The 144,179-nt window shown below is 45.1% G+C and overlaps 2 long non-coding RNA genes across 2 annotated transcripts; both read left to right on the top strand.

Moving 5' to 3' along the window:
- The first annotated feature begins 56,560 nt into the window (after positions 1-56,560).
- On the top strand, positions 56,561-83,928 carry LOC148686632 (uncharacterized). Its single transcript, XR_015948794.1, has 5 exons — positions 56,561-56,614; positions 69,795-69,940; positions 73,105-73,264; positions 74,720-74,802; positions 83,803-83,928. It is a non-coding gene; the product is annotated as an uncharacterized LOC148686632 (long non-coding RNA).
- A 5,186-nt stretch (positions 83,929-89,114) lies between these two features.
- Positions 89,115-92,394, top strand: LOC148686631 (uncharacterized). Its single transcript, XR_015948793.1, has 2 exons — positions 89,115-89,225; positions 90,577-92,394. It is a non-coding gene; the product is annotated as an uncharacterized LOC148686631 (long non-coding RNA).
- The last annotated feature ends 51,785 nt before the right edge of the window (positions 92,395-144,179 follow it).

Raw genomic sequence — 144,179 nt, 5'->3', positions numbered from 1 at the left:
TTCTCCTGGAGAATCCTGAGAACTGTTGCTTGTTAAGGATGCTGACCTCACAGAGCTACAGTTCCCAGCACCATAATGAACTACAGTTCCCTGTATTTTCGGTGGCTGTTGAAGTGGTATGACAACAGTCAGGGATGGCCAGCAACTCGGATGGCTTTAAAACAGGTTTAGACAAATTCTTAATAATAATAATAATAATAATAATAATTTATTTATACCCCACCCACTCTGGGCGACTTCCAACAGAATATTAAAATACAATAATCTATTAAACATTAAAAGCTTCCCTAAAGAGGGCTGCCTTCAGATGTCTTCTAAAAGTCTGGTAGTTGTTTTTCTCTTTGACACCTGATGAGAGGACATTCCACAGTGCGGGCACCACTACCGAGAAGGCCCTCTGCCTGGTTCCCTGTAACTTGGCTTCTCGCAGTGAGGGAACCGCCAGAAGGCCCTCGGCACTGGACCTCAATGTCCAGGCAGAATGATTGGGGTGGAGACGTTCCTTCAGGTATACTGGACCGAGACTGTTTAGGGCTTTAAAGGTCAGCACCAACACTTTGAATTGTGCTCGGAAATGTACTGGGAGCCAGTGTAGGTCTTTCAAGACCGGTGTTATGTGGTCGTCCCCAGTCCCCAGTCTAGCTGCCGCATTCTGGATTAGTTATAGTTTCCAGGTCACCTTCAAAGGCAGCCCCACATAGAACACATTGCAGTAGTCCAAGCGAGAGATAACTAGAGCATGCACCACTCTGGCAAGACAGTCTGCGGGCAGGTAGGGTCTCAGCCTGCGTACCAGATGGAGCTGATAAACAGCTGCCCTGGACACAGAACTGACCTGCGCCTCCATGGACAGCTGTGAGTCCAAAATCATAGAGGATAGGTCTATCAGTGGCTACTAACTCTGATTTATAATGTTCTGCCTCCATTGTCAGAAGCCACTGTTGAGAACAGGATGCTGAACTAGATGGGCCACTGGCCTGATCAAACATGATCTTCTTGCGCTCTTGTGGTTCAGCAAGATCTGGAGCTCCCTCATTCCTTTGACATGCCCACAAAATTGCTCCAAATCTATACCACCCATGTATTCTGTATTCTGCAATTTTTTTAAGAATGTAAGAAAGAGGGAGGGAGAGAGAGTTTGATACTGTTCGGTGCCCTGCTTTCTTTGCTTGAGGTTGGTAGCATAGAAATTTTCGCAAATATAAATAAATGTACATTGTAATTATCATCAACCCTATTGCTATTTATTAAATTTCTACACCACCCTTCAAATGAGGATCATAGGGCAGTTAACAATATAAAAACTCAAAAAGATATAACAGAATGGCAAACGAAAACAATACCCACCCACCCCAGTTTAAAAGGCCATAGTAAGTAGCCAAAAGCCTGGGAGAAGAGGAATGCATTAGAGTCAACGGGAGGGAAGTAAAGATTTTAAGCAACCTCTCCCCTTGCTGCAGCAAGCCCATAGGCCAATAGACATGATGGTTGCTCCACCACAGAATCGTCTCCACCCCTTCACATGACTACAGAACTGAACAATGCATTGTAGAAAAGAAATACTACGTGTAATTTGGGGGGGGGGAGAGAGAAAGAGTCACGGTGTGAAGGACCAAGGATTCCAGCCAGCCATGCCCTTTCCTGAGATACTCCATTCCATTCCTCCCACCCTAGTTTTCTGTTTCCTTTTCCCAACACTCAGTTTTCCTTGCCCACTAAATGAACTATGTTGGGTTCCCTGCCCCTGCATGAAATTTTAAGGGCCCCATCAGTAATGGCATTCCGCTGTCTCTTGAAGACGTACTTGATTCTCCTGATCTTCTCCCTTCTGAGCATATTGAACTAATCATTTTATTTATTCATTTATTTCATAAAATTTATTCACTTATTGATTATAAAAAAACATCAAAGCAGTTTGCAAAAATATTAAGACAATACAATCAAGGGGAAAATGCAACCCTACTTTTAAAAAGTACTCTTTGGTGAGAGAACGCCCCAGGAGATATTTAAAATCACAAAACATGAAGCAAAGTAAAGCATGGAAATCTAAGTTGTTAGACCTTTGAAATATGCCCTTCCAAATTCCTTCTAAAGTTTCCCTCTTCTCCTAGCATGGGTTTGATTACAAATTCTCCAAAGGTAAGATTCATGTGTTTCTTTTCATACAGCATTCTGAAAAAGTTGCACAGGCAGTAAAACTTAGCTTACTTAGAAAGTGGTGAAAGTTCCCAAATTATTGGCGTAAGAACTCAAGAGTGGCTTGTGGTTATAGCTAGGCCTGGCAGAATAGCTTATTCTATGCTATTAACCCCTGCATGCATTAATTAGACTTAAGCTAGCTATCCCACAAAAACATACAATGTTAAACTACTAAAACAGATTAAAATTACCTCAACTTTCTAAGTATCTGAGTTGGCTTGTCTTGTCTAAACAGGAATGCTTTTAGAAGGCACTGAAGAAAATAAAGTGAAGGCAACTGCTTGATCACAATTGGCAGGGAGTTCCACAGTGAAAATACTGCCACGCTAAACAATGCAGTTCTTACAAATGTGGAATTGTTAATACATGGCACCTGTAGTCCAATTCCGCTGATCGAAGCATCTGAGTGAGCTCATGTGGGGCAAGATGATCTTGTTAGGTCCTGAGTTGTTTAGATTAATAGCTTTTTTAACTGCTATACTGTTAAATACTGCTAATGAGCTTGGTTTATTGTACATTTTAATTATGGGTGTTTAAAATGTTTGGATGAAACTGATTTATTGTTTACTTTAATTGTGTGTTGATCTATTGTTCATAATTGGTTTTACATTTGTATGTCACCTAGTAGCCATTTGGGCAAGTAAGTAGCATATAAAATAAAAAGGATGGTGGTGGTGGTGGATTTTTTTTGGTACTTCTGCAAATTTTGGCTCTGCAAACTTAGATGGACCTCTGCTCTGAGCTATAAAAATTATTTGTATTATGAAATGACTGAACTAAGTGTGGGCATTTGGGCTAGTTCAAAAGAAAACAAAAATGCTAGTTACAGGTAGGTAGCCGTGTTGGTCTGATGCAGTCAAAAAATAAATAAATAAAAAATCCTTCCAGTAGCACCTTAGAGACCAACTAAGTTTGTCATAGGATTTTTTTATTTTGTTTTGAAAGCAAAAATGGTTCTGGATTTCTCTGGCTGCTCACTGCACAGGATGAGTGATGGGGTTCTCTTTTTTAATGTCAGCATTTGATCAAGGAATTCCGAAGCTGAGGTAGAGTAGTCTTGGCCTCTGCTGAAGTTCTCCATCATTTCATCTAGAGCGCAGCAGATAGAAATTCAGATCAAGCAGCTTGACATCCTGAAATGCTTGAGACCATGGATCGATAGCTGAGAGGACAGATCAATTCCTGTGACAGCCTAGACCAGTATAATCACTTTCCCTTCACCTTGTCAAAGTCGCCTTGAATTTACTCTACTCTGAGTTGGGGCAGGGGGGGGGAGGAGGACTCCATGGAAGTTTGTTTTTGTTTTTGTTTTCCTTTTGTGCTCTGCTAAGCAGTTCATATACGTGTACACACACACACACACACACACACACACACACACACACACACACACACACACACGGTTTCTGCTATAGCCAATGGACTAATGCAATCAATGCTATTCTGATTCTGCACGCTGAGTTTCTTAATATTCTCCCAACTCACTCCTCCAAGAGGCAGTGATGGTCCTCCCACTTGGATGGCTTCAAAAGAGGGCAGGGCAAATTCATGGACAACAAAGCTGTCAATGGCTACTAGCCAGGCTGGGTTGTGTTTCTGAACACCAGTTGCTGGAAGTCACAGGAGGGGAGAGAGTACTCTTGTGCTTGGGTCATGCTTGCATGTTTCCTGCTTCAAAGGCTTCTGGGTTGCCGCTGTGAGAACAGAATGCTGGACTGGAGGGGCCACTAGCCTGATCCAGCAGGCTCTTCCCATGTCCTTTTGTTTCATCACAGCAGTGAGCATTTGCCCACATCTATCAGCTCATCCTTGCTGAACTGCTCCTAACCAAGCAGGACAGCAAATAATATTTTTTAAAAGGCTGTAAACTTGAAGTGGATCTTGTACTCTGGATGAAAACAGTCACTGGGGACCAGGTAGGGGGCATCCCAAGAACATTTTTATTTCCGCTGTGCTGCCTCAGCCAGGCCGCCCCCCCCAACACACTTTGCCAGTCTGCTCCGTCACCCTGCCCCCCCCCCCCCCCGGTTGAATTCCATTTATCCTGTCTGAGCCGCAGCAAAAGCTGCCACCATCAGCATTCAATGACAGGTCCCACTGAGCCACTTCCCTTCCAGTTGAGAATAAAAATAAAAAATGTGACTGCTACCAATGTGGCTATAAACTACAGTCAGGGATAAATGAGGAACAAACCGACTAGCTGCCTAATGGGCTGTTGTTAGCGAAATTATTTGCTTTCGTACTTTAAGCTCTGTCCAAACCTGTCCCCATCCAACGAGACTCTGGGGTAAAGTTTCCGAAAATGTACCGTATTGATCAGTCCGCAGACAGGTTGGCCATCTGTGGCACGTACGTACCTCTGCACTTCTCGAGGTAATCAATGATATTTTTACAGCTATGGGTATGAATCAATAGACTAGCAGCTATATTAATTGATTTGTCTAAGGCCTTCAATCGGGTAGGCCATCCATTATTTCCAATGGCAGCCATTGGATGGTGTGCGATGACGGCCGGATAGCAGACCCTGCTCTGGTGTAGCTGAGAGCAGGAGCAACCCAGAATTAACAAGGACAGTTCTTCTCAACAAGGAAGTAAATTTTAACCTGTAAGGGTTTAGAGCCAGGATGGCCTTCCAGATGTTGCTGGACTCCATCTCCCACCAGCCATAGCTAGCATGACCAAAGGCTAGAGATGACAAAGATGGTAGCCTCAGAGGGCCATAACTTCCCCATATCATAGAAGCATAAAATTGTAGAGTTGGAAGGAACCCAAAGGGACATCTAGACCAGCCCCCTGCAATGAAGGAATCACAGCTAAAGATAACCATTCAACCTCTGTTTAAAAAACCTCCCATGAAGAAGAATCCACCACCTTCTGAGGTGTTCAGGGATTATTTTGTGTCTTGTTGTAGCCTGTTATACATGCCAAGCACCTCGTCTTAAGCAGTACAGCCCCACTTTCTTTGAAGGCACTGTGGGCTCTGCCTTCGTCCCAGGATGCCCTGGTTTTCCATGGCACATGGGCAGGGGAAAGAGTGCAGAGTTCGTATAGGTGGGTGGGGAAGGTGTCCTGCTTTGCTGTCCTGACAGATTGGAGTATATGGCTTGTTTGAAGGGCTCATTGATTGACCTTCCTGCAGTTCTTTCCTTTGGGCAAGAGGCAAAAAAGTTTGGGCGCTTAGATGAAATAACTGCAACAAATCCCTAGCCCTACTACGGTAAGAGAGTGTAGCCAATGTGATGGCCTCCAGGTGTTGGGCAACAGCTTCCATCAGCCCCAGCCAGTGTAGCCTGTGTTCGAAGATGATGTAAGGTGCAATCCAATGAGAAACATTTTGATGGTAAGAGAGGCTTAGGAATGGAACAAATTATCTAGAGGGCAAATGACTCTTTTTCATTGGAGGTCTTAAAGCAGACACCAGTCAACCATATGCCAGAGTTGCTCCAGCGTTGGGTTTCCTGCATTGCATAGGGGGTTGGCCTAGATCTGGGACAGCCGATGCGTTGCCCTCCGGATGTTCCTGGAGTACAACTCCAATCAACCCTAATGTATGGTCAATGGTGGTAAATGATGAGAGTGGTAGTCTAACAACACTTGTCCCTGCCTAACTTTGTTAATCAGGCAAAGCCAGAAGGCTGAGCGTTTAGCATTTATATTGGGCCTGACCAGCCCAAACCTTTATACCATAGCTGTCAAGTTCTCCCTTTTTAAAAGGGAAATTCCTTTATGCTGAATAGGCTTCCTCACGAGAAAAGGGAAAACTTGACAGCTATGTTTTATACTGCCTACTGATGTTGTACCGCCCCTCCTATTTCCATAATAATAATAATAATAATTTTTTATTTATACCCTGACCTCTCCAGTCAAAACCGGGCTCAGGGCGGCTAACACCAATAAAATTACAATAAGGCATAAAAGAAAAGAAAACAATTAATTAAAATACAGATTAAAATACAATATTAACATTTAAAATGCAGCCTCATTTTGTTGTTGTTGTTGTTTAGTCGTTTAGTCGTGTCCGACTCTTCGTGACCCCATGGACCATAGCACGCCAGGCACTCCTGTCTTGCACTGCCTCCCGCAGTTTGGTCAAACTCATGTTCGTAGCTTCGAGAACACTGTCCAACCATCTTGTCCTCTGACGTCCCCTTCTCCTAGTGCCCTCAATCTTTCCCAACATCAGGGTCTTTTCCAAGGATTCTTCTCATTTTAAGTATTCTTCTCATTTTAATGATTCTTCTCATTTTAAGAAGAAGATTCTTCTCATTTTAAGCATCATTTTAAGTAGTCCATAAATCCAAACCATGAGGGAGGAAAACACAGGGGTCAGACTGAGTCCAACCCAAAGGCCAGACGGAACAGCTCTGTCTTGCAGGCCCTGCGGAAAGATGACAAATCCCACAGGGCCCTGGTCTCCTGTGAGAGAGCGTTCCACCAAGTTGGGGCCAATACTGAAAAGGCCCTGGCCCTAGTTGAGGCCAATCTAGCCACCTTATGGCTTGGGATCTCCAGAATATTGTTGTTTGTGGACCTTAAGGTCCTCCGCGGGGCATACCAGGAGAGGCGGTCCCGTATGTACGAGGGTCCCAAGCCGCATAGGGCTTTAAAACCGCATAGGGCTTCTGTGTTTGCAGAGGGCTCCCAGACACTGGAACATACATGGTTCCTGGGAGCTTGCTGAGCTTGATGGACTACAACAGTGATTTTCAACCATGGGTCCCCATATGCTGTTGGACTACAACTCCCATCATCACTGACTATTGGCTAAGCTGGGGATCTTGATGGGATTTTTAGTCCAACAATATCTGGGGCCCCCAGGTTGAACACTGACCTACAAGTCTCTCTTCCAACTCTACATTTCTACCGGGCACAGAACAGAGGGAAATAACTAGCAGGTCTCCAACAACCTGGAAAATTTAGGCCTCTGACGCAAATCCCTCTGGGACTTCCTTAGTGTCTTGCTCCATAATCCTGTCATCCAGTCAGTAACAGCGATGGCGGCATCGCTCTCATGCCAGCCAGCTGGGGCCATTGTCTAGCCATGGCCTGTAAATTCTCATAACTATCATGCTCTCTCACTAGATGTCATAGGTGGTATCTTCTGACAATCCAGAGTTAGCAGCAATGCGATATTATTTATGTGGCTCAACATAATGACGTCTCCCTTGGCTCAACCTTCCTGTGGGAGCTTCAAGGCTGGACATGACCTTGTTGTGCCATCCCAGAGGGCATAATGATTTCATCTGCAGAAGCAAAAGAGGGCTGATGGGTTGGAGACTGGAGGAGACCTTTTGTTTACACAATTCATTGGCAGCCAAAACCATTAAAAGCAGAGAAGAAGCCACAGGGTGTGTAAATCAAGATCCCCAGGCTTTTGTCTCAGAAAGACAGAAACACACACACACACAGAGCACAATTGAATATTATTCTGCCACTTAAATATTTAAAATGAACAAGCAGTACAGCAAGGGTGGGGAATGTTTTACAGCCCAAGGGTCACTTTTCTTTCTGAGAAGCCTTCCAGGGGCCACATGCAAGCAGTGGGTGGGACCAGAGACAAAAGTAGATGAGCAATGAATATAAATCTTACCTTTGTACAGTAGACTGTATTCACACACACACACACACACACACACACACACACACACCTCCATTCTCCTATCCAGGCAAGAAAGAGGCATTAATTCAAGAATAGATTCCAACCAGGGAAGACTACTCAGATGTGACTCAAGTAAGGAATGTATACTGAAGTAAAGGAGTGGTGTTGGTCAGGTATGGGGAAGGGCAGCTGGAAAAGGGTAGGTGGGGTTGGAGAGTGGAGCGAGTAGAGGAATAGCCCCCCCCTTATATGAAGCTCCTTTATTTTGAGTCAGACCAACAGAACCTGTAAACCAGAATTGTCTGTTCTGACCATAAGGAGCCCCTTGGAGTCTCAGACAGACAGAGATTTCTGCATGTAAAGACCATATATTATTATTTTTCATAACATTTCTGGTCATTAGGAGGTACCCAAAATATCCAAAGGATTCTCTCATGAAACAAGCAGCTTACCATGGCAATTTAAATGTGGATATATCCAACATGCACCTGATGCTTGGTCCAAATCTGGTCCAAATCTTAAGCCCTCCATCTGAAACCTAAAAGTATGCCCCTTAAGGAACCAGTTCATACAATAACTAGGATCAAGTGGCAAAGATTTAATGAGACTGTACCATTTCAGGATGCATCCTGTGATGTAGCTCTTGGCACAAACAAAATACCAAAATGCAAAGAAATATGGTAATTTCTAGGACAAAATCCAGATAAAAACAAATGTTTTAGGGTAGAACATGTATGCATACATAAGGGTGAAATACCACCCCCACATTGGAATCTTGTGCAGAACAATACAGAAGAAATGTGACAGCATGGTTTTATGAATCAGCACATGTGAAATGACACACAGGAGAAAGAGACTGATCCATTCATCCCTATCTAAAAGTTTATGTGTCCTAATGAGTCTATTCCCACAAGCCCTGATCCATCCTGAAAAGTAGCCATTTCCCCAACAGACTCAAAGCGATAAGATTTCAGAAGGACGTTCTGAAGGCATGCCAAACATCAGGAAGAAAATCCATCTCTCTTCCCCATGCAAAACCACTGATGAGTTCATGAACTGCGCGGAGCAATAAATCAGTTTGGATCGTGTCGGAGAACAGGAAGGTTTTTTAGCCCCCTAATGGGCATTCTGACAATCTGATTGCACCATAATTCTTTGTAGCTGTCACCTTTGCGGTCCTGTCAACACTCCTAATCTTTTCTCATTGCGATGTCAAGTTTTGGTAAAGTAAAGAGGTGGGTGGTAAATACCTGACTGATAATAGAAGCTGAGACCTTCTGTGTGACTTTACAGATGTGGGCTGCATGCTGGTTTTCTCTGCATTATCCTGCACTAGCAATGGAGGCTGATCCATTTGGGCTAATGAGGCTTTCCCCTCCCAACCTTGGTCTGCCTTCATCTTGCTTGCCTACTTCCTTACTTATCTACCTTCTTACTGACAACCAGTTCAGGGAGGTGGCACTGTCTCTTGCAGTCTCATCATTGCCCTTGTAGAACTCAGCAGGGATGGAGGAGGATGGGGACAAGGCTAGAATGAGTGGGTGCTGCCTGTCATTGGCTCCGGCACCACCTACTGTTGGGCTCCCTGCATTCCACCCTAAAAATTACAAGGGGTGCCAGCCAACTGGAGAACTGCATCTGTTATGGTGCCATGCTTTAAAAGGATTCTGACAAACTGGAGCATGTCCAAAGGACGCCAAGCAGGAGACTTTGGAAAAGTTAAAAGACCTGTGTGTGCTTAGCCTGGAAAAAAAAGGTTAAGCAGAGACATCATAGCTCTCTTCAAAACGTGAAACGCTATCATGCAGAGTTTTTCAGCTGTTGTACATTTTCTGGCCACATAGCTGTTTCAGGCACAGATCTTCTATGGAACAGCCCTTCGCAGTCCTAGGAACAACAGTAGGGTCCGAAATAAATGGATTGGGGTTGTTATATTTTCGTGATATTTCCATGATGCTTTGTTTCCCCTCTTCCAACTCTCACCCCTCCTCTGAAACACCTGTGCTCTGTTAGGAAGTGCAGAGACAAATTTGCTTATATATTTGGTAGGAGAGTTGATGACTGAACCCAGCAAAAAACATGTTCTCTCTCTCAATATGTGTGAATAAATGATTGATTGATTGATTGGTTGGTTGGTTGATTAATTGATTGTTTGATTACCCACCCTTCACCAGCATGTCACAGAGCAGGTTACAAGAATTCCAAATTCCAAATCAAAAACAGTTAAAACAGATTACAGTCAGGAATAGAATGGGCCCTGAAAATGCACACCACAGCTATCAAAGGCCTGAGTCAAAAGATGTACCTTCGGCATTCAGTGAATGCCAGTGGCAGCAACGTGCCAGGGGCTACCAGATGCTAAGGAGCAACAGTGGTAAAGAGCTATTGGACTGGTGCCCTGCTTGTGAGCTTATTGAAGGCATCTGGTTGGCCACTATGGGAAACAGGACATTGGACGAGATGGACCTTTGGACTGATCCAGCAGGGCTTCTGTTACATTCTTATGGGTGTCAGTTGGGGGTGGGGCAGAGGTTGAATAATTTTTTGGTATGGGCTTCATTGGTATCGAAGGACAGACTGGTGGTCATCACTGCATCATGGAGATGGACATACACACACACACACACACACACACACACACACACACACAGAGAGAGAGAGAGAGAGAGAGAGAGAGAGAGAGAGAGAGAGAGAGAAAGGCAGGCTGAGGGTCCATCTAGTCCCAATTGGAAGTCTACAAGCAGGACTTGAATGTAGCAACTCTTCCCCCACCTGTGATTCCCAGCAACTTGGGGAAATTCTGCCTGTCACAGTGGTGATAGAGCATAGCCATCAGGGCTAGTGGCCACTGATATAGCCATGTCCTCCAAGTTTCTGTGCCCCTCCTGAAGTTCAGCTGATATGGCAGAGTGAAAAGTGAACAACCCAACTAACAAGGTCTTGGTTCTTTTAAATAGCCTATTTCCTTAAAATTCCAGATCAAAAGGTGGGGAGGGAAGGAGGGAAATAGCCAAATGAACCTTGGCTTTCTCCTCCGCGCTCTCTCTATAAAGTTGTCTCTTGCTGGCATGCTCTTTAATAAAATTGGCTTAGATTTGTTGATAAGCCTGAAGCAATGTCAATGTGAAGTGTCAATCTTGTGGTACAAGAGAACCTTCAGGGGTCAAGCAGCTTCCCGTATATGATCGTTGTTTCAAAGATATGTCAGCTGTGTGTTAACTGTTTTTCTTATGGATCTTGCTAAAGATTGGGCATGAGGTGCAAATTAAAACAAAAATGTGGCGTGAGGGGAGAGGCTGACATATTCTGCTTGTCAGGAAGAACAGTCTGGAGGCAGCCTTAGTAAGCCAAGTCAAAACCCAGGGTGAGAAAGTCTAAAAGATGCTTAGTCCACTTAACTTGTTGAGGCTGAAAAACCATGGTAGGGTCCACAGCTTTATAGCAGGGATGGGAACCCTAGGCTCCAGAGTCAAATTTGACCCTCTATTTTTGAGGCATCTATTTTTGGCTCTCAGGACTCTTCCCATACCACACCCGCTCCCCTGAAATATGTCATCACACCCTTGTCATTGTTCTTGTTTGCCTATGATAGAAAGAGGTATACAAGGGAGCGCCTGTAGAAACTAGCCCACTGTGCAAAGCTGAAATTCACATCCTTTGCCCAGCCCACTTTTGCTTCTAGCCCTTCCCACTGCTGGCATGTAGTTCCTGTAAGATTGCCCGGAAGGGAATGTGGACCTTGGGCTGCAGAAAAGTTCCCTAGACCTGCTTCATAGGATCACCAGGGATCCTAGTGGCCCTTTGAGTCAGCTGATCCTTGCTAAGGTGGTACCAACACTCAAGAGAGCCATCAGCAGTGGTGTCCAACAACTCCAAATGTGTTCTTGATACATAGATAGAGAAGAAGGCACCAGGGCTACAAGTTCACAACTCCAATTGCCTTACAGCACATGACTTCTAGGAATAAAGGAAGCTACCTTAGACAGGGTCAAAGTAAAATAAAAAAATTCCTTCAGTAGCACCTTAAAGACCAACTAAGTTTTTATTTTGGTATGAGCTTTCGTGTGCATGCACACTTCTTCAGATACAGTGAAATGGAAGTTTCCAGGCACTTATGTAGAGATACATAAGTGCCTGGAAACTTCCATTTCACTGTATCTGAAGAAGTGTGCATGCACACGAAAGCTCATACCAAAATAAAAACTTAGTTGGTCTTTAAGGTGCTACTGAAGGAATTTTTTTATTTTACTTCGATCCAGACCAACACGGCTACCTACCTGTAACCAGGGTCAAAGTACTTATCAGTCTGACTGACTGTCTATTCTGCATGGTCTATTCTGAACAGCAGCTTCTCTCCAGGGTTTCATGCTGGGGCTGGAGCAGGGACCTCCTGCATGCACAACATGCATTCTACCACTGAGGTGTGGTCCTTCTGTTCTCCTGGTTCCAGCCCCAAAATGACAATGGGTGCATTTTCTTGTAAGTAAAGAACTGGACATTTATTATAGAAGCTGAGACTCAGGAAAGAACAGAATATAATCCAGGTGCAAATGGAGAAGAACAAATAGTCTGGTCCAGGATTAGGCTCAGGTTCAGGCATCCAAGATCAGGAACACAAGTTCCAAGACTGCACAGGAGTGGTGACGTTGTTCCAATGAGTTTCCCCACCTACTCACCAAGCTTTTCAGCAGAAGTGGAGAATGCTCAGCCACTGATGAGAATCACTGATCCTGCAGGAAGTTCTGCTCTGAATGTGGGTGTTCTTCCTAAGGGAATGAGTCTCTTCCTCTGTCCCTGGGGGACATCACTAGAAATGCCTATTTACATCAAAACGTAAGGCTGTCATCGTGCTGCAGTTCTCTACCACTGAAGGATGGCCTGTTCTCAGCTATCCTACCTCAGACCCACCCATCTTTAATGTCATTGCCTCAGACAAGGCAATACTTTGCCCCATAGAACTAAACCCCCCCCACTAAACCAGTCTCTATAGCCACACCCTCTCATCTGCATAGCCACACCCCCAGCTCTGTTCTCGGCCAAACTAGTGTGTGTGAGACAGACTGCTAGGAGCTGCTTTTGACATGTCAAGAGACAAAATAGAATTGTCAACAAAGCCAGGCATGAAGACTGCTTCAAAGAAGTCACATGTGGAATCTTAAAGAGCCAGGACCCAAGAAGGGTAAGTCTTCCAAAAAAGCTCTGGTTTCTAATATCCTTATTTGAATTTGACAGCATGTTCTAGTTCATTCTTTGCCACGCAACCTTTAATCATTTGCATAGCTCTCCCACACACAAAAGTAAAGGAAGCTGAGGTGTTTTTCTTTCTCTTTCATTCTTTCTTTTAAAAGGAGGGTTAATTATGTAGCAATTAAGATTTATGCAACTTCCTCTTCACATCATAAATATTAATAGGAGAAGCTGAGAAGCTGGGGAAAAGCCGTCACTGCAGAACCAAGAAGAGATGTTAGTTCTGGTGTGGGAGTGTACAGAGCATGACACCCAACTTTTGTTGATACATGATGTGCAGCTTCTTTTGATGCAGTCTGTTCCTCCCGTTTTAAATTCTAAGGACATCAGAAGAGCCCTGCTAGACCAGGACAGCATCCTGTTTTCACATTGGCCACCCAGATGCCCCAATGGGAAGCCTGCAAGCAAGACCTGTACACAATATCACTCCTTCTGCTTGTGATTCCTAGCACCTGGTATTCAGAAGCATACTACCTTCAACAGTCGAGATTCCGAGCATTAAACCGGGCACCTTCTGCATGCAAAGCATGCTACAGCCTTTCCCCAAAGCAATGTAGGAAGTTACCTTATACTGTGTCAGACCAATTGGTCCATCTAGCTCAGTACTATCTGCACAGACTCTTCAGGCAGGAAATATTTCCAGCTTTACCTGGGAATGCCAGGGACCGAACCTGGGACCTCCTGTATGCAAAGCAGATGGTCTGCCACCGAGCTATGGCTCTTCCCTTTGGGATCGCTTGCAACAAATGAGAAAGCAATGCACACCTGTCATGTGGTGTTGGTGGTGGTGTGGTGGTGAACGGGACATCACAGACTGTGAAGGAAAGACCCTTTGCATCCTGCACCCTCCCCATACTCATCCTCCCTAAACAGTCCTGCATGTTATCCCTGTTGGGAGAGAGTTGTTGTGTCAAGTAGTTATTAAAAGTGACACAGCAAACCTAGGAAAGAACTCTCAAAGCCTAGTAAATCTCTAGCCACCCTAAAATAAAACTTTATACCGGCTAATAAATTTTAATGCTACTTGTCAGCACTTGATAACTGCAATCATTTAACAGGGCAAGGAAGAGGAGGAGGAGGAAGGAAGAAAACAGAGAATACCAAGTTTGTGGCAGGGTGCAAAAATAAGGAGGTGGGGGCATTCAGTTTTCCTGGGCAGGGAGCCTCTCCAGATTGAAGGTGGGGAAAGGTGATTTGAAGAAACCCCAAAGTTATGTGAAAGTGGCCTTCTATCGGAGCAGATATTTGCGTTCTAAGGTGGAGTCTGTCATTTATTCAATCACTTTTTCATTTATCTCATTTGTATCTCACCTTTCTTCCTCACAACAACCCTGCAAGGTAGGTTAGGCTGAGAGACTTTGGCTGGTCCCCAAGGCCATACCCAGCTAGTTTCACAACTGAGCAGGAGATCTGAACCCCAAGTATCCCAGGTTCTAGTCCAGGGGTTCCCAAACTAAGGCCCGTGGGCTGGATGCGGCCCAATCACCTTCTCAATCCGGCTCACGGATGGTCCGGGAATAAGCATGTTTTTACATGAGTAGAATGTGTCCTTTTATTTAAAATGCATCTCTGGGTTATTTGTGGGGCCTGCCTGGTGTTTTTACATGAGTAGATTGTGTCCTTTTATTTAAAATGCATCTCTGGGTTATTTGTGGGGCAAAGGAATTCGTTCATATTTTTTCCCAAAATATAGTCTGGCCCCCCACAAGGTCTGAGGGACAGTGGACCGACCCACAGCTGAAAAAGTTTGCTGACCCCTGTTCTAGTCTGACACTCTTAACCTCAACACCACACAGGCTCATACACTTATTACCTACCATGTAGTTGTAGACAGTTATTTATCCCAAGTTCATCAGAAAAGTTGACAAAGTGGTTTTACAAAGAAAAAGGAAGGGGGGAAAGTCAAAACAATAAAAATTAAATGCAGTGTGGATAACTCATCAAAATCCATAAATATTACAATTCATAAAACATCAAATGCCAGGACACAGCATTCCATTCATGTGATGCACCAATACTCCTTCAGCATCCACATTGACTGACACATGGCAGTCCAAACAACCCCCTGGGTACACAAAATGAGCACCCTTTGCCCCACAAAGTTCTTCTCCAGTTCGGTGTGTTGTTGTTACTACTACTACTACTTTTATTAAATTAGATTTTAAAATTTTATTTTTGGTCATTTTTATTTCTGAATCTCTTCCCATAAGGCATCCCAAAGTCAATGAATAATGTTTTTGTTTTTATTCATGCCTTTATTTATTTATAAAAGTATTCACATATTGCTGCATCATAACAATATATCAAAGCAGCTTACAACAATATGAAAACATCAAACACTAAAATAATAAAACGTTAAAACCAAGTTAAAAGCAAAAAAGAAATGTGGGGCATGTACTGCATCAGCCTGGCAAAGCAGAATTTTTCCCAGCAGGCATTTAAAAATTGGCACAGAAGGTGCCCACTGTGCGCCTCTGTCTCCATTGGCAGGGTGTTCCACAGGACTGGGCCAATGCCACTGAAGGTTCGGTTTCTTATTGGTGTCAAATGAGCCTCACCAACTCAGGAAAATGCAAGAGACGCTCCTGCAAATGATCTCAGTGATCAAGTTGGATATAAGGGTTCAGGTGATCCCTGAGGTGCCCTGGATCCAAGTTGCTCAGGGCTGTGTAAATCAATACAAGAACCTTGAACCTGGCTTGGTAGCAGATGGGCAGCCAGTGCAGTTGTTTTAACAATGGTGCTGCATGTCTATTCAAGGTACAATGGTACCTTGGATTACGAACTTTTTCCGTTCCGGAAGTCCGTTCTTCAACCAAAGCGTTCTTAAACCAAAGCATGCTTTGCCATAGCAGCAAGGGACTCAATTTACAAATGGAACACCCTCAACAGGAACCAGAACATGTTCTTATTCCAAGGCAAAGTTCATAAACCAAAATACCTACTTCCGGGTTTGCAGCATTCTTAATCCAAGTTGTTCATAAACTGTTGTTGTTTAGTCGTTTAGTCGTGTCCGACTCTTCGTGACCCCATGGACCATAGCACGCCAGGCACTCCTGTCTTGCATTGCCTCCCGCAGTTTGGTCAAACTCATGTTCGTAGCTTCGAGAACACTGTCCAACCATCTCGTCCTCTGTCGTCCCCTTCTCCTAGTGCCCTCCATCTTTCCCAACATCAGGGTCTTTTCCAAGGATTCTTCTCTTCTCATGAGGTGGCCAAAGTATTGGAGCCTCAGCTTCACGATCTGTCCTTCCAGGGAGCACTCAGGGCTGATTTCCTTAAGAATGGATAGGTTTGATCTTCTAGCAGTCCATGGGACTCTCAAGAGTCTCCTCCAGCACCATAATTCAAAAGCATCAATTCTTCGATGATCAGCCTTCTTAAACTTCTTAGTTCATAAACTAAGCTGTTCTTAAACAAAGGTACCACTGTATTCCTATACCACCCACAATAAAAAGAATTTGAACATGCACAAATCAGGAAAGGGCCTTGAGATGGGAAATGGCCTTAGCTCAGTGGCGGAGCATATGCTTTGCATGCAGAATTTGTGAGGGGGATTTGGGGGGGGCAGCAACGTCATGCACGCAACATCCTGATGTCACGTTAGGACATCTTAGGAGCCAGGGAGCAGAGCCGAGCGCAGAGGCAATGCAGCTTCTATGGCTGGCGGCTCCTTCTCTTTCTGCTGCCACTGACTGGGGGCTGCTTCAATCCTCTTTCCCTTCTGTGGCAGGAGGAGGAGGAGGAGGAGGAGGAGGAGGAGGAGGAGGAGGAGGAGGAGGAGGAGGGATCTGATCCACCAGCGCGTTCCCCAGAAGGAGAATTCTGGCAAAGCGGACCCCAGCAGGATTGCACTCTCTCCATTCAGAATCTGATTAGCAGAGAGTTCAGTCCTGCTCACTGCAGGGGCTTGTTCATCAGGGAACACAACTGGCAAAACATCAACCAGCAGGATTAAATCACTCCCACCACACTCATCAGCTGACCCCACTCAAACTTGTCAGTGTGGGCATGTTTGGGGAAACATGGGTGCATCCTGGTATATCTCGTAATCGTCCACCTTGTTTGGACATGTATTAGGGCACATGGATTGCTTGTATTAATGTATATATGGATTATGGATTATTCTTATTGTTGGTGTGAGCTGGCGGCATTTTCTCCTTATGTTATATCTGCAATAAAAAAAAAGAGGAAGAAAGGAAAGAACGGGGCTGCCATTTCAAAAGGGAAACTGCAGCTTTTGTTATCCTGAGCAAATGCACTGCTGAAGTGGAAAGGTAGGGTTGCTATATGCCCAGGATTTCCTGATCATATCTGGGATTCGTCATCAGAAATAGTGTCCAGGTAGAAATTCTGAAAATCGTTAAAATGACTGGGAAAACCTGGGCATACAGCAATGGAACAACTTTGCCCCCCACCAAAAAAAAAAAAAAAAAGCCCAACAACTATTGTTTCCGGATTGTCACTTTTTGAAATGTGGCAACCCTACCTCTGTTCATCTGAGCACCCCTGGAGTGAGCAACGCTTGCCACTTCGGCTGCTTCTCCCTTCCTTGCAAGAGAGAACACATTAGGAAGCTCGATTGGATTCATATGTTCTGGTCACAAGGGGGTAGCATTCGCACAGCTGTGATAATTCCGTCCATTGTACTGCCATCAGCTCACAGTGGCTTGCAAATAATTGAGGTCCGGGCCTCGCTTTTGAGAATATGCACATTGTTTTCTCTTCTTTGAGAGGAGCCAGGAAAACAGGGGCATTTCAGTAAGTGAGTGCAAGATTTGTCCAGGAAGCAACCACAGCCCCCCTCCATCACTTCAGAGTTTGGGGGGGGGAGAGAAATCATCTGCTTAGTGCTTTTCCAGTTACTGATTCAACTGGATGCAAGACTAATATGGTGGGGTCGCAATGCTGGTCCTCCTCAGACAAGTCCAAAAGACTCATAATAATGATACTTAGCATTTATAAAGAGCATGTTCAGAGCTTTCAACATACATTATGTCAGTGATCCTTACCAGCAGGTAAGGCAGTATTATTATCTCCATAAAAAAATTCCTTCAGTAGTACCTTAAAGACCAACTAAGTTTATATTTTGGTATGAGCTTTCGTGTGCATGCACACTTCTTCTTCTTCTTCTTCTTTTTTTGCTTCGACTCAGACCAACACGGCTACCTACCTGTAACTATTATCTCCATATTGAAGATGGGGAGCTGGTTTCAAGAGGACCGAGGCTAAGAACATCAGAAGAGCCCTGCTAGACCAGCCCAAAGGCCCATCTAGCCCCACACCATGTTCTCACAGTGGCCAACCAGATGCCCCTAGGAAGCCTATAACCAGGACCCAAGTGCAACAGTGCTCTCCTCACTTGTGAATAGTAACAACTTGCACACAGAGGTGTACTGTCTGCCTCTGATAGTGGAGGTGTAACAAAGTCATAGTGGTAGCTAGTCATTGATAATCTTATCTTCCCTGAATTTGCTTAATCTTACTGTAAAGCCATCCAAGCTGGTTGCCATCACTACCTCTTGTGGGAGCGGATTCCACAGTTAAGCTGCCAGGGTGGTGTAGAGGTTCGACTGTTGAACCAGGACCTGGGAGACCAGGGTTCAAATCTCCACTCAGCCATGAAGCTCACTGGGTGACCTTGGACTACTCACTCACTCACTCACTCCCAGCCTAGTCTGTTTTACAGGGTTGTTGTGAGGGTAAAGTGAGGAGAGAAACTATGTATGCTACCTTGAGCTTCTTGGAGCAAAGATGGAGTATGAATACAATAAATATATAACATTCCTCTGAAGTCAATTCCACTAAATTCAGTACCAGTGAGTTTGTGGCTAAGGGGAGGGGGAAACTGCAAATGGATTTCGCAGCTCACACTCGGAATTCATATCAAAATTTCACTCAAAGGACCAGTTGAAGTGGGAGACGGGAAGTGGGATTCCACTGTGAAACCTCTAACAAAATTAGAGGTGTCCCCCACCACCACAAAAGGTTTCAAAAGGAAATAGCATGGTATCTCTAAGGAAATGTCACTGCCAGTGACTTGGAGGAGAGGTTGGGAAGTTTATAGGGATCTGAGAAAATCCCTAAACAGAACATTCATGTTAAGAAGCTGTGTTCCCAAGTGTCTCAGATGATGAGGGCACAGTGGCTGAGAGTTGTTGTCTTCATGCTCTGCTTGGGGGCTCTTCAAAAACACCTGGTTGGTTAATGTTGCTTTCACACCCTACTTGTGAGCTTCTTCTAAACACTGGATTAGCCACTGCTGGAAAGATGATGCTGGACTAGATTGTTTCCCCCCCCCTCAACAAAACATTTTTTAAAAAAATATCTTATTGTGTAGAGACCCAAGACTCACAGCAGCGGATGGGGTAGGACATTTACTTTAGTCCATGCTTGCTATGGCAGTTTTTGTCTGTCAAGCCCATGTAAGGCAAAGTGCAGTTGGGAAGTCAGAATGAGTTAAAGCAGTATGAGCAGAGTCAGGTCCAATACACAGAGTCACATTCAGCTAATGTTCAGCACAGGGCATTCAGGCTGGGGTGCGGCCGATTGTTTCAGTACCATGGAAAGCTCCCAATGAGCTTGAAACTTCCCTCTCGTTTTGCAACCAGGAAGGATGCTGTCTCAGCAGAGAGTGGATCACATTATTTAGGTAGGTGAGGCTGGTTTGTGTCAGGACGTTGCTAAAAGCCCCTGCTTGCTTCTGTATATATTGACTTCTATGAGGGAAGATGGGGTGGTGCTGGCAAGAAACGTCTGAAGGTTCTTGCCTGGGTGAAGCATCCTGCATCTTGTCCTCATCCAAGTCTTCCTGCAGGGCCCTGGAACTGGGGGTTGGGGGCACGATGCTTATGCTCATTAGCCAATAACTATTTTCTTCCTGCTGTAAAATCCAAGCCTACTGCAGACATTTGGGGCTCCTGCTCCTTTTGTTTCTTGCTGACACTCCTATGGATTTTGCACTAATTGTCCCTCAGACATTTTAGTAATAGTCTGCAAAACAATCAGCACACGATAAAGTCCTATGCTGGCAGGGCGATCAATTAAATATCAATTAATCAGGTCATCAGCCCATGCAAGGAAACTGGTAATGGATGGCTCCAGTAATATTAGTGTGCTGTTTTTGTACCTATAACTTTGGGGCTGCTGCTGCTACATTTCATAGAATCACATAATTGTAGAGTTGAAAAGGACCCTGCCTGCAGGTCATCTAGTCCAACCCCTGCAGTCCCATATTTCCTCAAAGGAGCTGAACATGGGATATTTTGTCAGTGTGTCAACAATAACGAGCTACCGTAGATGAACCAGTGGTCTGGCTTGGAGTAAGGCAGCTTTCTACGTTCCTGCAGCTCCTCTGCACTTCAGCTAAGCTTCTGCCACATCCTTCAGTTTTTGCAAAAGGAATATTCCTGTTGGTTCATCATCTCCCCCATAGCAACCCAAGCCTGCCACTCTTGTGAGGTTCAGCAGCAGCCAGGAGAAGAGCCGAGGTAGGCAGCATGAGCTCGCGAGGTCCGGGGGATGTGATCACATCCTGTCACAAAGCATTTGCTGACCTTTCTGTAAATATTTCTCAGAAAAGGCTAAATGGCTGGGTCAGTTCAGAGGGGGCCATGCCATGATCAGTGCTGAGCCGCAGGCCCCGGCCATGGCTCCCTCTGACAAATAGCAATTGACCTGCCTGACTAGAGGCACATGCTGTTATGCTGGGGGTGCCCAGCCGGCGACCTGCATATTTTTAAACGCCACAGTGCTGTGCTTCTTGACTTTCATTTGGTTATATGCCTCACTGTTTCTACTTCCCCTTCCTCTTCCTCCTGTGGTGCGTTCCTTTCTGAGGACTCTCAGAACACGCACAAAAAATAATGTTCACGGCAAGATGTGCCTCATGCCTCTCTCAACGACACCCAGTTGGTGCGGAAACAACCTACAATGGCCACTAAACAAGGAAACGCACCACCTTCCCCCCAAAGGATGTGATTTGCATCACATTTGCACATGCTGATTTATAGAACATGGGTGGGGGAAATTTTCAGCTTGAAGGCCGTGTTCCATTCTGGGCAACTTTCTGAGAGCGCATACCAGCAGTGGGCAGGGCCAGATACAGAAGTGGGTGGAGCGATTAATGTAAATCTTCCCTTTGCACACTAGGCTAGTTTCACACATTTCTACTGTATTCTTTGTCCAGCCAACAAGAGGCCTGATCAATGCATACCCTCCAACATTTCTCTGATGAAAATAGGGGTGCCCCATTCCATAATGATAATTTTACTATGTATACCCCACACACCATACTGGGTTACCCCAGCACTCTGGGCAGATTCCAACTTATATAAAAACGTAATAAAACATTAAATGTTAAAAACAACAACCAACAACTTCCCTTTACAGGATTACCTTCATACGGCTCGGGGGGGGGGGTTCAGATAACTCCATACCCTCCAACATTTCTCCAATGGAAATAGGGACACCCTAAGGAAAAGCAGGACATTCCGGGATCAAACAGAAACTAGGATGACTTCTGTAAATCAGGGGTGTCCCTGGAAATTAGGGACATTTGGAGGGTCTGTCAGTGTCCAAGGACACCTGGATATGGGGAATGACCCCATCCTGCCTTCAGGCAGCAAAATGTATTGAGTTGACCATGAATACCAGCCAGAATTTCCGCCCAGGCAAGATGGTTTCTGAAACAGACCCTCCTCACTGGAGTCATCTGGGTTTGCAAGGCGTGGCCTCGAGGCTGCATTAGGGCCCAGTATATGCCTTGAGGCCATGATGATTGAGCAGCATCCTGACATAAGTCATAGGTTTCTGAGCCTTCATTGCACTACTCATAGGTGAGACTTAAAGTGTAGCCTAAAAACTAGGATGGTGGTGATGATTTATTAAATATCTCAACCACTGTTCACCCGAGGATCACAGGGAGCTTTACAATATAAAGCACAAAAATACGCAACAAGAAATAAATAAACAAAAAAAACCTGCCACAGTTTAAAAGGCCACGACCTTCCCTGCCCCATGAAGAAATTGAATGCGGGTTTCTCTTTCTTTTCTTTAATTACTGTATGTTCTTATGTGCTGGAAACTGCCCATAATAGGTGGGGTATAATTCTATTATTATTATTATTATTATTATTATTATTATTACCATTACTATTACTATTATTATTATTATTTCTTCCAAATTCTGTAATGCATAAACCTGAGTGATACATAGGCAAGGTAAGGTTTAAAGGCACTGCAAGTTAATTGCATGGCTCAGCATGAGTTGAGATGTTTTTTATATTGTTAACTGCCCTGTGATCCTCAGGTGAAGGTAATATAGAAATTTAATTAATTAATTATTATTAATAGTAACAGTAATATATAAATTGTGTGTGTGTGTGTGTTGTCTGTGAGAGAGTGTGGGTGGGGAGAGAGAGGACTTGAAATGCTTGGAAGCCCAAGCTAGCTGGAGTTACCCACCATCCATTCTGTCGCTTTTTCACACATTACTATCATTGCTTAAAAGGGGGAACTAAAACTCATGGGAGTCCCATTGGTAAAGAAAAAATATTATTTACTTACAATTACTTCATGTTCACAAGGATGGCTTCAGATCCTGAAACTACATGACTAGAGCTTGTTTCATGGCATCCTCATGCAAGAGACAGGGAGAGGAGACAGAGGGAAAAGAAGAGGAAGCTACAGAGCTTTAGTGAAAAACCACGAAGTGTGTTTCCCCCCGACTATTTGTTAGTCTCAACTCTGCCCCCTACTGACTGTGAGCATACAAGGTTGCTTTTACCCTATGTCAGGCATCCTCAGACTTCGGCCCTCCAGATGTTTTGGACTACAATCCCCATCATCCCTGACCACTGGTCCTGTTAGCTAGGGATCATGGGAGTTGTAGGCCAAAACATCTGGAGGGCCACAGTTTGGGGATGCCTGGCCTATGTCATTTCCAACAGCTCCATTCAGAATAGGACCAGCTTTGGACACTGCCTTATGTGCACACCTGTAGATTTTATTTGTTGGATTGTTTGTTTTAGAGGCTTTGGGGTAGCTATATAAGATGATGGTCCTTTCTAGAAACTAAAAGCATAATTCTAAATGAATGGCATGGATAATGCCAGCAAGAACAACAGAGCAACTAAAGCTACAAAGCTATGCATAGCCCAGAAACAGCAAAACTCCAAATTCCAGATAAGTGGCACATTGAAACCCAATACACTGAAACATCAGCAACCTTTAAAAAACAAATCACCTTCATTAAAAGCCAATTGCAATGGATAGGTCTTTCAGGCTATTTGGAAGGCTGGCACGGACAAAATCAACCACACATCTCTTGGGAGATAGGATTGCATTGAACTAAGTTCTCCCCAGTGCAGACCCATTGAAATTAATGGATCTAAGTTAACTATGCCTATATATGTTATGTCTAATGGGTCTACTCTGACACTGGATTCCCCCTGAGTTTCATAAATTAGGTGTCACCAATGCAAAATCCCCATCTCTAGTGACTCATAACCTAACCAATCTCAGCAGGTTCTTTGAAGCCAAGATTAAGGCACATTTTAGCTGCTATCTTCATATTATCGTCACTGTTTCCATATCTTGTGTCTATACATATAAATTAGCATGTGTAAATGGTATGCCCATCTAGGTTCTCTTTTGTCCTCTTTTGTGTGAGAAGTGTAAGTGGTCACCCTAGGAAGAGGAAGGAAACCAGTGGCCCTCCAGATATTATTGACTCCAACTCCTACCGGCTCTGACCAGCATCACCAATAATCAGTTGCTGCAGAGTGGACAGCAGTGACGAAGTGCTGCAGAACACAATTGTGCCTGGCTTGGCCTACACTTCCTTGGTGCGGGCTGCAACTCAGTGGTAGAGCATCTCTGGGTGGGGCTGGGAGAGAAATCCTAGAGAGCTGTTGTGGACAGTACTGAGCTAGATGGACCATATCCCTATAAGACAGATTTCTATGTTCCCATGTCTAAGCTGTAGCTCAGAGGTAGAGCACTCACTTTGCATGCAGAAGATCAAACGTTCAATCTCTGGCATCTCCAGGTAGGACTTTGGAAGATTCTCTGTCTGAAACCTTGGAGAGCTGCTGCCAGTCAGTGTAGGAAATACTTAATAATAAAAATAATAATAATAATAATAATACCCCAGCCACTGTGGGCGGCTTCCAACAGAAAAATAAAATAAAATAATCAATTAAACATTAAAAGCCTCCCTAAACAGGGCTGCCATCAGATGTCTTCTAAAAATCTGGTAGCTGTTTTTCTCTTTGACATCTGATGGGAGGGTGTTCCACAGGGCGGGTGCCACTACCAAGAAGGCCCTCTGCCTGGTTCCCTGCAACTTGGCTGGGAGTTGGGTGGACCAATGGTTGAACTCAGTGTGACACAGTTTCCTGTGCTCCTAAACTAACCTGCTGGTCTCAGATGTGATGGGAGATGCTTTCCTTCCACTAGGGCTGATGAAGAATTCATCTCCTAGTTCAGTTGACATGGCTGCATGGGACAGAAGCCAAGGGCATCTTGTCCTTTGCCTCAAGCAAAATGTCTGCAGCCTGCCCTCACCATAGATACTCAACAGAATAAGATAAGTGTAGACTCTTTTTTTGCAGCATAATGACCAGATGCTCTCCACCTTCACAGCCTGCAGACTCTCTTGTAGGAGCAGTTGGCCAGCCTTGCAATTGAGAAGGCGCAAGAGCGGGGAGTTGGGGGAGGGAAGGAAAGTTGTTGTCAGTGCATAAGAGAAATAGGTTCCTCTCCACCCATTACTCTCTAAAATGGTCTCTGTGTGATGTTTCCCCAATCCCACTCTGAGACAATGTGCATGGATTCTCGCTGCTCGCTTGCTACGTACATCATTCACTGACTGCTCAGCCTATTTCTCATTTCATTCCTCCCAGCCTAAAAAACAGAGGTGGGAACATGGATTCAGCTGGCTATGAAGCACATGATGTTCAAGGCCCAATCCAAGGAGAGATCAATACAGGGATGAGTCCCTCTCAACAAACCCATTCTGTTCTGTGTCTCTCTTGATTCTGAATTTCCCTCTCTGCCTCAGCATGAAAAGCTGCCTGTCCCTGATGTGACCTGCAATATCACTTAGATTGTCTGGGGAAATTCCACCACACTCTACAGACCCCAAAACTAACATTTTCTGCAGTTGCTCCTGTACTGTGAAATGCCCTCCCCTCTGCCATACATGAGGCAGCAATCATCAGTAAGAAGGCAACATTTTCCATTCCTCCCTGTATTCATTGCATACAGCATTGGTTCTGTTCCTCTGTAGTTCGTCTTCTGCCAAAGACTATGCTATCTGTCTTGCTATCAGCTGTCGCAAATGGCATACATTATATAAATTATGTAACAGATTTTGTAAGCTGTGTTATAAATACATTTATTCCATTCCATTAATTTTAGTGCAATGGAAATGCTATGAAAAGGTGCGGGGGGGGGACATAATCAATTGTGTACCTTTTGCAGACTGAAAGCAACAACAACAGTGGATGTCAATTGTGTTCACTGGAATGAATTCTGATCTGGACATCAGATGAATAAGCAGACATTGGCTACTTCTGCTTCTGTTTATGTTTTCACTCTGATTTCTGACATCTCCATCTCTGAGTTCTACCACACGTACTTTACCCATCCCAGAAATTCCATTCCAAGTGACTGGGTTTTTTCTGCTAATGTCTTTCCCACCCACATCTCATTCCTTCTCTCTCTCTCTCTCTCTCTCTCTCTCTCTCTCTCTCTCACACACACACACACACACACACACACACACACACACACTTCAGTATCCTTTTACTGTATATGAAGGAGGTGCTCTTTCCGCTGCCCTTTGTCTCAGGGAAAAAAATTAATTCTCATTTGCATTACCTCCACTAAATGTCACCTACTGATAGTTTGTTAGACATTAGCAATGGTGGCAGAGAGGGGCACTGGATAATTGCATTCTGCCTAGTGCTGGGATTTACATAATTTCAGACAGCAATTAAAGAATCTATGGGAATATTTTCTCTCCCTCTCCCTCTCTCTTGTTCACTTCCAACCTCTTTGTTCAAAGAAAGTGTTCGTTTACATTAAGGCGCTCAGCTCCTCGCTGTTCATTTGCATAAAATTAAAGGTTTTTGTGTTCCGAAACAGCAGGGTAACATTTAAAATTCTGTTTTAAAAAGCTCACCTTAGAATAATAAAATGTTAATATCATTTCACAGGCTCAGAGAGGTTGCCAGTTGCCTTTCATGGCAAACTTTTACCCAATACTCTCTCTCTCTCTGCATGTGTGTGTGTGCATGCGTGCACGTATGTGTTCATACACACTTCAATGTTTGTGGATGGATAGCCAGATAGATATAGAAAATGCACAAGGTTTTTGCAATAATTTGCATTTGGGGCTGAAAAAGAGCAGAGACAACATTTTTCAGAAGACACCTTTTTGATAACAGTTCTATGATTTTTCTGCCCCCCCCCCTTATTTCATTGATTTACAAGATTTCCCACCTGATCTTCACTATGAAATCCCAGGGTAGATTACATCCATATAATGCACAACTATAAAAACAGATGAAACAGTTACAATTATAAATACAAGTAGAACTGTTCCAGCCGCAACAGATCTTAACTGTCAAAAGCAGGGGTGGATGAATCTGTGAATTTTGGTTTACCCTTGTTTCTCATTTTTCCAATCTTAAATTTAGTTCTCCACACCTCCACATCAGCTTTCAAATTATTATTTTTTAACAAGTACTCAAGACAATTCATTTGTGAATTTCTCATTAAATGCTTATATGCAATTTCAGCCAATATACACATTTTCTGATATACAGTAATACATTTTTCTCAAATCCTCTTCAACAAAAGTTGCAGCCATTGTTGCATTTTGTAGCAGTAAATCCCATAGTTTAACTCTGTACTGTGTGAAGAAGTCCTTCCTCTTGGCTGGCCTGAATCTCCCACCATCCAGCTTCATTGAATTCCAGAAAATGACAGCCTTGTGTCATCACTAGGCACTAGGACTGTGCAGCTACACACATAGAGAGAGCGCCATTGGTGGTTTTAGATTGGTCTTGAGCTCACTTGGTGTTATTTCACTGAAACATGCATTTCTTTGTACAGCTTACTTTAGTATGTGCATATTTCAATGCATTACTTGGCTGGAAAAAATTTGTACGTTTAAAGGGTGTCTGTGTTTTGGTTCACATATCATTTTGGAAACAGTGAATAATAGATAGGCATCCCTTTAAACGCGAACTGGATTTCTCCCCCTGCCTAGCCAAAGGCCAAGGTAAAGAGGTTCTCCTTCAACATACGGTGAAAGGTGTGCAATGGTGCTCAATGACCCCTATTCTGCATCCTAAACCTTAGAAAAAGAATTTCCTCCATCCTGTTTTTTAGTGACCAGGACATTGTGGAGGATGTAAAATGGTGGCTAAGTTTCCACCACATTTCTTTTGTTAATACTTGCAGCAGCAAAAAATAAACCCCACCCCAAAACTCTTAGCAAAAAAGAAAGCAACTGTTTTCCTGCTAAAGGTGAGCCCCACCAGTGAGTAGGGAAATTGACGAATCAGTCAATTTCAGTTTCTCTCAGTTTCTCATTTTTCATTTCCATTTCATTTTGCATTCATCTTATTTTTCCATTTTTCATTCCATTCATTTTTCATTCTCACTTTCTTAAGTTCAGTTCTCCCCATTTCTGCATCAGTTTGCAAGTTTTTTTTTAAAGTCCTCATGAAAATTCATCAGCTTTCAAGTGAGTCACATTCATTGAATGTTACCTAACATACACTTTTTTGCAAAGCCATTTCCCTTTTTATAATCCATGCCTGTATATTATTTTCAGTATATGCATTTCAGTGCACTCTTTACCCTAATACATGCATTTTGGGTACATTATTTGCAACTGCATTGCAAAAATCAGAGGAGTGTGAATTTCAAAGGATAACTGTGCAAATTAGGTAGGTCCATCTTTAAGTGTGAACTGAATTGAATTTCTCATCCATCTAGGGTTGTCATATTTCAAACAGTGAAAATCCAGGCATAAAAGTATTTTGTTTGTTTGTTTGTTTGCTTGTTATGGGAAGGGAAAGTCGTTGAACTTTTTTGGCAAATTTGCAAAAAAAATGAAGTTTGGGGGCTATTTTTAAGGGAAATCGCCCAAACTGACACTGCTGGTTGCTATTGGGGAATGTCTCCTCTCCCTGGAGAAATTTGGTGATATAATCCCTATTCCCATTTCTCTGCTCATGTGTAGAATTTTGAGAAGCTGTTTGCACTTAGCTTTAAACAACAATCCACAGGGGGTTTGGGGGGGAGGGGGGGGAGAAGCGAGCATAATCTTTCATGTTTTCATTCAATGAAATTTGTGGGCCCCATGATTTTTACATCTTTTTAAACCTAAAGAATAGACATCCTATATAATGAACTATAACATGAGTAGTCCAGAGGCCACTAATGCAAAGAAACAGATATTGCAATATGAATCCTGCAAAATATCCAGTGTACTCACATTTTATGATAATTGTCATACAGTAATGGTATTAAATAGCACTAAAACACATCCACAAGGTTTTCAATTAACCTTACTGAACACTAGAAAACAGAAAAAAGATAAGCAGATAATGTAGTATTAGAATTCAATTTTCTGAGTGTTTCACCTTCCAGTTTTTTAAGGGGGGAAAAGTTTCTAGTGTGCGAGCAATGCCTGCTGAAATCTCAAAAGATCAAGGAGGATTCCCCACCACCACCACCAGTTGGTGGCAGGGATTCTGTAATCTTTATAGCACAATCTTCCCCTCTGTGTGACTTTTGAAACCAGACCTGATTCAAGATTTTACAAGGTGGAGTGTTTATGTTCAGCAGATGTGAGGAATCTCAGGCCTGGTGGCCAAATGTGGCCCTCCTGACCTCTCTATTTGACGCTTGGAACTCTCTCCAGGCCACACAGCTTACCAACGCTACTTCACCACCACCTCAGGTGCTTTTGGCAGGCTGCGAATGTGTCCTTGAACTCAGATGTCTCTTGTTTGCCTCAGTAGAGGATCAGGAGAGGTGGTGGTGGTGGTGGTGGTGGTGGTGTGTGTGTGTGTGGAAAATTGTCCACTGTGCAACAGATAACATTCACATTCATTGCTCCACTGACCTTTGCCTCTGGCCTTAGCCAGCACTGGAACATGGCCCGCACAGGGCTTTTGAAAAGGAATGTGGCCTTCAAGGTTGAAAAGGGATCCCCAGTCTGCTGTTGAATGTTCCGGTCAGTTTTCCAAAACACCCCATTCAAATCTCTCTCCATAACTAGTTTTCCAACTCCCAGTTAGTTCTAATCAAGATTAACAAAAGCTGATATTTTATTAATGTGGCAAAACATTCCACCTTTTTCAGCTGCCATGACAGAAATGGAAGGAAGCGGTTGCCAAGGTGGCAGCTATGAGACTCTGAAGATGAAGCATTCTGTTTGCTGAAGCTTATGGGACACTGGTACTATCTTCCACATTGAGGCTATGTGGTGGTAATGTGCCCCTTGAAGCATTATGGGTGGGGAGCCCAGAGCATCATGGGCAGCACTTGAGAGTCACACTGCTTCGGAAACTTCAGGAACTTTTCTTGTCTGTCCTGACCAAGGGCTCTAGCCCTGAGTCTATATTGATGGGACTCCAGCACATGAGAGGAGAGACAAACCCACAATCCCATGCCAAGGAAGAGAACCAAGGCATTAGTCCCAGGTATTCAACTGTCAGGAAGATATATGATCTAGTATAGAGCTCTGTACAGCTGGCACTGGAGGAAGTGCCAGCCATCCCTGTGCCAAGAGAACGTACAAAGAGGTTGGCATCCCCCAAACAAGCTGAAACGAGTGGAGCCTTGGCGCCAAACTCAAGACGATGGTCTCAGGAGCTGAGTCTCTTTACCATATTGTGACAGACGCAGCTGGCAAAGCTCTATGGCCCTTTCCCAAGGGAGAAGCATGGTAGAAACAGAAAGAGCAGCAAGCTCGTCTCTGAAGAGGTGTGTGCAAGGGCCGAGAGAAAGAAAGTGAGAGATACTGGGGCTGGGAGCTCTGTCTCCAGCCAACCCACATGCCTTCTGCCTGCTGGGAAGTTCAGAAGGAGCCAAAGGCAGTTAAATCAGGGGGAAACAGCTTGTAGGAAGCATTGTCCGGGAAACAGGATGAAGAACTGGAGAGAAGGAAGATAAAAGGGACCGGGCCCCCACTAGCAGTCAGGAAACAATACCCAGCTACACAGGGCATATTCACCAAGTGTAGAAGCAGCTCCTGGGTGGGGGGCAGGAAAGGGTCCTGCTTGAGCTTGCCACTCCCAATGCGATAAAAAGGCTTGTGTTGATTAACCTGACAAAGGAAAGAGTCTCATCCAGACAGTGCCAGCTTTTCCATGGATACTGCAAATCCACAGAAATAGGTAGCTGGACATAGGCAAATTGGCCCAAAACAATATGGCAAATGACTGGTGGATCTTGGTATGAGGAAATGATGGGTTTGATTGCAGCTCCCCATGTGGTGTACCTCTGAACTGCAGGTGGCAGCTTCTCATTGAAGCAACTATCTTGCTCAGTGTTGCCTACACTGACTGGCAGTGATTCTTCAGCATTTCAGACAGGGAGCTCTGAACTGGAGATGCCAGGAACTGAATCTGTGACCTTCTGCATGCAGAGCAGATGCTCTACCACTGAGCCACAGCTCTTTCCATGTAACACACACAAACTCTTTAGTCAATCACCAAATTGCAAGGAAGGATTCTCCCCAACGCAGTGCTATGATGTTTCTCTCCTCCCAGCCCAGTGCTGCAATGGAGAGGTAAGCCGATCTCTCTGAAGTATTTTCTGAAGAGCAAAGGGAGTGGTTTTCTTCCCAATTGCAGGGCTGAGCTAGGAGGGACGGAATGAACCCCTTCCCCCAGTCCAGCACAGCAATGTGAAGCAAAGCCGGGAATTATAAGCGATATTGTACTGTAGTGGCAAATTCAGAAGTGCAAAGTACCTTCCTGATAGTCACAGCCACCCCTTCTCATACCCACGCTCCTTCTAAGATTATACAATAATCTTATAATTATGCAATAAAAATAGTTAGAGATATAAGTTTTTTTTAAAAAAGGTGTATTATGATGATCAGTGCAGATCTCCATTTGCTGCCTTTCATTTAGGTCTACTATTTTATGTACATGCACGTGGGCAAATGATTTGGAGTGCTCCAGTATCTTCTTTAGGTGTGACTCTGTGTTTTCCTTGAACTTCCATTGTATATAACAGAACTTGCCCACCATTCTTTTGAAACTGGAGGACCTTGTATTTCCAGGGATTGTAAATGCTTAGCTTTGGATCACATGGAACAACTCTGAGTGACCCTAGGAGCCAATCTTCAGTGGGTGATGTACCCTCTTTCACTCTGGTTGGCTGCAATCAGCACAAGGAGTGGCAAGACTTCTTCTCGGTGCCTAAGAGGCTTCCCTTTCATACTGATTAGGTAGCTCCAGGACGCTGGGGAACCCTGCTGCAGAAATTGAAACAGGCCTTTGACCCCCTGTGACCCCGGACCACTACACCTTTGCATGAGGCAAAAGCAAAGTGGGAGTGCCATACTTAACATGTAATACAAAACATGGAAGTGCAACACATACTTCATGTTTGCTGGTTTCCCCACTCTGTAAACAAGCCAAACATGTGGGTCCCAAGCAGACTTGGGCTTCTGCTTCTCCCTATTCACAAAGGAAGCATAACATAGGTTTTCACCTTCTGAGCTTCCTTCCAACTTTCAGGGTCAAAGAGGTGATTCCCAGCTGAGAACACCACCACCAATGAAAGCAAAAACTGGGAAGGGGAAGCCCTCGGAAGTGTCAGGGAGGTTTCTGAATGTCACTCAACAGCACCACGTTTGAGCCAGAGAGTAATGAGTGTCATCCCAGCTGCTGACAAGATTCACCACCCCAAAGAAAACGCAGCCTGTCAGCTGAAAGACTGCTGAGATGAGCCACGGCAACTGGCAGCCCTAAGGCCGCTGGAGTGTCCCAGAATGCTGCACTGTGTTGCTAAGGGGAAGTGATTGTTGTGGCGGGGAGAGACAATGGCAGTCTTATTAAGCCACTCACAGCCTCTGGGGTGACAGCAATGAAAGATGCACCAGCCCACGGGATGCTCAACAGATGCTCGCTGGGACTTGATACTGCCGATGAAACTGTTGATTCTGCACTCAAAATTTGCGCCTTGCTAGATCAGGCCAAAAGGTCCATCTAGCCTGATGTTTTGTTTCTGAGAGCTGCTAAGCACATGCTTCTGAATGCTCTCAAAAATGGCGTGAAAGGGGAAGTATTCCTTGCTTGTCCCTACATCTGCAGCTAGTGTGCCTCTGAACATGGAGGTTCTATCTATTAGCCACTGATTGACCTCTTTCCAGTAATTTGCTGGATCCTTTTGAAAGGAAAGACTTGAACTCCACCCTAGTGCTGATATTTTCAAAATGGGGGCTCCCTGTATTCATAAACTTAGTTAGTTATTCATGTGCCTCTCGGTGTTATTTGGATATCACCCAACCCTAAATAGAGGGGCTTTGGGCTTTGTTGAGGTCCTGAAGGAAGTGTGAGTTAGCTTATAATTTAATAAGCAAATATTCCTATAATGCATTGATCAAGGGAAAGATCACCTTTACTGTTGTTGTTGTTGTTGTTGTTGTTGTTGTTGTTGTCCTCAATCAGAGCTAAGGCATACCTTAACTTTAGTCTTCATGGGCTAAAGTCTGAATGAAGCGTAATTCATTGATTGGCGTTTTCATTTATTATTTAAATGAAAAAAAATGTTTTCTGAGAGCATTACCCTGTTTAGGAAATTTTCCCTTTACTCTGAACTAACTTCATTTGTTTTTAGTGACATCAACACATAGCCAAACTGAATGGCTATGTTGAGTCATGACACTATCAGATTCACTGCATAATCCCTGATTGGCTAGTATCATCCCTATGAGAAGCATAAAAAAGAGAACTGAATTCATAAGCAGAGAAGAAGAAAATGGCACAGAAGCACAGGTAGAGCTTTCCCCTTTCCACTCCCAGAGGAGCACATACAGATCCACTAAGGATTGACACTGAAGAGATGCCTTAGAAACTGATTCATTTGTCTCTGAAGAATGATACTTTGAAGAACCCAATATTGGCATGTTTTTCTTTGATAAACATTGGCATGGCATGCTTAGTTATCTGTCCTCAGAGTGAGTATTTGGTAGATGTGACATATTTATGGAAATATGGGGACTCTTTATGGAATATATTAAGATTTAATAAATCATTCACTATGTGGTCAAGAACAAAAACAGCCCCGATGAATGACTTTGTTGGTTGTGTTGTATGTGTGTTTTGCCAGTGTGTTTGTGCTTTTTCCTCATTTTTTATTTCTTTAATCTCTTGTGTTTTAAAAGAGATTATATGATTTTCTTTCCTTCTTAGACTGGAAATTTTCAAACTTTCCAAATTCAGGGTCCCTTTCCTAGATCAAATGCAACACAGAATGTTGCAGTGGATTCTAGGATGTAGTTTGAACACATGCACACATACACCAATGCTGGTTAATTTCTTTAGTGTGCAATTTGATGCAAAAGGTGGACGAGGAAAAATCATTCTGTTGTTGGAAAGCTGCTAATGTGCAATTCGAAAAATGGGGTGGGGAGTTCCTTGGGAAGAGTTGTTGATTGTGAAACTGCATTGGGAATGACAGGTCTGTGAGGGGTTTCCTAACAACTGTCAGCACCTTTAACACACTATGGTTCTCAGGATTCTTTGGGGAAACCCATGACAGTTTAAAGTGGTGTAAGAGCCGTTTAAATGTATTGTGCAGGTGTGTCCCTGGAGAAGCAAGAAGCCTTCCAAGTATAGGCCTTGTTTCCTGGGATACTCCAAAAGAGGTGCAAGGGTGATTGTGGAGGCCAACAATGTGCAAGTGATTTCACACACATGCAATATCCTGGCATTGCGCTAGTGGGATCAGGATCTCTAGCCTGGAGAAGAGAAGGTTAAGGGGTGATATGATAGCCATGTTCAAATATATGAAAGGATGTCATATGGAGGAGGGAGAAAGATTGTTTTCTGCTGCTCCAGAGAAGCGGACACGGAGCAATGGATTCAAACTACAAGAAAGAAGATTCCACCTAAACATTAGAAAGAACTTCCTGACAGTAAGAGCTGTTCAGCAGTGGAATTTGCTGCCAAGGAGTGTGGTGGAGTCTCCTTCTTTGGAGGTCTTTAAGCAGAGGCTTGACAGGCATATGTCAAGAATGCTTTGATGGTGTTTCCTGCTTGGCAGGGGGTTGGACTGGATGGCCCTTGTGGTCTCTTCCAACTCTATGATTCTTCCTCCTGGTGCCGTCACCAGGGGTAAGCTGCTTCAACCCTCCCTTCCTTCCATGGCAGGAAGAGGAAGAGAAGGAACCAGCCACTGTAGCCATGTTTGCCTCTGCACTTTGTCTTTGCGCTTTTGGATCATGGAGGGGCAGCCCCAACCCCCAAAATATTAAAGAGGCCCAAAGGGGTTCAGGCCCCAGGAGCTGGCATCCCAGCTCCAAAATTTACAGTGGCTGGGCCTTGACTGTCTAGAGTCTTTCTTGTTAGCTTTGCATGGTATTGTAGGCTTAAATATTTATTTTTTTCGACCTGAAGGGGGACCTGAAGCAGTGCATCTGATCAGTGTCCATCTACTAGTTCTGCTCAGCATAAATCAATTGAAAATAATGGGCATTACTAACTTACCGTAGGTTCATTAATTTCAACAGATCTACTCTGAGGAGAGCTTAGTTGAATGCAACCCAATGAACGTATCAGGCACCACTAAGCAGGTAGCATTCAGCAATACCAATACATATTCCCACCATGACACAGCAAATCCCTTATGGCCCTGATCCAAGCCTGAGTCAGATATGGGAGTGGAACTCCCAAATAGCCAAAGTTGCCTCTGGCACCATTTGTCTCACAGTGTGCTGCAGTTGCTATGTGGTAAACTCTGCTTTGTGGAAAACTAAATACCACATGAGGTACTAACTTATCAACTATTATGAGGTTTCTCATTTCTAATATAAAAAAAACCTCAGTGTACCCATTTATGAAGCAAATGGTTATGAGGCTTCACCATTCTAATTTGAAAAAAATACCTTGGTGTACCCATTTATGAGGTAAACTGTTATGAGGTAGGAAGTGTGTAGCTAATGTGAAAATGCCTTAGTGCAGCTGTTTATGAGGCAAACTATTTTGAGGTGGAAACTGTGTAGCTAATGTGAAAATACCTCAGTGTACCCGTTTATGAAGCAAGCTATTAGGAAGTTTGACCAATACAACTATTGTGGGAAAGACCTTAGTGTAGCCATTTATGAGGTGTTAAAAGGCCATGCGCCTGAGAACAAATGGTCTACAGTAGGGAGCCTGCTGTACTCATGTCAGTTTCCCAATGCAGGCCTCCAAAAACGTACCCTGCAACATGTTGCAACAAACAACCGGGATACAATTTTCTGGGGCTGTACTCCCAGCATAGCTGCCAAGTTTTCCCTTTTCTCGCGAGGAAGCCTATTCAGCATAATGGAATTTCCCTTAAAAAAAGGGATAACTTGGCAGCTATGACTCCCGGGCAAGTCAAATGACCAGTGCAATATCATGGCCCCAGCAAAAGTGCTTTTTTTCAGGGTGAGGCCACCGTACGAAAATGGGCACCATAATCTCAGAGGAAAAAGTGGGATATCCCGGGACAGTTGACAGGTATACAAAACATGGAGGGCAGTGGACCTGGCCGGGGCAGCAGTGATGTGTCATATATTGCCCAAACCTGTTGCCAGACACTGATTCTTCAGAGGGCAAATATCCCTCAAGTCAAAGACCTGGAGGAACATGTGGGGTCTCCTGGGACTAGGGCTGAAGATCCCTCTTGAGTGGTTCTCTCACAGGAAATACTTGCTGAAGAATTCATGGAGCTATCAGAAGAAGAGATAGTAGAACCATTCCTCAGTTCTCAAGAATGCTGGTGCCAGAAGGCCCAAACCAATGGATGACAACCTCGCATGCATCTACTGACTCAGAACAGCTCACAGGGCCTACCAGTGAATAAGCAATTCCTTGAGGTCCTTTAATAGCAGCAGATGGGGTTAAGGCTGTGGTCTAGGACAGTGTTTCTCAACCTTTTTTGGGCCAAGGCACACTTGTTCCATGAAAAAAATCACGAGGCACACCACCATTAAAAAAGTTAAAAAAATTAACTCTGTGCCGCCCTATATTGACTATATAATTATGACTGTAAGAAACACTTGCCAATTGCTGTGTTGGTTGCAATCTCCTGTAATAAGGCTTCACAAGCCGCTGATTTCTCTGCCAGCACAATCCTTTGCTCAGCCAGTTTCAGGTTGAGCTCATCCAGCCAGCTTCTTTAAGTTTGTCTAAAACCACCCTCCTGTGGTGGTGGCTGTTGAGAGCTGCGCTCGCCCCGCGTCGTGACCCAGCCGGCTTCCTTTCCGGCTGGTCAATGTTATATATTGGCGGCCGCCAGGCACGTGACAATGCAAATCGCCCTTCTCGTCGCTGTACGTCGCCGCACACCAGCCAGCGTCTCGCGGCACACTAGTGTGCCGCGGAACAGTGGTTGAGAAACGCTGGTCTAGGAGGCCAGAGTACATAAGATCTCCCTCTTGAGTCTTCCAGTTGCTGGAAATGACAAAGGTCTCTGGCTCTTCTAGTTCCCCTGAGTTCTAGAGTGTCTCCACTTCCCCTCATGTCATTCAAATCCTATGAGGGCTTTAATGCAACAATATGACTTTTTTCTGAGGTGGGAATGGTGTAATTCAAGAGTCTACAACGCAGCATCTCTAGGTGCATATCATTACAATCATTATTATATTTATCTCACCCTCCCTCCAATGTACATGGTTCTCTCCCCCCCCCCATTTTTATCCTCACGACAACCCTGTGAAGGAAAAGCAACGATTCCAGCAATGACCCTGTGAAGTAGGTTAGGCTGAAAGGCAGTAATGGGCCCAAGGCCTTCACTGAGTTTCATGGCTGAGTGAGGATTTGAACTCTGATCTCCCAGTTCCTAGTCCAACACTAACCACAACAGCTGGTATCCACAGGGTCCCCCACACCCCCCCCCTGAAATGAGGCTTTAAGGAAGCATTCTGAATCAGACCCTGGGTCCATCCAGCTCAGTGGTATATAGAATGACTGGCAGTGGCTCTTTGGGGTTCCAGGCAGGGATTCTCTCCCAGCCCTGCCTGGAAATGCTGGGCTTTGAACCTGGGACCTTCTGCCTGAAAAGCAGGTGCTCTAATCCTGAGCTATGGCCCTAATTACACTAACAATCTTCCGTTCCAAAGACTTGGCACGTTGAACGCTGATGACAGCGATCCCAGCTATTATTTCAGAAAGGTTATAGGGGTTTTTTGTTCCCATTGTTGCTCTTGCAAGCCTTGCAACAGGTGACTCCTTGCCATCGCCCCTATCCAGAGGAGAATCACCAGACAATTATTTCAAATGACAACGTGGCATAGGCCTCTCTAACTCCCTAGCTCCCCAGTTGGAGTTCAGCAGGATGGGGAGAGGCCATTTGTAAGCGCTGTGAGGGGCAATTTAAAAATAATGTAAAGGCAATAAAAAGAACGAAAATGACTCCTAAGCCATCTATTGCCAGCAACATTTGACACACACTAGGCTTTCTTGTCCCCAGCATATTAAGCGAATCAATGGGGCAAGCCAGGGCCTGACAGCTCTAAGAGGAGACACAAAGCAGATGAGAAGGGATTCTTACTAGGCCAGCTACTGTAGAGAAGACTGACCCTTTCAGGACCCCCTTTCAAGCTCACAGTCTGTATTATTATTATTATTATTATTATTATTATTATTATTATTATTATTATTAATAATAATAATAATAATATTTCTTCCATGTCGGCTTTTAAATGCCTGTTGAAAACATTTCTTTTCCACCAGGCCTGCACAGGCAATTAAGAACACACCCTTCCACAATGGTTAACTGATGTCTGTTTTTAACTTTCCAAACATTTTTATTATTCGGTTTTATGGTTTTATTGCTGTAAACTGCCTTATCACAGCAGTACACAAATATATATTTTCAGTGCTTTTTTTCTTAATTTTTTTTAAGGGGTACTCTTATTTTGGCTGCCCCCCCATGGCCCCTCCCAACTCCCGGACAAGGGACTCGAGGAGGCGGTGCTGAGAGGACGGGAAGGCCCACGGCAGCGGCGAAGTTGGCTTGAGGGAAGAGAGGTGAGCACTCGCTGGCTGCTTCTAGCGGAGGAGGAGGAGGAGGAGGAGGAGGAGGAGGAGGAGGAGGAGGAGGAGGAGGAGGAGGAGGAGCATTGTTGCCTACAGTCGCCCCAGACTCCCCTCCTTGGGCACCAGCGGGGAGAATGACGGAGCTCCAGTCCACACTGCTACTGTGGAGACAGCTGGCATGTCAGTCCGTCCATTGGTCGGTTGGGGCAACACAAAATGTTTAGGGGTACACATACCCCTGCGTCCTCCCAGAAAACTGCATATTTTTTATAAATCAGAAATAATTTAATTAACAATGACTCATTTTTTTACCTTCTATTTGCTGCTGCTAAAGTTATTACCCAAATGCATATCCAGGCAGGCTATTGTCTGCCCTCACCCTCGCTGCCGAATCAAGAATTCGAACTCTGGTTTCTATTTTTCTGCCAGCCTCTTTAATACATAGATCTGAGCAATACAGAAGGCAAAGCAAGGGGCTAGAGGCACAGCTGGTGAATCGCATGGCTGAGACATTGACCCAGCAAGCTCCACACCCCATCTTTCCCTTTTGAAGACATGTTTACTTTCAGCACACAAGTGTGCATGCATGTGAGTGGGCTGGGGTGGGGAGGGCCTTGCAGTTTGTTTGTGCTGACACTGGCGTCTCCCCCTCCTTGGCGATGGAAGTGTCAGCTTGATATAAGGTGGCCTTTCAGATGCCTACTCTGGAAAAAACTTCTTGCCAGCAAGAGTGACAGGAGGGGCCTGACTTTGGGTGTCTGATATCACAGGGGTAGAGCACCTCTCCAACCCCCAGCTTGAACCTTCCCCAGGATCAGACTCCTGAGCCTCCTCATCACAGCACCCACTCCATGAGCTCTGATCATTCTTGCACTCCCTCATCCCTTTCAAGCCCTTTCCTGGGTAGTTGAGCTCCAAATCCCTAATCTCTTTGCCACCAGCCCAAGATCCTCTCACCCCCCATCCTGTGGGTCGCATGCCATTGTCTCTCTTCGATGGGGAGAGAGCTGTTGCTGTTCAGACTGTGTGTGTGTCTCAGTGATTTATCATTTCCCCTGGCTCTTGATTTCTGATTCAGGACCTTTGGCTTGGACATATGGCATGACCCCCTAGGATGTGAGGTGTCCCTCCAGCTCCTGTCCCCCACCTGGTGGCTCTGCCTCAACTATGCTGAAACAACTGGCCAGGGTACAAGATCCAGCAGTGTCATAAAAAATGGGGCAGATTTCAAAATGGCAGCCAGGAACATGCAAACCTATGATTCTGCAATATTCTTCCTGGATTATTGCACCATTGTAACAAGGAAAGAGGTTGTCAGGTGGGGTGGGTGGGTCTGTGGAACTGGTGATCTGTCACCTAGATAGCCCCCCCCACCCCCCGTGAATATACTCTGTAGAGCTGGCCCAGAAGAAGAGGGTTGTGGTTAACAGCATGACATACTGTGGCTTATACTTCTGCTCCTTTTAATAGAAGCCGTTGCCCTCATTAAGCAAATTAGATGACCATAAGGTGTTCTGAGTAACCCTTAACACTCCATGGCGTGTTTTTAGGAACCCTTGGTCTTGCAAGCTACAAAGTTACTTGGGAAATTCTTACAGCTCCACTATGGCCTCTTAATTAGACTCCATGAACACTTGGTGATTCTTAAGGATAGTTAAGTAGCAAACTATGTGTTGATAATAAAATTTGCGTGCCTCTTGCAGATATCCAATTTGCTTGTGTCTTCAAAGGAAGAAATTGGATTGTCTGCTCCCTAAATTGTTTTAATCTTTGGCACAGAGCGTTCCTGGCAGAGTCCCCTCAACTGGAAAATAGGAAATGAGTTTGAAACTATACACACAAACATGAATAATACCCATGCTCAAGGGGGTGGAGTTAGATTTGGTGATGTGAAGGGTAGATAGATTTGTCAGCTCCAAATCTGTATTCTGCACATCAGGGCAGATAACAGCATAGGCCAGGTTCAGGAGTTTTGAAATGAGTAAGTAGAGAGTGCAATACCCCCAGAAACTCTGCTTAGGGACGATGTGGTGTAGACCAGGGTGGGGGACCTGTTAACCTCCAGAAGCTAGTAGACTTTAATTCCCATTAGCTCCAGTAAGCATGGCGATTGGTCAGGCATGATTGGAGTTGTAGTCCAGCAACATCAGGAGGGCTACAGGTTCCCAATTCCTAATATGGGGAAATGTTTTCCTAGGTGGGATTCCACTTCCCTGCTTTCCTAAGTGGCAGGAAATTGCAAAGCAGACTTAAAAGTGCAGGAATATCAAATGAGGGGTAGACAAAATATGTTTACCGGTATTTACCATTGCACAGAAGAACATAACAGGAGCCCTACTGAATCAGAATAATGGTCCATCAAATCAGCATCCTGTTTTGTACTGATATCAACCAGATGCCACTTGTGTCATGACATCAGCCAGAAGTTCACAGGACAACACTGGGCCAGCAAGCAAGCCTGGGTTTCAGGACCTTGGAGAGCTCCAAGTGAGCCACTTGCTCTGAAAATAAGCAATACCGAGCTAGATGAGCCAATGATCTGCTTTGGTATAAGGTAGTTTCCTATGTTCCTGTGATCTACCATTGAAAATCTGATTATAGAGATGGACAAGACATTCTGCACAATCAAGCAGGTCCAACTAGGCAGAATGGACCTGGACTCTGATCTTCTTTGCCCCAAATCACCTTACTCTTTATAGTTACGTACATACCACCATTCCTCAAAGAAGCTCAAATTAGTGTACAAGCAAGGTTCCCCCCCTCCACCAAATACGCTCACAACAACCCTGTGAGGTAGATTAGGCAGAGAGGCAGTGGCTGGCTTTAGATAACTCAGTGAGCTCCATTGCCGAGTGGGGATTTGAACCCTGGTCTTCCACGTCCAACACTCTAACCACTAACACCACACTAGCTCTCTGCTTTGAGGATAGTCCCCAATTTTTAAATTCCCTCTGTGGAGGGGAAAAAAATCATTTCCTCCCACTCCACCAACCTCCCCCTTTATTTTTCTTCTTCCTCTTCTCCCTTTTTATAGCTTGGACGATGATAATATTCATGTTATTACTGATGCTAATTGAACTTTCACAAAGGTGCCTGGAGGCAGGAAAGTTGCCTGGTGAGATAATTGCCATGGCAACCCCCTGCCTTGAGAAAAAGAGCCCGGACAGAGAATCCATGAAGCACTCCACCGGTCCATATGAGCAACTGGCTGCAAACAACTTCTGGGAAAGAGGACAAAGAACATACTATGAATCACCAGCACACAAACTGATTGCTTCTGGAGAAAGAGGGGGGGAGGGGGAAAACCCCACCACCCAGCCCTAGTGCCTTTTCCCATTAGAGCCCTGAAAAATCCTCTCGAGCTGGCATGTAATTTCCAGAATGGAGTCCATATTTCTTTTCATTATAATCGCCATCGCTTTCTCCCTCTTTCTCATGTTGAGCGCCTACTAATTCTGCAACAGCCACTCTGAGCAGCAATAATAATTTTCAGAAAGGAGCGTCCTCTCTACATAAGTAGAGTGCTCCAACAGGGTGGGTGGGCAGGAGGAACCTCGCTAAAAGTTTAATTAGGAAAACTGACTCCCATTGCTAAAGGAGCCCTGCATTTTAACCCTTTGCCATAAATCTCCCCCCTTGCCCCCTACCACCCCCTTCAAAGCCCACTGCCTCCCTCACCAAAACCTTCGTCAAAGCCCCCATTATTATAATCAGTTGGAGGGGATTTAATACATTATTGATTTTCGCCAGCGAATTGAAAAAGCTCTCATATTAAGTCCAGGTTGCTTATTCTTTCTGTATATGACATTCAGGTACTTGTGAAAAATTATACCAATTATGAAATCAGCCATTTACTCCTTCAAAGTGCAATCAGTTGTCACACTGCAGAGTACTCGCTCTTGAATGTTATTAGCCATGCGGCGGGCTCAGGAAAAGTGCTGAGAGGAGAGACTTTAACCAAAGGGCAATTGCATGAAATTTACTTAGAAATAGCTATTTATCACCCTTGGATTTCCTACTGTTCAAATCCACTACAGACATTTTATGGAATCATGGGGAGGGGGGCATCTTGGGAGTGTATCACAGCCAATGGAGGGTCCCTTTCCACCACACACACACACACACACACACACACACACACACACACCAACTCTGCTGACATTAAATGAAAAATTTAGAAGTCATTGTAACAGCATAAAGATGCATTATCTTTTCTGATGTGCAATTTGAGCATCATCTCAAAAGCCACATAAAGCATCCCCTCCCCCTCAGAAACACACATATGGAACTTTTAAAAGTTTCATGACATGTAGCTTGTCTTACCTTTAAGGCATCTAATGGGGGGGTTATGGAGTGCCACTTGTGCTGCTCCCAAAGGATTGAGTCAGGTGATGACCAGGATAAGGGGGAAGGAGAAAATTAATGGCCTGGGTTAGTAGCAAGGAACTTAAGTAAGGATTGCTCTCCAGGGTCTGGGAAATATAGCATTGTGGGTGGGGTGGTGAGGCGAACAGGGGAGAGGTGGAAGCATTGCAATGCTAGCAAAAAATCCTTTGCAGCAAGGCTGTCCATTAGGGGTGCCTTTGCTTGTGTCACAAGCAGCCACCATTAATGGCTTCTGCCCGCAGGCGATGGACTGCAAGCAGACATAAATTAAAGGGGGTATGTTCAAGAGAAATTTCTACCTCGGTAAAGATGTCTTGTCTGCCTGTTTTCCAGAGGCGGTGAGAATTTCAAAAGGCAAGGTCAGTGCCTTCTTGTGAAGGAGGGAGGCAGCGTCAGAAGTTGTCCCAGTAGGCCGTGTTTTTGTCCTTCCTTTATTGGCTTTTCTGACCTTACTGGCAGGGATTGTGTAAAGAAAAAAATGGAGTGAGAAATATAGAGTGTGGTGCAGTGTGGCCAGAGTGTTGGGCATGGATGCAAATGCAGTTGAGCAATTAAAGTTGATTGAATGGTCCACTTGCTGACCCTAAATGGAAGGTCAGTGACATAAAATCCACATGGTGACCAACTTGGTGATTTCAAGGTGCCCGGGTGTCCCTTCACATGTGTGGAGCTTCAGAGGGCACCTACACCCCACAGATATGGGTACTTGAGCAGCAAAAGAAGATGGGAGGCTGGGTGGGAAGGGAAGCCACAGGAGAGAGAGCAGCAGTCTGTTCCCCAAGGAAATCAGTTTCTCTTAACCCAGAGGGAAATCTCCATGTTAATAACTGTTCATTCACAATTCACTTTACTCATTCATGAAGTAAAGGAGCAGTGGTGGCTGCCACCCACTGGGATTGGTAAGGTGGAAGGCAGGGAGAGACCAAGGGGAGTTGGAGCAAGAGCCAATGACAAGCAGAGTCAACTAATCCTCATTTTCCCCTCTTCCAGCTGAGATCTAGAAGGCCAACAATAGCATCACAAGAGGAGGAAGCTGATAGCCAGCGACTTTCCCAGAACCGGTTGTAAATAGGCAGGTGGGGTGCGAGGGGGAGGGGCACTGGCTTACAGTAGGCTGAGTTTGGTGGGGCATCTAAAAGCTTGAATCCTGTCGAGGCTGAGGCACTGTGAATGGTTCCCATGTCCCTCTGAAGTTGCACAGTTTGCGGGTGCTTCTGAATCCAGCTCTTTCACTGGAGGCTCAGGCAGCCTCAGTGACTGGAAGTGCCTTTTACCAACTGCAAATGGCATGATGGATCAGGGGAAATTGCATACAACTAATGTATTCATTAGGGAAAATTTGCACTAAAATGCTGGTGGATTTACATGTGAACTTTTTTTAAAAAAATGTAAAATCTACAAACGGATGTGGAAGTGAGAGGAACCAAACTTAACATTGGAAAACTGAGAGAAACTGGATTTGTTCACCCTTTGAAGGCAACTGAGGCCAATGTCTGGATGAAAGTGAAGGCAATGTCACCAGAGTGGAAACTACCTTTCCTCTTGCCCTCAGTGACCCAGACAGTGAGCATTTGCTTCTACTTGAATGGCCACACCCTTTTCATTGCACGTCTCCACTTGGATGCACAGGAATGTGGCAGAATCCTGTGAATGAGTTTTGTATTTAATAACAATGCTGTTTCAAAGAACTACAATAACGAGCGAGAGAGGCTGTGTTGCATTATCTGGGGAATTGCCTATTTGTTTCCTACCGTTAACACTCAGCGTGTTACAAAATGCATGGACAATAAATTCCTCCACCAGTTGATGGACTCCCAAGAGCTAATAGATTATTTTGTAATGTGAGGGTAGCATTTAAAAAACGGCACACTGGCCTGCCAACATTTGGGAGGAGGGGGGGGGAGGGATTGCTATCAAGTGCTGTTTAATTTAATTTCATAAATAATAGGGTATTTATAAAAAGAGCTGTAACGCCAAGTGTTACCAATTTCCCCGCATACAATAATATGATTTGCACAAATGTTTGTCCTTGAGGCAAGCAGAATACATTTTACAAATCAATCCTTCTGCTGAGTGCAATTAGCACCCGCCAAGGCAGACGGCCGTACCTGTAGAGGAATTTCTCTCACATTTTCTCCACCCCGCCCCACATTTTGATCGCTAGGGAAACTCCATCAAGCACAAGAAAGCGAGCAAGGAAAGGGAAATGTTCCAGGCATCCAAGAGCAATTCATTCTAATCAGGCCAAAGTGGGTTTTAGTGGCCCATTTGATGTGACTTTTATGCACGACTCCAAGCCTGCCTCCAAAGGGGGCTGGCGTAAAGGTCACAATTGCTGCATAAAGTGAGAGGGGGAAGAAATGCATTTTAAACAAAACAAGGGTTGAAAGAGAGGGAAAGAAAGTATCAGTTGGCATTTGAGAGGGGGATAGAATATATTCACAATGTGTTGTGTATCCAGCTAGGTTTTACTTAGAGTAGACCCACTGAAATTAATGACCCATATTAGTCATGAGCATTCATTTCAGTGGATCTGCTTAGCTGAACACCATCCTAATCTTTGTTGGAGCAACAACTGCAACCCAAAGGAGCTCTCCCAGGTCCTGAAAGGTGGTGAACTTCTTTGTCTCTTGCTTGTTTCCTCTTGTTTGATTTCTGACTCCAGTTGCTTCTGTTCCAGGTCCAATTTTCGCAGACTCACAGCCTGAGCCAAACAGAACACCACTAGTGTTATGAGGTGGGTATCCTAAGAGATCATCTACTCCATCCCATCAGTGATGGTACAAATCCACTCACTGCAGCATCCCTCATAGATGACCACCCAGCTTCTACTAAAAAACCTCTAACAAATGAGAGCCCAATACTTTCCAAGGCTATTATGTTCCACTGTCCAACAGTATGTGCTATCCAGGTTTTCCTAATGTTTCAGCTAAGTTCCATTTCTTCTCATCTGAAGATAGCTATCCTGACCTCTTAACCACCACTTCTCCTTTCCTCAAAGAACTTCACTTTGAGGTACCTCAGCATCTTCCTCTGGACACATCACATTTTGTCAATTTCTTTCTATTGCAGACTACAGAACCATCTGGGAAGTGACTATAGATCAGTGGCAAAGCACATAGAAATCACAGAATTGTAGAGTTTGAAGGGACCCCAAGGATCATCTAGTCCAACCCCCTGCAATACAGGAATATGCAGCTGTCCCATATGGGGTTCAAACATGCAGCTTTGGCATTATCAGCACCACACTCTAACCAACTGAGCTATCCAGGCTGAGAGCTTAACAATATTTCAAGGGCTACAGGTTCTTCATCCCTGAGCTAAAAAGGATTGGGCAACAGGTTATGCTAAACTTCTCCTCCGTTAGTTACATTTGAGAACTGCTGCCAGTCAGGGTAGACAATATTGAGCTAGATGGGTCAATGCTATGACTCATTATAAGGCATTTTCCTGTGTTCTTAACTCTGCACCCCAGTCATTATATTGGGGAAAGGCCATAAATCAGTGGCAGAGCATCCTCTTTGTTTGCAGAAAGCTCCAGGTTCAATCTCTGGCACCTCCAAAGAGAGACTCCCTGTCTGAAATCCTAGAGAACTGCTGGAAGTACTGAGCTAGATGGACCAATGGTCTGGCTCTGTATAAAGCATATTCTCCTCCTCCTCCTCCTCCTCCTCCTCCTCCTCCTCCTCCTCCTCCTCCTCTCTTTCTCTTATGGCTCTGCTCCTATGACCCATTGTGCTGTTAGGTATTTTTAGAATATGGACTTAATGATCTCACAGCATTTATTTTACACTAAAATGCTGATGAAATTTTATGAGGACCCCCCCCCCCAAAAAAAAACTACTGATATGGAAACGTGGAAAACTGGATTTAAGCCTGGATGAATGAAAAACTGAAATTGACGAATTCACTATTTTCCCCACTTACAGGTAGCAGCCCATGCCTTTGCTGCCATCCTGAAAAACAAAGGAGGGTGGAGAGTGGGAGCTCAGTGAAAGGGGGCATTCTGGCACATGGTGTTGCTGCTCATCTTCCCTGCCCCTGGGGTGATTCCATTGGCACCAGAAATGGTGGGGAGGGCAGGGGGTGGCAGAGAGACGGGGGGAGGGACAGGAAGTGGCACATTCCCATTTTGCCAAATGAGGCAAAATGGGCTCGGCTGCCCCTGGTGCTGAGGGTTGAAATTTGGACCTTCTGCTGCAAGGCAGATGCTCTACCACTGAGCTATGACCCCTCCTCACAGGTATTCAAATCTGGCTCATAATAACTTCTGTTCATAATCACTACCAACACTCACTCCTGCTTACCAGCAAGATCCATGGTAGGGGCCTGAAGGCTGATGTTTCTAATTCCCCACCCCACCAGAATTTCTTCTTTCTATACTCCAAATGAGCAGCCACACTGACAGCAATGGGTTCATTGATCTTGGGTTGTTTGCCTGTCTCCCTTAACAAAGAGGAGGTTAATTTATCATTGGGTGGAGAAAGAGAATCTCCAGCCTCTTAAGAGCTTCTTTCTTCTCGCTCTTAATTAAACAAAAGCAAGCAAGCAAGCAAACAAACAAACAAGGATTTCTTGAACTTTAGGAGTGGTTCACAAATGGTGCCTGTCACTTGATTGTAGCTGATGAACTGGCAGATTAATGTGTGGACAGTCTGCTGAAAAGCAGCTTACACAAGGCAATGGACAGAAAGGTGTCATCCCCCTGCCCAGCCAGGATTTTGCTGGTTTGACTATAAAGTTACCCTCTTGACCAATTGCCAGAATTAAGGCCCAACATGCACTATGCATTTAAAACAGAATTGTCACAAGCTCCCCATATATACCCTGTTTCCCCTTTTTTAATACGTAGTCATAAAGTAAGCCATGGCAGGGTTTTTAAGCATTTGAGAAATATAAGACATACCCCGAAAATAAGCCATACTTCCGCGCCGCGGAAACCAACCCCTACAGGCACCTCCACTCACAGAGTCACTCCATGCGGCCGGCACTGCAGGAGCGTGATCAGCTGTGAAGCAGCGCTCCAAGAGCTCCGCTTAACAGCTGATCGCGCTCCCGCCTTGCTGGCTGCATGCCCGCACTCCGCCTTCTCATCCACCGCCGTCCCTGCCGCTTCCGTGCTTGCCGCCACCGCTGGGCTCACTGCTTCTTCCTCGCCTGGTCCGGCCAAGGAGCTTGGAGCGCCCTGCAGCGGCGGCGGGAGGAGCGCCTGAGCAAGCGGTCTCTGCCTGGCCCAACCAAGGACGCCGGCCGCCCTGCCACCTGGAACCAGTGGCTGTTGCAGCGCCGAGCACTCAAGAGAGCCCAGCAGCGCCCTGAGTCAGCGCCCTGAGCCGTAAAAACTGTACCGGTAATTAAAAAATAAGGCATCCCACCGAAAGTAAGCCACCCTGTGTTTTTTTTGAGGAAAAAAAGTTATAAGGTGGTGTCTTAAAAAGGGGAAACACACACACACACACACACACACACACACATAGCAAGCTGTTACAGAAATGTGGGGAACTGAATTCAGCACTGGGAAAAGGAGAACCAAAGTTGACAGACTAACTCAGCCCCAATTTAAAGCTAGAAAACTTGCAGAAATGGCAACCAAAATGTTGAGGACAATGACCTGAAGAGGTTAATCTGGTCCGGGGGGGGGGGAGTGACTAAGGGTGCAATTCTATACTCAGGATCTACTGACTGAATAAGAGACTTGGGGAAATGAAACCAAGGCCCCAACTGCATTCTACATTTTGAGCAGTATTTTACCACTTTAAGCAGTCATGGCTTTCCCAAAAGCATCCTGGGAAGCGTAGTTTGTTAAAGGTGCTGAGCTCACAGAACTACAATTCACAGAGTTCCTTGGGAAGAGGGATTGATTATTAAGCCACTCTGTTAAGCCACTATGTAGTGGTTGCTGAAGTTCAGAACTTCCTGGTTTGGAATATGAATTTCCCCAACGTCATTATGCCTCTTATCATGCTTGCTCTAACCACTGCTCTTCAACCTTCAGTCCCCAGACATTATTGGGCTACAGCTCTCATAACTTTGACCATTGGTTAGGCTGTCTTGGGATGCTGAGAGTTGTAGTTCAACAACATCTCGGGCCCCAAGGTTAAAGAACACGGCTCTAAATCTTGATCAGTGCCCAAATCCTAACCCAAAGTGAAGGTGAAGCATTGTAGGTGCAGACTCTGATAATGGAACAGTTCCTCATAAAAAACAAATGTAAATAAATCCTGCACATAGAAATATAGCAGGTCAGGGGAAAGGCTAGGTTGGAGCTCTTCTCCCTGACACCTAGATTTTATGTGTGGAAGGGTTTGTTTGTTTGTTTGGACTACGGAGCATTCAAGTCCTGCTGTACCACAATACCAACTTAACATAGGTTGCCCTCCTCACATTCTGTTTGTAAGCACTACCGTGTTTCTCCGAAAAAAAGCCATACCCCGAAAATTTGCCATACCCTGAAAATAAGCCATACCCCGAAAATAAGCCATAGTGATAGGCAGTTTAACCTTGTAGGTTAAACTGTACCATGCTGTCACTGGCGATGGGTTGCGACTACTCTAGAGTAATGACTCTCCAGACCGTTGCCTTTTCATGCTTTTATTATGTGCAGGCTATTTACAGTGCTAGAGCTGTACAGGATACATGTTCTCAGTCTGACCCAGAACCCTGGAATGGCGCTTCCCGCGTTTTCTTCCAACATAAGAGTCTGGGCACCCCAAATCTCCTTCCGCGTTTCCTCCTGCGTAATTCCGGAACCGGAGGGGAAAAGGGTCTCCTTTCCATGTTTTCCTTCTCCCCCCTTTCCCCCCCACTCTCTCTTCCTCTCCCACATGCAGCAGAGGCTCTGCTATCCTGCCAGAGCCCTGTCTCCTACTTCCTCCTTCCCCACTGGACTCTTCCCCCTCCCCGCTGGCTCCGCTGCTGGTGGAGGAGTTGCTCCTCAGGATGGGGGGGGGCTCTCTGTACTCTTTCCCCCTCACACATACTTAATAAAAAAAACTAAGACATCCCCTGAAAATAAGCCACCGTGGGGTTTTTTGAGGAAAAATAAATATAAGACGGTGTCTTATTTTTTGAGAAACACGGTAGGCCCAAGCCATGAACAAATAAAAAACAAAACAAAGAAACTCAGGGAAAGATGCCCTGTTCTTTGTGTCTGTCACTTGAATATCTGCTCATTGGAAAGACACCAAAGTCAGCACAAAAAAAGGATACAACACAAAAATGTCGCTTGGCCCCGATCAGAGGCAGAAATGCATCTGAATTCAAGTTGTTAGAAACAGCAGGAGGGGAGACCGGCCTAGAGCTCATTTAGTTGGCCGCTATGAGAACAGGATGCTGGACGATAGACCACTAGCCTGATCCAGCAGGCTCTTCTTTTATTCTTATGTTCTTGGCCGTTGAGCCCAAAATTCATCTCAAAGAGTCCTGAGGGAAAACCCAGCAAAGCACAGCAGCAGCAGCAGCAGCAGCAGCAACAACAACAACAAAACCCTTATTGAGAGACGGAGCAACTTGAGGCAATCCCCCGCACACCCACCTGTCTGTAAAATAAATGAGGTGGGGATAGTCATCCAGTGCGCGCCTTCGCTGAGACAGACAACCCTGGTCCCTTTCATGGAGCCGTCGAACTGGTATTAAACAGACAAGACAAGCTCTGCAGTCAGTTATCGGCCAGAAATATAATGAAGAAACAAGTTGGTGGAGCACAGTCGAGTCACCCGGACCAGCCAAGTGGAGAATTTAATTTCTTCCAGGTTCTTCTGGCAACGAATAATCTCTGTGGTTGCAGCCCCTGTGCCTGCGTGATCACTGACAGCTCTGACCCACCAGGGGTGAGAGTCTGCCATCATTCCCTCTCACAATTACATGGGGGGAACAGGGGGAGGCTGGGGTGGGAGCAAGCTAAGAGGGGCAGAGCAGAGAGAAAGGAGGGAGGGATTTTCTGGATCTCTGGAGCCCGTGATTTACAAAATCCAGGGACACAGTTCCTTGGTTGCTGTGAGGTAATCATAGCTGTGGAAAGCTTTTCTTTCTTTCTTTTTTACTGCTGGGAAAAGGGGGCATTGGCCATTAAGAGATGTAAGAAGGCATTGTTTTCTATTCTGCCCTGTATTTGCCACATTTGTTTTGTGTAAAAAAATAGTAAGCAGGTTGGTAACCTTCTGACATCCATGTAACAGTTTTGGGTGGGGCAAGAGGGAATAATGGGTGGAGCAATAAATGTAAATTTCATATTTGCATGGTGTGTTGTTTTCTTTGTATATTCGCACACACTCTTCTCTGAGCTCTGTCCAGGCAAGCAAGAGGCATGATCAGAGTTCAAGGACACATTCCAGCCAGGCAAAAATACTCCACTTGGCTGCAAACACTGGCGGAGGAAGAGGAATATGGGGGGGGGAGCGCACCGCCCCCGGCAGCGCGATCTCGACAGGGTGCCATCACAGTTGCCCTCCCACCCCTGCTGGACGCCCCGCCCCCAGGATGCACGCCATCCCCACCCCTGTCTGCTCTCCGCCCGCTCATGCCAGAGCATGAAGGGGTGTGGTCTGAGGAGAAGGGGTGTGGCTTGGGGAGTATTCCAAGAGCCAGAGAGAGGGGGCTGGAGGGCCACAATCAGATCTGAGAGTCCTCCCTGCTGTTATATAGGAATTCAAGCCTAGTAAGAGCACAGTGTCGTTATTCTGCAAATAGTAAGGCAAAGGAGGAAAGCCTTCTTGGAGAAGAGAATATGAACAAAGGAGGGAGCTCAGAGTAGCTGACTCAGCACCCCACAGCTGTGCATCCCCGTCCCCCATCGATTCTGATCTACAGAATGACTTGCCACGCGATTTCAATACATAGCTTTTGGAGACTGTTAGGCTAAATGAGAATGGGGGAGAGTGGGGGTGCGGAGAGGGAGTAATTGCCTTCACCACCTTTGAAGAACTCCAGATCTATAACTTGGGAAAATATAATTAGCTGCTAACTTTGAAAGATGCATTGGAGTTTGGGTAACGGGCACGAGGGCTACATATTAAAAATTGGAAGGGGCAAAAAGAAAGATTAGGGGGCCTTGGCTTGTGAATGGTTTCAATTAGGTTCAGCGGTGGTGTGCTGAGAAATGCAGAAAATTTTTAAAAACCAAATAAACCATGCACAGCTAAGGATATGTTAAAGAAAGACACGTACCCAGGGTAAAGTATTGGCAAATAAATATTATGGGAATAAATAAGTAAGCAGAGAGAGGTGTGGGCTTATCTCACCCTCCAGTCTTGGCATTGAACAAAGGCTATTTTAAAATAAAAATGGGAAGGTGATATTTATACTGTATTTAATATTTCATGGGTTTTCAATAACAAAGAGGGAGTCTTCCATCACAACTAAACAGTATTTGCAAATATTTCTAAGGACCATTGGCAACTAGCAATGAATAGGCAAATAATAGAAATCTCAGGTGCAGCGCACTCCTGACAGAGAGGGGAAATGACCATGTTTTGACTGCCTCCATCTTTGATGTGCTTGCCCTCAATTGCAAGGGGGCAGGAGGAATGGTGAATGACTCTTTAGGCTGTTCCTGAGGACTAGCAGCGTGATGGCACCTTTGCCCCTAGGGATTACAGGTGGACAACTCAGTCTTATTTGTGGGCTGTGTCAGTTTCACATCTCTTCAGCCACAAGACTGTACTGCTTCTGCATCAAACTATGATTTTAAAAATGCTAAAGAAATGCATTATATTTTCACATATTGTTTTACGAAATCATCTTTTTAGGCATTTCATCTCAGAATATGCATGGTAATCTTAAGGAGATAAATAAAGGTAAAGGTAAAGGGGCCCCTGACCATCAGGTCCAGTCGTGTCCAACTCTGGGGTTGCAGCGCTCATCTCGCTCTATAGGCCGAGGAAGCCAGCGTTTGTCCGCAGACAGCTTCCGGATCATGTGGCCAGCATGACAAAGCTGCTTCTGGCGAACCAGAGCAGCGCACGGAAACGCCGTTTACCTTCCTGCCGGAGCGGTCCCTATTCATCTACTTGCACTTTGATGTGCTTTCGAACTGCTAGGTGGGCAGGAGCTGGGACCGAGCAACGGGAGCTCACCCTGTTGCAGGGATTCGAACCGCCGACCTAAGTAGATAAATAGATAGATAAATTACCTTCTGGCGGGAAGGTAAACGGCGTTTCCGTGCACTGCTCTGGTTCGCCAGAAGCGGCTTAGTCATGCTGGCCACATGACCTGGAAAAACTGTCTGCAGACAAACATCGGCTCTCTCGCCCAGTAAAGCGAGATGAGTGCCACCATCCCAGAGTTGTCCGCGACTGGACCTAACAGTCAGGGGTCCCTATAACTTTAATCTTAAAAAACATTTCTACTTCAATTTTGGTACTTTTAAAGCCGAAGTCTGTAAGAATGTAAGACCCCTGATGCGTTAAGGCCATGACCCATCTAGTCCAGCACATAGCTGCCAAGTTTTCCCTTTTCTCGTGAGGAAGCCTATTCAGCATAAGGGAATTTCCCTTAAAAAAAAGGGATAACTTGGCAGCTATGGTCCAGCATCCTGTTCTCATAGGGGACAACAAAACACCCAAATAGGAAGCCTGCGAACAGAACCAAAACACAAAAGCACCCTTCCCATCCTGTGGTTTCCAGCAACTGGCATTCAGAGGCATACTGAACCCTTTGAAAGTGGAGATAGAATACAGTCATCAGAGTTAGTTTTCATACAAGTTTCAAAGTAGACTCTCAGAAATGGATGAACCTAAGCTAGTCATGGCCATAAATTTCAATGGGTTAAATCTGAATAGGAATAGCATTGGATACAACCCAGTATTAAAATCAGGTAAATGTCGAAGTGCATAGCCATTTGGAATGTACAACAATGTAAGATTGGAACAGAATGGAAGCCTAGGGATGTGCAAAAATGCCCTCCCAAAAATCTCCACCTTTATTTGTTTGTTGCAGATCTGGAGCAAACCGACAGGGCTCACCAGTGGTAGTAGAAAGGCAGGGTTTGCTATTAAAAGTGGTAGCTTTTACTGCCGTTAAGCTGGTAGCCTGGCCACCAGTTTTGTATCCTCTGGAATGCTCCTTCTGGGTCATTGTGGTGAGTTGATTGTTCTGCAATGTGATCACAACTTGGTTAGAGGGTCTGTAGTTGTTCTCTGATTCACCTGTCTCAGGTGTTTGCTCCATAGTGACTTTTCAGCTGTTAATTTTTAAGAGAGAGAGAGAGAGAGAGAGTCCCAAGCAAAACAAATTCCCAGATAGTTTTCAAGGAAGGAAGCTATAAATAGTTCCCGTAATGGGAGGCTGTAATCTGATACGATTTATTTCCACCTCTGATGGGCTGACCTTCATCCCCACTCCAGGCTGTGCTTGTCATGAAATATGGCCAATCCATTCGGTAGTGGAAATAAATTGTATCTCCAACACTGAACACTGTGCATCCTCTGCATAATATGTACAGGGATGGACAGAGGCTGTCCTGAAAATAGGGTTCACACTTCCCCTCCCTCCCTGCCTACACACACACACACACACACACACACACACACATCCTAGTGAGTTTTCCACCTCATCTGCGCTCTTCATTTAAACAGTCATAGCTTCTCTCAAAGAATCCTGGGAGCTATAGTTCATTCAGTGACCTGATTGTCACTAGGAGACCCCCTAAGCTATCTTGCAGAGTTACAATTTCCTCAGCAGGTTAACTATCAGTCTTTCTTCACAGGAAACTGGTGTTCTGGAGTGGTGCATGTTGCCTCCAGGCCTGAGGTTTCCCTTACCACCATTATAGCCCCTCAGGCGGACACTTCTTCTTCTTCTTTTATTCCTATGGCAGCCATTTTGTGCTGGCACCCACAGCACTTTTACCAACATGTGAGTACAGGCAACGTATTAAAGAAAACATATTTAACTGTGGTACATCATTTTCAGAATAGAAATGTGGGGGAGGGGGAGGGGGACCTGACAAGATTTTCCTGGGAAGAGGGATTGATTGTTAAACACTCTGGGAATGGTAGGGAGTGAAATGGGGGTCTTCTAAAAAACTCTCAGCATCCTTAACAAACTACAGTTCCCAGGAAGCTTATGGGAAGCCATGCTAGTTTATGGTGCTGTGGTACTGCTTTAAATGCATGGAGCAGGTGCAGTGGAAATTGAGCATACGTTGTACACTTAGTCACCTTTTCCCTATTATTATTTTATTATTGTTATACATAACATAAAATTACGAAAGAAAGAGAGAGAGAGAAATTGAATAATAAAAACAAAAAAACTAACCAATAATCTCCCCCTCCCACAAAATATTTAATTAGGCCTTGGATGTCATTCAGCCAAAGGCCTAGTTTAAGAAGAATGTCATCGTCTGGCATCGAAAGGTGTATAACGAAGCCGCCAGGTGAACCTCCCTGGGGAGAGCATCCCGCAAACAGAGCCACCAAAGAAAAGGCCAATTCTCGCATTGCCACTCTGAAACTCCCATGGAAGAGGCACACAAAGAAGGGCCTCAGAGATGATCAAAGGGTCTGGGTAGGCTCGAATGGAGAGAGGTGGTTCTTAGCCAGCTTTTCCTCCTTAGGAAGTTCTCCTGAACATTCTGGTTGCCCTTTCCTGCACATTTTCTTAGCTCTCCATTACGGATTAATGAAACTGTCAACTTCAGTTTCTTACATTTCCTCATTTTAAAAGAATTCTTAAGTTTGGTTCTCTACATTTCTGCCTCAGGTTGCTTTCTTTTAAGCCCTCGTGAAATTTCACCAGCATTTTAGTGCAAATTTCTCCTTACATATTTTTGCATACAATTTGTTTTTATATATACATTCTTGCATATGTTTTGCCTCTGCTTCTCTGGTGGTTGTCCTGGCAAGAGTTTAGATTTCCTTCCAATTTGTGATTGCAGGTATTTCTACTATTCCCATATTTTGTAATGGCTGTGGTGCCACAGACAAATAAAATTGCTCTGAAGTTACCACTTTCTTGCAGAGTGACTTCCCCTAATGCAATGCATTTTATATGGTTTTTTTTTACCCGTTCATGTATTTTTGCCCTAGTATATGCTTGAGAACTGCATTGCAACATTAGGAAAAGTGCACATTTCAAAGGTTGGCTGTGTTTCAGGTCCCATATCATTTCAGAAAGTGCAATTTACGTAGATTTGCCCTTCAATGCAAATTGAATTTCTCCTCTTATCCTTCCTCTTAGTAGCTATTCTGAGGTAGACTGACCAGGCAACTATAGTTATAATAATATACATGTTGCTCCTTTCAAAGGAGTAACTTAGAAACAGTTATACAAACATAATTGGCTGTTCAAGTCAAAAGACAAGTGAGTCATTAGCTTCAACGTTTGTTGATTCCCCCTCCTGCGCATTTGCAAAGTTTCGGAATGCAGAAAACAGCTGTCTCTTCAAACCTCTTCAATTTGTACAGAAAAAAAGTTGGACAGAAATATGTTTTATTGTTATTCCTGTCAAAAAAAAGAAACATAAAGATTTACAGACCATGTGACTCAATAATTGCTGTGGGGCTTCTCCCCCCCCCAAAAAAAACATAAGACTTTAAAACTGTATTAAAAATCATTTGCCAATTCTTATGCCTTAACAGTCAAGAATGAATAATGGTTAGCTTTCCCCCCTATTTTTCCCCCTTTGCATATAAAATGTGCTCTCCTGTCATCGTATGAAACTGTCAGAAATAAATTCATAACAAAGAGAGAGATTATATAATTAAAAGTCACTTCTATTTCTTTTCTTAGTTTGCTTGAAATTATTTGTTTGTCATTTGATTCCCCCCCCTCCCTTTGCAGTACTAAATTGCTGCATTCCTAGGCAACTTTCTTTGTTGTTAAAAGACTATTATTGCAAACAGCTCTCCTACAGGAGTCTAACATTCTCATGCAGTCAATCAATACACCTCGCAGGCTCACAAAACCTCTTTAGGTAATGTCATTTATTTATTTATTCTTCCAGGGCGGGGGGCTCTTAATTGAAGTTTCTGAATGTATGGAAGTAACATTATTACTAGAGACCTACATATTTAGCTCAAGGATGTTTGAAACTTTCTGTTCTCTCTGCATCAGCAGCCATCCCACCCACCCCCAGTAAAGAAGGTGTAAGCTTTGGGGATTTTACTCTTTAGGCCTTTAAGCTCAAAGGTCATAATTGTTGGGGATAAATCAGTTAAACCATTCACGTTCCGCTGTGTCTCTATTCTGACTTCGTCTTTTAAAGTCTATTTTATACAGTACTTTATCAAAGCAGTTTGCAGTACCCTGAATGCTGGGGGGAAATTGCTCAGGATCATTTGGCAGAACATGAATTGAACTGACCAAGAACTGAACTGGTTCTTTTTGTAAAGGGATGAACATAAAATGGAGCTAGTTCCTTAAAAACAAAACGTTGTTGTTGTTGTTTTATTTATAGCCCGCGCATCTGGCTGGGTTTTCCCAGCCACTCTGGGTAGTTTACAGAATATATAAAACATAATAAAGCACCAGACATTAAAATCTTCCCAATACAGGGCTGCCTTCAGGTGTCTTCTAAAAGTTATGTAGTTCTGAATCTCCTTGACATCTGGTGGGAGGGTGTTCCACAGGGCGGGTGCCACTACCAAGAAGGCCTTCTGCCTGGTTCCCTGTAATTTCGCTTCTTGCAGTGAGGGAAGGCCCTCGGTGCTGGACCTCAGTGTCTGGGCATAACGATGGGGGTGGAGACCCTCCTTCAGGTATACTGGGCTGAGGCTGTTTAGGACTTTAAAGGTCAACACCAACACTTTGAATTGTGCTCAGAAACTTACTGGGAGCCAGTAAAGATCCTCGTGTGATATGGTCCCAGCGGCTACTCCCAGCCACCAGTCTTGCTGCCACATTCTGGATTAATATGCTGAGTTTGAGCTAGAACTAGCACCTTTTAAAAAATGAACTGTCTAAGAACTACATGTAATGTATCAGAGAGTTCTTATGCCCTGCAGAAAAACCTTGCCACCGTGGGATACCTTTTTGGTCTTAAAGCACACAGCCTTATGGTGTGAACTTAGGGTCCTTCACCAGCCCAGTGGTGCCTCCAGAGGCCAGACGTGACACTATACCATACAGACATTCAGAAAAGTACATTAACCTCATTTGGTCTGTCCGTCCATCCACCCCACCCCCCATCCACATTTGGAATGGATTTTCACTCTTGTAGACATTTTTGCAACAAGAAAAAAATGTATACTTTTGTGTCATGGGATCTCCAAATGCACAGATAGAGAAGCTTTCTCCCCCTGGTTGTGTCCTTGGAGAAATTCTTGTTTAATTAGTCTTCCAGTGCGGGTTGTCACCCTGCCACGCTGTAGCCCATTGGTTTATTACCTCCATTAAGGCTTCAATAACTTAACAAACAGATCAATAAACCATTATTACTTCCAGTCTTTCAAAAAGCCCACCCTTCTTCCCTTCCTCCCCAACCTTCCCCCAACCTCAAACCCAACCAGCTCTGGATAAAATTTACTGTTTCTCATCATAAAAATAAAAAGACATGACAATTCATTAAAACAATCCATGCTGTTGAAATACTTCTTCTCTTTGGGGAGAAAGAAGGATGATTGGAAGCCACAGAGTAGGCCCTTAAGTTACAGAAGCACATCAGGGAACATTAAGGGGATCCCTAATCCATTTAGATTGGGATTCACCTTTAACCCCAGCCTGAAATGTGGGGTCTGTAGTTATATTTTACTGCTTATTTCTGTTCTTCTCCACTCTCTCTCTTTCTCTTTTTCTCCAAGTCACCTCTCCATTTCCCCCCAAAACATTTATGGGGATAGATCAAACCTTTAGCACACTTACTTCAGTTGTAAGTTGCATTGAACTTAGACATGCATAGGTTAGCACTGTAAATGGAGTAATTGGTGGTTGGTGTAAGGAATAAATACTGCAAGACAGATTTGAAAATTGATACCTCAGTTGAATGGATTATCTTTCCACAGATTAAAGTTGGAGCTGAAGTGTGCACATAAGGTAAAAACCAATACAAGTCCTGCTCAGAGTAGACCAATTGATTTCAGTGAGTTGGCTCTCAGTAGAACCTGGTTAATTGTCACTCTTTCACATGAGGGGGAAATCCTAACCCCATCAGGATCTCCACTTACTAGGGATGGAAGGATCTGTCAATTTCAGCTTTCTCAGTTTCTAATTTTTCCAACCATTAATTATGGTGTCCCCATTTCTGTAGCAATCTGCATTAAAAAAAAAACTTCTGCAAAGTTATCCTATTAAACCCATTTTGATGTACCATTTTGACAAATGTATGCATTTTTGAAAGCAACTCTCTCTAACAAAATGCATAATGTTACTTTCACCACTCTCTTCACTTTCATGTAGACTTTTAATATAAGCATTTTTATAGGAACTAGTGTGGTATAATGGGTAGAGTGCTGGACTATGACCTAGGAGACAAGGGTACCCACTCAGTTCCTGCTTTTGAGGTTCCTACTGAATCATCTGGCTGCATACTGTGAGAATAAGATGTTGGACCAGGCAGGCCATTGACCTGTTCTTCTTATGTTCTTAATAATTCACTCCTTGCTACTTTGAATGGGGAATATACATACTTGTAAATATGCAAACTAAGCCACTGGAAAATTCTCTTGTGAAAGCTTATGCTTCTGAGGGCTGGGTAGCTGCTGGTGCAGGAAAAATAGGGAAAGTTTCATACACCCTTTACTCTGGATCAGGGTAATAATGGAGTAAACAGTGGAAACTGAAAAGGGTTAAGGGGGTTGGTTGGTTGGTTGGTTGGAAGTAAGTAAGGAAAAAGGGGGGATTTAACAAGTAATAAGGGATGAGGAAGGGACACGGGTGGCACTGTGGTCTAAATCACTGAGCCCAGGGCTTGCCGATCGGAAGGTCAGCAGTTCGAATCCCTATGACCGGGGAAGCTCCCGTTGTTCGGTCCCAGCTCCTGCCAACCAAGCAGTTCGAAAGCACGTCAAAGTGCAAGAAGATAAATAGGTACCGCTACAGCGGGAAGGTAAACGGCGTTTCCGTGCTCTGGTTTGCCAGAAGCAGCTTAGTCATGATCCAGAAGCTGTCTCCAAACAAACGCCGGCTTCCTTGGCCTATAGAGCGAGATGAGCACCACAACCCCAGAGCCATCCGCGACTGGACCTAATGGTCAGGGGTACCTTTACCTTTAAGGGATGAGGAGGTGGGAATGAGTAGGGATTATTAACAGGGTCGAGAAAGCCTGAGCTCTGCCACATCCCAATTTTGTGCTTTGGACACACTGCTTTTGGGCTTCAACCACCCCCTCTTTGACATGCGGCCCCTGGAGCCAATATGGCTCTCCTCCTGGAAAAGGGTTTGCTACCCCTACTGTGTGCTCATGCTTAGGAGTTAAGTCACATTGAATTTAACAATGTTGTCATTTGCAACATTGAACTGCATGAAATCAGTGGGGTGGGATTCTAGTGTAGTGATCTCAACCTGGTCCAACCCATTGTGAGGCAGTTAATAAATTAGATCGTATTCATCTAGAAAGATGAGGAGATCTTACTATTGCATTGCAAATGGTTTTAGTTCTTATTACTATTAGGATTATTATCCATGTGCTTCACAGATGCCAAATGGTACATAGAATTCTTAAACCGCGGTCCATGTTCTTGTGCTCTCGACGGTGTCTAATCTGGCTGCCAGCAAACCCTACTGGGCAAAGTTTCAAATAATAATGCTTATAATGATTTTATAATTTTCAAGGCTTGTTAATACCTGCTAAACTCACCAGACCCTCAATAGCTCCCCCAGTCATGATTTGAAAAGTTCATGCTCCATTAAAAACAGTTATTTAATACAATAATCATTCAATTAAAAACCTTTTGAAGCAGCTGCCAGACCTTATTTGTATCAATACCATATTTTAATTGTTAAAAGAGGCCTAAAAGACTGAGTCACCAACTGTGATTGTCAAAAAACGTTACAGTAAAATTAGTCAGTCAAATGATGGGCCTCCAGAGGAAACAGAGAAAGCCCTCCAGCTGAATGAATGGGTGGGAAATCAGAGACACAAAAATGGGTGGTGGGTGGGAGAGGCACAACCGTTGGTTTCCACATTTGGGATGCATGTAGTGGATTGTAGCCAATGATATGTGCTGCTCAGAGTAGACCCGTTGAAGATAATGGGCATGGCTAATTTAGATCCCTTCATTTCAATGGGCCTGCTTTGAATGAAACCTGTTTATATATTTATTTAGAGTGTCTGCCAAAGAAGCTCCCAGAGTGGCTTACATACAATCAATTAAAACAAGGCAGCCTCTGTCTGCAGTCTTACATTCTAAAAAGAGAAAGAAACCACAACACACAAAGGGAAAGGATCATGGTGGGAGGAGTAAAAAATGGAACCCAGGCACCAATTAATCAACAGCTGTTCTTATAATGATCAGCTGGCATAATTCAGGGGTAGGAGGCATGTGATGGAGCCAGTTTTAGAGCAAGGTTGATGGAGTGAGCCCTGCATCCCATTTCTTTCACTGAGACCATCTGATAGGATGGTTGCGCCCAGGTGACAGTTGAGGGTGATGAGGCAACAACTCCATAGATCTGTTTCCTCCATAATAATATACGAGTCTCCCACATCTCTGCACTCATTATTATGGCATAACACGAGAGCCAAAGCGTCCCATGAGTTGCTGTATGGGGAGAAAGAATTCCAGGTGAAATCTTAGTGTGGCTACCATTTTTATGCAAATGACAGAATACATGGATTCTTAAGCATGTGTATTAAGATTTGTTGGAGACGCTCTTTTCTGGCCCTAGTTCAGATGTAACAAGAAACAATGGTTCATTCATTGGAACATGGGCAAGTCTAAGTCTTGTGCGCTCTCCTCTTTCACTTTCCTGGTCTGGCGTGGCAGCAATGGACATGGGAAGCTCTAACTTCTAGTTTCAGTTAAGCACAATTTAGCATTACATCCATACTCGAAACTGTGATCAACCTTAACTATACTTACTTGAGACAAGCCAGCTTTATAATACTTTGAAGCTGGCTTCTTCCAACCAGAGTTAAGACCAACTCAGGATTCAGATGCCATCACAACTAGCAGTTACTCTAAAACGGAAGCTAACATTTCTGAGCTACTACTCCCAACTACATTGAGGAAACAGGCGAAGGGAAGAGTGCAGTCTCAGTAGCAGGCTAGGTTCATTCCTATTGTAGTAACAATGGTTTACCATTACCTATGAACAGTGTTATTTTTTCTAGGAAAAGAGGTGCCGGAACTCACCATGAACACCTCCCTCATTCTCTTAAAAGGGCAACAGTGCACACCTAAGAGGTCCTGGAACTCAATTCTGGAGAGCTCCTGCTGAGAAAAAGCCCTTCATACAAATGAGTTCTCTGTTTCTCCAACTGGAAATGCAGCTACAAGCGTAGCAATAGATTGAAATGTAAATATCAATGAAAGTATTATACAAAATTTATTTATTTATTTATTATTTTTACACTTATATTCCACCTTTCCTCCAAATAACCCAAGGTAGTGGGTAGTGTTCTTGCCCACCTCTCACCATTTAATACTTGCAAGAACCCTGTGTGGTAGGCTAAGCTGAGAAGCTATGAATGGCCCAAGGTCACCCAGTGAGCTTCATGGGACTAGAACCCTGGTCTCCCAGGTCTTAGTCTGACATTCTAACTATGAGACTACACTGGCAGCATATTAAACATTAGGGAGAATTGTTTGCAAAAATGGGGACACTAGGGGAAATGAAAACATGAACATTAGGAGAAATTTGCATTAGAAACTGATGTGGAAACATGGAAAGGATTACAAAAGGGAAAAACTGAGAGAAACTGAAATTGACAGAGTAGCCCATTCCCTAGAAGTGGTGGTGGTGGAAAAAAAATGACATATAACCATATAGAGTTAGAAGGGACACTAATGGTCATCTACTCCAACCCCCTGCAATGCAGAGTGTCAACTAAAGCATCCATGGTGGGTGGCCATCCACCCTCTGCTTAAAAACCTCCAGGGTCCACCACCTCCCGAGGAAATCCATTCTACTGTCAAACAACTCTTACTGTCATAAAGTTCTTCCAGATGTTTAGTTGGAATCTCCTTTCTTGTAACTTGAATCCAACGGTTTGAGTCTGGAGCAGGAGAAAACAAGCTTGCTCCATCCTCTGTGGTGATCGTATCTCCTCTCAGTCTCCTCTTTACCAGGCTAAACATACCCAACTCCCTCAACGGCTTGATTTCCAGACCCTTGGGCATCTTGGCTGCTCTCCACTGCACATGTTCCAGCTTGTCAATATCCTTCTTATATTGTGGTGCCAAGAACTGGACACAGTTCTCCAGATGTGGTCTGACCAAGGCAGAATAAAGTGGTACTATTACCTATTTTCCTTGATCAGGTCACCATACTTTTGTTCATGCAGCCTGGAATAGCATTAGCTTCTTCTTTTTTCCTTTTTCTTCTTCTTCAGCATTACACTGTTAACTTACATTAAGCTTGTGGTTTATTAAGTCGCCTAGATCCTTTTCACATGTACTAATGCGGCTAATGTCCTCAAAAGATGGATGTGTTGAGTTTCTTGCACATGCAATGTGGTTTGTGGCAGACACTTTGGAACCTGAATCATAAATGTCATGGGTTGAGGTCAAGACCTAGCTTAGTGTTCTTGCAGATGAAAATTGCAGTATACAAAAGCAGCTCCTGTAATTAACAGGTTAAATGAAGCCTCAGGAATGACCAGGTCTAACAGTTGAAGCTTAGTGCCCTTGCATGGTGCAGTAGAACAGGGAGTTCTGTCTGCCGCACCACACATTCAGCCAATGAGCTCAAAGAAAATGTGTTGGAGAACACTCCCTCCTGAACTAGATTTAGGTAGGAATATAGGAAGTTGCATTATACCGAATCAGACCATAGTGGTCCATCTAGTTTGGGATTGTCTACTGATTGGTAATGGCTCCCTAGTGTTTCAAGCACTACCTACCTAGACATGCTGGGTACTGGACATGGGATCTTCCACATGCAAAGCAGTTGCTCTGCCACTAAGCTATGTGCTCTTCTGCTGCTCACAACACCAGCCTGGCCCTATATCCTCACTTGTTCCCCCATTATTCCTCTCCTTCTGCTTTGTCTCATTACCTGGACACCTTTGCATAAATATTCCAGTCACTATGTCGTACTGTCAGACGCAATTTAGAAAGTACCTGCCTGTTACACATATTTTATAGTGCTTGAATATGCAATGTATATAACTTCCCATGGAAGGGGGTGGGGAAACCATTTTACAATTCTGCCTAATTGAAATTCCACCACCATCATGTTGTGGGGAGGGCGGGGAAATTATTATTCCAGGAAAGTTCCAGGCCATCATGGAGACCTAACTGATCTTCCTTAAGAAGAATCAATTTCCTTTCATCTTTGATGAAGATGTAAGTCAGGTTAGACACATTTCCATATACATATGGCATTGGCTGGTGAAATCTGGCATTAGCAACCCGTTTCATCTACAGGAGAGGTTCCCAAACTTATCTGGCCTATCGCCCCCTTTTCCCCTTTTCAGGGTGGGGGGGAATTACCCAATGCCCTCTGGAAATCTACCTTCTTTAGGCGGCTCAGTCTGCAATTGTGCAAATAGGCAGGCAGGCTGCGATCCAGCCTGGGTGAAGCTGAAAGGGGTTCATCCAAACCTGGGGAAAACCCTTGCTTCCAACATGAATGCCAGCTCTGGGGGAGGCATTAACCCCATCTTGCAATGCCGCCCAACAGAATTCAAAGCTCCATCTGTCATGCTGAGATTCCCACATTCCTACATTGCAGGGGGTTGCGCTAGATGACCCTCAGGGTCCCTTCCAGCTCTACAATTCTACGGTTCCATGATTCGAACAAGGTGCCTTCCTCCCCATCTTTCTGCCCCCACCCCCAATCCCTCCTCAAAACATACCCTTTCTGTAATGACACCTACAGGGGATTTTTAAAACGGTGCATTCCTTGCCATTTGTGTCCATGATGGTGTCAGGTCAGTTGCATGCTAACCCACTGTCATCAACGTGGCCCTTGGATGTTGTTGGACTCTGAAGCCCCAGTCATCACACCCAATAGTCAGGGATAATGGGAGTCATAGTCCAACAATATCTGGAGGGCCGCAGGTTTGCCACTCTTGCCAGAAGGTGCCAGGTTATACTTGAACCTCACCTTCAGGAAAGAGAAAGCAAAACGATCGAGGGTGTGGAGTGACTCCCCTGTAAGGAAAGGCTACAACATTCGGTGCTATTTAGTTGAGATAAAAGGTAAGAGGTGACATGATAGAGGTGTATAGAATTATGCCTGACATGAAGAAAGTAGATAAAGGGTGGGTGGGAATCGCCCTCTCTCGTAACACGAACTCACAGACATTCAAAGAAGCTGAATGTTGGAAGTTCCATGACAGATTTAAAAAAAATTACTTCTTTACGCAGCACATAGTTAAACTATGGAATTCATTCCTACCAGAAGCAGTGATAGCCACAACATGAATGGCATTAAAAGAGGATTGGACAAATTCATTGAAGTAAAGGCTACCAGGCCTGATGGCTTCATTCTATCTGCCTCCACTCCTGGAGGCAGTATGCCTCTCCATACCAGTTGCTGGAACCACTGGAAGGGAGAGTGCTGTTGCAGCCACATCCTGCTTGGGGGTTTCCTACTGTGGCATCTGGTTGGCCACTGTCAGAACACGATGCTTCACTACATGGGGCACTAGCCTGATCCCTCAGCCAGGCTCTTCTTACATTCTTATGATAATGGTGGTGGTGGTGGTGGTGGAAGAAGAAGAAGAAGAAGAAGAAGAAGAAGAAGAAGAAGAAGAAGAAGAAGAAGAAGAAGAAGAAGAAGAAGAAGAAGAAGAAGAAGAAGAAGCAGCAAGGTAAGAAGATACCAGCAGAGCAGAGCAGGCAAGATCTGGAAACAGTAGCTCCTCACTACAAGAGCAATCCTCTTTCTGGTTCCTCCAGGTCCATCTTTCCATTCTTGCCTTCCATTTAAATTTCCATTACTCGGGTCTCTGGGTTCGAAGGTAATTTGCATTTTGCAAAGTTTCCCCTCTCTCACTCGCTTTTGCTCTCATTAGCAGCCTCCAGAGTAAATTAACGAGCTCATTGATCTGAGCAGCTCCATTTGGAGAGAGACAAAAGCCTTGAGATGGGACTGTCACATCCAGCTTGGCACTGTATCTAAGTACAGCAGGGACATTCTAGTCAAGCGGCAACAGAATACGAAGGTCTTGTAGGGGAGGGGGGTGTTTTGTGCATCTCCAAGCGGCAGAGAGTTCCAGGGTACAACCAAGATATTTGAATCTACTTCTCAGAGCATTAGACATTTGTTTAGACAAACATTTATATCCCACTTGCCCCCCCCCAAAAGAAATCCCTGAAAGGCAGCTTAGCACATTGAATTGCATTCAGAAATGAACTGGCAGCCATTGTAGCTATTCCAAGAAAGGGAATTGCACAATCCCAGCACTTCCCCCCTGTCATGATTTTAGCAGTAGCAACTACAGCAACTTAAGTTTCTGGGTGGTTTTTCAGGGGCAGCCCCAGATAGACTGCACTGCAGTAGCCCAAGTGAGATGTCAGTGGTTTCCATCAACTGGTATTCAGAGGCATTACTGCCCTGACCAAGGAGGCAGAGAACAACCATTGTGGCTAGAAACCACTGAGAGCCTTATCTTCCTTGAATTTGTGCAAACCTCCTTTAAAGCTATCCAAGTTGGTGACCATCCGTGTAATAGAAAGGAATGAAGTAGAATGAAATGGAGTAGAGGAACATGGAAAAGGTCATCACTGGCCAGCATCCTGAACAGGAGCATTCCACAACACAGGTCCCACTTGTAGTTCTTGAAACTTTGTTTATCTCACTCTCTTATCCCATATCATTTTCCCCCTACAAGTGCTAAGAAAGGGTTACAAACCTCTTTATATCCTTACAGGTGGTTGTTCTGTTTTTGCATCATTAGAACCCTGCAACACCCTGCGCAAAAGCAAAAGCAAATGATGGGGTGAAGCCTTTTGAGTTGCTTTGTGCAACTTTTGCAGTGGGTGTCGCCTACACAGGAGGCTCTCAAATGCATAAAAGCAGGTCAGGAAATGCCAGTACTGCTGCAGTTATTTCCTCGGGGGACTCGGTGTATTACTTGCGGTATGTTTTATGGATAGAGCTGATCCCATATGTCTTTCAGAAAGGCATTTGGCTAAGCGGTGCATTAACAGTTTCTTGTGCTAAGGAACCATTGTTTGGGTACTTTAGTTCTGACATTTAAATGCATTTTTCAAATACGAAGGGATGAATGGGACATCACCAGGGAATCACAAAGGACTCTCATGCATTAAAGCTGACGGCTGGGCTTTAATCTTTAACGGAGCACCGACCACACCTCCTGGAGGGTCCCCTTCTGTGGGATGACTTCTGCTACTTAAGGAACTTGGGACTGGCCACATTTACAAAGTACAGCTTTTCTGGAACAGCACACCAGCCCATCTGGATAGAGCAACACCTTGTTGGCAACTGAAATGATCAAGGGGTGGAGAGACTCCCCCATGAGGAAAGATAGTGGTGTTAAGGAATTTTATTTTATGGAAAAGACAAGTAAAAGGTGACATGGTAGAAGTTTAAAAAGTTATGCATGGCATAGGGAAAGTGGATAGAGAAAAGTTTTTCTCCCTCTCTCATAACGCTAGAATTAATGAACACCCAGTGAAGCAGAATGTTGTGAGATTCAGGACAGATAAAAGAATGTATTCCTTCATGCAGTGCATAATTAAACTATGGAACTCACTCCCACAAGAGGCAGTGATAGCCTCCAACAAGGATGGCTTTTTAAAAAGGATTAGACAAGTTCATGGGGAAGAAAGGCTCTCAATGACTGCTAGCCACAATGGCTATGCTCAGCCCCATGGCCAGAGGCAGTGATGCTTCTGAATGCCAGTTGCTGGGAACCACAAGAGGGGAAAGGGCTCTTGCGCTCAAGTCCTGCTTTTGGGCTTCCCACTGCAGCATCTAGTTGGCCACTGTGAAAACAAGATGCTAGACTAGATGGGCCATTGGCCCGAACCATCAGGCTATTCTTCTGTTTATAATAATTCATCCCTTGCTACATTGAATGGAGAATGATGCATGGAAGAGAAGATTATCAATGGCTTCTAGCCATGGTTGCTGTGCTCGGTGTGTCCGTTATCAACAGCAACCACATAAATTGGACCTGTGACTTTCTCAGGTGAGCCCCACTCCTCTCAAATAACTAAGAACCAATAATCAGTCAGCAATTGTCCCAAAAATTCTGTTTGCAAATGGTGCTCTGCACACAGTGGATTGACAGGATTTCAAGTGTTGGGGTTCATGGGGGAGCAAAACTACAGACTAATTATTGTCACCTGCCACCCATTATTTCATTCCCTGCTGAGTCATATATTGTGCCCTTGTCCGAAACGTCCAGGGGTCAAAAATTTGACTGGCACCTTGGGTGAACTCAACAGCTGGATGGCTGCAGCTAATTGGCATATTTAGTCACAGGCAATTAGCAGAAGGTTGCCCATCATTTGGACAAACATGGCTGGAGGCCGACCCAATATACCTCTGCCAATGACAAGGCACCATATTTTGTGAAAATATTCTGCAATGGGTTATGCTTCTGGGGGGGGGGCTGTTTCCAATTGCATCTGTCTTGCCATGTTCCCTACAATGGTGGCTTTATTCTTTCTAACATCAGGAAGTCCTTTTCAGACTGATATGTACCCATCACGTTCTGGCTCTTGGTGATGAATGAATAACTCAAGCTTGGGTTTCTTTTCTTTTTTTTGCCAAATTCTTAAATGCATAAATCTGAGAGGTACATAGATAAGACATGACAGGTGAATCACATAGATAAGAGTAAGCTGAGACAACAGACCACCAAGCTACAGCCCCCTGCCTCTTCCTTTTGATGACTGTGGTGGGCACAAGTCTTAGCACAGCCAACAACAGACATTTCTGCTCCGGACAAGCAAACAGGCATGCCTGTTGTGTGCTGGACCTGTGAGGCATGTTCATGCTGGCACAGGAATCTCCTTCTTCTTGGCAACTGTTGTGTCAGCTCAGTATCCAACTTACTCTCAGACACCACAGAGAAAACTATCTCCCAGGACAACATTGCCAGCAGCTCTGAGGGTGGCAGAACTACCAAGAGTGATCAGCCCCTCTGCATATCTTTACACCAAGAAAGATGCAAGGGATGGAGACAGCCTTTGGGGACCTAAGTCATTTAAGTCTTTAGAAACTAATGGAGCTTGGAGAGGCTTATAGATGGGGACCCATACAGTATTCCATTCAAGCAGGCTCGACACCCCTGAGTTCTGGATATTCCCTCTCCATGTGTCTTTCTACTTGAGCATCTTTTCCACTTCCAGGAGTGATAGGCACAGTCATATCCCCTCAGTAGTTAAATTCGGCATTCAAGCAAGTTATGTCACAGATGGATTTGTCTTTGTGCTCCTGCTCTCCCAAAGACATGTTACAATGCTTTCGGCATTAAATATTCATGCAGATGAGACACCCACCAGGAGAAGATGCAGCATGGGAATGGGTGGATGAAAACATCCTAAGTTTAGCCCTCTGTGGAAATTGCAAAATGAGATGGAGGCGGCAATAGCTTCTTGCACACAAGAAGGGACTGTGTGGTGAAGTGGCTAAAAAGAATAGCACAAGGGAGGTCGGAATTCAAATGGTTGCCCAGCCATTATGTTCACTGGGCTGCCTCATGTGGCAGTTGGAAGCTTCTCCATGTGGCAGGTGGAAGCTTCTCAATCAAGTACACTTAGGCTATGGACTAACTCTATCCATTAATGGCTGCTAGCCAGGATGATTATGCTCTACCTCCTGGTTGGAGGCTGTAGTGAATACCAGTTGCTCTTGTGCTCAGGTCGTGCTTGCTGGTTTTCCACAGGCATCTAGTTAGCCACTGTAAAAACAGGAGGCTGGACTAGATGGACCATTGGCCTGATCCAACAGGCTCTTCATATGTTCTTGCACCCTAACTAAGTATATGGTCTAGGAAGTCAGAGTATATAAAGTGTCCCTCTTGAATTTCCCAGTGGTTGGAAACAATGCAAGTCTCTGTCTCTTCATTCTAGTTCCACTTTTGCTGTGGTGTATTTTGTCTGAACTCCTTGTGATATTGCTCTTGGGCTGCTGGATCATATTTAGGACTTAGTTGGCATCCCTGTGCTTTGCCTTGATTTGTTTGGACTGCACTACATCTTCAACCCTGCTCTCCTAGGTGAGTGTTTGGAAAGAGACTTGAGGGCGCTCGTGGGAGTGTGTCACTTATGGTGAATCAGATCATAGGTCCATTGAGCTTAGTATTGCCAATATGCTGACTGGAAGTGACTCTCTAGTATTTCATGCATGGATGTCTCCTAGCCCAACCTGGAAATCCAGGGGATTGAATCTTGGGCATTCTGAATTGAAAGATCATGAATTCTGAATTGAAAGATCACTAATCTCCAGCCCTTCCTCGTAGTCTGTAGCCCCTGTAATTCCCAGAAGTCTCCCATCCAAGTACTAACCCATTACAGGTAGGTAGCCATGTTGGTCTGACACAGTCAAAACAAAATTAAAAAATCTTTCCAGTAGCACCTTAGAGACCAACTAAGTTTCTCATAGGTATGAGCTTTTGTGTGCATGCACACTTCTTCAGATTCACACTTCTTCAGTACTAACCCGCTTAGCTTCCAAGATCAGATTAGGCTGAGGGTGTTCAGGGCAGTATATTGCTATTGACTTGCCCATCCGCAAGCTCTAGAACCCAACCATCAGCCTACCTTGGATCAAGTTGTTCAACTAGGGGCATGAGCTGAGGACAGTGGGGTTCAATGTCATGCTATGGTGAACATTCTGTCTGCACAGGCATTTCAGCTTACTCCCTCTGCATACTCTTCTGGGGGTTCCCTGATCCACGTAGAACCAATCTCAGGGGGATGCAGTAGGAAGAGAGGGTGGAAAAGCACCATTGCACAATCCTGCTCTCCTCGGTAAGCATTTGGGGGAAAGGCTTGCATCTCCTGACACTAGGGCCCTGTCCCCTGAGGAAACCCACAGGAATGCAACAAAAGTGTCCATCAAAAAGTTTGTCTTGTCCTCCCTGCCTCTTGCTTTCATTAGCTCACTAGCTTTCTCTAGGGCTGGCTTGGGGAGGGGAGGGGGACGGGACTTGGTTCTCCCATTACCAGAGATGCCCCGTCAATAGCGGCAGTGGCGCATCACAGATCATCAATCATTCGCGCCTCAGCAAACCCGGCCACGCCAAGTCGTGGCGGCCAGAATTAACAGATGAAATTAAAGTCATACTTCTTTTCTTTTCCCTTTTTTTTAAGGCAGTGGGGGGAAAGCTCTTCTCAATGCCATCAGCCGCGGCATCCGTCTCTAGCAAAGGGGCTGCTGTGATCCCCCCCCCTTCTTCCTGCGGTAACGACTTCAAAGCCAATTAGTTTGAAAAGTAGCAGTTAATATTCCAAGCACTGGGAGGAAGAAACCTCAGTGACCACAAGTTTGACTTTCAGTGGAGGACACCGAACCAAAGGAAAAAAATCAGGAAGTCACAATGAGCACTTGAGAGGGTTTTACAATAACAGCAGATGTAATGTGATGTCCTCAAAGGCTTCTCTGGGTTTGCTTAGATGACTCCTAGCAGCCTGGCTGATACCTGGTTGGTAATTTACAGCATGCTGAAATAGTTGGATTCTTGCTTGTGACTATTGATATGAAATGTTACTTACACAGAGATCACCAGTGTCATGCTTCTGGGTGCTAGTGTGCTTGCTGGTACCTCCAGTGGCACCTACAAAGGTCTCAGTAGACATTCACTCAAAAATCCACAATGCACAAGAGCCTGTTTGCCTCTCTGGCTCAGCTCCTGTTTGCACTGGCTCAGCCTCTCCTACATGGAACATACTTTCTTAAACATGCCCATGTTTCACTAAGTGTCAGGAACGGACACCTGTCCATCAGTTCTGAAGAAAGAAGAGGTGCAAAGAGCTTTTCTCTGTGAGAAAGAGCAATGGTGGCTGGTATGGGTGACTTTTTCTCATTGATGAAGGTGTAGGACATGGCTGCACCATTTTGTGGCCCTGTCTCTTTTTCTGCTCTTTTGGGCATGGCTGCCAAACTTTTGTGTGATTCTATGCCCTCATGACAGCCATTTTGTGATGGGCGCCCACAGTAGTTTCTCAAAATTTCACCCATGCCCACTGGTCCAAAAAGTTTGGCAGCCCCAGTTTAGTGAATAAAATTAGTAGTGCTGTAGTGATAAGGTCTTTGACTCAGTATATAATTTTTAATTTAAACTTCAGAATAAATCAGAGAAGAACCACCAACACAGTATATTTCTCTGGCTAAACAAGCTTAGAATCAAGTACATGTTCATATAAGCCCTTCATGGGTTTCAAATTGTCTGAAAGGATCCATGCAGTTGACTCCTGAGAAAACTAATAAAGCTAAGTTTTTAAAGGAAATACACACTTGTTAAATGCTTAGTTCTATCTAAGTAAAGAAGAGATACAAAGAGCCTAGGAGAGAATGGAGAAGAAATAAAGGGATTGAGATCAGCAACAAAATCAGTCTCCCACCCAAGGGAAGGTCAACACAGGTTAAAATACAGTCTAGGAAAAGTGGAGTTTCCTCTCTCTGTCTAGTCCTTCCATCAGTCGCTAGTGCAGTGGTTCTCAAACTTTTTCCTCTGGGCCACACTTCCAGAATGAAAAATTTATCGCACCACACCAAAAAATATTATTGATAAGAAATGCATTGGAAAACAAAAAGAAACCACTCCTAGCAGTGCTTTATTTAGAGCATAAAACACAACTACTTTATTATATGTTCATATAATACTGATTGTCTTTGAATCTTCCTGCAACCCTCACCATTTTCTCCTGACACATCCATGTGGCACACCACACCCTTTGAGAACCACGGGTCTAGTACACTGGCCTTGTACAAGCTGAGTTGCATCCCAGCACTTCCAACAGAGGATGGGGAGAAAATGAGTTTCTTGGTTCTGATCCTTGCATTCTACCCCACAAATCTCAATGGGCACCAGCCACCACTGGCCTCTCTTCTGGAAACTGACCAACCACTGAAGGCTTCTCGTGTCCCCAGCTGAGAAGATGGAAAACACAGATGAAGACTATCAAAGGATGCTGAAGTGTATGGCTTCAGGTTAGGGGTGTATCCTTTGTCAAGTCCTGTTGGGTTGGAGCTACTATGCCAGAACATGAAACCGACTACTCTTAAGATCTTATTTTGACTCCAAGAGTGGCATTCAGTTAATCCCCCCCCCATATTAGACCTACTGAAATGAATGAACCTAAGTTAGTCATGTTCATTAATTTCACTGAGTCTACTCTGAGTAAAACTTAGTTAAAATCACCTTAATCTTTGTTGCAGCAACAACTATCATCCATAGGAGCTCTCCAGGGTCCCCAAAAGCCTGTTGTCTCTTGCTTGCTCTTTGCTATTTGATTCCTGAATCCAATCACCTCTGTTCCAGGCTGAATTTCTGTGGACTCATAGCCTGAGCAGAATACAACAGCACTAGTCTTGTGAGGTAAGTAGTGAGATCACTGTTGCAAATTTAAGTGGGCCAATAGGTTCAGAAAATGCCAATCAAACCAAACCATGCAGAGTGCTCAGAGGTTTTCTTGACATGGATGAATGATCTGCTGATGTTCTACATAATTCTTCCTGATTGCTGGAAAGTCACTACAGGCAACCGGATACTTAAGCAGAATAGCTCAAGGCGGGGGAAATCTCCTTTCTGAAATATGTACAAACACTAAAATCCCAGGATATGTGTTTAGCTTTGTTTTGTTTTTCAACAAGCCATTATTTTGCCAAGAAAATTGAGTGGATCAAATTTTCCTGTAGACTTGTGCTTCCACAAATATGGAATATAGGAAACTACCAGTCAATTTGTCCATCTACTGCAAGATTGTCTACTCTGACTGGTTGAAGCTCTCTATGGTGTCAGGTGGAGGAGGTCTTTCCTGTCACTTAAAATTTTCCTCCTGGAGATGCCAGAGATTAAGTCTAGGTCTTCCTAGTCCAGAGCATGCATTTTACTACTGTGCTCTGCGATGACCCCTCCCTATGTTCCTTTCAAAAATTATGAGTGGACTTAAAAGAAATGCTAGAGAGATTTCTGTTTGCCTTGTGAATCAGTCTCCCTTTCACACTGTTCTGAGACTTTTTGCAACTGCAGAAGTGGGAGGGGGAGAGGGTGTGGAAGCCCCATTGTGCCAGCTGGACTTGTGCTTGCCACCACTAGCATAACACTTTATTTGTATCTGTCTCTGTGCTATGATTTGCAAATTTAGAAAGCTCCCATGCTAAGTCCTGATTTCAAGGCCAGGTGCTATTGAAAACCCAATTAAGATACACAACAACACATTTTGCCAACTCTCCCTGGAGGGCAGAAATGTACCTAGATTGTACAATCCAGATAAATGTGACTAAAGTCTTATACAGTTCCCTCTTGCCATGTTGCTTTATTCAGCTCCACAATTAAATGCAGATGTGCTAGCTCATATGGGGGTAAGAAGCAGGCTTCCTATATATTTAGCCTTTGCTGGGTCAGATGCTGTGAGAATGACCCAACAATGATCCAGCTAAATGAGTTCTGCATACAAAACCTTTCTCAAAAATTTGAGATAGCACCATTCACCTTGTCACCAGGAGCTCTGCTTCTCCTTCCCAGAATCACCACCCCATACTTCTTTTGTTCCCAACAAATTAAAGAGGTGAGAGAGATCTGATCACAGACCTCCGTTGCCTCATTTATGTTGACCCTAAGTCATGGCTAATTTGTGCTCATCAAATTTAATTAATAAATTGTGTCTTAGGTTTTCTTTTATATTATTTGTTGCAACTACAATACTGACTCCCATCAGTAAATTGTTAACAGATAATGATTTGAATGCAGAATGCAGAAATTACTCACCCATCAGTCATTTGAACCCAGCTCTATCCTTCTTAATCTGGTGGTTGTTTGTTTATTTCTAAGCACCGTGATTTTTCCATTTGTCTCTGAGTGACCCTGGCTCAAAGGAAGGATCACAGCAAGGCTCAGCGGAAACACGTTCCAAGGTGGGTTAGTTGGTATTTCCAGGAAAGCCGCGATGCATTTGGCAGGTCTTCCATCGATGAAAGCATGACATTTAGCCCCACATTTTGAAATATGTTTAAACCACCACATGGCACAAAGACCCCGAGGGAACCTGGGAGCCAAATGAGTAATTTGATGTCACAACCTTTCCTTTACTGTCTCTGCTTAAATACAGAGCAAACAAGCCGACATTATAAAGTCATGTCAAAGCCAGATTTCAAAACATAATTGAATATATACTTAGGGGTGCCCAGAGAAACCTTTGTATGTTTGTATTATTATTATTATTATTATTATTATTATTATTATTATTATTATTATTATTAAAAACCCACTAAAATAAAATGCGCCCCTTTTGCTATCCTGGAATATTTCCCTCTGACCCGGCACTTCGACTTTATCCTGGTTTGTGACCAGGATGAGATTTCCAATAAACTCTCTTCTTACACTCCCTTCTATGCATTCAATAAACGCCCCACACAAACCAGGGTGTTGCCTCAGCTCAAAGGGAGTCGGAAAAGGTTGAGAAAAGGGCAACCGGAATGATCAAGGGGATGGAGCGACTCCCTAATGAAGAAAGGCTGCTGCAACGTTGGGAATTTTTATTTTAGAGGAAAAGGAGCGTAAGAGGCAACATTACAGAAGTTTATAAAATTATGCATTGCACAGAGAAAGTGGAGAGGGGAAAGATCTTCCTCTCTCATAACACTTGAAATCATGGACATGCAATGAAGCTGGATGCTGGAGGATTCAGGGCAGACGAAAGAAAATGACCTCTTCACACAGCGCATAGGTAATCTATGGAACTCCCTGGCCAAGCAGATGCCCATGGGAAACCTGCAAGCAGCAAGCCCCAGGCCCCAGAGCACCCTCTCCTCCTGCAGTTTCCAGCAATGGGTATTCAGAAGCATTACTGCTTCTGACTGTGGAGGCAGAGCATAGCTATTATGGCTAGGGGGCTGCTTTGATCAGGTCTTGCTCGTGCACTGGTTGAGCCCTGTGAGATCAGGATGCTGGACGAGATGGGTCTTTGGCCGGATCCAGCCTGGCTCATGTCACTGCCACTGTCAAACAATTTCTACTATTGGGAAACTCTCCCTAATATTTAGTGCACACCCACTTTCTTGTGATTTGGGTACCATTGGTTCCAGTCCTCCTCTCTGGCACAGCAGAAAACAAATTTGGTCCATCACCTATGTATCAGGTCTTCCAAATATTGGAATAATCACTTCTTAACAATCTATCCCCCAGGCTAAACGTGTCCATGATTTTCAACCTTTGAAGGACATGGTCCTTCTAGCTCAGACCATAGGCCCATCTAGATCCATCTAGCTCAGTATTGCCTACACTGACTGGCAGTGGCTCTCCAGGGTTTCAGAAGGGGCAGATTTCCCCAGGTCTAATGGGAGATGTTTGGGATAGAACCTGGGACCTTCTGCATGTGTCTCACCTCCCATATTTCAAAATTTAGATTGCATGCTTCATGGGCAGGGGCCTCCATTTGAACAAAGCCTTATACTGAGTCAGTCCATTGGGGTAATACTGTGTCCACCTAGCACTCCACACATACAGTTTAAAAGGCAATATATGGTTTCATTAGCCAAAGGACATCTGTTTTGGCATTTGCCCTAGATGAGGGGAGGCAGTTCCATACAGACACGTACAGACAGAAAGCAAGGCAGGAGCAATGCAAAAGGCTTTAAAAGGTATAGTGGCATTTGCGTGGAATAAAAAACATGAAAACAGCTGCTATACAAGTCAATATTATTTCCAGCCAGTGCTCCCCCCCCCCCACTTTCCTTTTTTTAGAAAAGGTGCCAGTACTCACCACAGTGCAAGTAGATAAATAGGTACCGTTACAGCGAGAAGGTAAACGGCGTTTCTGTGCGCTGCTCTGGTTTGCCAGAAGTGGCTTTGTCATGCTGACCACATGACCTGGAAGCTGTATGCCTGCTCCCTCAGCCAACAATGTGAGATGAGCACCACAACCCCAGAGTCTGTCACGACTGGACCTAATGGTCAGGGGTCCCTTTACCTTTACCTTTACCCACCATGACACTGCCTGGGGCATTTCCAGAGAGGAGGGAGGAGGGGAGGTGGCATGGAGGAGGAGAAAGAAGGTGGAAGAAAGAAGAAGAGGACAGAGGGAGGGAGGGGGAGGGAGGCTACCTGACCACCCGGCCACCTTGAACCCCAGCACCAGGGCTGCTGTGCATCAGTGAGGCTGGGCCAGGAGAAGTGGGCAGGTGAGGATCGGGCTGGGGAGGGGCAGAACTGGGCTCTGCTTCCACTAACTCCACCACCACTGCCTCTCCCGCATTGCCTGGCTCCTCTTGCCTTACTGCCACCAGCCCAACAGGGGACATATTAGGGGCCCCTCTTGGAGCTCCTGGGGCTTTCCTCTCCTTCCACCCTGCCGCCAAGAGGATGGAGAGGTCAGGAGCTGCGCTGGAGGTTGGAGGCCTCTGGGTGTGCTCCAGGCTGGGGAGAGAGGCTCCTCCCGCCCCTTTCAGTGGCTCCTCTTGGGGGCCTCCATCCACATCAACTCAGGGCAAGGAAGAGGCAGCAGCTCAGCCTCTGGTTTCCTGCCCTCTCCAGGTCCTGACTCAGGGCCCAGCAAGCCATGCCTGTGGGACGGGGTGGAATGTTGGACCATCTCAAACTTTGGGGGAAAAGAAAAAGGTGCTGGTACTGTGTACCATTGACTACCACCTGGTAAAAAGCACTGCTTCCAGTACTTCTCAAGGTGTAGTTTGCTTAGAAGTTGTTTGGGGAGAGATAAAGACAGGGGTTCTACTAAGGCTCCAATGTCTAACACCTGTTCTTCTTTGTCACTCTCGTTAACTTGGTGGGTCATCAAAGCCTGTTAGCATTTCTTGTTTTTCCCCTTCTTCTTTGAACATGTCATATGACAATTAATGGGTGTGAGATATCTTTTGACAAGAAATCAATGGCCCATAATAAACCTCTCACCAGACGTTCACACCTCTGGCTAAGTACTTAGTGGGTAATCCCAGGGTTACTGAGTTCAACCCCTCATACACTCAGCATCGTGTTTTAGAATGTAAGGCTGAACCTGGGACCTTCTGCATGCAAAGCAAGTGCTCTACCACTGAGCCTTGACCCTTCTTCCATGATCCTGGGACCTTTGGTGAGCAGATTTGTGTGCTTTACCACTGAGCTACAGCCCTTTCACTCCTTTATCTATAGCTAAAGCGAAGTTTGGAGTTTTTGATAGAAAAATGTCCAAACATTTAAGAACAACACAGAATTCTACAAAGCTCCTTCGTGAAATCTTTCAAGAGCACCCTCTTCTTCACCACCCGTTCACTGACATAAATCCTCCTATGGCAAGGAAATGCCTTCATCATATCATTTGTTGGGAAGCAGGGTTGTCCCAATTGGATTCCCCTCCCTCTTTCTTATTTTGGGGTCCCGAATTTGAAGTGTGTTGTGTTATGCCACTCTCAATGAAGTCACACATGGTGTGTTGTGACACAGAGAATATTATTAATTGTCAATCATAAACCACCAGCCTTGTCAAGATGTTCTCTTTTCGAACAGGCTGCTTTAAGACCTGAAGAGATTTTTAATCAAATGTTAATAATGCAGCATCTGTTGGCAGAATGTCTGCATCAAGCAGTCATAAAAAGTTAAGATATGACGTTGCAAGTTTTTTCTTAACACACTCATTTGTAGTTTTCTTTACCAAGCTAGAAATATTGGCAGGGTGGGTAGGGGAAATAATATCTCCATCATTTCAGGAGGGTGAATCTGTTGATTCTGTTTTCTCTCAATTTCTCGTTTTTCCAAGCTTAAGTTCCGTTTTCCACATTTCTACATCAGTCTACTCTTAAAGAAATATGTCTTCATGTAAAGTCATCAGCATTTTAGTATGAATATAATACCGTGTTTCTCCTAAAATAAGACACGCCTATAAAATAAGCCATGGCAGGGTTTTCATGCCTTGAAAAAATATAAGACATCCCCTGAAAATAAGCCGTAGTGCAGTTCCGGGGGGCGCCAAGGAAGAGGAAGAGGCCTGTCGGGTTGGGGCCCGGAACTGCTGCAGCCCCACCAAAACATCCAGCAGCGCGCGCCGCGTGGAGCCCCGAGCCAGCGGGACCCAGCAACGTCGCGCTGCTCTGGGGCCAGCGGCGCTCCCTCGCTGGACTTCGCTTCCTGCGGCCGCAGCGCAGCTGCCGGACTGCCGGGCTGGCTCCCCCGCCTGGGTTCCTTGGCGAGCCCCACGCCCGATCTCCGTTTCGCGCTCTCCGTTGCTCCCTCCCGGGCGCCGGCAGAACCTTTAAATTGCGCTCTTCTTTCTCGGTGGGAAGCTCCCTGACAGCTAGACACACGCGGTCAGGGGGCTTGTGCTGTGTCTGTGGGGCTGCCAACTTCCCGGCGCCCGGGAGGGAGCGACGGAGAGCGCGAAACGGAGATCGGACTGCCGGGCTGGCTCCCCCGCCTGGGTTCCTTGGCGAGCCCCGTGCCCGATCTCCGTTTCGCGCTCTCCATCGCTCCCTCCCGGACGCCGGTAGAACCTTTGAATCGCGCTCTTCTTTCTCGGTGGGAAGCTCCCTGACAGCTAGACGCACGCGGTCAGGGGGCTTGTGCTGTGTCTGCGGGGCTGCCAACTTCCCAGCACCTTCCAGGTCACTTGGCCAGCCCAGTACGGAGCTCTGCAGCAACTGAGGCTCCCCTCCCACATCATGCTCTTGCAGTGGAGCTGGCTCGGGGCTCCATGCGGTGTGTGCTGCGGGCCCCGCTGAAGCGCCGACAAAGCGCCTAGCAGCGCCATGCGGAGCGCCCCGAGCCACAGGAGGAGGAGGGGGATTCAAAGCGGTGTGTGCTGCGGGCCCCGCTGAAGCGCCGACAAAGTGCCCAGCAGCGCCATGCGGAGCGCCCCGAGCCAGCGGGACCCAGCAGTGCTCTGTAGCACTTTGAATCCCTCTCCTGCTGCTGTGGCTCGGGGCGCTCTGCGCGGCGATGCTGGGCGCTTTGTCAGCGCTTCAGCGGGTCCCGCTGGCTCGGGGCTTCACTCGGCGTGCGCTGCTGGACTCTTTGTCGGCGCTTCAGCAGCAGCAGCAACTTACAGGTAATTAAAAAAATAAAATAAGACACCCCCCCGAAAATAAGCCACCGTGGGGGTTTTTGAGGGGGAAAAATATAAGACGTGTCTTATTTTAGGAGAAACATGGGTATACACATTTTTGTATGCAGTTTTGACAAATACAGTGGTACCTCGGTTTACAAACACAGTTGGTTCTGGAAGTATGTACTTAACCTGAAGCGTACTTAACCTGAAGCGAACTTTCCCATTGAAAGTAATGGAAAGTGGATTAATCTGTTCCAGACGGGTCCGTGGAGTACTCAACCTGAAGCGTACTTAACCTGAAGCGAACTTTCCCATTGAAAGTAATGGAAAGTGTATTAATCCGTTCCAGACGGGTACGCGGAGTACTTAAACTGAAAATACTCAAACTGAGGCGTACTTAAACCGAGGTATGACATGTTTACAAGCAATGCTTCCTAATACAATGCATTTTATACGTTACTCTCACTAATATATGCATTTTATGCACACTTTACCCCAGTGCAGTAGTTTTCAACTAGTGTGCCTTGGCACCCTGGGGTGCCTTAAATGATGGTCAGGGGTGCTGTGGCAACACTGGCCTCTGTCCCTCTTTCCTTCCCTCCCTCCTCTGATGCCCTCTCGCGTCTCTGCCTCCCAAAGGCTTGCACAGATGTTTGTTGCAGCAGCCCTGGCTACAAGCTCCCCGGGCGAATGGTGGCTCTGGGGCAGGGCAGGAGGTACTTCCCAGGCCCCTGTGGGGCAGTGTGAGGAGGCGGGTCTCTTGGTGGTAGGGCAGTAGCTCTGAGAGTAGGGGCAGCAGCTGTGGCTGCGCAGAGGACTCTAGTAGAAGGGGGAGGAGAAGAGGCTGAGGGAAGACGCCACAAAGGAGGGTGAGAGGCTAAAGGGTGAGAGGCTGCCAGCTCTGCAGGCAAGGGGTGACATAACTGGGCTCCTGAGCCCCACAGGGGTGCCATAGTTGGTCAAGGGAGCCGTGGACTCAAGAAGGTTGGAAACCTCTGTCCCAGTGTATGCATTCTCGTGAGCATTACTTGGCTAGAGAATTGCATTGCAAAATTCATGGAAGTGCAAATCTCAAACAGTGGTTGTGTTTCAGTTTGCTTATTGTTTCAGAAAGTGAGAATTAGGTAGGGCTGTCGTTAAATATGAACAGAATTTAGTTTCTCCCCCTCCCCCATACCTATCTTCAATATAATTATATCTATGTGTGCAGGTGTTTCTTGCGCCCTTTAATTTCTAGGGGCTCATAAGAATTGCCCTGCTGAATCAGGTCAGTGGCCCATCTAAACCAGCATCGTGTTCTCAGTGGGGCTAAGCAGATGGGAATCCTGAAAGCAGGACCTGAACTCAAACACACTTGCTCCACTTGTGATTCCCAGCTGCTTTCCTGAGGAATACTGCCTCCTACAGTAGCAGCAGAACATTGCCCTCAGGGTTAGTAGCCACTGAGAGCTTTATCACCCATGAATTTGTAGAATTCAAGCCCACCCAAGTGACCATCACTGCTTCCTGTAGGAAAAAAAACTCCATACACTACACACTGCGTGATGAATCACTTTCTTTTATCAATCCTGAAACTTCCAACATTTGACTTCATTTGATGGAGCTGAATTCTAGGACAGTTGTACCTTGTTTTGCGACTGGGCCCCAGCCACTAGCCAAAAACGACACAGGGCAAAGTGCCATGTCTGTGCACATGTGCGGAGCAGTTTGTGCTTCTGCACATGCACAAAGCATGATTTAGCGCTTCTGCGCATGCACGAGCTGCAAATCTGGAAGTAACCTGTTCCGGAACTTCTGGGTTTGCCGCGGGCGTTCACCGGAGTGGATGCTAGACGAGACAGATGTTCACAGAGGTATTATTGTATTACTAGTGTATTTCAGCCCGTTCAATAATGGGCGCTAGAATCCTGGGATTCGGAGAAGCGCTTGCGCAGCGCTTCTCCGAACCCTGGGACCTGTCCTTGCTGTCGGCGGCAGGGGGGCAGGAACGGAGGAGGAGAAAGCACTGCTTTCTCCTCCTCCGTTCCTTTCCCCCAGCCGCTGACAGGAAGGAGACATCCCGGGGTTCGGAGAAGCGCTTGCGCAGCGCTTCTCTGAACCCTGGGACCTGTCCTTGCTGTCGGCGGCAGGGGGGCAGGAACGGAAGAGGAGAAAGCACTGCTTTCTCCTCCTCCATTCCTCTCCCCCAGCCGCCGACAGGAAGGAGACATCCCGGGGTTCAGAGAAGCGCTTGCGCAGCGCTTCTCCGAACCCTAGGACCTGTCCTTGCTGTCGGCAGCAGGGGGACAGGAACGGAGGAGGAGAAAGCAGCGCTTCTCCGAACCCTGGGACCTGTCCTTGTTGTCGGCGGCGGGGGGACAGGAACGGAGGAGGAGAAAGCGTTCCTCTCCCCCAGCCGCCGACAGGAAGGACGCGGGACACAAACGCCTACCTCGCCGCCGCTGCTTCGCGGCCTCCCACCGCTCCTCTCACGGGCCAGGGAGGGTTGTGAGGAGGAGGCCTCCGCCGGCCTCCAACCTCGCTTCCCTGACGTGCCCTGCAGTGAGGCGGTGTCCGGCCGGGAGTGGCGGTTGGAGGAGGCAGGGGGGGAGAGTGCGCACGTGCAGTCTCTTCGTCCAATCCCTGTGTCCCTGGGGCACATGCGCATTAGCGTGGAAAACGGGACACAGGGAATCTGGACGCAGAGACACTTGCACTTTATTATATAGGATGGTAAAAAGGTAAAGGGACCCCTGACCATTAGGTCCAGTCATGACCAACTCTGGGGTTGTGGCACTCATCTTGCATTATTGGCTTCTGGCAAACCAGAGTAGCACACGGAAACGCCATTTACCTTCCCGCTGTAACAGTACCTATTTATCTACTTGCATTTTGATGTGCTTTTGAACTGCTAGGTTGGCAGGAGCTGGGACTGAACAATGGGAGCTCACCCCGTCGCGGGGATTCAAACCGCCAACCTTCTGATCGGCAAGCCCTAGGCTCTGTGGTTTAACCCACAGCGCCACCTGCGTCCTGAGTATTATGGTAGAGAGAGGGAAAGTTTTATCTATCCACTTGTGCCATATACTACCCACAATTGTATACCCCTCCGGCATTACTCACCCTTACTCACCCTTTGCCTAAAGTAAAAAGCCCCCAAAACAGCAACCTTTGCTCATAGGGGAGTTGTGCCATCCCTTTGATCATTTGGATTTCCCATTTGGTAACATGCTGCATCTCCTCGCGTTTTAGAAAGTCAATGCCCATTTATGTATTTCATACCAGGCTGGCCAACCTTCTGCCTTGCAGCTGTTTTGGGTATACACAACACCAATCAGCTGCAGCCAGGATCTCCATGCTCTTGGCATTTGTAGTCCAAAACATCTGGAGGGCACGTCTATTTTAGGCAGACATTTTGAGGATTCCATTTGTTTCTGCTGTGGAATCCATTTGAATTGCAGAGGATCCCAAGGCACATTTTGGGTGGTTATCCATTCACTGATATTCTGATCTTTGATAGAACACATGCAGAAACATAAGACCTTCTACATGCAAAGCAGTTGCTCTGCACTGAGCTATGGCTTGCAGGGCAACAAGGGAGAAAAGCAGTGGAGGTTAGTCTATTATGGCAAATGGGGCACTGCCATACCAACTTTAGCCTGTCCTCAGCCAGCTCCCTCCTTCTTGCCTTCTTGCTTACAAACATCTCAGGGTGTGACACTGCTTGTCAGCTTCCTTGCCAGCTTCCTCTGGCTTAGTCTCAATGTTTCCCCTTGGAAAACTCATCAGGGAGTCACCATTGGCTCTGGCTCCACCTACTTTTGGGGTCCCTGCCTTCCAGCTTAACCCATTCCGATGGGCACAAGCCTCTGCTGGAAATAGAGTAAACTCTTCTCTTTTGCAGGATGCATCCTTTGGATGAATGAGGGCAGTGGTTGTGAGGAGTAAAGATATCAACCTTGGACCAATCAGAATATATGAGCAGAGAGAGATAAGGGACCGCTTCAACCCCACAGAGAGCTTTGAAGGTAACATCTGGATTCAGGAGCAGAAAGGAAACTAGTGTAGCTAGAGGAAGGTGTGCCCTCCCTCCACAGTTAGAGGCAGCAATGCTTCTGAATACCAGGTCAAAGGTGGTTTCAGGGTGGTGCAGGGGTACTGGGTGGTGCGCTGCAGGGGGTGTCACAACAATGCTGTTGAATGCAGCATGAAGGAGTGTGTGCCAAATTTTAGTGTCACACAGGGCGCCATTGAAATTTGAGAGCCTGAAGTCTGCCACTGACCAGGTGCTGGAAACCACAGGAGGGGAGAGTGCTCTTGAGCTTGGGTCCTGATTGTAGGTTTCCCATTAGGGCATCTGGCTGGCCACAGTGAAAACAGTATCCTAGATGGGGCAATGGCCTGATCCAGCAGACTTTTCTTCTTATTTCTCATTCTGGCCAACCTGATTCCTCCTGGTAGCCCACTAGCAAGACAAGAACCCATCGGCTGATGCTCATATTCAGTGGCACACTGCCTCTGAGCCAGGATGATGCATTAGCCATCATGGTTACAAGGCACTGATAGACTTATCCTTGATTTAATTGCCTAACACCCCCCCTCCGTGTTCAAAGCCATCTAACAGTTCAGGCATTCTTGCTGCTGCTGTGCAGCTGGGGTTAGCAGAGTGGCAGGATCACTGCCACATCCACAGGTGGAGCAGGCAGGTCGATCACTGTGCCAGCTGGAAAAGCCCCCCTCCCCAGTATTGATGCCTAAGATCTGTGGCAGGGCCACTGGCCTAATCCAGCAAGCGCTTGTTATGTTCTTAATGCAGGGGTTTCAGCGGGGGCTCTGTGGGATCAGAGTGATGGGAGAGGTGAATGAATTTGACAGTAGAGTTTTGCACAGATGTAAGGAGGCTGTGGAGTGACAACAGAAGGCCAAGGAGAGGGTTGCAGCAATTGAGGCAAGATGTGCATTGCAGCCAGCCAGTGGCATGCTCACCAATGCCCTCTTTAAACTCTAAATGCACTGCATCCCCCCTCCCCTCCCCTGAGTAGTTCATCATAGCACTCTGTGGCTTCCAGTTGCCTTCTCTATAGATTCAATTTGAGTCTCCAGTCAGAGTTTGAATGGATTTATTGTATTGAAATGCAATTCCACAGACATAACCTCCTCTCTGACCCGTCATTACTTATAATGCTAAACTTTGCTATGTTAATTCCGCCTTATGTTTTTTAGATATTTTACGACACTTGGCTTAAACATTTTTTAATCTACATATCGGTTTATGTCCACCTAAATTATCGTCGCTTCCGGGGGATGCTGTGCAGACGAGAGTGGGCAATTCATTACACAGATCCCTTGCTTAAATGAATTTCAGAAATTTAATAAAGTTTCTTCCTCTTGCTTGCATTCAATCACTCCCCACCCCCTACCCACCACAAACACCAGTCCAGTGTTATCAAATCTGCAGATAGGAATCAGGTTAACCTCAGAACAGCACCACCACACTGCAAAACTTCCAGGATTGTCATATTGGATTAAAGTACCCTCCTAACATGTCACAACAGTTCTCATTACATTCTCTCGTCTCTTTCTCTGTTTCTGAAAGTCCTCTTTTTATACCTCTAGTATATTCTATGTATTCTTCTCTCCACCCTACCCCCCACTCACACACTGTTTTTCTGCATTTGTTACATCACAGCTAGATCTTAGGAACATAAAGTCCAGCTCTAAACAGGATCCCAAACAATATGGGAATTCTCTGGTGGCAGCGCCAATGCGGGCAAAGCAAAAAAGCAGTGCACAAGGGTGGTCCAGGGTCAGGGACCAGATAACACAGGCATCTCCAAACTGCGGCCCTCCAGATGTTTTGGCCTACAACTCCCATGATCCCTAGCTAACAGGACCAGTGTTCGGGGAAGATGGGAATTGCAGTCCAAAACATCCGGAGGGCCGAAGTTTGGGGATGCCTGAGATAACAGGATACATAGGGCGTCACTCCCACAGGAGGCAATGATGGCCACAACTTGGATGACTTTGAAAGAGGATTAGACAAATTCAGAAAGGAGAGGGCTATCCATGGCTACTAGCCACAATAGCTATGCTCTTGCTCCACAGTTGGAGGCAGTAACACTTCTGAATACTCTTTGGTTATTTTAGTGTATTCTACAGGCCACATGCTGTAGACTTATTATTTGCAAAGTTTTTAAATCCTTGCATATCCATGTTATAAAAACGCATGATATGCGTTTAGTACCTTGACTTTATTTATCATTCTGCATTAAAAGAAAGTCATCACCAAACAGCTGAGGTTCCGTTGAGATGGGCCCCATCTGATCTTAGCTGTGAAGGCGTTCCTTGGAACTTTGTCAACAGGATTGAGTGCATGTGGATGTGAGTTGTGTGAGAGAGCCATTGAGGGCTACAGAGAGTAACTCCTCCAAAGACCTCCAATATAAGCATTGGAGGCTGGTCTACAAGGGCCACAGGAGCACTGCTTCTCCAACCGCTGCCTGCTCTCAGCCAGTCTTCAGTATCCTGCCTCCTTTTTTAAAACCAGTCTCAGCTTCCTCCTCATTGGCCTCAGTGTTGCCCTTGTATAACTCAACAGGGTGGAGGATGGGGTCAAAGCTAGAATTAGTTGTTTCTGCCTTCTCATTGGTTCTGGATCTGCCTTTCATTATTTCTGGATTCACCCACCATCAGGGTCCCTGCCCTCTGCTCTACCAGTATGACTAAACCGCTTTTGGCACAATGGAACACCGTGACAGAAACCGGAGTGCACCAGTCACAATGAGCACCAACATAAGGCATAGATATATTGGGATTGCTCATGGAATGATTGTGTTTTCCATTACTTTCCAGAGATGGGCCACTGGCCTGATCCAGCTGGCTCTTTGTATGTTCTTATGCTTAACTGAGATGCTTGGGAGCCTTGGCTTTCCAGGCTAACCCAACCTTCAAGGATGCAGAACAACAATATTTGTCATTGCCTTAAATTCCATCCATCTATTTTCCTACTTTTCTTATGCTCTCCTACAATCTCTTTTCCTCCATATCCTTCCTCTCCTTTTCCCTCTGCAACAATGTCATGGTTTTTCTTCTTCATCATCCTTGATGAACTTCAAAGTCTTATAATGACTCTTCATAAAAAAAGAAAAAAGAAAAGGGGGAAGCAAAAGTTGAGCAAAGGAGATGATTAAAGGACCTTATTAAACACAACCTTGTAGAATTCTCCACATGAAAGCGAGCGCCATTATGGAGGCTTATCCTTATAAATGACACTCCGCTTTTGCGAACGCGCCGAAACCTGATTGGAGTGGCAAGTACTGAGTGATACCGCAAACCTGTTAATAACATGAAAATTAGAAGAGGCTCATGCAAAGAAGGGAGATTAATTTAGCCCGAGAACATCTCGCACAAATTGCAAAGTTGTGAATATGTTCCCGGATAATGAGCCTTCCCAACCATCAAGTCGCTTGTCATTTTCTGTAATTAATGTTAAGGAAGACTCCTTCCTGATGGTTCGTATTACTCATATACCAAGAAAATTTCTTCAGAGAAATAATTTACATTTATTATCATCGGTCTGTTTGTGTGCTTTATTTCGTGGTGGAGTAATTTATGGCAGCACCGTTTCACGCGCCTTGATTAGTCACTTGTCAGGCTGAAATGTAATTTCTCTCTCTCTCTCTCTTCTCTCTTCTCTCTCTCTCTCTCTCTCTCTCTCTCTCTCTCTCTCTTTCCTGATGGTGATGTCTAGAAATTGACAGCAGTGTGATTCTTTCTTTTTCATAGGTGTTTTTTTAAATCCATGGATGTGTTTTCTTCACTTAAATAAACTTTTGATCTGGAGATCCCAAACCACTTCATGGGGTGAGCAACTCTTTATAACTTCTCAAATCTTTTCATATCTCCACCCCCTCCCCCATCACCCCTACACACACACACACACACACACACACACACACACTCCTTTTGGAGAATGTATGAGAGGAATAAGCACTTCCTGCCTGTCACGTAAGGAATTTTTAATGAGAATATTTCTGAGAGTTTTCTTTTTCTAACGTCTCTTCCCTCCCGCACCCCACCGCAAACTTCTGGAAAAAGAAGACCGCTTTGCAACATCTCCTCTGAAAATTCTCTAATGCAAACATGATGGTGCTGCCAGTTTGCAGCCATTGCAAAGGAAAGAAGGAAGGAAGGAAGGAAGGAAGGAAGGAAGGAAGGAAGGAAGGAAGGAAAAGGGAAAGTAGCTGAGAGTACCAGAATCAACAGACCCTTCTACCCCCATCTGTTATCAAATGCATATTAGACAATGGCCTCAAAATTCTTTAAAGAACAGAGAGGGGGAGAAACAATTTAACTGAATTTCTCTAGGTGAATGAGAACTTCCAAAATTGAGTTAAATTGCTTCTCCCCCTCCACACAATTTCTCCGAAGAGTTTTGTGAGCTGATTATCTAATATGCATTTGACAACAGATGGGAGTGGAAGGATCTGTCAATTTCAGTTCCCTACATATTTCATTTTTCCTATTTTAAATTCAGTTCTCCGTATTTTGCAGTAATTTGCAATTAAATAATAAAATCCCCATGAGAATTCAACAGCATTATGTTGTAATTTTTCCCCTATATATTTTTGTATGCAGTTTTAAGTAATGCAGGCAATTTTCCTTAATATTATTGTATGCTATTTTCACTAATATATTCATTTTTATGCACACTTTCCACCACCGTGTACATTTTGTTTGTTTGTTTTATGAACTGAGCTTTAAGTAAGAATGACCATGGGAACTGGGGCAGCTCCTGCAGGAGGAGAGATTGCAGCATTTGTGAGTTTTTTTAGTTTAGAGAAAAGGTAAAAGTTGACATGAGAGACATGAGAGACTTAAACAATATAGATTATTGTATTTTAATACTTCCGTTGGAAGCCTCCCAATACTCCCAAATTATTATTATTTAAAAAATAGGACTCTTATTTTATGATCGTAAGATTTTTAAACTTTTTAAAAAATTGTGTTAATGTTGTAACCCGCCCTGAGACCTTAGTGTGAAGGGTGGGTTGTTGTTGTTGTTGTTGTTGTTGTTGTTGTTGTTGTTGTTGTTGTTGTTACAGGAGGAGGGGAGGAGGAGGAGGGGAGGAGGAGGAGGAGGAGGAGGAGGAGGAGGAGGAGGAGGAGGAGGAGGAGGAGGAGGAGGAGGAGGAGGAACACTAGAACTGGTGGAAGATTCAATACAGAGCTAGCCACAATGTCTCAGCTCTACCTCTAATTCTAATGCTTCTGAATACAGTACCAGCTTCTGGAAACTATAGGAAGGGAGAGTGCTCTTTTGCTTGGGTAATTTCCAACTCTACAATTCTATGCTTCTGTTATTTGTACAGCTCCAATATTATGTAGGATATCTTGGAAACTGCATTATACCTGTTCAGACCATTGGGATAAATCTAGCTGAGTATTCACTATGTTGACTGGCAGAAGCTATGTTGACTGGCAGCAGCTCTCCAGGGCTTCAGGTAGAAACCTCTCCCAGTACTACCTGGAGATGTAGGGTTTGAACTTGCTCTACCACTGAGTTACAGTCAATCGCCCTCCCATATAAGGGGCATATAGGAAACTACCTTATACTGAATCAGTCCATTGGTCCATCTACCTCAATATTGTCTACAATATTGACTGATAGCAGCTCTCTATGGTTTCAAAAAGCAGACATTTCCAGACCTACCAGAAGGTCCATCTAGCTCAGGGTTAAATTACTCTGACCAGTAGCAGTTGTCCAGTGTTTCAGGCAGAGGGACTCTCTAGACCCCACCTGGAGATGCCAGGGTCAAACCTAGGACCTTCTCCATTCAAAGGAGATGCACTGCCACTAACCTACTGCCCTTCTGCTAAACAGACAGCCTCCCCACCAATTGAATGTTGTGTGTGTATTTGTGTACAGTCCAAAATTCATACAGAGGTGCAGATTGTACACTCCTGGCATACGGTATGAACACCCCTGTTATGTTCCTTCTTTTCAGGACCTTTTCATAACTACCTGGAATTTCTACCAAATAGCAGCATTTATAGAGAGAGACAGACAGAGAGAGAGAGGAGAAATAAATAGGCATATTTTTGAAAATCGAATAGAGCATTGTGTGTCTGCACCTTTGTATTCGCCCCATTTATTTTGTGTCCTTTCCCTTTCCAAAGCACAATATGAGAAATGTGAGTTTGTGGTTTTTTAGTATTGTTTTACCCATCTTTACATGATTGTTTCATCAATATTTCTTTCTTTTAGTTGTTTTATCAGTACACGAGGAATGTTATTTTTTAAAATAAGTAGCTAAATGGGACTTTGTAAACTTATGGGGGGAGAGAGACTCCCTCTGCCCGTTCCCCAACAACTCAAACACTGTCTATTCTTTTAAAAACTTTTCTGATGATTCTAATAAAACATTAAACAATACTGATGCTAGGGGTGAGTTATTAATGTAACAAGTTTACGACAGCTCAATAACTACCAGTATAAAGACTAATAATCTTAATTCTTTCTCTTTAGTTTCTGTTCCATCTTATACATTACTGGTACCTTAATATTTTATTTTTGTTTTATATTTTGAAATTTTTCCCTTTTGAAGTAATAATAACAAAAATGTTTTATTTTGAAACATTTTTTTAATTGAAACACTAGAATTGTTTTTTTATATAGGTATGAAATATGACAGAAACTCTTCTTGGCAAGCTTGAGCAAAGTGGATTACGCATTGAGAATCTGCATGGTAAAGGTTATTTATTATAATGGGATTAACAATAAAGTCAAAGGAAATGGTGTAGAAAAGTGAGTCCTGGACATAAACATGTGCCTTTTGTGACCAGCACACAATGCACACTCTTCAAACCTGGTAGTGTTTATGTGTTGTGTGGAAGCAACTAGTTTATTCACTTTGTTGTTCAACAGATCTATAATTATTTCTCTGCATTAACTCAGCACTGGCAAATTCTAACTAGCCTTGTTTCAGATTTAGTCATAACTGCTAAGCCATTGAGCAAAACAAGATGAGATGAGGTTCAAAGATTGTTGCTTTGAAACCACTGAGATATCATCTTGGTAGTATATATGGTGCTTTAATAAAGATACTTGATGGCACAAGCCTGAAATACTCCCCAAATTGAAGCTAAGGCTCTTGCTGATAGTAATTGGTAAACTCAAGTTTGTGGTATCATTTGTTCCATGGTACCATTGTTCCTTTTTTTAAGTCAATCTAACAAGCAAGCTACTACTAGATAAGGAGGCTGATTTAAATTCAGCTAAAAGCAAATGGCAAGTGACCAAGAATGACTTTCTGGGCTGCAGGTGTGATGGGGGGTTTCAACAAGTTTTGATAGATACTGCTGACATTGGAAAGGAGCTAGAAATACTACCCAAAAAAGGAGAAAGAAATGGCAGTTTGAGTATGAGGTCCAATAAGAGGTACCACAAGATCCAAAGCAAAAAATCATAGTAGGTTTCTACTATGCTATCTTAAACATGCCCATAAAAACTGTTGAAGAGAGATTCCAACAGCTACAACAAAATATTTCCCCATTTGGCTTCCTGACAAAAAAAGGGTAAAAAGGTAAAGGACCCCTGGACAGTTAAGTCCAGCCAAAGGCAACTATGGGGTGCAGCGCTCATCTTGCTTTCAGGCTCAGGGAGCCGGCGTTTGTCTGCAGACAGCTTTCTGGGTCATGTGGCCAGCAGGACTAAACTGTGCATGAAGAACCGTGATGAGAGCCAGAGCACATGGAAACACCATTTACCTTCCTGCTGCAGTGGTACCTATTTATCTACTTGCACTGGCATGCTTTCAAACTGCTAGGTTGTCAGGAGCTGGGACAGAGCAACAGGAGCTCAACCCATCTCCTGTTGAACCGGCAACCTTCTGATTGGCGAGCACAAGAGGATCAGTGGGTTAGAGTCAGACCACAATGCCACCAGCATCCTCTGTATGATATATGCAGTCCACTGAAGATGTACCTAAGGCCTGCAAAATTTTTGAAAAACAATTGCTGCAAAATGGAAGCAAAAAATATTGGTGCTGGAGATCTATGCTATGAACTTACAGTAACAGCTGAAAGATTTACTAAGTCTATGCCACCACAAGGAGTACTTCTCTTCATACTACAACAACTCCTGGACAATGTGCCTAACATTTCTGTTGCTCTGAGGATCTTTCTCACACAGCTGAAACCATGTTGAAAAATTCAACCATGTTGCAAAAGAGGCTAGCTGGCTTGACAAATGTATCGATTGATCAGCACTTGACCTGAAGGAATTGGTAACAAAATTTGCAAAATAAAAACCACATGTACTGTACTGTAGTGAGTTTCTGAAGTTCTTAAAACTGAGAACTTTAAAAGATTTAAATTTTAAAGATTATTTGAAATTATTTCTGTGTGAAAACAATTCCTTTTGTATTTGAGAAAGATAGTCAATGATTGTTGCATTGCTTATTCTCGCAATTTAAAATAAATTTAGCAGTTTCAAGTTTTGTGCTTTGCATTTTTCTCTGCTACAAGACATCTGTTTTTGAAAATTGAAGTTAGCAATTTTGCAGGGAGGTGCAAGTAATTAACCTTTCCTAGGGTTCAAAATAGCCTAGCATTAGCACCTGGTCAATGTTTACATTCTGCTACATGTTCCTGTTATGAGCTACCACTGCTGGTACAACCAGGAGTCAATGACTCCCCAGCTCTTTATGATTAAGACCTGAATTTCTAACATGGGCTGTTCTTAATCTTAACTTGCCTTGGTGCTGGCTTCTGAAGAGGGAGGTGACATATTCCTTGGGGCCTATCCGGGATGTCGAAATAACCAGTTCTGTTTACGAGGGGGAAGGAGGGAGCCTGGAATGACGAGATGTCCCCAATCTCATAGCTCTGATTCAATTTTAGGCTGCACACAGCTGTTTCTCATTACCCGTTAGATGCTGCTCAGTCCCTCAGTAGCATCGGTGCAGGTGCTACAAGCAGAAATCCCCCACCCCCAAGCCCATATGGTGCAGAGTTTAACAAAGTCACCCCAATACAAGCCAAGGTCAGCCTCCTTCCAAACCCCCTTAAATTGGATACACATCTTTCCATTTTATTTTATTTTAATTAAAAAGTAACTTAAATCTTTTCACAAGCCATGATTTATCGCAAGGTATAGGATGCTGCCTCTTTAAGATCTTTGGTGCCGCAGCCCCAAGAAAGATGCTGTAGAACGGGGGGGGGGGCTTTTTTCAGCCCGAGGGCAATGTTCCCTTGCAGGACCCAGAGGCCTCCAGTGGGAGGCAGGCACAGAGGAAAAGGTGAGTGGGACAACAGACAAAATGCTTATATTTGAGCAGTAGCACGAGGTTCCAGCCATGCAAAAGTTAGATGCTTCTGCAAGCACACACCATCCAGGAAAGCAAGAGGTACTCATGGTTCAAGGACATATTCCAGCCAGGCAAGAGTACTGAAAGAGGATGTGGGGCGTCCAGTCCTTTCTAGGGTTGCCAGACTCAATAGTGGACAGGACTTCTGTGCCTTTAATTGTCCTGCTCTCTTTTGAGTCTGGAAACCTTAAAGAAAAACCAGCAGACCCTTTGCTTGGAAATTAAACAAAGGGTCTGCTGGTTTCTCTTTAAGGTTTCCAGAATCAAAAGAGAGCAGGGCAATTAAAGGCACAGAAGTCCTGTCCACTATTAAGTCTGGCAACCCCATAGCTGCCAAGTTTTCCCTTTTCTCGCGAGGAAGCCTATTCAGCATAAGGGAAAATCCCTGTAAAAAAGGGATAACTTGGCAGCTATGCAACCCTAGTCCTACGGTATCTCTCTTCAGCCTGAACCAAAGTGACAGGCTCATGTAGGTGGGTGGATTCTCTGAGTGCTAGCAATGCAAGCCCCAAACAACCACATTTTAGGTAGTTTATTAAGAACAGCAAGAAAGGAAGATGGCAAAGAGACAAAGCGGAAGAATGAAAATAAAAGGATCTGATTGGTTCATATTTCTCTATCCTGATCATGAGTAATGCAGCATCATAGGTTTGTTGCAGGTTTTCCTGATGGTTAAAAAGAGACAAATGCTGCGGGGCCACAGTCCATTTGCTCAGCAGGCCTCACTTGGGGGGCTGAGTGACAGCTGCTGCTTTTTTAGACACCTCCTGGGGCAGAGGAAGAAAATTATTGATGGGGGAAATTGCTTCCTGGATTACACTGTCCCTTGATAGATAGAATGTAGTCAGGAACTTTGCATGCTGCAAATGGGACGTGCCCTTTCATTAAGAATTAAGGGGGCAGAGGCCAGCCTTTCATCACACCGCTTTGCGGCTTTTAAAAATAAAGTGGTTTACAAATTCTTTTAAATGAATAAATATAATCCCTGGCATCTTCAGGTAGCACTAAGAGAAACCTCCACCTGAGATTTGGGAGAACTGCTGCAGACATTACCGGGCTAGATGGATCAATGGTTAAAGCAGCTTCCTATGTTCCTGTGCTCCAAACAGGGATTGTCAGCTGCAATAGCACCAGTATTCATCCTATGTACCAATAGCAAACTCATTCTCAGATGTATGGATCTTGGCATGAAAGCTTTTAAACTGTGGGACTCACTTGCACAGGAGGCAGTGGTGGCCACCATCTTGGATGCCTTCGAAAGAGGATTAGACAAATGCATAGAGAAGATGGCGATCAGTGGCTACTAGCCATGGTGTGGAGGCATAGCTGTCAAGTTTTCCCTTTTCTCGCGAGGAAGCCTATTCAGCATAAGGGAATTTCTCTTTTAAAAAAGGGAGAAATTGACAGCTATGTGTGGAGGTGCCAACTTGAATAAAATATGGGGGAGTAGTTAAGCCCCACCTGCATAATTGATCACATGATGTGGCAGAAGCACACTGTTTGAATGGCAATGCCCATCAACTTTGTGGGGACTTGGCCCCCTCAAATATTGGGAGGGGGGCTGAAGGAACCTCAGCCCCTATTGAAGGATGGGGTTTGCCAATTGTGTTATTGAGCTAGATCTGATCCTATAGTTTGCATTGCCCCCCCCAATATTCCTCCTAAAATGCTTCTTAAAATGCTTTCCTCTTTGCCCCTATGCCTCTGTGTGTCAAAGTGCAATGTAACAGTGAGACTTGCTATCAAGGCCGGATGACTGTCTTATCTGACACTATCAGTCTGACGCACAGAACAGGCACTCAAGGCTGCTGGAAGATGCTACCGGGGTAGCATGAGTCAGCATGTGTTTATGCACAGGACCGGACAGAGGAAGATCCTTATATGTACTTGTGACCCCCTTGCGTGCGCACATTTACAGAGGAGGGGGAAAGGAGCCCAAGAAGTGTATAAGAAGCTTTGCAAATTTGTGTTTCTTTACTCTTGTCGTGAAACATGGATACCAAGAGTCCCTTAAATTTAAGGATTAAATTCTTTCTCTGAATTCAACCCCTGGTGTCATTATTGACTGTCTCTGTCCTGCCTGGGCGCAACTTAAAGGACCCTTAGTAGCTGATAAGGCTACACTATGAGTTGGCACCTATGCCATGATGCCTACTGTACTGTATGCTCTGCCTCTAGGGTTTGAGGCAGCAATGCTTCTGAATACCAGATGCTGGGAACCAAAGGATGGAAGAATGCTCCTATGCTTGGGACCTGCTTGAGTGTTTTCTGCAAGCAACTGGTTTGTTGGAACAGGATGCTGATGGCCTGATCCCACAGGGTCTTTTTATGTTCTTATGAATGACATAGACTGGTGAGATGTCTCTCTTTGCAAGCATTTGGGCTGCACAGAGCTCTTCCTTAGATTGGATGTGTGTGTGTGTGAGCACACACCATCAGGGAGAGAAAGATCTCCTCAAGACTGTTCCTGTCTTTATTTCCATTCTGTGCAGTGCAAATGATTGTGTTGGGAAGCCAGATGAAACATGTGCCAATAAAAAGGAGAGAGATTTTTTACCAAGAGGACAATCCCATCAATTCCAATACAAAAGCAGTAATTGCAGAAGGCAATCTGAATACAAGCTGTGATGAAATACTGGGACTGCTAAAAAAAACTGAGATTGAAGCTGCAGAGATTTGCAACAGCAGTTCTACACCGAGATATATATGAATAAACAGCAGGAAAATAATTTCTTCCAGCACACTACTCTTGGCTGGGGCTCAAATGAAATGGCACAGCCACACGAAATCTGGCAATATTTTTGGTGCATTGTGTATGTGAATCTCAAACATTTTAAAATCTTGTTTTAAATCATGCTTCGGATGGGCAAGCATGGTCCAGGAGGGGTCATAGAGTAGTGGCAGAGTATCTGCTTTGCATGCAGAAGGTTCAGTTTTTGACACCTTCCAGTAGGGCTGGAAGAGAAGAACCCTGCCTGAAATTCTGGACATGCACTGCAAGTCAGTGTAGATATTACTGGGCTAGAAGGACCAATGCTCTCTATATAAGGCGGCTTCCTATGTTCCTATGGTTCCATCATGACCACCCTCATAGAACAGATTTGGTTGCATGTGTACTGACCTGTGTTCCTTGGAGGAACACTGCATCACAACTGTAATAACAGTACAATAATCTGGTATACCAGTCCAGGAGCAAAGTACTTGCTCTGGACAACAGAAGATACTAAGTTCAATCTCTGGTGATGTCACCTGGAAATGATTTTGGGTAGTCCGAGATGTGAGAGACCTCTGCTTGAGACTATGGACAGCACCTGTCAATATGTGTAAATCAGTCTTCCCCAAGCTGGGGGCAACCAATGCAGCATTTTCTCAGTGCCTCTTGGAAATGTATTTTCCAGCCCCTTTACCTTAAATGGAAGACACCGAGGTTGGAATGATGGACCTACTTCATTCACTCTAATAGGGTTGCCATAATTTGAAGAGCAAAAAAGAGGACACTATGATGGCCATTCAAAGCACATAAATGCAATTTGTCCCAAATTTTACCCCTGAAAAAGAGAACCCTAAGAGTCTACCATTAAGCCATGAACCTTTCAATGAATGAGAATATCCATCAGGAGTTCACGTGAAATAAGCCACGTGAGACATATGGAAAGTCAGCATGGTGTAGTGGTTAGAGTGTTGGCCCAGGACATGGAAGACCAGAGTTCAAATCCCCAGCCAGCCATGAAGCTCACTGGGTGACCTTGGGCCAGTCTCTCCTCTTAACCCAGCTCACAGCGTTGTTATGAGGGCAAAATGAAGAGGGGGAAGCCATGCGTGTCACCTTGAGATCCTTTGAGAAAGGATGGGGTGTAAGCTTAATGATGAAAAAAGAGAATAAATAAAATATGACACACACCCCATATCCACACTCTCTTCTCTGTGAGGAGAAATTCTTCACTTAACAGCAGAAGTGTCTGCGGTCATGGGGCGTGGGGTGTTGAAGATCTGCTATTACCATATTTCTGCAACAAGGTCCAAGCAAGGTACCTGTCTCCTGTGTCTAGAGCCTCCGCAAAGCATGAAAGGGTAGGTTTTTTAGCAGCTGAGCAGTCTTCTCACCCTTGGTGTTTATTGGATTGAATGAGAGTGAAAGCAGGTGAGTCAGCCACTGAGGATTGGCTCCTAAGGTGCACAGGAACAACACTGAGGAAGACTTGTTCCACATGATCCAAAAATAAGCAATTAGGAAGCCTGAAAACACAGTGTGTTCCAGTTTCGAGGAAAGCACAACTTAAGCCCCCCTAAAATAATATATTGGAGCACTCCAAATCATTTGCCCATGTACGTGCATGGAAAATCACAGGTCTAGCTGAAAGGCAACACATGAAGATCTACAACAATCATTGCAATGCATCCCTAATTATTGTTGTTGTATAATTATAAGATTGTATAATTGTATAATCTCAAGAGGGGTGTGGTTCTGAGGGGTATGGTGTTGGGGGGGCATGGCTATGACTGTCATCAAGGGACCCTGCTTTTCTGAATTTTCCACTGCATTACTGGTTAACAGATAGATCTCAGTTGTCAATAAATATTTTACATATTTGAAATCTGAAAGACAATGGCCTACCCAACTGGTGAACTTGTCAGCCTCTCTTCTCTCCGCTCTCTCCTGACTCCCTACCCTACTTTAGAGGCCTACTTATAAGCAATTACATTTGCCTAGAAATATATTAAAAATGCTGTCACATGCTTTAATGTTGTCCATTGGGGACATTTTTTTTTAAACCTTAAGATCAAATTGACACCTTTTTTTAGTTATGAGGACCCCTTATTTGTTGGTGTTTTGATAGCTTTTCCTGAAACTGCCCATAAATTATGTTTATTTTGTTATAATTTCTCTCCTGTCAGGAGTTATAAATAACTGGGTCATGCTGGAATTGTGAGGAAGGCCGCTCTACACGTAGAAACCTTAAATATCATGTTTCAGTAACTCAAGAGGAGGAGGGAGAATTTGCTAATGACTCACCATGTGTGGGTCTTACAAAGAGGAATTAGTGGCTCACAGTTCCTTCAGCCACCATCTCCCCTGAATTGGGGTTTTGTGGCTTTAAATACATCAGCTCTATTGTATTCGCTTCCCCCTGCACAGATATAACATTTTTCATACGCTGTATCTCAGAGCACTTTACAAGGCAATTAATTACCTGTGGTGGAGTGACGGAATGAAGGCAGATATGACGGCCATTATATACTCAGCAACATCCCGCACTCAGCTCTCTAAGCATTTGCATTCATGGCATTTAATTTGTGGTGGCATTAATGGGGAAAGGGAAAGGAAGGGGAAAGGGAGAGGAAGGGGAAAGCTTTTGCCACAGTGATCTCCTTTATTCCAGGGTTGCCCTGATCCCACCCGGCCCTGATCAGACTACCAAAAGAGGTCAGGAGGAGGCTGACCTGTGGCAAAAGTCCAAAAGCAAAGGAGAGGAAAACAAGTACAGGTAGCTGGGGTTAGGAATCTCTTTCCAGGACCACAGACAGCTCCCAGGAAAGATAGATGTTGCTCTGACAAGAGCTATTTCCATATTTATGCATACTCTGGTTACTAGCAGACTGGGCTACTGTAATGCATATGAGGCTACCCTTGAAAAGTATCCAGTTGCATGGCAATTAGGCCACTGACAATAGCTTGTTCCTTTGATTGCCTACTGCCAATAGATTACAACAACTTCACCAGCTCCCGCTCCACTTCTGGGTTCAGTTCAAGGTGCCACCTCTTAACTTTAAAGCATGGGTGTGGAACCTTTTTCAGCCTGAGTTCCTTTTGCAGTCAGTCATTTCAATATATGACAGTAAACTACAAGCTTTGCAAGCAGAGGGTATTGGGTTCAACACTGGGCACTTCCAGTTGAAATTGATCAGGTGATGGGGAAAATCCCTCTCTGCTACAGATCCAGAAGAGCTGCTGCCAGTCAGAGTGAACAATACTTGGGTGGGGTGGAGAAATTGTTTGCTATAAGGCAGCTTCATATGGAGCCAACCTGAGTTTCATATCCAACCCAGGCCACCTGTATTTGAATGGCCCATGACAAATAGTTGTGTATTAGGCCATCCTGGAGGTATTATTTCACTGTCTTGGTCACCCTAGGAAATGCCAGCTGTTGTTCCATCTATCTCAGCCAACGACAATCTGTTCCACGAACAGATAGATGCCACTGGTCTAAATATAGCCAAGGCTGAAAGCAACCTGTCTGCAGTTGCAATAAAACCATCCCATCTGCCAGCAATGGGTTGCAAGAAATAGAAAGTAACTCATCCTTGTGGGGCATAAACACCAGCAGAGCCACCATGCTCAGCAGACCAACACACACATACTTGCTGTGTATTTAAGAATATACAGATAGCCCTTTTGGATTAGACCCCAAACCCACCCACTCCATCATAATCCCATAGAATTATAAAGTTTATCCAGTGCTGGTCATATTCAGAGGAGGTCCATTGAAATTAATGGGCATGACTAACTTACGTCCATTAATGTCCATTGGTCTGCTGTAAGTAGAACTGAGTTTGATACACCCCAAAATGTTGGAAGATTTATTTATTCACTTATTGCATTCATATCCCACCTTTTTCTTCAAGTTTAAGGTGGCCTACATGGTTCTCCCCTGTCTCATTTAATGCCTATAACAGGCTTCCTCAACCTTGGCCCTCCAGATGTTTTGAGACTACAATTCCCATCTTCCCTGACCACTGGTCCTGCTAGCTAGGGATCATGGGAGTTGTAGGCCAAAAACACCTGGAGGGCCGAGGTTGAGGAAGCCTGGCCTAGAACAACCCAGTGAGGTAGATTAGGCTGAGAAGCAATGAATCTCACAAGGTCACCCACTGAATTTCATGATTGTGTGGGGATTTGAACCCTGGTCTCTTCCAGATCCTAATCCTACACTAGCCAGCCACTACACCACACCAATTTAGCTGAATATAACACTCTCTGTGGGGGAGGGGGGGTGCAGGAGCATCCAGCCTATTCCAAGGGGACCAGCTCTATGGGTTTTTTTTATCCTCTTCCATTATTTCTGTATTTCACAGTTTTTCTTGTACTTATCCTTGTTTTGGTTTTTACTAATTTTGTTGTTGCTGTTGTTTACCGAATGGCACATTGGGAACTGTAAAGTGAAAAAGTAGCTTGTAAATAATATTAATAGATAAATAAAATTATGGAACTAAAGGTTTGAATGGAAAGAACTAGGTCTGTGCTTCCAAAGTCATTTGGGACTTGTCATTTACATACTGCTCCACCCCCACACTGTAGGAAAAGTGTTCCAATAGCAGCATGCAACGTCACAAGACGGAGGAGTCTTCTAGCCAAAAGGTGGAGCTCCTCACTGAGTTTGGGCTTAGAAAGATTTCCCTACCTCTACTGTAAAGGCTGTAGTATTCCTTAACACACCAGCAGCCAGGGAGAACTATTGCTTTCACACTTGTGGCCTTCCTAGAGGCATTGGTGGCTGGTGTCCAGTGGGACTGGTAGAACAGATGACAGGGAAACCAAGACTGCCCCACCAACCTCAGTCTGCCTTTATATATAGCTAGGATAGCTAGCTATATACGCTCAAGCTAGTAGAGCATGGGACTCATAATCTCAGGGTCAAGGATTCGAGGCCCACGTTGGGCAAAAGATTCCTGCATTGCAGGAGGTTGGACTAGATGACCCTCATGGTCCCTTCAAACTCCACAACTCTATGATTTTATGATTCAGCCAGCCCCCACCTGTCTGCATTCTTGGTTATGTCATTGGCTCTGGTGCAACCTACCGTTCGTCTCTCTGCCTTCCACCCCACCAGTCCCAAAGGGCATCAGCCTCCACTGAAATCTAATACTGTATAAGATGCTGTAGGGAAAATGACTGATTAAGGAGTAGATTTTCAAGAGGGAGAGTGAAAACCTGGGGAAGTAAATGTGCAAGTTGGTTGACTGGTTGATGGAAGGAAGGAAGGAAGGAAGGAAGGAAGGAAGGAAGGAAGGAAGGAAGGAAGGAACCTCCTTCCCGAAAAGCTTGTTATTCTATTTTGTTCCTTAGTCAAGGAAAATAAAATCATTTATTTAAAAAGAGAATATATATATACCTTCACGTAAGCAAGACCAGGGTATAAAACAGTCTAGGTCTCCCATTGCTTTCTATTTCTATAACTCAAGTGATATTCATCAGAGGCATATATTTAAATCATAGCTTACTTTGCTTTTGTGTCCTGAAATTTATTAGCCTACTACTTAAATGTTTTATTCATTAGGCCATGTAAATAATGCATGCTTGTTTCCATGGTAATTTAACCCTTTCTCACCGGGAAAAGCTCACTCAATTTTGCATGCCGCGTTTCCCCGTTAATTGCTATGATCAAGCCTGGTGCTTTCTCTGTGTCAAGACGAGGTCCATTGCCACCACCACCACCCCCGCCCACTCCCTTCCATCAAATTAATTAAGAATCAGCTTTCAGCTGACAAATGTGACTCAGCTGGGCATCATCAGAAGGAAGACAAAAATTCCTATGCTCAAATCTCACCCATCCCCCACCAAAAAAGAGAGCTTTCTTAGCACACTTGGGAGAAGTGGATAAAACCTATTATTCATCACATATGCAGCACACTGGTGGGTTCCCCCCCCCCCATGTGCACTAATGTGCATGATCAAAGGCCTGATAATGAACCAGTGCAATCGCCATTCCTGCTCTCTTTGTGAATGTGTATAGTGTTAGTGATAAACCCCTTATAAGCACTGCTTGCTGATAGGGTGCATCACATGATTACTAGAGAGGGTGGCCACAGTCCTGGCCCTAGCATCAAGCACATTGCCTGGCTCTGCCTCTGGATGTCAATGCTTTTGTGTGGTGTCTGAGTCACTACCAGCAAATTGGCTCCTACATTGTGGACTACCAGCCTGATGGAATTAGCATAAATTACAGAATTTGCTCCCATGAAATGTAGTAACGACCACCAGCTTCTAGTTACAGGTAGGTAGCTGTGTTGGTCTGAGTCGAAGCAAAATAAAAAAAATCCTTCAGTAGCACCATAAAGACCAACTAAGTTTTTATTTTGGTATGAGCTTTCGCGTGCATGCACACTTCTTCAGATACACTTGAAACAGAAGTCAGACCCTTATGTATATACAGAGGGTGGGGGGGTGGGAATGGGTGATGGGCTGATGGGAGTGGTAAACCTGTAGATGGCTGTTAACGACTGCTGATGACTGCAATTGGTCCTGCGGGGAAAAAGCAAGGGCTGAGGCGCTAAAGAAAGCTTGATCATGCATAATGAGATAAGAATCCAATGTCTTTGTTCATCCCAGGTGGCTCCATGGTTTTAAGCTTGGTAATGAGTTCCTATTCAGCAACTTCTCTTTCCAGTCTGTTCCTGAAATTTTTCTGTAATGAAACAGCTGCTTTGAGATCTCGTATAGAATGTCCTGGGAGATTGAAGTGTTCTCCTACTGGTTTCTCTGTCTTGTGGTTCCTGATGTCAAATTTATGTCCATTTATCCTTTGGCGTAGGGTTTGGCCTGTTTGTCCAATATAGAGAGCTGAAAGCTTCCAGCTTGGAAGGCTGTAAAAGAAGATTGGATGGTGCGGGGGAGCCTTTCACAGAACCGTAGAATCACAGTTGGAAGGGCCCTGAGGAACATCTAAGTTCAATCCCCTGCAATGCAAGAATATGCAGCCGGATCAAGCCTGCAACCTTGGTGCTACCAGCACCAAGCTCTTACTAACTGAGCTATCTTATGGACCAATGATTATTAGCCAAGATGTCTATCTTGCCTCCACTGCCAGAGGCAATATGCTTCCATATACCAGTTGCTGGGGACATCAAGTGGAGGGGAGTGCTGTTGTACTTGGGTCCTGCTTGTGGACTTCTCATCGGCATCTGGTTGTCCACTGAGAACAGGAGACTGGAGTAGATGGCCCTTTGGTCTGATTCAGCAAGGCTTTTATGATGTTCTGATGGTCTTCTGTGTGGTTGTCTAAGAGGGGAGCCCTGATGGAATGAGGTCAGGCAGCAGGTGACATCATCACACACCCTAGTAATTGTCTGATGACCCTGTCATACAAGTAATGCAGAGAGAAAGCTATTCTTGTTTTCAAGTGTGTGCATTCTGCATTGCTGTAAATTTGCTTTCCCACATTGCTGTAAATTTGCTTTCACACAAAAGGCCCCTCAGGGCTGGATTGACCTATGGACAAATCTATCATAGAAATTGCACCTGATGGGGCATCCTGAAGTCAACCTTCTTCCTGATTTGTCTGTCCCTATGCCTCTAAGAGAAGAAGAAGAACGAACAGATTTAGTATAGACATCCATGATACACCAGAATTGGTTGGAAACACTTCTGCCCCCCAAAAACGTATTGACAAAATGTCTTCTTAATTTATGGAATTCACTCCCAAAAGAAGTTTGCCATCTGGATGAAAGGGTATTTTACATACCCTTTAGATACCCTTCTTTTGCATTGTTTTTTAAATATTTCAGGGGGTTCTTTATATTTTAAATTTAAATGATATCTTAAGCTGTATTTTTATTATACCTGTAAATATCCTTAAACATATGTAAAAGGTCATTCACAAATGTTTATCATCATCGTCATCTACTAAATATTGTGAAAAGTTGTTTGCCTGTTCTCTGTGCGTTTGGACACGTCTTAAGATATCAGTAACCAAATTTTGCATGGTAATTCCTGAGATCAAGGGGTTGGTCTTTGTCTATGTTTGGACACAGTTGTACACCATTGGCAGTCATGCTCTTTTCACAGACCTTCCATCAGAGGCGGATTTAGGGGAGTGTGACTGGTTTGGTCGCACTGGACGCAGAGCCTCGGGGGCACCACCAGGAATGCCGCAACTATTATTTGGAATTGAGCTGAATTTTGGCATTGCACAGGACCACACTGAAATATGAGACTCCAAGGTCTACCATCGAGGGCAGCTAGTTGGCCACTGTGACAACAGGGTGCTAGACTAGATGTACCTTTGAACTGATCCATGAGAACTATTCTGTGTTATTCTCCGTAGTCACTGTGGGAAACAGGAAGTTGTATGAGACAGTCTGATCCAGCGGGGCTCTTGTTTAGTCCGAGCCATGAGTGGAATTTCATTCATCTGATTCAGATCTAGGAAGCTGTCATTTTCTGTAGTACAAGGTAAGGTCAGGATGAGAGAAACACAATTAATGTTGAAGTTACATGTGCAAGGAATCGATTCAGGTTGTACAGCTGAGCAAATCATAGGTAAGAGTGTGTGAAGCCCGCTCCGTCTCCACCCCAACCCCAGAGAAATTATAGGCAGGAGCGGAGGAAGGGGGTACGGTGGGTGCAGGCCGCCCCGGGCGTCACCACTGAGGGGGTGACAAATGCCGGGCAGCACTCAATGAGGGACCTGCACTGCGCCCGATCCACGCGTCTCTCCTGGGCGTGTTGCGGTGGCTTGGGCATGTGCAGGTTCTGCGCTGCCCAAACAGTTCGCCTGCTTCCCCCACCCCAGCTGCAGGGTGGCTGAGTGGGAGGAGGCAGGCAGACTTTGGAGGCCCCGCGGTGTGCCCCACCCTTATGGGTGGCTTGCCCTGCCTCTGGGCGTGGCTCCCCAGGCGCCCAAGCAGCTTCCTCCACCGCTGATTATAGTTTTAGAATTCCTCAATATTTTGCAGATGTTTTGTCTTGGCCAAGAGCACATGCGTGCACACACACACACACACCCCAATCTAGGCAAAAACTCCATATCCACTTTTATTTTAGCACTCTGAATGGGGGCAGCTGAGATATGGGCAGGGAAGGAAACACCCTCCATATTCAACCATATTTTAATGTACGTAGTCTAATTTTCCCATAATGACCAGTGGGGGAAGGGGCAATCCCCTTCACCCACACACACACAAAAAAGCCCCGGTTATGAATCATTTGCAAAATTGTAGTCGTGATTCTGAGCATCTACGCACCCCTCATCCCCTGCAAGGGAGAATGTCTCCTTACTAGCAAACACAAGGAAGGTTTTTATTTATTTATTTAAAGGGGGGAAGTAAGTGGAGCAAAATCATGGATCTCAGCAGAGACGATCAATCAGCCACAGCCTTACAGATGAGAGTTGGGGAAATACAGCTGCAAAAGCCTACAGAGACTTGTAGATCTGTCCAACGGTGCTTCTACTTGGTGATGAATAGTAAGAGAGACTCGCGGCTCTCCCTCTGCGTAGGCTTCGACTTAATTTGCACTTGTGTGGAAAAAGATGAAAACAAAGAAAAAGGTAAGGAGAGATTTGGCCAGGATAGCTGACCGCCACTCCCCTGACCGATTCTAGTGTGTGGTCATGGCAACTCTATTATCAATGATGACGGACCATCTGGACTGACAGCAGAGATGCTGGCGATTTCCATCATAAATGGAAATGGGGAAAGAAATTGCCACAATTGGTCACTTGTTTATCAGAGGTCAAGGTGGCATTCAATCCTGACCCTACTCAGAAAAGATCTACTGAGGTTAATGGACATGGCTCATTTAGGTTTCTTTATAGAGCCAGTGTGTTATAGTGGTTAGAATGTTCAGCTGGAGCCTGGGAGAGACCAGGGTTCGAATCCCTACTTGGCCATTAAACTCACTGGGTGACCTTGGGCCAGTCACTGCCTCTCAGCCTAACCTACCTCACAGGGTTGCTGTGAGGATTGAATTAGGAGGAGAAGCATGGACCACCTGTACATTCCTTGGAGTGAAAGATGGTATGTAAATGTAAGAATTAAATTGAATGGGTCAACTCTGAGGAGGGCTTACTTGAAAACATCTCCAGAAACAGAAATCACACAAGTGAATATAAGCAGTGTTTGCTATCATGGGGGGGGGGAGGTAGGGGGTTACAGTTTGCAAATAATTGTGTCCTTTTTGATATTGCTTTCCCTCCCACTGAAATGCATTCAAAGTAATTGTGTAATTAATGGCATCATTAATTAAGTTTGTTTCAGCCATAGAGGTTAGCAAGAAAACTTAAGATTTAGCCGCTGCCAAACTGTGCTGGAATAGAAGCAGTGTGAATTCATATGAACACAGGACAGGAAGGCTCCTTACCTACCTAACTGACCTGAGAGGTCATATGGGTGGCACTGCTAACACAGACCATAACTGAGCCACTTCCATAGCCTCCAAAGCGAGCAAACGAGCAGTGTGTGCCCAAATTTCCCCCTCAGTCAAGTGATCCTTAGTACATGTACACTTTAAAGGGTTTTTAGTTTTTTACACTTTGTTTTATGTACATAAGTCATCTTGGGAGGGCTTTGTCCTGACATACAATACAGAATTTATGGAAATGAAGAGACAACTAAATGGGCCCCATACTGGACATCAAGTTCCCTCAAACTGAGAGTTTCAGATCCTTCCTGATTCAGTACATCAAGCTCTGCCTTCTTCTTCCTACATTTACCTGAGTCACCAGCAATTGCTGAAAACATTTTGACATATTGGGGGGGGGGGACGAGTAAGAAGAGGGGGAGAACAAGCATTTGCAAGAAAGGGTTAATAGTTTATTATATATATTTTTTCTAAGTGATTTTATCACTGTCATTAGAACATTCATTGAACTAAGTGAGGAATCCATCAAGACATGACAGGAACGTGCAGACTAATGGCTGTTCGACGGCAATAATTTTTAATATGATTTTTATTTCACTTAATTTCATATGTGCTCGACAAAAGGTCCTGTGTCACCGGGGAGCTGTGTAAAATGGAGAACACATTGGTGAAATGATGATTAAACCAAAGGATTCAAAGGCTGTCCATTGACAGAGACGTTGATATACTCATTTATTTATTTATTTATTTATTTAAACTAACTTCAGATGCTCGATCAAAACCCCTCTCTCTCCCTTTTGGCAAGAAGTCAAGAAGACAGCAGGAGGAAATGTGTTCATTCTGCCAACTCTGAGGAACCAAATTATCCCCTCAAATGTATTGTGCCATTATTTTTTGCCTTCGATGGCTCCTCTCCTTGAGAGCGTAACATCAACATCTTCCAACTGTCCTGACAAAAAGTTACACAGAGTCTATTTTCTCACCGAGCATTATGGTACTGAGGTATAAATTTGGTACCTCCCAAATGCTACGCTATTTCATACAGCCAACGGCTGGTGGAATAGCAAGTTCCTTATTCTTGTTAAGAATGCAAGAGCCCTGATGGATCAGGCCAGTGGCCCATCTAGTCCAGCATCCTGTTCTCATAGTGGCCAACCAGATGTCAGTTGGAAACCTGCAAGCAGGAGCTGAGTTCAAGAGCAGTCTCCCCCCTCCTATGGTTTCCAGCAACTGGTATTCAGAAGCATTGCTGCCTCCAGTTATGGAGGCAGAGCATAGCTATTGTGGCTAGTAGCCATGGATAGCTCTTTCCTCCATGAATTTGTCCAATCCTTTTGTTGTAAAGCCTTCCAAGCTGGTGGCCCTCACTGTCGCTGGCATCTCCAGGTACAGGAGGAAGAAACCCCCTGCCTGAAACCCTGGAGATCTACTGCTGGTCAGTCCTCATTATTCTCAATAGGAGATGCCAGGGATTGAACCAGGACCTTCTGCATCAAAGCAGAAGGTCTACCACATAGCTCTGAGCCTTCCTCAAGGGGAAAGAAGGCATTACATTTATAGTAATACTTCCGCAAACTCCCGCCTTGTCTAACGTCCATTCTGGCGAATCTCTGCAGCAAACCCGGAAGTACCAGAACGGGTTACTTCCGGGTTTGCCGCTTGTGCATGCTCAGAAGTGCAAAATCACACTTTGTGCATGCGCTGAAGCGCAAACCACTCCGCACAGATGTGCAAACACAGCGCTTTGCTCTGCCTGCGTCCTTTTCGGCTAGTGGCCGGGGCTCCGGAATGGATCCCGGCCGCAAAATGAGGTATTGTGTATTGTGAAATAACACCAAAGAATAATAGAATCGTAGACTATTAGAGTTGGAAGGGAGCATGAGGATCATCTAGTCCAACCCTCTGCGATGCAGGAATCTCAACTAAAGCATCCATGACAGATGACCAACCAACCTCTGCTAAAACAACAACACCAACCTCCAAGGAAGGAGAGTCTATAACTTCCCAAGGGAGTATGCTCCACTGTCAAACAGCTCTTAGAAACAGACATAGAACAACCCACTCGCCTTCTGTGTGGATTATCTGGGTGAAGGAGCACTGGGCTTGTCTTGCTGTCTTCTCACATCTCCCTGGGAGTTTGTGCATCCTAATGGAGAAAATTCTTGCCTTTCAACACCCAATTGCTCTGCCCTTAGCAACAGGTCTGTCAAGGGATCAACAACTCTTGAAAAGTCTTCAAAGCCTTCAGCTCAAAGAGAGCCCACATATAACAAGTACTCCCTCCGCATGTCTTGCTAATGCTCCCTGAAGAGCACATGAGAGACCTTTCAAAACCTGTCAGAGAGGAGCATTCCTATTCACCATCTCTCTCTCTTCCTCATTCACAACCTGAGGAGAGATGGTGATGTAGCTTGTCGGCCCTGTTCGATTTTGCAAGGCAGTTTCCAAAGGGGAGGAGAGGGGATTACTTGCCATCTCTCGCTGCCTCTCCAAGAGATTGTCAGGTACAGGACACCGTAGCTAGCACTTGAAACCTACACCATTCTAAGAAGGGTGTCCTACATAGTAACAAAAGAGAGTCAGGTACATTTGTGCCTTAGAAAAGGTCAGGAAGAGTTACAGTTTAGCCCACATGAGTTCAACTGCATTACCCATTGTGCTAACCCTGCAAAATATTTTTTTTTGGGGGGGGGGACTAGACCTGTAACCTTTTTGAGTAAGGATGTCTCCTATTTGCTAGATAAATTTCAGCCTCTCTCTTTATACTTTTGCTAGCTCCATAATGGCTGTTGCTGATTCTTTTTATTTTATTTTATTTTATTTTACTTTACTTTACTTTACTTTACTTATTTTATTTTATTTTTTGCAATCAATAGTGTAGGGGCAAATCCAGAAGTTTAGGGTCCCTTCATGATAGTCACAGCCATGCCTCCTTCTAAGAATACACAACCTTCTAAGATTATTGTTGTTGACAGCAACAACAATAATGGACGCATTGCAAAAATGCATGCAGATCTCCATTTCTGATAGAGCTACTGTTTTCTGTGCACGTACATAAGCAAATGATTTGGAGTGTTCCAATACCTTCTTCCAGAGTGATTTAAGTTGTGTTTTCTGTGAAATTCCATTGTACATGCACACCATTTTCTGGCAACTGAAGAATCTTGTCTTTGCAGTTCTCCTAAATGCTTCTATTTGCAGCATACAGGGGTTAAAAAGCTCCTTTCCCTTGCTGATTGGGCGGCTCTAGGGTGCTGGAGATGGGGCCCCTGCTTGCTGCAGAAATAGTTATGTGTCTTCAAACCACCACCACTTCAACACTGGATCACTACACCACCGCCTACAATGGTATTGGGGGTGCAATGTTGACATTGGTTATGATGGAGCCATGCTACAGACTGGACCAGAACTGACCAGAACTGACATTGTCTTCAGAAAATTGATCTGGCATTCAATTCTTCATAACTGAGTCTGAGAGTGAAATAGGGATGTGCAAAAACTAGAGTGTCTGTGTGACTATGAGTAGGTAGCCGTGTTGGTCTGAGTCGAAGCAAAAATAAAAAAATTCCTTCAGTAGCACCTTAAAGACCAACTAAGTTTTTATTTTGGTATGAGCTTTCGTGCGCATGCACACTTCTTCGGATACAGGACCTATTGCAGTCATCAGCAGTCGTTAACAGCCATCTATAGGTTTACCACTCCCATCAGCCCATCACCCATTCCCACCCACCCACCCCCACCCTCTGTATATACATAAGGGTCTGACGCTTCTGTTTCATGTGTATCTGAAGAAGTGTGCATGCACACGAAAGCTCATACCAAAATAAAAACTTAGTTGGTCTTTAAGGTGCTACTGAAGGAATTTTTTTTATTTTTGCGTGACTATGAGATATCAAATCCAAAAAGAACCTCACAATACCATGCTGGTGACTGTTAAGTGGATGTTGTACCTAGCCCTGACTTGATGACAGAGTCCTCTGAGGATGAATTGTTTGTGTCACAGGCCCTTGAAGAACTGGAAGTGTCAAAGGAGGAAGTTTAGCTACCCCTCCATCCTCAAAAGCACCAGTGTCAAAAAGCCCAGGACCAGGCCAAAGAGCAATAACATAGCATGTGTCTTTTGTGTTGCTGATTTTGTAAGAATAAGAATAATAGCCAGCACAGGGAAGAGGACACCAGATTAGGACCATGCCATAGAGAGTGGGGTCTGTAACCTTTGCCTCTAGCATGCTCTCAGCTGGAATCACCCTCTGTTGCTTAGGCTGATACATTTGTGCTGCAATGGTGAAAATGTTGGATTAGGATGTGGGAGACAGGGTTCAAATCACCACTCAGCCGTTAAACTCAAAGAGTGACCTTGAGCCAGTCACTGTCTCTCAGCCTAACCTACCTCATAGGGTTGTTGTAGGGGTAAAAACGGGAGGGGAGAACCTTGTATACCACCTTGAACACATTGAAGGAAATGGTGGTGTACAAGTGAAATGAATGGATGAATGAATGAATATTTGGGCAACCCAGCAACCTCAGTCTGCCCTCCGCCAGCCCCCACCTGCCAGCCTTCTTACAACAAGCTCAGGTGGTGGCCCTGGCTGTCAGCTTCCTTCTTTCTAGGCAAAGTGCTGATCTTGTAGACCTCAGCAATGGAGCAAAATTAGTTGGTTCCATCCATCATTAGCTCTGGTGCCATCTGCTATTGGAATCCCTGCTTTCTGCCCTACCAGACCCCTCCCCATTACCACCAGTGTTGCAGCAAAGTTTGAGATCTACTCATCACACTCACACAGACACACCACAACACTTTCCCACTTGGACAAGTCTTCAAGGAACTGATAATGTTTCCCTGGTGACTGGGAGGCTGAACAGAAAAGGCACGGTGGCTGGATTTTACACAAGATGACACTGGTTGAAAGGAAGTAATATCACCCATTGCTTAATGCAATCGAGGGAGCCAGAGGTGCAAGGAAGGAATGGTAATTCTATTGCGACTGAACTTGGAGATCGCTGTCAAATATGAGTGTGAATGTGGCAGTTACTTTAGGTCTGTTTGTAATCTTTCGAGGCGTTTTGTCAAGGAGGCCCCTGTGATATTAGTAAGAGTGCAGAAAGGCACGCCAGTGGTGTCATGCACAATTAATGTCCCCAGGTAGCAACTCCATTAGTCTTATGAAGTGAGCTCACAAATGCGAATACTAATGGGGATTTGCCTGTGGGGCACATGCGCTGAGCTTACAGCTAGATGATTGCAGTCCCTTCATGCTCAACACCAAGTTTGCCAAGCAAGGAATATAGAAAGAGATTGCAGCCTGCGCCCCAATCTTCAAGCAGCAAGAGACTTCATGGGATCCAGAACTTACCCAGGATTTGGTTTCCTTGGAATGAAAGTCAATGGAGACTTGTGGTGTTATTAGGTTATATGGTTTTATTTACACATTTATACAGTCTAAGCATAGGATGGATGGGCTCACAGCATTAACACTCCAACAGATCTTGCTTCCCCATAAGGTTTCCATGGAAGCCCCAACCCACAGCACAAAGCAAAATGTGGCTCTGTACTGGAGGCGTTAAGTATCAGACAAAGCGCGCGCACACACACACACACACACACACACACAGCCCACCTTGACTTGTTGTTCTTCTCCTAGGATGATTATCCTGCCAAGTGAGGTGGGAAAAGGCCAACCCATTGGTCTCTAGGGCGACAGGGCAACCTCTTTGTGCATGTGGATAGATGGTAGTACTTAACTAGACAACTGCCATAATAAAGGAACTGGTTTGGCTGGTTCATCAGGTTTCCACCTATAGATTCTAACCTCACAGATAAATCACAGATATGGAAATGATCCAGACTGACCCCCCAACCTATACAGTGATGGTAAATAAATATTTTCAAAAGCAACATTGCAGAAGCATTTTTGTCAGAATTGGTAGGTGTACACCCTTCTGATGATTTATTCTTCTTCCAAGTACTGGGAGAAGCAAAAAGAGATAAGAGGGTTTTTGTTTTATTTTATTGATTAATTCAGAAATCATTTTTCCCTCTCTCTGCATAGGCTTCACCACCACCACTGACACCAACACACAACCAATTCTGATTGGTGTCATTACCCCTTACTCTAGACCCACGCAGCACATGGAATTAGACCTTAACTAGGAAGAGATTCACGATGCTTCTTTGAGTGGGGCAAGAGTAACAATTAGTAACATATTTGGTGTCCTCCTGGCCAAAGGATGCAGCTCAGTCGTCATTCTTCAACTGGGAGGATAAATGACCTGCAGTACCTCCATCATCCTCCCAGTCTTGCAGAAATCAAAGACTGTAAATTCATACACACCAGGTCTTCTAGGGAGGCAGAGTCAACCACTTAATAGGTCTTGTTCATCTACATTTTGCCAACTTCAGCTGGTGCAAAAACTACAGCTGTTCCTTCATAGGGATGAGCTAGCCACAGTGGCCTATGTCTTAGTAGCCTCAAAATTAGATCTTTGTGATGCAGTTTATGTCGGGATGCTCTTGAAGCTGGTTTGGAATCTGCAGCTGGTGCAGGGCACAGTGGCTAGTACATATGAAGAGCCCTGCTGCTGGATCAGGCCATTGGCCCATCTGGTCCAGCATCCTGTTCTCACAGTGGCCAACCAGATCTCTGTGAGAAATAAGGACTCTCCCCTCCTGTAGCTTCCAGCAACTGGTTTTCAGAAACATTGCTGCCTCAGACAACGGAGCTGTCAAGGCTAGCAGTCACCACAAGCCCTCTACTCCGCCAATGAATGGGGTGGCTTGCTGTGATCATAATGCAGAAATTCTGAAGGGATTGCATTGATTGCTGATTTGCTATTGATCCAAATTCAAGGTGTTGTGGTTTGGCATATTAAGCCCTATATACAGCAGCAGAGCCTATGCCCAAGCTGCCCAGGGTGGGCGTGCTCCCGAGGGGGGTGGGGGGTGCGGAGGGTGCCCTCCCAGGTGTGCTCGGTTGCATGGAGCAGCGTGCACATCCTGCAGCTGGGGATGGAGCGAGCCACCGATGGTGGACATTCGGCGCGCTGCCCGCCCACGACTCCCAAGCCTGCCTCAGCTGTCAAAATGAAGGGAGAAGGGGGGAATGCCTCCGGGAAAGCGGCGCAGCTCCCCCTCCTTCCCTCGACGGCTCGGGGTAGGCTTGGGTGTCGCAGGCAGGCAGGCGGGCGGTGTGCCAAATGTCACCCCCCTCAGGGAAGACACCCGGGTCAGTCCGCCCCCACCACACCACACCTCCTTCCTCCACCACTGCCTATGCAGCTCGGGGCTTGGATGCCTGAAGGAATATCATAAAGCCGTAAACAATATGGGCCCCAAATAACTTAAGGGCTGTCTGAGCCCTTATACTCCTTATACTCTCTGAAATCTTTTGATGGTGCACTTCTAACGGTTCTCCACACCCCTGAGACTCAGTTCACCTTCACCAGGGACAGAGCCTTTAGAACAGGCATCCCCAAACTGCGGCCCTCCAGATGTTTTGGCCTACAACTCCCATGATCCCTAGCTAACAGGACCAGTGGTCAGGGATGATGGGGATTGTAGTCCAAAACATCTGGAGGGCCAAAGTTTGGGGATGCCTGCTTTAGAATCATAGAACTGTAGAATTGGAACGCAATGCCTGCAATGCAGAAATATCAGCTGAAGCATTCATGAGAGATGGTCATCCAACCTCAGTTTAAAGACCTTCAAGGAGAGTCCACCACCTCCCAAGGGAGACCGTTCCACTGTTGAACAGCTCTTTCTTTCAGAAAGTTCTTCCTGATGTTTAGTTGGAATCTCCTTTCTTGTAACTTGAATCCTTTGGTTTGAGTCCTACCCTTTAGTTTGGCAAGCCACTGTCTTGTGGAACTCCCTGCTAGTAGAGATCCTTAAGGAATTGTCCCTGCCTTCTTACAGACATCTATTAAAAACTGCACTTTTAATTTTATTTTATTTCAAAACCCAGACATACACTTCTGTATTATCCTTTACTCAGATAGGCATACCAGCATTATCTCATCTTTGCTTTATGAAAGTGTCAATCTAATCAAAAAGCTGAAAATAAATGGAGAGAAACAGAACAAATATTATTAAATAAAGGAGGTCATATGAACAGGTATCATTAATCCACTTGTTATAATTTTATGAGCAATTTAATAACTGAGAAGAGTAGATAAAAATAAATATCTAAATAAGAAAGAAAAAGGAAAGGGGGGAACACATGTTTAAATAAGCTGTTTTTCTCATTTTTATATTTAAATCCATAGATACTCAAAAAATAATAATAATAATACACTAGTCTGAAAAAAACATTCATTCATTTATTCTTGGGAAATTGTACTTTTAAAGACAAGCCTTTTTTCTTGTTACCCAAACAGCATCAATAACTGCTTTATCAATATTTTCCAGTTATGTTTGCTCAATATGTATTGAGTGATCTTATTGCATTTGTGCTGGAATCTACCATGATATATACTATGAAAGTGTGGGTCATAAATATAAATAAATAAATAAATGGGCCTGCTTGCATGTAGAACTCTGTGGATGAGATTCTCCTGTCCCTTCTTCTGCCTGCTGTGTGGCACATTATGCAATAAGCAAACCTTTGGAATTTCCTCCCGTCTGAAATAAGGAAAGCACCAACTCCAATGAGTTTTCAGTGCCTGCTTAAAACTCGTCTGTTCACTGAGGTGTTTGCTGGCTGTTAATTCCTACGTTTTATTGTGACATATTCAGAATGAATCTCAGGAACCAAAAAGTTGTATTGAAAAAGACGACTTTCGAGCCGCCTGGCCCCCAAAATGGCAACTAGATATTCCAGGAAGCACATAGAGAAAGAGAATGAGAAAGAAGAAACAAAAGGCTGCAGGGAGCCTGTTCAGCTCCACCCACTTGCAACCTGAGCTCTGGGCTCAGGTTAACTCTTTCATGCAAGATGTAAGTCAGTAACTGTTTATTACAACAATAAGAGCATTGAATGAATAAATTAACAAATACCTTGTGAACATCACTGGTGACATTCAGGTGATGTATTAATATTTTTAATAAATGATATAAAATGCATAAGGCGTCTGCTGGTACAAGATCTTCCTACAGCTACCTTAGCAGGAAAGAATTTTGACCAGCATAGCTCATCTTAGCTGTCTGACATTGGTTTTTCTCTGCCTAAGAAAGCTTCTACAGGCTTTCCCTGCCTTGCTCTGTCCCTGCATGCTTAGACTAGTCTTTGCTTACCTTGACTGGACTTTACTTGCTCGATCGGATCTTTCCTGTAGTAAGCTGACCGACCAGGCGGTGGGAGTCCCTGAGCAGGTGGCAGGGGTCCATGGGCCGATTAAACAACCCCAGGGGCCTTAGGTTGCCGACCCCTGCTCTAGCTTCTCTGCTGCTGGAATGTAGCCTCCTGCACAAGGTGAGAATCATATCCCTGGCCTCTCCCACTTTTTACCTCTAGCTCCACCCACCACTATAATGCAGCCCTTAGACATTTGCCCTTAACTGGCTGTGGCCCCCAGGCTGGGAAAAATGCCCCTTGTGTATCTATTAATATGTTAAATACTATACTTTCTCTGGCACAATGGTTTGTTGCTTGCTAGCCCATCAAATTTCTGGAGGGGGTGCAGAGCAAATTGTACCATTCCCCAACATTGCTTAAAGTTATTTTATTTTATTTTAAAATGCTTTCTAAAGTATAGCATAGGGGCTGGCTGTCCCTCTGGTATCTCCTGTGGCTCCCCATTATGCGCGGGTGCATTCTTGCGCTTCGGATCACCAGGAGAGTTCCTGAGCATGTAGCCCACCTCCGCCTGAGCTTCATCAGGAGGGAACATAAACCAAAATGACTTCAGCAGAACCCAGAGGGAAAAGCACTGCTTGGTGGAGAAATATAGCTATGGGTAAAATTACATGTTCTCAAAGCCCCAAGGCTGAGAGAAATAAAAAGCATTTTAAATGGAGTGTAGGATTCATATTCCTCAGTCACTACCAATAAATAAATCTTTAGCAATTTCCCCCCCTTGTAAACAGGGGTAGTGTTTGACTTTCCATTGTCTTCGAGTTGCATATTCCAGTCACGAAGAAATGAGCTTTATCTTTGTTACAAGGAAAGTTTTGGGGTTGTTGGTTTGTCTGTGTTTTTCTGATGGAGATTGTCCTTCCCAAGTTTGCTGGTTTTCTCACTGGTACCAAACATTCAAAACTTTTCTGTAGAGATGTCTAAGATTACCTAAGAATGACAAGGACTAGAAACATTACTTTAAATAAAACAGAGATTATTGAGCTGCTGGATTCCTTCTTCACTTATTTGGCTAACCTGGAATTGCCCACCCCCCACCCCCGGCCCTGTTTATAGATAAACCCTCAATCCAGCAATATATGAGCCAGGAAGGCTTCAGACAGAGAAGCAGGTCTCTTTTTCCTGCCAGGACCACCCCCAGTTGTAAGTTCTCTACAGCCATTGTGGCTTCCTTCATAATGAGATGCAATGCTGGGTATCTAAAGGACACAGAATTCCAGTTCCCCCAGATTCATCCCTGCCCTGCTGGGTCATTTATTTTTGGCTAATTAAAACAGTGAAATCCCCCCCCCTTTATTATTTACTGTTTGCCAAGTTCATTATTTGCTTACCCATAAATCAACGCCACTAGCTGAAGGCAAAAGCTTCCATGCTGCATTTTTAAGACTTCAATTAGCAGGGTTTACAAAATCGCCTCTGCTGGCATGCCATTTGCCAAAGGAGCCCCAAATGGGGTGCTTTGGCACAGGATCCTTGACACCTTTGGATCCTTACCATCCCTTGGTTAGCAGGAGTGGAGAGCTTGAGGCCCTCCAGATGTTACAGGACTCCAACAACCACCGGCTCCATCTAGCTTGGTTGGTGGCCAGGAATGATCAGAGTTGTAGGTCTACAGGTGTCTTGTTCTCTGCTCTACAGTCTCCACACTGTGCCATCAGCATCTGAGACTAGTGTAATGGCAAACTCAGAAGTGCAGGGTCCATTCATGATAGTCACAGCAACACCACCTCACAATCACAGACCCAGTTAAAATTCTGCAATAATCTTATACAAAATGAAAATTAGAGATTGCATTGCTTACCAGGCTCTGGGAATGTCATGAAAGGGCTTCTGGGTAGCGGATAGGGAACCCATATGTGGCCGCCAGAAGGTTGTCCAGGGGGAATGTGGCCCTCAGGATGGGGGGTGGGTTTGAAATAAAGCATGCACCATCAAGAACGACTGGATAACTGCCAGGAAATTTCCCAAACTTTTTTTTTTGCACTGCAAAAAATGGGAGAGGGTGTAAGTAGGAAGTTATTGAGCATCACTTTGCTGCAGCTCAAGTGGAAAATCCACAGGATTTGCCAAGAATCCTGCCTAGTCTTTAACTATTACATTAAGCATCTGTCGCAGCTGCCATTTATGGATCAGATAGCATTTTACTCTTGAGATATTTGATTTCATTACCTTCTAGGGAAAGAGCCAAACAAGTGTTCTTATTGATTTTCACATTAAATATATTAGTAATAAAACAACATCTCTGTAAACCAATTGGAAAATCAATATTAATTGGTACCAAAATATCACGAGGAGTTGAATTACAATTAAACGGTGTGGCTTTAGAGGTTGGCTGATAACCCTCATGAGGCATGGGACTGGCAAGTGCCTCTAAAAAAATATGAGGGTTCTGCCCAACTAGAACCTCTCCTTGGAAAGAAAAGAAAAAAGAAAAGAAAAGAAAAGAAAAGAAAAAGAAAAGAGAGTCATAATCAAGAGAACAGGTTGGGTGGATGATTGTCATGGTAGTAGCCATTTTGGCGACATGCCCAAATCCAGACCAGAATCAGGATGCCTGTGGCTACCACAAAGTCTATTTCTGCTCAAAAACTATCCAAGCTTTGAAGATCTCTCTGCCATTGTACTTTAGCTCACCAGTGCCAGAACCCAGCCCTGTGGAATGGTGGGCATTGGCCCATTACTGTGCCCCCCCACCCTCATTCTGTCCTCATCCAGCTCCCACCCGCCTGCCTTCTTATGTCTTCTTACTGCTTGTCTGGCTTTTTCCTTTCCATTAGTGTCAGGGTTGCCATTTTAGAACTCATCAGGGAGGAGGACAGAGGCAGAACTGGACAGAACTGGACATCTGTCATGCACTCTCTGGGTCCACCTACTGTTAACCTGTCTGCCTTCTAGCACCACCTAAAGGAAGCAGCTAGCACTGCTTTTGGTATTGTAAGCTCCTTGGGACATAGGCCTATCATTCCGAGTCCCTTTAGAAAAGGGCAACCCAAATGGTCAGGGAGTGGAGCAACTCCCAGATGAGGAAAGGTTGCAGCTTTTGGGACTTTAAAGTTTAGGAAAATGGTGAATAAAAAGTGATATTATAAAATTATGCATTGGGTGGAGAGAGTGGGCAGATAATTTTTTTTCTTCCTCTCTCATGCTAGAATTTTTGGACATTCAATGAAAAGTCTACTTTACACAGCACAAACTCTGGAACTCACTGTTGCAGGCAGCAGTGAAGGCCACCAATTTGGATGGCTTTAAAAGAATGGACAAATTCATGGAGGATAAGGCTACCAATGGCTACTAGCCATAATGGCTAGGTTCTGCATCCATGGCTGGAGGCAGGAATGCTTTTGAATACCAGTTGCTGGAAAACACATGTGAGCAAAGTGCTCTTGTGTTCTGGTTATCTGGTCTCTCAAAGGCATCTGGTTAGCCACTGTGAAAACAGGATGTTGGACTAGATGGGTCATTGGCCTCATCCAGCAGGTTTTTCTTATGTTCTTACCCTCTAAACTCTATGCATGTTTGTGGTATTGTAACAGTAAGATGCTCCCCCTAGAACAAAAGTCCCTGCACAGAGAAAACCAGCCTGTCAGGTAGCTTTCACCTCAATATGCTGTTTTCCTTCTTTCCCCCTGGGTTCACCAATTTCAACCTGTGAAATTTCACTGTGTTCATCAGGCCACCAGAGTGATATGTCCCCATGTCAATATAATGGTTTGTTAGTAAAGCATTCCCTCTGGTCTACTGGAAAATGCTTGGACCCATAAGTTAACACATGTCCCTAGAGGTGAAAAAAAATCCATACAGCTAAAATACTTTTCCACATGAGCCTGTGTGTTGATTTGGTGAGGGAGGGGGGAGATGAGAGAGAAACGGGAATAATTTATATCCCAGCAACGAAACCTGACAAATTTCCCAAGCGCTCCAGCACTTACCTCATCTATTGGTGCATGAATAACTACTTCCCCATGTTGGTAGTAATTTACGTCCCCTAGTATTGTAGGAGTGGACAAAGAATTTTTCTGAGGGTCTGATTCCCCCCTCCCTTTTCCTTCCATGTAGGGGGTCTCTGGAGATACATAATTATAGGAGCTGTGTTTGCTCCCAGTAGCAATTTATGGGCTCCTTCAAGAAAGTTTTTTTCCCCTCAGATTCAGGGTTTTTTTTAAAAAAAGAGGTCCCCCCCCCCAAAAAAAACAGGTCCCACCTTGATATACAGCTTAGACAGGAATGAGTTGGCTATGATCCACAATGGTTATGTTCTACTTACACTGGCAGAGGCAATATATGCCTCTGAATACCAGTTGCTTGGAATTGTATGTGGGGAGAGTGGCTGTTGTGCTCAGATCTTGCTTGGGGACTTCCCACTGGACATCTGATTGTCCACTGTGAGAACAGGATGCTGGACTAGATGAGCATCTGGCCTGACAAATCAGCGGTCTTCTGCTGGTCTTATGTTTTTAATGATTTGAGGTAGATTGGAAGTTCCATTTATGATGATCTATTCTGCTACAGAAGCCCCCCTTGCGTGTAGCCCTGATGATATGAAATGAGTTAGTATTTGATAATAATGATGATGAGATTTCACAAATATTTGAAATGTGCCTGTCATGTATCCTGCAGTAGTGTTTATATCTTGTCTCTCGGACTAACGTATCTTTCCAGCTTCTTGGGGAGGGTGTGATATTATGCTCCCTAGGAGGAAGGGTAAGATAAAACTGAGTATTGGGCTAGGTAGACCTTTGGACAGATCGTGAAGCTGAGGCTCCAATACTTTGGCCACCTCATGAGAAGAGAAGAATCCTTGGAAAAGACCTTGATGTTGGGAAAGATGGAGGGCACTAGGAGAAGGGGACAACAGAGGACGAGATGGTTGGACAGTGTTCTCGAGGCTACGAACATGAGTCTGACCAAACTGCGGGAGGCAGTGCAAGACAGGAGTGCCTGACATGCTCTGGTCCATGGGGTCATGAAGAGTCGGACACGACTAAACGACTAAACAACAACAAGACCTTTGGTCTGAGCCAGCAAGGTTCTTCTCATGTCGCGACTCTGGCCTTGCCTAGGTGGTTCCTTAGTATTCTTCTAGGTGTCCAAACTATTTCATTTTTCTCAAGTGGGGCAATCCCAAAAGGACTTCTGTACAGTATGTGAGGAACAGTTTAGCAAGGGTGGACATGAATGCAGGTTCACTTTGTCTGGTGTTTCCTATGCACAATCACCTAGGGCAGGCATCCCCAAACTGCGGCCCTCCAGATGTTTTGGCCTACAACTCCCATGATCCCTAGCTAACGGGACCATTGGTCGGGGAAGATGGGAATTGCAGTCCAAAACATCTGGAGGGCCGAAGTTTGGGGATGCCTGACCTAGGGTGAACGACAAGTAATTAATTAATGGCCAAGTAGGGTGGCTACTTACATATTGTCAAATGAGAGGATGTGCATTTGAACATGCTAACTTTCATGTATAAATGCAAATTTAGAAATAGTTACTGCAATTGAGGCAGAAATGTGTCTCGCTGTAGAGGGTAAGATTGGGGGTGTCTCCCAGTCCTATCTGGGGACACAGGGGGTTGAAACTGGGACCTTCTCAGGGGCGTAGCCAGGATGAAAATCAGGGGGGGCAAGGGGCGGGGAGCAAGGGGCGTGGCCAAGTGGTGGGGCGGGGCCACAACGGAGCAGCCCGAAATCGGGCTGCTCCGACTCCCTCCTCCCCCTCCGCGATAGGAACGGACGAGGGGGAGCCAGGATCAGCCCGAAATCGGGCTGCTCCGACTCCCTCCTCCCCCTCCACGATCGGAAGGGACGAGGGGGAGCCAGGATCAGCCCAAAATCGGGCTGCTCCAATCCCCTCCTCCCCCTCTGCAATCGCTGGGGCAGGTGGAGGGAAAGCCCCAGAGCCGCGCAAAGCGGTTGCCTGGCTTTCCCTCCGCCCGCCCCACAGCCAGCCGGCTAGAAGGGACGTCTCCCTTCTCCCTTGCTGGCTGTGGGGCGGAAGGAGGGAAAGCCAGCCAAACGCTTTGCGCAGCTCTGGTGCTTTCCCGCCGCCCGCCCCACAGCCAGCCAGGGAGAAGGGAGACGGCACCGGGCAGGCAGTGGGGCAGGCTGGCCAGTGGCCCTGCTTCTAGGGGGGGCAATTGCCCCCTCCTGCCCCCCCTGCCTACGCCCATGGACCTTCTCCATGTAAATCAGATGCTCCAGCATGGAGCTATAGATGTTCCTGAGGAACCCAGAAAGTTGCCTTTACCCAAACCAGCACCAGCACCGTTTTTTCCTAGAAGAAAAGCACTGTCCTAAACTATTTGTGCATCCAAGTCAGCACTGCCTGCAGTGACTGGCAGCAGTTTTCAAAGAATGTTAGACAGGGCTTTCTTCCGGTCCTACTTGGAGATCCAATCTGGGACCTTTGCATGCAAAGCAGATGTTCTACCATTGAGCTATAATCTTCCCCTAGTGTCTGGCTGCTATACATTGATGAGCAACAGATCTCTCTTCTAAACAGCTTTTCAGATAGAGGGCAGTCCTCTCTAAAGTAGGTCACATGGGCATCCTCTGGCCAGGAGTCGGTCCAAGGTGCTTGCAGACTAGGGAGTGTTGTGTGTGTGAAACAGCTCTATGCGATGATATGGTTTTTATCACAGTTGTGAGCCAATCCACAGAGCCTTTTGGCCTTCTTGACAGCACTTCTCCCCATTCCAATCACGGAAAGGATTTCCTGTCATGTATACCCCTGCCACCCAAAACATTATCCTACAGCCGTGACAAATTCCTTACAAGAAGGCCACCATCTTCAAATGATTCTCAAAAATGATTAGGCAAATGGCCTTGAATAATTAATAGAATTGGGGGAAAGGGGACCTGGTAACAATCGCAATCTGTTCCTGCGAAGAAAACTCTGGGAAAAAAGGCAAATAAATAATGCAGTTGGAATTATTTATCCCAGTGTCTGTTTAAGAATCTCTATGAGAAGCCTCTCTCTCCTTTTCACTTTCTCTCTCTTCCCTGTACCCAAACACTTTCCCCATTTCATTCCTTAGGAGCAAGTCTGCCCAGAATTTACCCCCCCCCCCCGCCGCCCCTAAAAAAAATGTTTAATTCAGCAACATTATATTTTATTTACTTTTTTTGCTCCAGGGCTTGCTGAAGAATGTCATTAATGATTTGCGGCTTTGATAAATAATTACAAGGGGCCATTGTGCTTTAAAGCATACTCTGGGAGAAGTGCATTCATAAATAAAATGTCTTTCTTAAATTAAATAAAATAGTATTTCCCTGGCTTTTAAAAGAGTGACAAGTTCTGTCTCAGAGGGAGGGAGAAATTAGGAATCAGGACAAAAATAAAATGTTGGTTGGGACATGAAGTCTCATTTATTTTTGCCTTCAGAGTTTGGGTAAGTGTAATGTCACTCATTACAGTTACTGTAACTGCAAGTCTAGTGTGGAGTGAATATCCACTTTTTCCTTCCTCTTCAAACTGAAGCCAGATTTCCAGGCAGCCTACACCAATGCCTCAATTGTGCATAAGAACATAAAAAAGACTTCTGGATGAGACCAAGAGTTCATCCAGTCCAGCATACTCTTCTCACTGCGGCCAACCAGGTGCCCCAATGGGAAACCGGCAAGCAGATTATGTTTGAAAACCGAGGTACCACTATATTACAAAGCAGCTCATTTTTATTTAGAAAGTTGGCGTCGCTGATCGAGGTGGCCAAACATTGTCTTTACTTTTTTTTATTATGATTATGATCAGGTCACTGCATGCAGAGTCATTGTTTTATTTGAGGGGAATAAATCATGTGTGAACATCATGCATCAAAATCGTGAAACAGGTTACAATCATGGGGTTTTTTTTTACTGTTCAAAAGTAGCGCAAATGAAAAGAGGGCTGCAGAAGAAACACTCTTCATCCAGGGTGAAGTTTCATCTAGGACTGTAGTGAAAGCACTAGGAGTCTACAGGGTCAAAGGCTGAATGCTGGCCCTCCAGATCTCTTTGACTGGCCCTTGGAACTCTCCCCAGGTCACACCCTAACTGGCCCTGCTTCACTTAAAACTATTTTTTTCTGGCTGGAATGTGTCCTCTGATCTTGCCTTGCTAGAGGATAGAGAGCAGGAGCAGAGAGGTGAGAGTGTCTAGAAATTCGCCTACTGTACAAAGGTGAAATTTACCCCAGTTGCCCCACCCACTTTTCCTTCTGGCTCCACCCACCACTGACATGTGCCCCTGCCCCTGAAAAGTTTCTGAGAAGGGCATGTGACCTTCAACATTCAGGGCTAAGTGAAACATTTTCATTAATTTTAGTGGGTCTGCTTTAGTGAGCACGACTAGCATTGGACACAACCCCCTTGGAGTCTATCATGTTCCAGAGAAGACAAGGCAGTGATACTTACCTGTTTGAATAAAGCCATCAGAAGGTATTGTGGTGCCTTATATATAAGGTAAAGCGACCCCTGACCATTAGGTCCAGTCGTGACCGACTCTGGGGTTGCGCGCTCATCTCGCATTATTGGCTGAGGGAGCCAGCGTATAGCTTCCAGGTCATGTGGCCAGCATGACAAAGCTGCTTCTGGCAAACCAGAACAGCACATGGAAACGCCGTTTACCTTCCTGCCAGAGCGGTTCCTATTTATCTACTTGCACTTTGACATGCTTTCGAACTGCTAGGTTGGCAGGAGCTGGGACCAAGCAACGGGAGCTCACCCCGTCACAGGGATTCGAACCGCCGACCTTCTGATCAGCAAGCCCTAGGCTCAGTGGTTTAACCCACAGCGCCACCTGGGTCCCCGCGTTAGATATAGCATAGATTAATTGGTAGAGCATGAGACTCTTGATCTCGAGCCCCACATTGGGTAAAATATTTCTTCATTGTAAACGTTGCACTAGATGACTCTCGTGGTCCCTTCCAACTCTATGATTCTATGACATAAGACAAAGGCAGGAAACCATTTTCAGACCAGAAGACACATCTCCTTGTGAGCAAGCTCCCAGTGGTGGGTGAGGCCATGGGCAAAAATGTATGGACCAACTGGTATAAATGTCACCTTTGTACAACAGGATAATTTCTAGACACACTCACACATCCTTCCCTATCCTCCATCTAGGGAGCCAAGAGGAATTGTCAGGGCTCAAGGACCCATTCCAGCCAGGCAAAAACAAGGGGATTGGGAAGTAGGACTGCTGAGGGGGTAGTGGCCTGGGTAGAGTCCCAAGGGCCAAGCAGAGGAGCCTGGAGGGACAAATTTGGCCCCCAGGCCTCAGGTTCTCCATGCCTGACATGAGCTTTCATAGACAATACCCACAGCCAGCCATTGATGCTGCAGAAGAATGTGTTTTGAGTTATTATTTTAAATAGTTTTCAATAAGCTTTTCTATTTGGGGGTGGAGAGGAGTGTTGTGAGCTTTCCTAGCTGCAAAAAAAGCAACTAATGCATGGATAAAATTAATTGATTAATTAATCTGACAGCTGACACAGTAGCAATCACACTCTGACAGTATCTGACAGGTGGCTGTAGCAACCATCTGCCTTTGACAGGATCTGATGTGTTAATAGTCAGCATTTTATAAGATCCCAACAAGTGACATGCAGCGGCACCCAGTTTATGACAGCATCTGACATACATTATGTCTACCACAATCTGACACATGCCTTTAAAGAGAAGCATTTCATAAAGTTTGCTCCCTCCCCATTAATTAATTTAACCCAAACCCTTAATTAGTGAAATTGCACACAAGGAATTGAATATCAAATTCAAACATCAAATTAAATCTGAGCAGCGAATTTTTATTTCCTCTTTTCAAAATCCAATTTTTGGGGGGGGGGAGATTTAAAAAAAGGATTCAGGATTTCACCCTGAATCCCACTGAAATGAACTTACTCCCCCACCCAAATACTGAGAATGTGGTTGTCAGGAGATGGAGTCATGCGTATGTCAGCAATAAAAAATACCAGTGTCAGTGAACTCTTTATTCAAAGAAACCGAAACAGCGCAGGCCTAATGATCGCAGCAACTCTTCCCAGTAGTCTCACCCCAGTGAAGCATTTGCAAGAACTGAAGGTCCCAGCCTTCCCACCACTCTCTAAGGCTCCACCTCTCCAGTGACTTTCCCAATCAGTCTCAAACTGTGTCTGCACACAGTCAATCTTTGCTCTGTTCTTTTCATTTCTCTGTGTGTTCTAAGAGACCAGAGGAGAGGGGAACTGGTCGTAGCAGAAGGGGGAGACTCCCAGGATTGTTCAGCAGCCTGCCTCCACTCTGCTTCTCGGCCCCTGTCCTCACCAGCCTCCTCTTCTGCTCTCTGCCCCAGCTTTTTCCTGCTTACTAAACCCTGTTGCCTCTTCTGCTTCTGGGACCTCCTCCTCCCAGTCTGCTCCTTCTTCTCCCTCTGACCACTGCATCACTGACCCATCACCACTCCCCTGGCTCTGAGCCTCCTTACCCTGGGGGTTTCCCAACTGGTGCCTCCCACCACTTCTCTGCATCCAGCCAGTCCATGACAGTTGACACTGAATATTTGCCAGAGCCAGTTCTGATTTGCATAACACTGTTTAGCTTTTGAATGGGAGTGGGGTGCAATAAAGCCAATTGCCCATGCAATATTCAACAGTGATTTAGATCTGTGCTTTTGAACTACCGTGTTTCTCCTAAAATAAGACGTGCCTCTAAAATAAGCCATGGCACGATCTTTTAAAGGCAAAAATATATAAGACATCCCCCCAAAATAAGACATGTTGGGGGGTACCGGTACCTACCCGACCCAGCGGGAGCCGGCAAACGCAGCAGCGCGCGCCAAGCCCCAGCCCAGCGGGAGCCCCAGCACAGAGACGCGCCGAGCTCCGACTGAACGGGCCCCAGGACCCGGCAGCGGGCGGCGCACGAAGCCGCAGGACCCGGCAGGAGCCGGCAGCAGCCCCAGCCACGACGCGCCGCACCGCCCGAAGCCCAGGGACCCGGCAGCGGGCGGCGCGCGAAGTGGCAGGAGCCGGCAGCAGCCGGCAGCAGCCCCAGCCACGACGCGCCGCACCGCACGAAGCCCAGGGACCCGGCAGCGGGCTCAGCGGGCGGCGCGCGAAGTGGCAGTAGCCGGCAGGAGCCGGCAGCAGCCCCAGCCACGACGCGCCGCACCGCCCGAAGCCCAGGGACCCGGCAGCGGGCTCAGCGGGCGGCGCGCGAAGTGGCAGGAGCCGGCAGCAGCCCCAGCCACGACGCGCCGCACCGCCCGAAGCCCAGGGACCCGGCAGCGGGCTCAGCGGGCGGCGCGCGAAGTGGCAGTAGCCGGCAGGAGCCGGCAGCAGCCCCAGCCACGACGCGCCGCACCGCACGAAGCCCAGGGACCCGGCAGCGGGCTCAGCGGGCGGCGCAAGAAAGCCCCGTACCATGCTCAATAAAAAAATAAGACATCCCCCGAAAATAAGCCGCAATGTGTTTTTTTAGAGAAAAAATAAATATAAGACGTGTCTTATTTTGGGAGAAACACGGTAGGAACAGGATGTGCCATAAAAGCAGCCAGTCATGCAATGCACAATGAGGATTTGATTCAAGAAAGGCAAAACAAAAACCCCAAGCATCGTTCTGAAAAGGGTTGGCGCTTTTGGCAAAAACGGGACTTAAACATGCAATCTCAGTGTTTTCGAGAGACAGAAACATCTGTAGGAATGAAGGAAGGAATCTTAGGGTATCAAGAGCTGTCTTCCCTGATTTCCCAGAGTTATCTGGGAAGAGGGAGTGATTGTTAAAGTACTCTGGGAATTGTGGCCCTTGGGCTGTAAAAGGTCTCATAGCAATGTTTTTGGAGTGAAATGGGAATAAACTACATAAAATGAATCCTTCCCATGCTAAATATGAATCAAGCCTTGGAGACCAGACCAGAACTGGGAAATTAACAGTATTACCGTATGTGTAGAAGAGGGCAAACCAAGATTATCAAGAGTCTGTAACCCGAGCCTTTTGGGGAATGATTGAGGGAGTTGGCCATGTTTAGCCTGGAGGCGCTGTGGGTTAAACCACTGAGCCTAGGGCTTGCTGATCAGAAGATCGGCGGTTCGAATCCCTGTGACGGGGTGAGCTCCCATTGCTTGGTCCCAGCTCCTGCCAACCTAGCAGTTCGAAAGCACATCAAAATGCAAGTAGATAAATAGGAACCGCTACAGCGGGAAGGTAAACGGCGTTTCCATGTGCTGCTCTGGTTTGCCAGAAGCGGCTTTGTCATGCTGGCCACATGACCTGGAAGCTGTACGCCGGCTCCCTCGGCCAATCATGCGAGATGAGCGCGCAACCCCAGAGTCGGTCACAACTGGACCTAATGGTCAGGGGTCCCTTTACCTTTACCTTTAGCCTGGAGATGAGAAGACTGAGAGGTTGCATGATAGCCATCTTCAAATGATTGAAGGGCTGTCACATGAAATATGGAGCAAGCTGGTTTTCTGCTGCTGCAGATGTAGACAATAGGACTGAACCAATATAGTCAACTTACAGAAAAAGGAGATTCCGACTAAACATTAGAAAGTCTTTTCTGATTGTAAGAGCTGCTTGACAGTGGAACGGTGGTGCACTCTCCTTCATTGGAGGATTTTAAGTAGAGGTTGGGTGGTCATCTGTCAGGGATTGTTTTGCTGAGATTTCTGCATTCCATAGGGTTGCATTAGATGGCCGGTGAGGTCCCTTCCAATTGCACAATTCTATGAACTATGAATGATAAGTTGCAGTGCTTCTAATCATCCATAAAAAGTCGTGTATACGCATGCACATACATGGGTGTGTGTGAGAGAAATTCTACATTAGACATCAGTTGCTGGCTTTTTCCACCAGTCCTGTCCTACTCTCCAGCCCTAGAAGCCTCCAGTACCAAAGCAACCGAGAGGAATGACAGCCTTCACAAGGCAGCTGTTTCCAGTTGAAGAACTGTGAGGGGAGAGAAGCTCTGAGGTTGCTATCAAAGGAGGGTTGGTTTCACATGCAGTGCTCCACCCTCCAACTCTAGGAATCATCATAAGGGAGTTTCTTAATGAATATTTTGATTTGTCCTGTTAGAAAGTTGTATGCTTGGCTAAGTGTTTATCATTGTATTACTGTATGAAAATGTTGGTTTTTCTGTGAACTGCTTTGAGCACAAATTTACATGTGGAAAGTGCAGTATGTAAATAAACTGACAAGGACAACACACCTGCACATGCGCACACCTGCACATGCGCATAAGTCTGACTGAGTTACTACCAGGTATGTTCCTACAGGATTGCAACCCAAGTGGGGTTTGGTTATAGCATTTTCATCGTGCTCTCTAGCCAAGCAGCTCCCAAATACCAGGAGTAAGAAATGGTCTCTGCCCTAAGGCTTACAATCTAAAAGACCTAACAATCAAGGAAACAGGGATGGGTGGTGGGGTGGGCAGGGAGCAAGCGAGCCCAGGCACAAGGTGATATTTTGCATATGCATATTCCTGAAGTCAATCCTCAGCCTCCTTGAGTTGGGAGATCCCAAGTCACAAAGGCGGAGGGGCTTAGCGTAAGGTTCCAGGGCTGTGTCATGGCAGTCCTATCATTAAGGACTGTGAGGCAGGTGCCTTGGGTGGTGGGTGGCTTGTGTGGTTGATGCCTGTATACCTTGCATGGCAGATGACTTGAATGGAGGATGTCTATATTCCTTGGGTGGTGAGTGACTTGGGTGGCAGGTGCCTATATGCCTGGGGTGGGGGGATGCTTATATGTCTTGGCCCCGCTAAGCTAAATCTCTGCTCTCAGGCCTGCTGGAGAATGCCTTCCCATTGCACATGTTGAAGTTAAGTTTCAACTGCTCTTTTGCTTTGCTTCTGTGCGTGGAATTGCGAGGTGGGGCACCTTGTCCATTTCAGTTCCGCAAAAATGTTTTAGACCAGTCCCTTGGTCTGAGAGTGTGGAACAGCCTCAGGTGTTCAACAATGGGCCCATAGAAGTACCGGTATGTTTCTGGTCCTTCCACATTTATTTCTACATATTGTTTTATTTCTCTCTTGTGAAAGGAGGTTCCCAATGGGAGGTGCAAGAACACAGTTAGCATTGGTTGGGCCTATTAATTGGTTTGCCCCCCCCCCTTCACTTTCCAATCCTTGATCACGAATGTCAATGGATCCAGAAGGCGAAGCAGGTGAAAAGTTTACGAAAATTGTCCTTCAAGGACTGATGGGAAATGCCAGTCACTGCCTTCCGCCTTGCTTCCTTGTTGTAAATAATGCAGAAAATGAGTAGTTTTTAAAGACTGTCCGGTGGGATTCGGAAGCCTTGTTTTAATTATATGAAAACAGCATGGGTGCTTAGGCAGATGTTTGTGCTAATTGTTTTGAAAGCAGACCCTCTTGGCTCAGAGATGATCATTTATTTTGACTGGGGCTCTTTCCCCCCTTTCCATTCTTCCTCCATTCACTTCCAAACACAGAGGGTTGTTTGGGTTGGGCATAGCTGAACATTTCCCTTCCTTGCTTGTATTTGCCCTAAGAGCTCCATCAGCAATTGGGGGGGGGTCCATTTGGTGCAACTTATTAGTAGGGCTACAGCATTCAAATCCATTTATAGGCTCCATTAATTAAACCACATTTTTAAACACATATGCACGTACACTTTGGATTGACTCAGAATGCACCCCCAATTAATTCAAGCAGGAGGGGGGGGGGTATGTGTGTGTAAACTATCCTACTGCACAGTGGTAAAATTCAGGTTAGTTGCTGCATCCACTTTTGCCACTGGCCCCTCCAGCTGCTGGTATCTGAACCCTGGATAGTTACCCAGAACTGAATGTGTGCCACATGCTGAAAATGGTTTCCTTGCCCTGATTGAGTAGACGATGAGGGTAAATAAATAAATTGCTGCCATCACTGCTAATAATAAAACTGTATTCTTATTTCTCGCGGCATTTTAGATGGAAATTTTGCCTTCCTTGCTTTTTAGTTTTAGGTTTTCCTGGCCTCTTATTTTTCCTACTTTATAATGCTACTTTGTATATTATAATGCTACTTTGTTGGTATAGCAGTTACATGGTATATACAGGGTGGGGGGTCTGGGATTATAGTCAATACTAGTGCTATTCAGAGGAGAATCATTTAAATTAATGGTTGCAACTCACTTATGTCCATTGATTACAATGGGTCTACTCTGAATAAAAAAAAAATAGCTACAACTCTCAGTTTGGAATTTTCTATACAACCTTGGAATCTTTTCAGCCAAGAGTAGTTTGGATATGTGTATTAAGTCTGTGTTGGGGGAAACCCAATCCACCCTGTTGCCCCAGTCTGTGGGCACCTGGTCAGGGTGTTTCACCCTCTGCTTCCCCAGGGTTCCCTCCCCAGGTCTGACCTTGAAATAATTTGGAGGTGAGGTTAAGGGATTTTGTTTTGTTTTTAAGTGCTTTAAAACCACTTTTGAAAAGTTGTGGGTGCACAAAACCACACTGGACTGGAACTTCTTGTAAAGCCAACCGAGTTGGTGGTCATCATCTTGCGGCAGGGAATTGCACAGTTCAGCTAGGCACTGCATAAAGAAGCACCTAGGACCCTTGTACCTATGGGACCACCTCTCCTGGTATGCCCCGCGGAGGACCTTAAGGTCCTCAAATAACAACACATTGGAGATCCCGAGCCATAAGGTGCTTAGACTGTGCTCAACTAGGGCCAGGGCCTTTTCAGTATTGGCCCCAACTTGGTGGAACGCTCTCACACAGGGGTCTAGGGCCCTGCGGGATTTGACATCTTTCCGCAGGGCCTGCAATATGGAGCTGTTCCGCCTGGCCTTTGGCCTGGACTCAATCTGACCCCTATGTTTTCCTCCCTTATGATTTTTGACTTGGGCCTTTTTAAAAATGAGGCTGCATTTAAAATTTTAAATGTAAATTGTATTTTAACCTGTATTTTAACTAAGTTTTTCTTTCTTTATGTCTTATTGTAATTTTACTGGTTTCAGCCACCCTGAGCCCGGTTTTGACTGGGGAGGGCGGGGTATAAATAAAAATTTATTATTATTATTATTATCCTGTAGCTGAGAACGTATATCCTTCCAAGACCCTACAAGCCCTCCCAAGGCACCACCTGTCCTGTGATAGCTTGGCTTAAGGCTCCTAAAGGAAGGCCAGGTTGAAGAAGTGGCACTTACTCAAAGGTCAGGGTCATATCCCAAAGAACAGAGCCAGATCAAGTCAACGCATGGTAGACTATGGCAGAACTTGATGAGCAAAACCAGAGCACAGGATTCCACACCCTGGACAGGTCATACAAGGAAATATGTTGACTCAGCAGCAGCATTTGGAAGCCTTTTGCTCTCAACCTGCTATTACAGGTAACTCTTCTCCCCTTTCTGAGGAGCTGTAGACTTCTTAAAGGACCTTTGTCTGATTCTGCAGCCATTGGCACCTGCAGTGTGAAAGTGGTGAGAATTACATTAAAGTGGGAGAGTGCCCTCTGTGTCTGAGGAGTCGCATAAAGCCATGTCCGTCCTCTGCCCTGGAACCGAGCATCAGTGGCATACCTTGGCACTGCAGGATTTCAGTAGTGCCCTGTGCAACACCAAACCCCACCCCGCTACCTCTTGCCTAACACATTGGACTTCATAGTTGTGGCAACTGCTGTGGCACCCAAGAAGCTCCACACCTGGTGTGACCAAACTGGCCACACTTCCCTAGATCTGCTTTTGCTAGCATTCCACCTTTCTTCTGTGAACACCCTCTAGGTTCATTGCCTGCCCTCGTGAGCAGAGATGGGGTCCATTAGCCTCCTGGTAAGGAGTCTGATGTTTTTGAGGGAGGTGCAAGTTCTAGCTCCAGAGATCACGGGAGACTCTGACTTAAGTAGCACCTGACTGACAGGCTCAGCCCCAGATGTGACATTAGGGCCACCAGCACCTCTGCCCCCACTGAATTGAAGAAACTACTGCAAATGTGTGTTCTCTTTCATAAGCATCCACACTCAGAGAAGGAATTTGCCATTGATAGGTAGGGTCAATCTACTAGTAGCAATGTGCCAGTTCTGACTTCCCTGTAGGCAGACCAGAGTGTGGAGCACTCCAGAAATCCCCCCCCCCCTCCTCAATGAAGTGGCCTTCCAGGTCTCAACATGCCTTTAAAAAGATAGAGGGATCCAACAAATAGCTTAAATTACTGAAAACACGAGTGCATCTTTGATAGAGAAAGTATGGGGATGTCTCCGTATTTATTTGGCTTGTTTTATGCTCCTGTGTCTTTCCTCACAGGTGAAAGTTCCATGGATTCAGAGTTAAACCTGCAAAAGATTGCCAGATTATTTGGGGGAAAGGCAAGAGAGAGGGGGGGGTGCATTTATCCGCAACAGTCAGGTTGCATTGGATGTTTCCACCAAATGGAATCCCTCACTGCCATAGATGTGGAGAGAGGGGAGAGAGAGAGGTGGGGGGCAGCGGGGTAGGGGGGCAGGGAAGGAGGGAGGGAGGGAGGAGAGAGAGAGTTGGTGGAGGGGGGGGAGCGAATGATGAGAAATGAAAAGGGACAGGGCTGGATGGAAAGAGGTGATGGATTGCGAACCCATCAATTTCTGAAGGCCAAGCCTTCAAGTGCAGCGGAGTCAGTGAAATTTACATTATTAATCTCTTGTAATAATCTATGACTCAAGCAGGCTGAGAAAATAGCGCCAGGGCTGTGGATTGACCAACCTATATAAATAACGACTCCTCGCTCAATTTAATTGCACTCTTGTGAAAGTGCTCTTCTTGTATCTTTCTAATTACTTTAGTTTCATTAGGTCTAGCAGAAGACCGGGAAACGGGGGGAGGGAGAGAAATCCATTGAGCTCCTGCAAAGAATGAAAAATTCATATTCCAACTCTCTCTCTCTCTCTCTCTCTCTCTCTCTCTCTCTCTCTCTCTCTCTCTCTTTGTTCTGTGAAATATTTAAATGTTAATAACCATTCAATTCCTGACATGCTATCTCACCAGTGCCGAGTTAAACAGAAAATCTATTTAATCTAAAGAATCTCATTAAATGGGCAAAAGCTTGTAGATAGTCAATAGGAGGGTGAGAACAAACTACCCTATCGGCATACATACAGGAAGAAGGGTGGGCTAGCAAAGGAGGCAAGAAAAGAGCTTTAGAAGATTCTATAATTTAATTTATCGCGCACGGAGCAACAGAAAAGACATAAAAAGCTCTCCGTCCTGAGCATCCATTTGAATGGATAATGATTAAATGTTGCCTATTGTACTGCAGCTGGTTCATATTATCATGCCGCCGGTGAAAAAACAGAAACCCTCAGCATTTTTGACTCCTTTCCAAATATTAGCTCCTTTTAAAGCCATTAAAAGATTATCACTGATTTAACCAAATGTCTGTTTGGAGCATTAGGAGAGGCCCGTTCGCCAATTCCCGGGAACGCCATTTCTCCCTTCTCTCTCCCTATTATCTCATCCACCCAGCAGTATTTAATTTCATTCCCATGAATATGCAATGAATTTAATTTTGAACACTATTTTCATCTGCTCCTGTAATCACAAAAAATGCTGGTGTAATTAGTTTCTAATTACTTGCTTTAATTGTTGTAGTAATCATTTTAATTACCCAAATGCACAGACATCAAACGCTAAGAGGGAAATAATCCGCTCGCACCTCCTACCTTGTCTTTTATGCTCAGTGTTCGAGATCTAGATTTTTGACATGAGCAACATTTTCAAAGCTGTGGGGTGATTGGGGGGAGAGCCTCTCCCAGGAACCCCAGTCTGCTTCTGGAGCCAAGCTGCCCCCCTCCCTTCAGCCTTGCAATGGTGCACTCCACAATCTGCTAGCGCAAATTTGCATCCCCCCAAAAAAGCCATTAAGTTAAAATATACAGTTATTGTACCTTTCTGGGACTGGCGCCATGGAAATGCTTATTGCATGTGCTCATAGCTTGATCTAGCAGATGGCAAATCGTGAAATTTTATGAAATTATTACGCCAGTGAGGTGTTTTGAAAAGGAGCAGCTGTGCAGGAGATGGGACGTTATAAACACACACAGGTGTTGGCGTCTCCCCCACTGCCAGGCGCAACATTAAAAAAAATTAAATTATAAACAAACAGGCAAATGTTGTAATCTCTCTCCCCGACATACTCCTTCCAGGGAAATTGCTTAAACTAAGCAAAGAATCCAATTTTAATTTGCATAAAATATTTATCAAGGCCTTCTGCAAATTTTTCCAAGCCGCTCCTTGTTCAGTGCTGCCAAGTTTAAAATTGCTAAGGCATACAGAGGTGCATCGGAGGAGCGAATGAGGAAAACCATTATCCAAACCTTGGATGACCACTTCAGTCAGGCCCATATGGACAAGGCTAATGGAAGATAGATGGATGGAGCCAACTCCCCCTCTCTGTATAGATCAGCACACACACACACACACACACACACACACACACAGGCAACCAGATTGTTTTTCTCATTATGCTTTTATTTCTATCTAAACTGTTAGCTAGGCATTAGCTAGGCACTAAGGGGTGGGGGGTGGGTGTGAGCTTTTTTTAACTCAGCATTTAGCACGTCAGAGATTAAACCTGAACGAAACCTGCTTACCTCATTTTGTGTTCCTTTTTTGGTGAAGTTGTTTTGTTTGCATTTGTGTTTCTTTTTGTTTGTTTGTTTGTTTGTTGCGCTTATATCCCCTCCTTTCTCCCAGTTTGGGATTCAAGGTGGCTTCCAACATTTTAGAAACATAATTTTTTAAAAAATACAGAGCAGTAAAAAGAGCCTAGTTAAAAACAAGAATTCAATTAAGTCCGAACTGAACACATTTAGAACTAGCAACCGAAATCCTGTTGGCCTTGACAGCAGCCCTACGATCAGCATCTTCTGCACCTTTAGTTTCCAAAGGCCTGCCTGAACAGAAAGATCTTAGCCTGCCAGGTTGTCTCCTCAGTATTTTTGCAGGAGGGATTCAAGTACCTACCACAACTTTAGGTTCGTGCAAGTAAAGTGGATAGAAGCACCCAACCACAACAAATCCACTTTTAAAACGAAAATGGGCTCCTTGGAGTTAGGAAAGCAATAGGGAAATGTGCTGAAAAGAGGGTTGAAAAAAGATTAGTGGGAAGACATATAAAATGGCAGAAATCATGTAAAAAAAATCAGAATGAGTGATCAGTATTTATTTCATTTATTTAACAAAATGCATACACCACTTGATTATAGTGATATCTATAAACTGTTTACCAAAGCTATTAAAAGTATCAATAAAAACAATATAAAACAATATAAAAATATAAAAACAATAAAAACAATTTAAACCGTTAACAGTAAAAACAGTAAAAACATCCACATGTCTGGATAGGCCTGCTTAAGCAAAAATGTTTTAAGCAGGCAACGAAAAGAGTACAGTGAAGACTACTTCCTGGTGTCAATAAGCAGGGAGTTCTAAATTGTAGCCGCCACTACAATAAAAAATTCCAGTTCCAGGTCAGAGCAGCTGAGTACAGGTAGGTGCAGCTAATAATAATAATAATAATAATAATAATAATAATAATAATAATTTATTATTTATACCCCGCCCATCTAGCTGGGCTTCCCCAGCCACTCTGGGCGGCTTCCAACTGAATATTAAAACAGTACAGCATTAAACATTAAAAACTTCCCTAAACAGGGCCGCCTTCAGTTGTCTTCTAAAAGTAAAATAGTTACTTATTGCCTTGACATTTGCTGGGAGGGCGTTCCACAGGGCAGGTGCCACTACCGAGAAGGCCCTCTGTCTGGTTCCCTGCAACCTCACCTCTCGCAATGAGGGAACCGCCAGAAGGCCCTCGGTGCTGGATCTCAGTGTCCAGGCTGAATGATGGGGGTGGAGACGCTCCTTCAGGTATATAGGACCGAGGCCGTTTAGGGCTTTAAAGGTCAGTTCCAACACTTTGAACTGTGCTCGGAAGTTAGTGATGGATAGTCCTGATTTTCCTACTCACCCACCCCTTCATGGATTCATTTCTACATGGAAATAATATTTAGCTAGGGTTGCCAGACTCAATAGAGGACAGGACTTCTGTGCCTTTAATTGCCCTGCTCTCTTTTGAGTCTGGAAACCTTACAGAGAAACCAGCAGACCCTTTGCTTGGAAATTAAACAAAGGGTCTGCTGGTTTCTCTTTAAGGTTTCCAGACTCAAAAGAGAGCAGGGCAATTAAAGGCACAGATGTCCTGTCCTCTATTGAGTCTGGCAACCCTATATTTAGCCTAGGAACGCAGTCATGAGTTGAGGGGGTTCCATTTATCCATCCTGCAGAGTCAGAGAATCATTGGCCAGAGAAGAGGCCAAGCAGCTGGGAAAACCTAGAGAGCTAGGAAAAGACTTGCATAAATAACAAGGAAATTATTGTTGCTGTTATTATTAATTTCATTTCTATATTGCTTAATTTTTTTAAGGGGGGAAGATCACAAAGAGGTTTACAACCTACATAAAAACATCAAATGAAACAACCCAGAACAAAACTTTACTGAAGAAAGTCATATGTAAAGTATACATTCAAAACAATGTAATTAACAGAAAGATATTATCTTAAAGGTTTCAAAGTGAAACATTACAAAGGAGGTCAACTACAGAATGCACATCTAACACAGGAAAGTTAACAACAAATAAATAAATAATCTTAAACATTTCAAAAGAAAAAAACACACACTAAAGGAAGTCTAATCTAAAATGCACATTTAAAACAATGAGCAAGAGAATAAAATATTATAAGCATGAGAACATATCTGCTGCTGTTGCTGCCAATCCTGCCAATGATGGTTTGTGGCGGGAGGTGGCTGTGGAAACCCAGGCTCAGTGACCTGAGTCTGCACTACAGTAGCAGACCTTGAGGTCTAAAATTTCAGCAGCACCCTGTGCAATGCAATAACACACACACACACACACACCTCCTTCCTTTCTACATCATAGTTGTGACACCCCTAAGGTTCCACGCACAGTGGTGACCAAAATGGTCGTGCTCCCCTAAATCTGCCTCTGTGCACTAAAAGACAGCCACAATGGTCTCTGGCTTCTTCAGCAGCCTCAGCTTTTGTAGCTGGAGTCAGTTCCCACCTAAGCCAGATGCAGGGCCGGTGCATCCATTTAGGCAGACTAGGCCATTGCCTAGGGCGTGGAAATGGAGGGGGCGCTGCCGAGCCTGCCCCGCAATACCCCCACGCCGACGCTAAGCCAAGGAGCTCACAGCGTCCCCTCCACAGGCGGGAGGAGCGCGAACCAAAAGGAGAGCTCAGCGCCCTCCCGCCCACGGAGGGGACGCTGTGAGCTCCCCAGCGGCTGCAGTGAGCAAGCGGTAGCAGTGCCAGCAGCTGAAGCCTTCAGCTATGGGCACTGCTGCCGCCGCCACCGCTCACTCGCTCGCTGCTGCTGCCGCCGCTGAGGAACTCAAAGCGTCCCCTCCACAGGTGGGAGGGCGGCGAGCTCCCACCTTGGCCCGCACTCCTCCCACCAATGAAGGGGACGCAGAAGCGGTGTGCAGAAGCGGCGTCATGATGCATGCGTCATGATGCATGCGTCATGACGCATGCGCCTGGGGGGCGCCAAGTGATGTTTTTGTCTAGGGAGCAAAAAGCCCTAGCACCGCTCCTGGCCAGATGGGAAAAGGCCTGCAAGGCAGAGAGCAGGTCTTCCAGGCCCCACAGCCAAAATGTAGTGAGACCAGAAGTGGGGCAGAGCATGGAACAGGGTCTGTGTACATGAACTATTTTGCAGCACAGGCAAATTCTACCAACCAAGAAGCTTTAATAGAGGCGGGAATGGGCAGTGGCCAATCACAGGAGGAAGGAGGTGGAGCAAAACAAAAAAAGTTGCTGGATCTTAGTGCAGCTTATTGAGGTTATTAATATTTGTGCGTTTGGAAGCAATAGGATGAATAAAAACTAACTCTTGAAATTGTCCAAAGTGTATGGTTCAAAAGCTTTGTTATTGCACATCTTTTCTCTTCAGTGCTTCAGAACAAAGAACCACTAACAAACCCAAAATGGAGACCACTAATTGAATACCTCATGTGATGTAAATTAAACACCTTGTGACAGAGGCAGCAGAGATACATTCACACTTAAATCATTAACTGTTAGACTTTCTGCAACTCTTTTGTTTAGTTTCAGTGGAAGTTTCCACACCATGATTTTAGCAGTATACAGACAGACAGATACATACAGAAATATTTTCCAATTCAACGTACAATTAAACAATTACACGTAGCACCTGACCCATATCATGGACCACTGGGACTTCAATGGGGTGCCTTTAGACCCGGGACTGGCCCTGCCCACCTGGGGAGGAGTAAGTATAGGGACATTATCTGTTCAAGCTGGCTTTATCTTCAAACCTGCATCCTGGTTTGCTCTTTGGCTGTGGCTATTCCCAGGGCTTCTGCCTGCCCTGCCTCTAGTCTGCTTGAGACTAGTACAGGCACTTGGACCCAAGGAGGTTTATAGCTTTCCAAAGACCAGAAATGACCCAGAAAGACTCACAGCTTTCCAAAGACTTCAGTGAATCAAAGAGGAAGACTAAATATTTGATCCAGATCTACCCATGGCTGATGACCTGTCTTGCCCAGGGACAGCACCTCAGTATGCTCACTGACTACCGAAACTCTCCTCCCCCATCTCCTCTCTATGTGCAGGCAGCATATTAGTTCAAAGAGAACTGGTACTTACCATGTATTTTCCCCTCAATTATCTACCCCTAAAGCACAAGGGAAAGGAATTATAATTGACTCAGGAGCAGGGAGATTGATGAGCCTCCGACTTAACCTAGCAGCTGTAATGGGGTTGCCTCCACCTCAGTGACCACACGTCCAATATGCAGATTGGCCACTGACATCCTTAGGGGGAGTTTCAGTTCTCCCACATTTCAATTTGGATGCAGCTGGCTGGACAGCATTTCCACTGGATATGGCTGGGTTCGAGTATCTTCCTGCTCATTCCGAAACTGGCAAATCTCTGGAATTAATCCCTTTCCACCCGCACAATGTCAAGAACAACTAAGGCTAGGACCAGGAGGCTTAGTTTTCTTGCCAGTCACAGTGATCCAAGGCCATAAAGCAGGGGTAGCCTACATGGCACATGGACACACCAGTGTGCCTGATTGTGCCTTCTATGGCACTGCGAAAGGTCTCCATCAATAGTCCCTTGAAAATCAGCAATGCACCAGAGACCATTTGCTCTTCCTGCACAGTTCCTGTTTGCACTAGCTCAGCCTCTCCTGCACGATGCATGATATCTGCATTATACATTTGAACAAGTTCAAAACTAGCTGTACTTGGTTTTTTTCCAAAGAACCTTTTAAAGCCTAAGTCTCCACAAGCTAGCTAGCCAGCTATTGCACTTGGTGACAGGCAAATGATCCTCATACTTCTTCACTCATTTATCAACCAGTTTGCTATTGCATTTAATGTTGGGTGTTTGACCGTAATGGTTATCAACTCAGCAATTGACCAGCTTGCTATTTCACTCTTCTTCTTTTTTGTGGAAGAGGGGACCGTCCCCCTCTTTGCCCCCCTCCCTTTGTTTGGGCTTTGAAATGGCTGTTCAGGATCCTGTCTGTATGTTCTGGAATCATATTTGCATCATAGCTGCCAGGTTTTCCCTTTTCTCACGAGGAAGCCTATTCAGCATAAGGGAATTTCCCTTAAAAAAAGGGATAACTTGGCAGCTATGATTTGCATCAGCAACACATCCCAAATGCTTGTACGGTGGTACCTCGGTTTATGAACACAATTGGTTCCGGAAGTCTGTTCATAAACTGAAGCGAACTTTCCCATTGAAAGTAATGGAAAGTGGATTAATCCGTTCCAGATGGGTCTGCAAATTACTCAACCTGAAGCGTACTTAACCCGAAGCATGGGTGTAATTGGTTCCGGAGGTCTGTTCATAAACTGAAGCGTTCATAAACTGAAGCGAACTTTCCCATTGAAAGTAATGGAAAGTAAATTAATCTGGTCCAGATGGGTCCGTGGCATTCGTAAACCGAAAATTCGTAAACCGAAAATTCATAAACCGAGGTATTCATAAACCAAGGTTCCACTGTACTGACAAACTGTTCCAGCAGAGCAGGATGAGATGTTTGCCTGGCCTCAAAAGGAAGTCGAGAAAAGAGGCCACCCCAGATATCAAGCATGTGGAAGGCTGTGCAGGGTCTTTAGAGGGAAACGAAAGAGACTGGAGTGTTTCAGAGGCCTGTGTCAAGTAGTGAATCTCTTTCTGACTACATGAAAGCCATTTCTCTTGTCGTTACGTTCCTTCTATCTTCCCCCCACCCACCCCAGTTGTTTTGAATCTTTTTCTCTCTCTCCCTCACTCGCTCTTTTTCATCTTTGTTTTTAATTTGTGATTCTCTTTGTGCGCCTTTCTTTTTGTTGAGATTATATATATATATATTCTAGTTCGCACAAAAAAAAAAACCTCATTTTTTTTTATTCCCAGTCATGCCTTATTAGCATCCAGGCCTTTGATCTTTATTTTAAAGGCTCTATAGGGCAAGCTTCATTATTCAAGTTTTCTTTTCCAAAGTGCAGGGAGGGGGGGGGTTAAAAAAAAATTAAATCACAGAGACAAGGAAGTTGAATTGTTGTTTGCAATGTCTCCATTTAACTAAAGTTGCAGTGGGGTGGGGGGGGGAGACTTCATCAAAGCAATCGTTCAGCTCTCAATAAAATTAACCTTGGAAAAGCTTGGGAAATAGCCTCAGTGTCCGAGGACTCCTGATTTCTGACTCCCCCTTTTAAAGGACAGGCAACTCTTTGTGGGAAAGGTACTGGGGGAGCCTCAGTGGCAGGAGCTGGGATGCTGCCCTTCTTGGATCACTCCCCACTGCAAACTTCCTAATAAGCTGTTCTGCCGGCTTCTGAGAATAACCCTTTGCGGCTGATCATTGTAAAGTTGATTGGAAGGATCTGGCAGTGGGGGGTGGTCCATTAGAGTAAAGGGGGCACCACCCCACCGATCTCAGTTTCCCTTCAGCCAGCCCCAAACTGATTGCCTTCTTTCTTATAACCCATTAGGATGTAGCTGTGGCTGTGGCTCTGCCTCTCACTGGCTCTGACACTGCCTAAAGTCTATATCCCTGCCTTCATCCCTATGGTTGAAGCTGGCCCATCAGGGAGGATTGGCCACTGCACCACCAAACTCAGTCTGCCCTCTGCCAGGCCCAACCTACCTGTTTTATGTCATGCTACCACCAGCGGCGCTGTGGGTTAAACCACAGAGTCTAGGGCTTGCTGATCAGAAGGTCGGCGGTTCGAATCCCTGCAACGGGGTGAGCTCCCGTTGCTCGGTCCCAGCTCCTGCCCACCTAGCAGTTTGAAAGCACATCAAAGTGCAAGTAGATAAATAGGTATCGCTCCGGTGGGAAGGTAAACGGCGTTTCCGTGCGCTGCTCTGGTTCGTCAGAAGCAGCTTTGTCATGCTGGCCACATGACCCGGAAGCTGTCTGCGGACAAACACCGGCTCCCTCGGCCTATAGAGCGAGATGAGTGCCGCAACCTCAGAGTCGGACATGACTGGACCTGATGGTCAGGGGCCCCTTTATCTTTACCTTTACCACCAGTCAAGGGGGTAGCACTGTCTATTATCAGTTTGCTTCTCATCCTTAGTCTCAGTACTGCCCTTGTAGAACTCTGCAGAGAAGAAAACGAGGACAAAACTAGAACTGGTTGGCTCTGCCTGGCATTGGCTCTGGTGCCACCTACTGTTGGGTTCCCTGCCTTCTGCCCTACCAGTCCCAATGGGCACCAGCCACCCCTGGAAAAGCACCATGCCAGGTTACCAATATGGTGGAGGCGACAACATGCTCTCTTTTTAATCCAGCCACCTTTAGAAGCCCCTCGGTACAGCCTCTCTTTCTAATGAGCACAACAAAGTGATAACAATTAATGAGGAAGCAAACCGTTTATTTCTGAGCCCCCTAATTAACATTATCCCAAGCATTCTCTCCATGCTCTTTGATGTCATAAAACATGCGGGAGCTGTAAATGAGCTGTTTGCACATTAACACTGGTGTGCCCCCCGCACCTCTCCCCCCTGTTACCCAGGCATTAAACCAAACCACAACAGTGGCTGGGAGTGAAAGGCCGCCAGTTTTATTCGCAACAAAACAAGACTAACAAATTACAGGTGTTTCAGCCGTAAACACGGGAGCGTTCTTCTGCAGAGCTGAGACATCAGTAGCAGAGCTCTCATGCTAGGGTTACTGGGCACAGCAAAACGGCACATGCAAAAACACCAGCCATAGACCCCTGGTGAGTGCTTTCACACAATTGCACTCTGTTAAAGTAGAGCTCAGATGGATGGGCAAATCCCCAATCCACCTCAATGATAACAATTCTGCCATCTTCTCATAGATAGCTTGCTCCTTATGTGCCAGTCTTCCCCAGTTATTATTATTTATTATTACTTATTATTTATACCCCGCCCATCTGGCTGGGTTTTCCCCACCACTCTGGGCGGCTTCCAGCAAATACCAAAATACATTAAAATATCACAGATTAAAAACTTCCCCCAACAGGGCTGCCTTTAGGTGTTTTCTAAATGTCAGGTAATTGTTTATCTCATTGACCTCCGATGGGAGGGCGTTCCACAGGGCGGGCGCCACTACCGAAAAGGCCCTCTGCCTGGTTCCCTGTAGCTTTGCTTCTCACAGTGAGGGAACTGCCACAAGGCCCTCGGCGCTGGATCTCAGTGTCTGGGCTAAACGATGGGGGTGGAGACGCTCCTTCAGGTATACAGGACCGAGGCAGTTCAACTGTGCAGTGTGTGTGTGTGTGTGTGTGTGTGTGTGTGTGTGTGTGTGTGAAGTACGTCGATTTCGCTGTCCTTTATCTCTCCTATATAATACTACTACTGGGAGGAGCGTTGTTGCCTCTTAGCACCCTTAATGAACTACAGCTCCCAGCATTCTTTGGGGAAAGCCATGAACATTCAGAGTGGTTATCATGGTACTTTAAATGTGTGGAGTGAGACTAGGAGAAAATGTGTGGTGGTGTGAGACTAAGCTGAAAACCAGGATCACCCCCTGGACTGGATGTAAGCAAGAAAGCAGGCAGGTGGGGGCTGCTACAGGGCGGCTGAGGTTGGTGGGGCAGCACCCAATTTTCCCTATTGGGGCTATCCTCCAGTGCTGCAGAGTGCCATGGCATGAGGCTCAACTGGGTTCTTCTACTCCATTTCTTATTAAACCCCATTTTGGACAGGGAAGCTGCGCCTAAAACAGAATGGTAATAGAGTAATTGGCCACTCTCCTATATTTCAGTTTTAAAAAGCTGAACAGAGGGGGAGAAACCCATGTGTGCATGTGAAATAACTGCTTCAGGAGAAGAGCACCCATCACCTTGACAACTAGGTCAGAGGTCACCCATCTGCAGCACTTGCTCAGTGAGGTGTGAGAAATAAAGGAGGCCGGGGACAGAGGGAAGATACTTGTCTGACCAGCAGAGACACGGATATCACAACAAAACACTTTAGCACACAAACAGAAGGTGGATTTGCAAGTGCCAATGGGATGTGCATGGAAGCAGCAAGCAAAGAGGAGCATTTAAACACCGAAAAACCAGCAAATTGCTGGATTTGATTGGGAGAAGACCTACAGAC

This window comes from Zootoca vivipara, chromosome Z2, assembly GCF_965207765.1.
Source record: "Zootoca vivipara chromosome Z2, rZooViv2.hap1.1, whole genome shotgun sequence".
NCBI classification, from domain to species: domain Eukaryota; kingdom Metazoa; phylum Chordata; class Lepidosauria; order Squamata; family Lacertidae; genus Zootoca; species Zootoca vivipara.
The sequence above is the reverse complement of the archived record's forward strand: the minus strand, read 5'-3'. Positions and strand labels throughout refer to the sequence as shown.